At 40.1% G+C, this 144,179-nt stretch overlaps 1 protein-coding gene across 1 annotated transcript; it reads right to left on the bottom strand.

The window, feature by feature from the left end:
- Positions 1-5,032: 5,032 nt before the first annotated feature.
- CEMIP2 (cell migration inducing hyaluronidase 2) lies at positions 5,033-86,870 on the bottom strand. Its single transcript, XM_081237466.1, has 24 exons — positions 86,349-86,870; positions 70,037-70,379; positions 65,561-65,701; positions 64,395-64,956; positions 59,855-60,024; positions 55,846-56,034; positions 54,008-54,177; positions 52,727-52,936; positions 52,212-52,417; positions 52,002-52,071; positions 48,514-48,642; positions 45,997-46,085; positions 34,258-34,389; positions 32,791-32,826; positions 30,921-31,076; positions 28,452-28,629; positions 26,031-26,246; positions 22,195-22,403; positions 18,718-18,900; positions 15,521-15,740; positions 12,728-12,826; positions 9,067-9,221; positions 7,635-7,738; positions 5,033-7,279 (listed from the first exon to the last, which is right to left on the bottom strand). The coding sequence occupies exons 2-24, from the start codon at positions 70,365-70,367 to the stop codon at positions 7,083-7,085; spliced, it is 4,152 nt and encodes a 1,383-aa protein (XP_081093592.1). The 5' UTR covers positions 70,368-70,379; positions 86,349-86,870; the 3' UTR covers positions 5,033-7,082.
- Between the last annotated feature and the right edge of the window lie 57,309 nt (positions 86,871-144,179).

Below are 144,179 nucleotides of genomic sequence, written 5' to 3' on the forward strand. Positions count from 1 at the left end.
AAAACTAGGAAAACTAGGGCAGGGGCTTTCATAGGGCATTCTCAGTGGTTCCCAAATCTTGCACTATCTCTGAAGTTTGTTTAAAAGATACAGATTCCCCCCAAAAATAAAAATAAATAAATAAAATAATAATAAAAGATACAGATTCCCCACAGCAGAAACTAATACAACATTATAAATTACCTATAGGCCAATAAAAATTAATTAAAAAAATAGATTCCTTAATCCTTAGCCCTCAAAAAAAAAAAAAAGACTAAATTAGAATACATGGTATAAGCAGATAAGGTAGGGGGTCCTGGGAGAAAGAGAACCAGGCATGGCTTTCTTGACATAAGAGAAGCAATTTTGGGCCTGTCATTTTGTGATCTGAGCCTGTCCACAAAGCTTGCCCTTGAACAGGTCTCAAAAATAATGAACTTAAGGGAACAAAAGACCTAACTGTTATCAGGCAGGAGAAGTAACAACAGCAAAGATAACAAATCAGTTGTAAAAACTCCCAGATTTGTTTCAGTGGTGAAGACTAGCCTGAAGCACTTTCTTGAGTTGTTTTGCAGGAATTAAACCCCTCTCAGGCACTCAACCTAGGTCAACTGGAACCTACAGGATGATGATGTTGACCTTCTCTGACCTTTGTGACTTCAATCAATTAAAGCTGGGGACTCTGTCAGCCACCCAAGCCTCTTCATGAATATACGTGTACCCTTAGCTTAAAACTTCCCGTTTTGCTATTGGAGGAGACACTGCTTTGGGAAAGATCCCCGGTGTTCTCCTTACTTGACTCAAGTAATAAAGCTTCCTTCTCCCGATCTTTGGCTTGGTTGTGTCTTTTAGCTCAACACCCAGCAGGAAGCAAATCCAGTCTTCGGGTAACAAATTGTCTGGAAATCTGATTTTCTTTGTAAACAAAGCACCCAGGTTTGTTGGCTACTCTCATTTGATCCCTCTGTAATTTTACAAAAGTATTAGTAGTCCCATTTTATATATGAGAAAGCTGAGGATCAGGAGTAGGAAACTGCTTGAAGTAACACTGCTAGTAAATAGCCTTAGGTGGCATCAGACAAAACACCCACCATACCTTCAGCAACGAACTGCATTAGACACTTCACTCTGTCTGGAATCTACTAACTACTCACTGAGCCATTTTCCTTAGAAGAAGACTGTTCACATGCACATCTTTGAAGGAAGCAACAAGTTCTGGCATGGTCTTTCCCTTGTGAGAACTCCCTCCTCCTCCCACCCATATTGGAGCTAATGATGTTCCTTTCCTCCTGAGTTTGTAGAGCCGACATTCCCCCACATCAGAAACCTATCTGGAAAAAAAAAAAAGAAAGAAAAAGAAAGAAAAGAAACCTATCTGACCAAAGCCTTCTTCCCTCAGGAACTAGGTGTTCTGATCAGTGTAAGCTGGCGGGAGAAAGTGGAAAAAGATAAACCTCCCATGCCCTCCCAGAGTGTACCACCCTCTTTCCTGGCAAGGACCAATTTCATTATCCCCCTAAAATCCACCCAACCCCCTCCCACCCCCTCCAAGAAGCTCATGTATTAAAAAGCTTTTGTGTACAAAGCAAACTGCTTACATAAAATAATTCATTCTACCTTAAAAAAAATAGACCTGCAATTGCCAATCAGTACTTCGATAAATGTGAAATAACTAGGGTGAATGCAGTTCCATCCAAAAGCAAAGAAACTTATGTTGTTAGTCTGTGCAGCCTGATTGTGGCTTATTGTACATTTTCCTTTAAATTCCTTAAAATAATAAAAAGAACTCACAAGGATGGATGGGATTTCATTGTAGGAATAATTGTAGCCAAAGGAATAATTCAAACAGTGAGAATTTCAGACAGTGGAGAGACTTTATCACAGGCTCCAAACTTTTGCCCCAGAAACAGCCAGGTACTGTGTTGCACACCAGATCCACCCTGCATTAGTGACCAAAAGTTGTGGGGAAGACAGTGTAGATGGAGCTGTTCGGGTTAAAAAAAATAATATTCACATTTGTTCAGATGTATTCTCTGTTAAGGAGGGAGAGAGATAACAGGGGCTTACTATGTGCTATGGGGTTCTCAAATGTTACTGCTCATAAGAAACACCTGGGGAGCTTGTTATACAATTATATTCCCAGCTGCAATTCCCAGAGATGCCAATTCTCTGGTCTGAGTTGGGGCTTGGGATTCTGCATCAAGTACCTCAGGTGATTCTGATGGAGGTTTTTCCCTTAATTTTTTATTTTAAAAATTCTCAAGCCTTAGGAAGGTTCCAAGAACAGTACAATGAACACCAGTATACCCTTCACCAAGATCAAGGGTCAGCAAAGTCTTTCAGTAAAGGAACACTGTTCAGGCATACATCAGAGATATTTCAGGTCTGGTTCCAGACTACTGTCATAAAGCAAATATCACAATGAAGCAAGTCACACAGATTTTTGGTTTCCCAGTACGTGTTATGTTTACACTATACTGTAATCTATTAAGTGTGGAATAGCATTGTCTAAAAAAACAATGTACATTCCTTAATTCAAAAGCTTTATTACTAAAAAATGCTAATCAACATCTGAGCCTTCGGTGAGTAATCCTTTTGCAGTGGTAACATCAAAGATCATTGATCACAGATCATGATAACAAATATAATAAAAAAGTTAGAAATATTGCAAGAATTACCAAATTGTGAGACACAAAGTGAGTAAATGCTATTAGAAAAATGGCACCAATAGATATGCTCCATGCAGCACTGCCCCAAACCTTCTTTTTGTAAAAAAAACACCGTATCTGGGAAATGCAATAAAGTGAAGCACAATAAAATAAGATACACCTGTAAATATTTTCAGCTTTGTAGGCCATATAGTCTCTGTGGCAACTACTTAAACCTGCCATTGCCATATGCAAGCCATAGTCAGTATGTAAGCAAATGAGCATGACTGTCCTCCAACAAGACTTTATTAATGGACACTGAAATTTAAATTTTGCATAATTTTCTCATAACATATTACTCTTCTTTTGACTTTTTCCAATGTTTTGCATTTGAAGATGTGAAACCACTCTTAGCTCAAAATTAGTACAAAACCAGTCTGGGGGACAGGTTTGTCCTACAGGTCAGTTTGCCAATTCCTGACTTATCAATTTTGATTATAAAGTCTAAGCTTTTCTGAGGATGAATTTTAAATCTGTTATTGCTTTTCATATCCAGACTAATCACAATGTCCATCTTAGAAAAATTTTTTAAATGTATCTGTGAAGTTGCCTTCTGACCCACTATTGGATTTTCAGACATAACATTTTCACATCTTGCTATGGCTGATATTTTTGAATGCCCTGTGGGGCACAGCTCCTCATTTAGAAATCATCATAGTTCAATCAGTCATTCTCTCATTTTATCACATAAAGTGGTGTGTGCCCTTCCCTACAACACCAGTGCCTAATTAGCATCCTTTTTTCAGCTTCTCTCTCATACTGAAGATAAATATGAGTAAAAGACCCTCTATCTTCCAAATGATGCCAAGAGTCCAGCAAGATGTGAACAGCATTTTGCTATTTGTGAACAAGGGACTGGAGATGCCTTTTCTTGATTTTTTTTCCTCCCTGAATTTTTGTTGAAAATGAGCTCCAATCCAGAGTGTGTGTTCATATTTCTAAAAGACTGGGTTATTACCAAGTTAAGACTAACTACAGTGATACAATCTGTTACCCAATTACTCCAATTCATGGTCTTTACTTCTAGGGGAATTTCTCAAGTTATTAAACATGATTTCATAAGTATCTGAAAGCCAAACAAGAATTCTGGAGGGTAAACTCCAACTCTGCATCATGAAATCAACAAACATTGTCACAATGGAATCTAAGTACTTACCTATTAGGGCCAAATGAAAAAAACAAACACAAATCAAGCACATTCCTGCTTATTGAAATGCCTTTCAACTGGACTTATCCAAACATTACTTCATCCCTTAAGGAATGAAAAGTTACCTGAAGCATTCAAGACTCTATCCATCACTTCATTGCCCACCCCTCCTCCCAAACCAAATACTCCATTTAATAGCATGAGGATATGTTCTCTTCTGATGGAGCCAGAGAACAAAGAAGTCATAAATACCTCCTCCCCACACCCAGGTCTAAACATCAGTTTAGCGGCTGCTTTGGAGTCATATTCTACAAGACCATGAGCCTGCCTTTCATCTTCTCACAAGCACTCTCTTCCAGCCTCTGAAGATAATATACGGCACACTGATTCAGGTGGAGAGGCAGAAATCTCACAGGAAAGACTTAAAACCCAGGTCTGTCGACATATGAGAAGGCCCTGCGTTTCTCATCAGCTGGCTGATTTGTGCACGGCCACATTTCTGGAGCTCAACCAATTGCCTCCCCTGATGGAAAATGCTTACGAACTTATAAATCATCTTTGAACACATTTTCTCAGTAGAAATAAAACAGACTGCTAGCTCCCAACTTCTGAAATGTGGCTATCAGCTTCGATAACCAATTTAACAATTTGAGACAATTAAGGACTAAAAACTGTATTTGAAAGTTCGATTAAAAGGAGACCATAGCGAAATGCTTTGTTTAGGGCGGGGAATTCTGTAAGTAATATAGGAACCGCAAATAAAAAGAATAGATAATCTTAATTTTGTTTTCCTCACAAAAAAATTATAGACTGAAGTTAAACAGTGGGCCTATTATATGAATGCAGTGGTTCTTAAACCTGGCTACATGTTATTAGCATCACCCAGAGAGCTTTAAAAAAAATTCCAATGCCCAGGCTGCACCCCACACCAATTAAATATGAATGTAGGAGCTGGGGGGTGGGGCCCAGGACTTCACAGTTTTTAAAGCTCCCCAGGTGACTTCAATGTGCAGCCAACATTGAGAACCTCTCCATTGGCCTTATGAAGATTAGTTTTACAAAATCTACTTAGTGGAGGACAATTTCCCTTCCTTATGTCTGCCCATAGGTTCTTTACAGCTGGGACAGGGAATAAAAAATGACAGATTGACTGATTGCTGGCTAGATAAATAGAGTCACACACACATATAAAAAAATATACATGCACACATATTTTTATTTATTTAACTTAGGTCCTGATCATTAGCATATAAATCAGAAAAACTGAGTGCCTTAGAACATACATATCCTCTCCAAATCTTTAAAGAGCCAAACTCTAAAAATCACATGTAAAAGATATTGGTCATAAAGCACACACACACACACACACAAACAAACTTTAATCACCTTGAGGAATGATGATTCAATAATATATTTAATAGGTAAGATTTCATTCATCGATATACAAAAAAAAAAAAACACCCCAAAACCTAAACTTTAAGACATGTGCCCTTAGCAAGAGCACTTACAGTTAGAAAGGTTTATCGGTAGCACTTTGAGGTAGCATATTTTATAAAGTAATAGAAGTCACAGAGCTGCTCTGCAGTTTCTCTTGGACATAAAAGGACAGGCCATCAGCTGTTGCTCTTGGTAGAGAAAAGTGAATTTGTCTGTACTCACTGCCAAAGTCAACCTGAACATACTCCCTCCCGTCTTGCCATGGCCATCCCTTCACTACACTTCATGCATTGTGGGTTTAGGAAAAGGTAAAGGCATTACAATGCTTCTTTCCTCTTGGTGTGGTGACATCCCAGGCTGTGGTGCCAATCTTTTGCCATATGCAGTGCTCACTGGCAGGAGATGCATGCACCTAGGGGGAAGAAAAATATGGCAACACAGTGTCTTTTTTTAATTGGCTCTAACAGTTTAGTTAAGAGTAATGGATTCCTCTAAGGCTAAAAAAAGGTTTCTGAATATTCCCTCCATGATTCTGGCCCTTAAAAGGCTCTCCCTTTTTTCTCCCCCTGAGTACAATATTTTGGGGGTATCATTAAGCTTTCTGCAATTGTCCTGCCAGGTTGGTGAGCAGTAAAGCTTAAAAAAAAAAAAACCCACACACAAAAATAACAATAACAAAAAACTGGGTGCAGGAGAAACTCCAAGAACAGACTTCCTTTGTGCAAGTTGAAACGACCCAAGTTTATTTTTGTTTTTTTTTCGGTACGCGGGCTTCTCACTGTTGTGGCCTCTCCCGTTGCGGAGCACAGGCTCCGGACGCGCAGGCTCAGCGGCCATGGCTCACGGGCCCAGCTGCTCCGCGGCATGTGGGATCCTCCCGGACCGGGGCACGAACCTGTGTCCCCTGCATCGGCAGGCGGACTCTCAACCACTGCGCCACCAGGGAAGCCCAACCCAAGTTTATAGTTCAGGAAAATGGCCTGCTTCTTTTTTTAAAAAATGTAAATATTTAGCTCAGCTCTGCATTTTAAATACAAATATACAGTCAAAACAGGCTAAAGATTAAAGCTGCAAAAATGGTCCCACCAACATCAGACCATGGTGCAGGTCAAATTTTTGCCCAATGGTCACAGATTAAAGGGATGTCTAACTCCTAAAAGCCCTTTGTCCCAATATATTCCATACTTCTTGTTTGAAAGTTGAACCCTTAGAAGGAATCAATATACAAATGAATAAAAATAGCACATGTCCGGGCAAAAAAGGGCATGAGCTGGGCCTGAGTTGCCACTTAAAACTCTACCAGTCAGTATCATACCAAATCCTCAAAGGCTGCCTGGAACCAGGGCCCAAGGCATTCCTGAACATGCCAGCCACGCAGGTCAACTGCTGACCCAAAGTCAAAAACACAACTGAGCATTAGACTTCAAGTATCCAAGGTGCTACAAGAGCTGGTCCTCTCAAGGACTCAGGCTGACTCTCAGAAGCCCCCTCCCTACCCCAAGACATCCCATTGTACAAAAGGTGAAGCACTGCTTATGGTCACTACAAAACACAGGAGTGGGAGGTGAGGAATAAGAGAACTGATCTCTGAAACATACCAGCCTAACAAATACAAATAAATTCTTTAACATTTTGTACAACTAGAAGGTGCGTGAGCCCATATTCAAGCAATCACTTTAAATTCTTTCTTTTCTCCCCTTTCTGTATCAAACAGGAAAATAGTTCTGTTGGGTTAACAGTGTCATTTTAAAATGCCATAAATTAAATAAGTTAGTTCACATTTTTTCCCCCAGCTAAGTTACAGTTAGTCTCTAATGTGCTTTTGAAGTTTGCTTCAACAGCTCCAAGTCTCTTCGGCGGACCGTGCCAGCTCTGGGACAACCATATCCATCCAGCTGCAAAGGTACGAATTGTTCAAGCAGCCCAAGGCCCTCTTTAGCAGGACTAGTAAACAGCTTAGTCCATGATGGTTTAAAGTTTCCACTGAATCCCAAAAATATGGTACTCCCTTAAAAAAAAAAGACAAAGAAAAAGTTCAATTTGTACCTCTACTAGTTCCATGCAAGATAATGTGGGAGGTGAAGCAGAGGTGCGCAAAACAAAGATGGCTATGAAACAAAAACAAAAAGAACTGTACTTCCTTACGTCAGAGAATGAACTCTTACCACCCACCTCTTGCCCCAAATAACAAGCCACGTCCCAACACACTTCCTCTAACACTGTCTCCTGATTTAGAAATTATCTTCATGATACCCACCCCAGCCAAACAAGCTCATGAAAACAGTCTGGTAGCTATACTCCACTGTAAAAATGCATATGTTGCTGGCCTCCTAAGAACTCCACAGAAGAATACAAATACAAACCTTTGTTATAAAGATTGGCTGGTTTGGCTAATCCCAGAAATACTAATGAATCTGAAATATTCAACTGCTTTATCTCTCCTCTTGTGCTCAACAGGACAATTGACCTGTAAAAGTTAGAAAATCAGAGCAAATTTCAGTAATTCAGCATGTATTTATTGAGTACTGTTCTGAACTAAATACAGTATAGAAATACTAGATAAAGGCAGAACTCAAAAAACAAACAAAAAAACACCCCACATGCCTTTTCATCCTTGCTATTACAAGTGTCCCCTTCAATGTCCCACCTAGAACTTATGTTGCTATTACAAGGGGTCTATAAATGTAGGGAAAGCAAAAGTCATTTAGGTCAGTTGACCTAGTGGATGGCTTGGGACACAGCTCTGTCATGGAACAAACTATTTTAACAGAGGTTAGTTTTGTTAGTTTCAGAATCTCTATATATCTACTTATGTTCTATTATCTATTTACTAAGTAAATGGATAAATGCCAATTCTAAAAAAAAATGAAATAAAATCTGTTCTCCATGGTTTGGTTTAAATTGCTACTTTTATTGTGAGTATATCAACACACACATTCAGATCTTTCTGTGGATTCTCTCTTCTGATCTCTCTATCCTCTGCCACTACTACACCAGCTTAATTACTATGGCTTTACGGCTTATTTTAATATCTTTTGTGTCTGCCCAACACAAAAAAAGAAAGATTTCTCTCCTGTGTACCTTTGTTCAGAGACTAACAAAGAAAAATGAATCAGACTAGGGCTCTTAAAAGAGAGACCACACACTCATTCACTTAAAAATCAATTTACTCCTGGGGAATTCCCTGGCGGTCCAGTGGTTGGGACTCCACGCTTTCACTGCTAAAGGCGAGGGTTCGATCCCTGGTCAGGGAAATAAGATTCCGCAAGCCATGTGGGGCAGCCAAATTAAAAAAAAAAAAAAAAAAAAAATCAATTTACTCCTTTCCAGTCACTTCCAAGTGACCCAGGTGACAACTTCCTATACCACAGTCATAGCACAATGCTGTCTGAGGGTTCATCAGTGGGACAGATGGCTGCAAAGGTAAAATTGTCTATAAAATTATCTATAAAATTGTTTTAAAATGATAATGAGCCTTCTGAGTGCGTTGGGTACCATGTAGACTAATTTAATACTAAAAAGTGGGATAGGAATGATCCAAAATTTGGAGCCTTTCTCCTTCCAAGAGCCTTCCCATCATTTGCAAACTCTTCTAACATCCAAGTCCTCACTTACCAATGACAAGCAACTTGGATCACACAGGCATCAACCTGAGACTAGGAAGGAATGACTATCTTTCAAGAATCCTAAATACCCTAAAAGGGTAAAAGGGCAGGTAGACAAACCAAAGCTCAAAGTTAACGGGATGTCATCTTTAAGGTACCTTATCCCTCACACAGAGCAAGCTTCACCTACCTTGGAGGGATGCTTGTTTTTAAATACTCTTCCATGAGACTGACATCAGCAAAAGAGAAAACCTTTTTTTCCGTCAACCGGAAGGGAACACTGCAGGCATCCACAATCAGGAGGAGGACGCCCTCACTTCGGAAGGTAAAGTCAGTGCCGTTGATCTGAGAAAACAAAAACATCTGCGGTCATCACCATTTCAGCATTTCCAGGATGACTTGTCTTTCCAGCCCCTTTCCCTCTGTCTTCTAAGCCCATGAATCAAATAATAATTCCCAAACTCAAACTGCATATTCCATTACTCTTCCTCTGCCAACATTTGAAATTGACCCTGTGTTCTCATAGATTTTTGCCTTGACTGGTCTTTTCTGACTGGCTAAGTTGCTACAAGCAAGGCATGGCAGCCCACACTCAGCTGAGCAGCGTGACTCTCTCTCTGCAGGCTCAGGGCCTTCATTCTTACACACGTAGTCTCTCATTGGGGTCAGAGCTTTCCAACTCAGTGATTGGTGGCAGCCTCTATACTGCAGCTCAGATACTGTCACATTGGTTCAGGAAAAATACATGTATCTATATGAAATAGATATCTAGTCAGATAGATAGATAAATAGATAGCATGCTTTAACCCACATAACCCCCCCATTATAGTTTAGATTTAGAACATCAGAGGAGCCAGATTGCTTCATCTCCTTTGTTCCATATATAGCTCTCCTTTAAAATCAAAATGGAAAAATGGTAATTTTACCAGGATTTAAGCCACAGGGTATTACTATATCTTGTTCACCATTACTGTGAACTGAAATTTCCAGTTGTCCTCTTTAAATTAATGGTTTGAGACCTTTTCAAGAAAATGGAATTCCAGATACATCCAAATCTCATTAATTCCTCAACCAAAAAGGAAGGAAAAAAACTTATTAGACTGAAAAATTATTTAACACTAATTTAAGCCATAGGCACTGTTTCTCTTTAAAATGTGTGAAATTATAAACTATGTTAAAAGCTAACAAAGGAGAGATGCTCTCTTCATTACACCTGTCCTTGCTTGGAGAAGTTATACTTAAATTTTATTTCTAATCACTAATGATCTCATAGGAATCCAAAATGGCTTTCTGCCTGTATTTAAATAGCCCTAGTCTAGAGAATGATTCTAGAAGTGCTTGACATAAAGTGCCATTTTATATTTAGAAAGACTGAAAGTGACTCAGTTATTTTTAAAAATCTGAATACTTAGAACTGAGACACATTTGATAAAAAATATACATAATGATCCTCAATGCACCCAAACTGTCCCCTTGAAAAGTACCCCCCCAAAACCTGTTACTTAAAGGAAACACAAAATTTTCCGTAAAAACTAAAGCAAGGCCATGTCCAGCAAAGACTCTTCAGGTAATGCATGTGAAAAGTATTGGAGCTAAGTGTGACAAAACACAGTCCTCTGTGATCTCTTTTAGGGTCCCAGGCACCCAGTGTGCAGCAATGGAATCAAACAATGTCTACAGACGCAGAGGAATACCCTACCTGAGATTGTGTGGGCAAAACAATATCTTCTTTAATTATCTAGTGAGCTAGTAGAGCAGAGAGACTCAGCACCAACTTGCTTCCCTTTGCAACTAACACCCACCAGATTCCATGCAAGTAGGCTGGGATGGGTTCTTCATGCAGCTGACTGCATTGAGATGTTGAGCTAACAAACTTCATACCAATAAAATTACATCATGAACATACTACAAAATGAAGAAATGCTAATGTAGGGCAATAGGTATATCTACTTGAGAAATCTTTGAGTTACATAGGGATCTTTCACTCTTTCTCTCTTTCTAATTGTGGTACGAACACTAACATGAGATCCATCGTCAAACTTTTTTTTTTTTTTTTTTTAATTGTGGTACGCGGGCCTCTCACTGTTGTGGCCTCTCCCGTTGCGGAGCACAGGCTCCGGACGCGCAGGCTCAGCAGCCATGGCTCACGGGCCCAGCCACTCCACGGCATGTGGGATCTTCCCGGACCGGGGCACGAACCTGTGTCCCCTACATCGGCAGGTGGACTCTCAACCACTGCGCCACCAGGGAAGCCCCAACGTCAAACATTTTAAGTGAACAATATATTATTACTGACTACAGGGACAATGTTGTACAGCAGATTTTGAGAGTTGATGCATTTTACTCAACTGAAACTTTATGACTTTTGATGAATAACTCCCCATTTCACGCCCCCCCTTAGGTAGCAGTATTTTTAATTCAGGGTTGTTAAAAAGTTCTTAATTCAGAGTTAAGTTCTAGAGATGGATGGATAATGGTGATGGTTGCACAACAATATGAATGTATTTCACACCACTGAACTATATACTTAAAAATGGTTAGGATGGTGAATTTTATGTTATGTGTATTTTAACACAATAAAAGAGACTGGGAAAGAAAAAAAAGAGTAAGATTTAATTTTGCTCACATATATGTGGATTTGTGAATGTGCTGTCCACCACTTAAAAAAAAACCGAGCTCCTAAGGAAACCACATGAGACTGAGCCCAGACCCTAGCTGGGTATCAGCTGGACGGCTAGATACCTCCTACCCAAAGAGCTCTTTTTTTTTTTTTTTTTTTTTTTTTGTGGTACGCGGGCCTCTCACTGTTGTGGCCTCTCCCGTTGCAGAGCACAGGCTCTGGACGCGCAGGCTCAGCAGTCATGGCTCACGGGCCCAGCCGCTCCGCGGCATGTGGGATCTTCCCAGACCGGGACACAAACCCGTGTCCCCTGCATCAGCAGGCGGACTCTCAACCACTGCGCCACCAGGGAATCCCAAAGAGCTCTTTATATAGATGCACTCAGGTCAACTTGATTTTGGACAGGCCACATGCCTAGAGCTGGTTACCTTGTGGGCTAGCTTGGCTCTTAGCCCAAATTCCAGTATTGATATGAGGCTAAGGCTTTTAACTCCCATTAACCTACTTAAAAAAGACAACTAACACTTTGCATCTTCACTTTCTTCACCTGGAAAAAATGGGAACCAGGCAACTTCAAAGTAAAATGCCGAGGAAATTTTAAAACCTTCACTTCCCATATTTTAAACAAATAACTGGGGAACTTCTTTTAAGCTTCAAAATCCAAGGTTAAAATTTCTGCATATTGATTATCTATGACAATTTTTTTTTTTTTTTTTTTTTTTTTTGCGGTACGCGGGCCTCTCACTGTTGTGGCCTCTCCCGTTGTGGAGCACAGGCTCCAGACTCGCAGGCCCAGCGGCCATGGCTCACGGGCCCAGCCGCTCCATAGCATGCGGGACCCTCCCGGACCAGGACACGAACCCGCGTTCCCTGAATCGGCAGGCGGACTCTCAACCACTGCGCCACCAGGGAAACCCCATGACAATTTTTTTAAACCAAAAACGCCTTGTCTCCTACAGAAAAGAAATCTGAATAATTACCTGAGTAATTTTAACATTCGCCTAAAAGTAATCAATAAACATAATTGACTGAGAAACAAATTTTAATAAATTTATTTTATTTATTTAAAACGCAAATGTTTAGGAGGTATTTATACCTCTACTGTATTGCTCACCACTAATAATCAAAATGTGATTATAAACAAGTGAATGTTGCCAGAGATAATTCATGTTACCAGGATAAAATGTAAAACTAAGAAGCGGAGGCAATGTACACACCAGATGGTACTCACAGAAATAACAGACAGGTCTCCACGCTGAGTCTCTGCTTGACTGGGTGACTGGAATTGCACAGGGAGGTAGCTTTTATGAGGATCACTTGTAAACACCACCTAGACAGGGAAGAAGTTCCATATCTATGTCAACTGCGTCTTCCTCCAAAAAGATCCTTCAAAATAAACTCAACTATACCAAAGCCAGTGAGTGGGTCTTTGTTTTTATTTCTGTTTTCTCTAAACTTTCTGTACATATTTCATGACCTGGAATTCTATCTTTTGATACAGGCTTTATACGAGAAGGGTATGTTCCTAACTTTCTGGAGCAATCTCAGTTTCAAATCATTGTAATCTTGTTAATAAAATCAGTTCTACAAAGGACTACATAAATATGTTTTATATCTAAATCTTTGTAAACATTTCATGCAAAAACAGTCACAAATCTTTTCAAAGGTCCTTTTCAGACCAGTTATTCTGAACTGGGACTCAGTCACTCCAGGACTGAGGAAAGAAGTGTAGATGACAAGGACTACCCTGTTTAAAAACGTTCAGGGGCTTGTACATCACCAGGTCTAAATTCCTCCACCAGACCTGCAAAATGTTCCACAAATAGAGCCACGTCTTATACACACAGGACCCTATTTCCCACCATTCTATCACATTCAACATGCAGGGCAGTTCCCTCACTTTCCCACAAGCGCTTTACCTCCTCTTCTGCTACCCTGCCTTTTCAGATGCTGTTCCCTTCCCAAGAACACCCTTCCCTTTTTCTTTCTACTCCAAATCACTGACAGTCTCCAAATCCCACCACCCACCTCCTCCCTAAAGGCTGTCTTTTCATTCAAAAGCACTCTTAACTCTTCACACAATTTAGCACTTAAAAGCATATGCCCTGGGGAATTCCCTGGTGGTCCAGTGGTTAGGTCCAGCGTTTTCACTACCATGGCCCAGGTTCAATCCCTGGTCAGGGAACTAAGATCCCGCAGGTCATGCAGCGTGGCCAAAAAAAAAAAAAAAGTGTATGTCCTTATAAATCGATGCCAACAAGAGCAAATAATCATGGCAAGAGCAGATAATCATGATATTAAGCATTCAGAAGCTGGACATTGCTTTGAAGTCTCAGGTCTGAAGTCAAAAAATTCATGTGAATTTTCCTACTTGTTTTTAATACACATGTGTTTTTGACATTCAAAACAAAAATTCCCCTCAAATTTCCAAGTAAAAGTGATGTCCCCAGATGCTTCAAATACTTCTCAACTGCCAAGTCACTAGTCGATACAGTTTTAAGAAATGAATTCTGATCAATGTTTTAAGCCCAAAGAATAAAGAATGCTAAACGTCAATGCATGGAACCATTTAACAAGATAGGCCCAGAATAGTTCTGAAGATGATTAAATTATTTTATAAATTGTAGTATTTCTTATAATAATTATAAATTATTTGAAGTCTTTTCAGTAATGAAGGACTTTCTTAACAAATTCAACTTAAGAATTAGGCTGGAAAACTTACTTCCCCACAAAGACTATCTGAAAATTTCACTTTAACAGTCAAAACATTACATAGGACAGGCAAGGATTCATATAAACATCTTCATGTACCTGGTTTATTTTTTGGTCTGTTTGTTGGTTGGTTGGTTTAGTTGAATTGGAGAATAGAGGTGGCTCAAGGGTATGAGCAACCAAGACTATGACAGTGAGTTGTCATCAGAAAAATACTTATCATATATCACGATAGGAAGCATAAATCCCCCTTCCTTTCCCTGTTCTTACTGCCTCCAATGGACAGAAACAAGAAAAATTAGAAATAAAGAACCTGTGCAATGGAAGAATTTTTGTTTTCTCAAATCACTTATAATGATAAGAAATAAAAATAAGGATTTAGAGGTTTTCTCCATATTAATAGCAAGCATTTCTGTGGCAATAAGGACTTTTTAAAAATTCCTCTAGGCCAGTGAAACTAAAATGTGAACATGTATCAGAATCACCTCCAGGGCTTGCTAAAGCACAGACTGCTAAGCCCCACCCCTGAAGTTTCTGATATAGTAGAACTGGGTGGGACCTAAGATTTAGAATTTTTCATAAGTTCCCAGGTGATGCTGATGCTGCTGGCCTGGGGACAAGTTGAGAACCATTCTTCTTGACCCATGTTTGTTTATATAAAGGTTAAAGATCAATTAGGGCAATATTAATTCTGTATTTCTTTTTCACCTGGAATTAGTCTGACTTCCTTCGGAAACCCCATGCCTGATTTTAGCTCATACTTTGGATTTACTTTCATTGCCATGTTTTCTCAAGATCTAGAAGGAGACCATCTCATTAAGAATATGTCACAAGAAGCATTTCACTTCTAGCCAAAGTCAGTTTGTACTTTTAATTACAGGTAAACATAATAGCACATGCTTCAAATTAATGGCTTTTCATCCTGAAGGAAACAATTTTCATACGAGTGCCTTTCCTGAAGATAAATTTCACACTTCCAAGAAAACAAATTATTTTTTGATATCACTGACATGCAAACGTAATAGCGATACTGTAATGGAATCACATCTGAGAAAGAAACGATGACAACCAATAAATCCACAATCATCCAGGGCAAACTGATATATCACAGGGGGAAGGTAGTTTTATTATAAATTTGGACTGGTTTGCTTCTTATGAGCATCACATTCTAGAATGGGCCAAAATTCAGGAGAAACCATGCAATATTTATAAACTGGCAGCACAGATGTTTCCAAAAAAAGAAATGTGCTGATTGCACACAACCTTTTGACTTTTTCTCCTGGACCAGAGACCACTTTTATTCCCTGTTTACCTGATGGGTTCCGCAGCCTTGACAGAGTCCCTTGAGCATGGATGGCATTGGCTTGAGTGCTGATGGCTTTCTGTAATACTGGGGATATGCTTTGGCCATGCAGTTACTGATGTCTTTGGAGTCTGTTGCTGCCTGGATCTTGACTCTTTCGCATCCCTGAGATGAACAGTAACTGTGACCATCCCTGTGGCTTTTGGCTTTTAGATACAAAAACAGCAACCTGCACAAAACAGAAACCAGTCCAACGAATGTTAGATTAACTTTCAAAAACCTACAAAAATTCCTCAAATAAACTAATGGCCAGAAGGGATATTCCTCCAATAAATTAAAATTTTTTTAAAGAAAAATAAACTACAAAACCAATAAAGTTGTTTCCCTTTCCTTTCTACCCTCCTAGGGTTCTAAGTCAAATGCAATACCACTTTAGAAAATATTTTGATAACCTGATTCAGTCGTTATGGGCAGTATCAAAGTCGATTTCTGGTTTGAATTAGTTCAATTAGTAATTTAGGAGGATGGAATTTGGCTTGGCTCAAAAATTCCTTGGAAAACTTTACACTTGAGTTTAGGATTTGGTAAACTAGTGTGGTTTATTCTATTTTTTTTTCTTTTGGTTTACAAATTGTTTTGGTTTAAGGCACAAAACTGGAATAATTAAAACAGCAACTGTGAGACTTGTTTGGTTAAGGCCAAGATATGGTCTCAAATCAATTCCTGTGATGTTTACTAAAAGCAGATGGGCCTGGGGTCCTTCTGTCTGTACTTTGGCCAAAATCAAGCGAAATGAACAGTCCTACCCATTCCGAATTCTCCTCCTACTGCCAAGATGAATGGAAAAGCAACTTCCAGGCAGTAGTCCAATGTCTGTCAGCAAACCTAGGCCTTCTAAACCAAAGGAAGTCAAGATTCTAAAAAGGACTTGATCAAATGCGATTGATTATTGGAGTTCAAGAGTTCACATTTATTTATTTGTTTGTTTGTTTATTACAGTAAACATTTATTGAGGACCTTCAACATCCCAGGCCCTATGCTGAATGATTTGCATGAACTGTGTGCTCTTCAACCTCACAACAACCGTATAATATAGCATTTTTATTATTCCCAAATAACAGATCAGGAAACTGGGGCACAGAAATATTCACTAAATTGCCCAAGATCACACAATTAAGTAAGGCAGAATATTATATAAAGTCAGGCAATCAACTGCAATTCTCCAATTGCAGTCATGAAGAACCTTCTATTTATAGACTCAGCTCTGCTTGGCAAAGTAAGAGCCAACAAAATAGAAGATCACCCTGGATCAGTAGAATTTCCTGGTAATACTTGCTTTCCCAGAGGGGGACCCACACTAGCTCAACTTTCAGAATTGAGGAAGGCAATGCAACATCTAAAGTGCCTGGTTTACTGAACCCTTACATGACAGCCCATAGCAGTCCTTTCTTTGGAGACGTCACTCTTCTTAAAGAGTTCACATTTTAATATGAGGTCAATGAACAACACAAAGTTGTGATGAGGTGAAAATCAGCCACTGTTCCAACATCCAGTAATTTTAACATATATATAAGGAATGACAGGGACTTGATTAGGCATGGGACTTTTGATATATAATTTAAATCATCAAAATGAATAGAATTAAAAAAGAATTTGGGGCTTCCCTGGTGGCGCAGTGGTTGAGAGTCCGCCTGCCGATGCAGGGGAAACGGGTTCGTGCCCCGGTCTGGGAAGTTCCCACATGCCGCGGAGCGGCTGGGCCCGTGAGCCATGGCCGCTGAGTCTGCGCGTCTGGAGCCTGTGCTCCGCAACGGGAGAGGCCACAACAGTGAGAGGCCCACATACCGCAAAAAAAAAAAAAAAAAAAAAGAATTTGAACCTCAAAGGCTGAAGGACTCTAGAAATATCCAGATGAAGAAATACTTCCCATCTTTTTACATATCAATCATTAATTCGTGATCACCAGACTGTCCTTACAAATTTGGGCGTTCCATTTATTTTTGTGGAAAATCAACTGAGAATGTGGCAGTTCTATTGTCTATAGAATAAAAGCCCAACTAGGTTGCTGAAGTTGAAATCAGAGATAATGATGATAAAAAAAAGACTTAAGCTTAACACTGGCTGCTGCACCAGCCCTGAAGGGCAAATGAGTTGCATCTTATTCAAAGGTTAACAAGACACTTGACTGAACCCTAACCTCATTCCCCCACAGTCAGTCTTGCCACCCTTCTTTCCAGTAGGAAATTTTGTCTTTCCCCAAACATGCCGTGCCATGTTCTTCATGCCTCCATGCATTTATCCACACTGTCCTTGGAACACCTTCCTTGTCTCCTCCTAGTCACTCCTCAAGAGTCAGCCCCAGTGTTATCTTCTTGGGTTGTCACTGGCCACCCAAGGCTGAACCTCTGGGTTACCTCAAAAGGCACACTATAGGACTTGCAGCATTTAAACCTTTTGCCCTCTGATTACTTGCTTTACATGCCCACATCCTTCAATGGACAGTGAATTTGCAGAAGAAATGTGCCTTATTTACATTAGTATCTTTATAGTACCTAGACAATGACATAGAGTAGAAATGCCAGCTTAAGCGATGGATATTGAAGGAGCATGCTACTTTCTGGAAGAGTACAGGAGAGAGCCTACCATAACCCAAAGGCTGAGAGACTGTAACTGGATAAAAGCAGACAAAGCCAACAGGACCCCAGGTGAACAGGATTAGAACTAAAAAGTGGAAAGATGCAGGCTAGAGAAAGTTGAAAGCAAATATGCCATGGTTACACAGTGATTTTTTTAAAACTCAAGGTCAACTTGAGAGATAGTCTTAAAGGAAGAGAAAAATGAGCTTTCACTAAAATATGAACTATATCATATGGAAATAATCATCTTTAGAGTCGTTATGGAAAACATTATCTTAATTTTCAATTGGGCCTACTGGTTCTTTATTGACAAGGATAATTTCTCTTTCTAAATCGCCTTAATAGGTAAACAGCAAACATCTCACTCGATTGCTACTGACAACTGTAATTATGAGTCATTCTAGTTCTCTTCTAAACCTCTAATGGTGATGAGCAGAGAATTACCCACATCAGCTGCTTTTCTAAGCAGCCGTCACATCACAATCTATTCTTAGTTACACTGAAGAACTAGTAATTTCACCACTAAAGAAAAACAGCAATAATTCTCATTCACTGGTTGCCCCGAATTACCCCGTGCTGGAGTCAAAATAGAATTTCCTCTCAGACTGTTTCCTCTGCAATTCCTCCAGCGAATGCAAGGGCTCATACTCTTCCATTTTGGATAATGAGCCATTATGCCGCTGTAGAAAGCCAAAGGTAACCTGAAAACTTGTGTTTGACGGATAGCAGAGCCCAACTCGAATCCAGTCATTCCTATTTGAGACAATAAAAACATGAATTCACATATGAGCCAGTACATTTTGAGTATTACAGCATATGTAAATTTTAGCCATGGTCTTCTCCTCCCTAAATTTCTGCTGTGTATGGAGCCACTAACAATGAAAGCCCTGAATCCTAACACACTAATGAATCATCGACTTTTACATGTTACCCAAATTTCTCTCCTCAATATAGGTACAACAATGATATGGCTTATAAAAAATTCTTGGTTTCAACAGGACTTCAGGGAATGTGAATAGAAGCTGGATAAAATGTACTTAGATACTGCAAGCAGATAATAAAATTGAGACAGTTGGGTATAGGTATACTAAACTGGAAGAAACACTAAGAGCCTGATAGTGGAAGTGTACACTGGTAAAACCTTCCCAAAGAATCTTTTTATTCATAAATATATTTTTATCTTTTATAATTACATTAGGATAAATTGTTAGTGGTAAATTTGCTAGAGATAAAGGTGTATGCATTTTTAAAGTCTTTGATGAATATTACCAAATTGCCATAGTGTTGTTTCTTACCTAATGTTCTAAGATATAAAATTAATACTTCTTGAAAACCATTAAGAATATTTTCCCCTTTTTTATCATTTCTTTTTTTGGCATTCTTTAAGTTGTGGCAAAATATACATGTGGTAACATAAAATTTACCATTTTAGACCTTTTTTCACTTTACAGTTTAGTGACATTAAGTACATTCACAAGGTTGTACAACCATCACCACTATCCATTTCCAGAACTTTTTAATCATTCAAAACAATTTTAAAACAACATGTAACAATGCCTTAAAATTGTTCACACAGATTTCATCCAGTAATCCCACTAATAAATTAGAAATACAGGCCAAAAATGTATAAGAAAAGATGTTCTATCCAGTATCATTTGTAATACCAAAGGGGGGAAAGGGTCAGGAGAAAAACAATCTAAATGTTCATAGGGGAATGGAGTAGTTAAATAAATTTTGGCATATTTATATGCTCAGAGAACACTTGAGGGTGGAAAGACATGAGAACCCTATAAATATTTATAATGCCTCAATTTGATTAGAAGAATTATAGGTTATTGTAATTTTTTAAATGTTTTTCTGTATTTCCTTATTTTGTTTAATGAATAAGTACAGCTTTTATAACTTTTAAACTGTTATTTTCAAAAGTGCCACTATGACAAAATCCATGACCTCTCTATAATTATATTAAATTTGGAAAAAAAATTATCCATCTCCTCCTCTTGCCTCTGCCCATGATGTAACTTTTACAAACTTTTAGATAATTAAACAAGGAAAGCTGGACTGAATTTCAAGCCCATATAGAGTTTTGAAACTTCTGGGCTCATCCTTTTTTTCACTTTAAAATCTTTTTACTTTCTTAGTATTTATTCAAAAGTTGTGCCTTGTATGTGCAGAACCCTGCATACCATTTGATTATAATACCTCACCTCAGATTCATAACCTGTCAGATATAACTTTTTGGATTGTGGATCACTATTTCACATATCTCCTCCACCCTCTCTGACAATCATTTGTTCCTTCATTGACTTCTAGGCAGCTCACTGATGGGGGTGACAATATCAGATTGGCTTTTAGAACCCGCACCCTGGACACAATGTGGACCAAGGAGTGAAGGTGGAGGGAGGTGGGGAGACCGAGTAGGAGGCTGCTGCAGGGATCCAGGCAAGACAGGATAATGACCTAAACTCAGTCACAAGCAGTGACGGTGGAAAGAAGTGGAGAGATTTGAAAACATTAAGCAGATAGGATCAACAGGGCTTGGCCACTGATAGGATGGAGAAATGAGAGAAAAGAAAGAGGAAAGGATGAGTCCTGAGATTTTTTTGGCTTGGTTGACTCAGTAAGTGAAGGTGCAATTGTCCAGCAAAGGCATAGAGAAGGAGCAGCCAGTGTTACAGGAAAATAGTAATGGTTCAGTTTAGAGCATGTGCCAGAGGCCTATCATCTCAGAATAAGAGCATCTACCATGATGTTCAGCTATCCTTAGAGGGGAATTCCTACATGTTCCATGTCCATCTCTGTTCATTCCATTTGGGTATTTTAAGAGAGTTCTGACGAGTCAACCTTTATGACCAGTCAGGTGAACAAACCAATGTTTCAGGTACATATCTGAGCAGTTTCATGGAGTCCCATGGGTTAACCATCACATGTCTAGACAGTCCCAGCTCTTATTTCTAGTCTCATCTTCTGTCACTTCCCCGACTACGCTCCCATCACACTCAATCCATCAGTCCTTGAGCAGAACTAGCCCTTTCCCAACTCTGCTGCTTTTGTAACAAAACTGATCACTTGCTATCACTTCTCAGTGCAGCCTGGCCCAACTCCCTTAGGCAGAATAGTTGCTCTTATCTTTTGTCCTTTAAAAAATAGTACTGGTGGGCTTCCCTGGTGGCGCAGTGGTTGAGAGTCCGCCTGCCGATGCAGGGGACACGGGTTCGTGCCCCGGTCCAGGAAGATCCCACATGCCGCGGAGCGGCTGGGCCCGTGAGCCATGGCGGCTGAGCCTGCGCGTCCGGAGCCTGTGCTCCGCAACGGGAGAGGCCACAACAGTGAGAGGCCCGCGTACCGCAAAAAAAAAAAAAAAAAAAAAAAGTACTGGTTTATTTACTTAAATTTTGTTCCACCTGTATACTGTGAGCTCCTGAAGGGCAAGTACTCCTCTCAGTCATCTTTATATCAACTGGCACACAGTAAACACTTAAATAATTTAATGTAAAAATAGAGCCCTTGATTGAAAGTAATATTATTAGAGCAGACAACTGAAAAATCAAGAAGGGATAGAAAGATGCTTTCACATTCTGGCAGGGATGGCAAATACCTGACATTATCCATGCCACAGTTCTTCCACTTCTTGCCCATTGCTGACATGAATAATCAGTCATACTACTCTCTTCTGTCAAGTCTAAACTTGGCCTCAAAAATGTTTTTACTTTCTAGGTAGTGCTCAGTTGGAACACCAGATAAAATTTATTCCCATCCCAGCTACAGAGAATAAAGTATTCAGCAGACAGTATTAAAACCTACCGTTAAATGGCTTTCTGCCCACAATTCCTTGACCATGGAGAAAAAGACATGCTTTTAATAGGACAGAATTCAATTTATGCAATCTCTTAATTCCATCAATATAACATATATAGCCTCCCCACAGGAGGAACAAAGTACATAAAGTTGGAGTTCTTTACTTGCTACAAAGGAGATAGGTTATTGTTTTTCTCCACTAAATTATTACTCGCCCAACTATTTGAAGTAACAGTAATAGAAGCATACTTGTTGAAGTTTATGAGGTATAGAAAAGCAGTCTTCGGTGCTGGCCCATTCCAATGGATGGTGTAGCCCTTCTCCAGCATGATCACAGGCTGGTACTGTGGAAAGGTGGCCTTCTGGTTAATTCCCCGGAGCACCATAGGGTAGGCTGGATACTCATCTCGTGTGATGGTCATAGTCAGATTCTGAGTGCTCCATGTCTGCACATAGACCTTCAAAAAATAATTAAGGATTAAAGGGAAGAGAATGAAAATTTAAATAGCTAAAGAAAACACATCTAGCACAAAGTCAAATGTCTCTACTTTCAAGAGAGAGATTCTATGATCCGTGCCAGACTGACTGAGTAGTAGCCAACTTCATCCTAAGCTCCACTTACAATGAAGCCTGCTTGAACTGAAATAGTAAAAACAGACCATGTGTTCTGGTAGCCAGGATCTTCATCATCTCTTCCACAACAGGCCAGCTTATTCGTTAGAATATAAAACTTTGTGGTTTACATAGCCTGTCAAAGAAATCCCTCAATCTGAAGTACACACATACAAAAAATTAGTAAATTAATGTGAAAACTGATACCCTCTAGTCAAATCTGACTTTCCTCTGAAATAAGAGATGGAAATTTAAAATATCTCAGAGCTTTGGCTTTCAATTTTCCATGACCTACATCAGCCCAAGAAGTCATTTTCCACCCATTAAAAAAAAAAAGTTAGAAAGTGTTCTGCAAAAACTGGAAAAACATATTAAACTGAGGCAAATTTGAAAGCCCTGAATTTATTCCAGTGGCATTTGAGTTCCATACTGTGCCAAAACAAAATCTTCCCCAAATGTATCCTCCAAAGAACAAACCTCAGAACAATTTCCTAAAACAAATCAGTATCCTGTAACAGAATTCCCCAGAAGTATTAAAACATTTGCAGAATGTTGCATTTAATCCACGCTACTTCTCTGTTTTCTCTTTCTCTGATTTCTGCAGTTTTATCCATATTGATTCCTCAATTACAAATTCTTTGAGCCAGAAAGTCTTCTTAACTCTCATTCATGCTTGACTACAGTACTCTCTACTGACACCACTTAAAGATTAAAATAGAGATAGGAAATATATATTTTGAGACTACATTTAAATATATATGTTTAATATATTATATTTATTTATTCTTTATTTAAATGTTTATATTTGATCTGTATTTCATTATATAATAGGTTAAAATATAATAGAATACACCCTCCCACCCCAACACACACATATATATATCCTGCCTTCTTCCAAATCCAAGAAGGATTTGAGGTGGCACATTCTCCTTATGTTCCACCTTTCTTCCCGAGCACCTTTACCCTTGGGTCAGCAAAGAGCAGACATCCCATTAAAATATATTTACAAATAGCTAAAGAATAATTATTCTATCTTGAGATCCAGTTGCTTCTATCTTTTGTTAAAAAAATACAGTACTATACATCATCCAAGAAATAACAAATGGCTACATATCTGGGCTCCCAGCCCAAATTCCAAATTCTCAGGAGAAAATTTCTGTCCTACCATTCCCAGAGCCACCTGGGCAGTATTAGACACTTTTTTCTTTCTTCATCTTCAAATAAAAATAGAATTACTACTTTGCTTTTTAAGACAGAAGTTATCAGGTTCACATTCTCAAATACCTTAGAAAATCCAAAGACTATATAGAGACATTTATAATAAAATATAAAGTTTTCATGAGTGAGCACATACCACTTTAAGACAGACAGATAATATGTACCTTTGAATACACGTGGCTAGCAATTTAACTAAAACTGTAGCTACTAAAGAATTAAAAGCTTTTTATCTTTGTTTTAATTCTAGAATTTCTATATCTTCTTAGGCATTAATGAGTCAACTTAATTTTAGAGGGCAATTCTGGTTAAGAATAAAACGAATGGAAGAAGAAATCACATTTTCAACCACATTCTTTTCTTCTTTATTTTACTATAATTATTTCTCCATCCTTTCCTTGTCCTTCCCAGAACTTAGGCAAGTATGACTCCTCTCGTTCCCATGGGGATGAGAAATCCCACAACAAAGAAGCTAATACTCTATTAAAATAAACCAGAAAAAGCTCTCTAATCTTTACCCCTCTTAAGCCCTTTGACTTGTCTATAAATGAGAATCTTTTTAAAGTTTTTTTTTAATTTAAGAATCATAGCATTCTTTAACAGTCATGATTCAAAGTCTGAAGAGTAATAAAGAATTCTGCTCCAAGAAACTCCCACTATAGAAAGCTTAGATGGTAGAAACCACATACAACTCAGGGGGCTCAATAAGTTGAAAAGCAGGAGCCACAAACACACCCTTCATGGCCAAAGTAGCCAGAGCTCAGTGAAGGGGCTCCGTCACAGAACTGGTCCTTCCCCAGGAAGAACCCACCCTGCAAATAAGAGCACTCAGCAGCACGTTAACAAGGGAGGCTTCTTTCCTGCCTTTCAGGCTCTCAGAGAGTCCAGTCTGCCTTGGAAGATACTTTGCTCTTCCTCTAATTCTCCTCTCCATGCTCCAATTATCCTTTTCCTCTATTCTTTTTTTTTTTTTTTTTTTTTTTTTGCGGTACGTGGGCCTCTCACTGTTGTGGTCTCTTCCGTTGCGGAGCACAAGCTCCAGACGCGCAGGCTCAGCAGCCATGGCTCACGGGCCCAGCCGCTCCGCGGCATGTGGGATCCTCCCGGACCAGGGCACGAACCCGCATCCCCTGCATCGGCAGGCGGACTCTCAACCACTGCCCCACCAGGGAAGTCCCCCGTCTATTCTTTTATCTCTCTTAACATCTATTATTAAATATGACCATGTAATTGGCTAAAATATGGAAATAAAATTCTGCTCTCTTCAAAATTCTGGGCAACTGGTACCTCCATTCTACAATCTTTCATCCATCAAATACCACTATTAAAATCATCTTTGCAACTTAGAGCCCTGCTCTTCAAATAATACTAATTACAGCAAGCACTTCACTATGTGCTAGGCCACGGGTGAAATGCTTTACCAATACTCGTGCATTCTATCCTCACAACAGCCATGTATGAGAGGATCTAATATTATCCTCATTGAGCAGAGGCACAGAGCAATTAATTAACTTACCCACCTCATATTTAAGGAAATAACAAAGCCAGAATTCAAACCCATGCAATCTGGTTCCAGCATCTGTGCTCTTAACATACTACCTCCCTAATTATTCCATCCTCTTATACCAGGCATCCAGTTAATAAATGCACACTAGCTTAATGTTTTCAAAGAAGTGTTTCCCAATCTATATCGTCCCCTTCATATTTTCATAGACATTATATCATAATATAATTTGCAGAATTTCCTTGGATTCCTTCCTTGTCCACTCATTCCAATTCCTAGCTCTGTTTCTGAGAACATCTCACTTTCCATGTGATCTACTGATATTCTGCCTCACAAGTCAGAGTCCCTAATTTAGAGATAAAATAGAGATAATAACCCTGAAAGCAAAGAGTGAAACACCCTCTCAGGGGACACATCTGTAGCACAGCAAAAAAACCTGGCCTAGGAACTCAGGAAATATGGGTTCTCACCCCAACTACATCCCAACCATATTTAACCAAGAGCAAGTTATCTTACTTCTCTTGGGCTCACTTTTTCACTTTTAAATTGGTTTGGAGTGGGGGAACTTTAAATAAAATTCTGTGAGTCTATGATTCCTAAAGAATTTTTTCCTTTTTTTTCCCTAAAAAAAACCCCAAAAAACCCATGCTTTGGAAAGTATCAATCATCCCGAAGAGCTGAAGAGCACTCCTCACAGAAGCAGTGCTGTCGGGAGCTGGTAAGGAATCAGGCATCACAATGTGTTCTGGCCTACCTGGGCATAGTTCCCACTGCACACCACTGCATTCCACTTGGTAACATTTACACAGCTTGGATGGCGGATCAGGTAGTTGTCAATTCTTCCCACGTAAGCATCCTTGTATCCTGTCACAGAGCCATCAATGTCATGGAATATGGAGTTCTTATCACCATCTAGCTCACAATCTTCAAACCAGGGACCAGGCTTTCCAAAGAAGACATTGAGAGACACCTGAAAGCAATGAAAAACAAGGACATCATAAAATGAGGGCTCCTGCCATGTTAGCCAGCATTCCCTGCAAGGACCCAACTTCATATCCATTACAATTACTTTAAGGTTAAAGCAGTTCTGAGTCACAGCATAACTGTCAACCAACATTTTTGATTAATTATGACATGCATGGGGAAAAAAATTTCCCAAAGCCTTGTAGAGTTCAAGCAGCAAGCGTTCAACTTCATCTTTGGTATTTTCCCTTTTTTTAACTTAAAAATTATTACCTGTTCCCCAGATAAAACTAATCCATGGTAAGAGAAACTAGAATAGTTGTGGGAAGGGGAACTATGCAGTCATATGTATTTGTTAAAACTTATAAACTTTATACTTAAGATCTCTGCGTTTCCCTGTATGCAAACCACACCTCAATTAAATAAAAATCTATTATAAGTTCTATCTCCTGAGCTAATCATTTTATTTCACTCCAAATGCTTTAGTTAACTTGTTAATGACTCCTCCCACCAAAAAGTAAGTACAGTTCCAAACTAAAACACAATCTAAGTGTTGCCTTGGTATGGTTGCATGACCACTGGACTCACTACAACTTGTTGGAAAGTGTCTGTTATCTTCTCTCTCCTCAACATAGACCAAGTCCAGCTCAGTAATTTTCATGTCGGGTAATGTTAATTCAATGCCCTTATCGAACACATAGTACACAGCTACAAAGCAGGCTGCAGGTTACATGCTTTATAATCTTTAGCTGCTTCTTATTAGTGGTAAGTTACTAATGTTATTCAAGCCATGCAGATACACCTCTACAATGCTTTTATTGGGAAGTTTTAAAATCAGCTGAACATCTAAATGATAAGCAGCTCAATGGAAAATCAGTGATGTGTGGGACAAGTGGCTCTAAATTCTTAGTTCTAGGCTCTTTTCTCTTTTTCCTTATACCTCCTATGGTTAAATCTAAAAGAAGTCTAGGGCATATTGTCCCCCTTTTTAGGAATAACAAATATGACAGAGCATTCCCTTTATGAATGGTTTCAGAGCATTGCCACCTTAGAGAATTCCAGGCTGATGAAACACTAAACCTAAACAGCATGGATTCTCTTAGGCTGTTAGAACTCTAGAACTCTGCAACAAACGAAGCATCTAAAAACTGTTTTTTCAGTATGACCATGTCAGTGATCACCAAATTCTGTGCATGGGGTGAGCCATGTGGGCAGTAAGCGAACATCTAACCTCTACACTGGAGAGGTAATCCAAGAACCACCTTATTTATTTACGTGGGACCCTATCCACAGTGTAGCTCTTCTTCTTCCCCTGGAGTTATGTGGCCTAGAAGAGAACCAGTCAACCAAGCTGACAACCCAGTCTGCACGTGTGCCTCTGTTCCATGCCTCAGCTATTCACGAAAACCAGATATAGACTTTGGTAAACTATCTTAAGTTCTCTTTAAACTGGGCAACCACTGAGTTTGCCTGTGGATGTGAATGAGAGAACTATGAGCCACTTTCCAATTGTGGCTGCCTGTGGCAGCAGAAAGCAATACGGTCTGAGACTCAATCTCTACACCACTGTCATCTTAGAAGTGGAAAGATGGGGAGAGGCTGGGAGTATATAATCAGATTGTCCTGTGTATTAATGGTAAAGAGGGTACTGACAAAACTACTAAGAAAACTATTTCTGTGGCCTACGGCATTGTAAACAATTATTTCTAAGTCTTCTTTGCAATCTTCATAAAAACCTTCCAATAGTTCATATAAGAAATAACCTAATTTGTTTCATATCACACCACTATTCCTCTTCTTTCCCAATCTTTTATCCTCTAGTTCCCCAGAAGAATAGACCCCAGAAAAGTAAAATACCAGGTAAAACCCAAATCTCTTCATGGATTATTATACTGAATTTCACCAAATTATATGTCCTCTTGTTCCTATGAAATTCTACAATTCCCATCCCCGTGTCATCACTTTAAGTCATTTTCCCTTTGAAGATATCACCAGAATATCAGAAATACCCCAGGTCACATGGGACTTCTGTTCTCACCTTGAACTCAGCAGGACAGAGTACATGGAATTAGGAGTTGCTCTTGCATAGATTTCTCCTCCCAATCATAAAAACTCAGTACGAACCCTTCGTTTGTGTTTTCATCTTTGGAAATGTGCCATCCCTCCTCTTCCCACCATACTCACTGTGTAGGAACCATGAGAACATACTTACATGTGGACCAAACTTCACAAGGGAGATGTTATTCCTGGGGGTTATCTGCCAAGAATTCTTCATGAGGAAGCCAATAGCACTGGTATGCCTATCTGGAGTTGGCACATATTGTTTGAAAGTGCACCTGGTGACATGAATGGGCCCATCATAGATCTGAAAGCCTCTAATTGGGAATGTCCTGTTGAAATACAAGATTTTGTTTAATGCATACGGGCCCGTCCCTTTAACAGCACTTCACTTGCGTACTTGTTTTATAAATACTGTTGAATATCCCATATACACTAAGCACAATTCTAGGATACCGTGGTAACCAAGCAAGATCTCCAATCAAATGAAACCTACACTGTAGTGAGAAAGGCAAACAGAAAAACAATGGACAATTTCAGATAATAAGTGCTTGAAGAAAGTAAAGACATAGTAATACAATAGACTGGGTAGAAGAGAGATGCTGTTTTGGATAGAATGGAGGCTTGTCTGAAAAGGTGACTTGGCTTCCTTGAATCAACTCAGTTGAGATCTTTTCTTTGATAACGCATATACTTTAGCTTTAGTTCCCAAATCTCTAGCATAAGAACAAAAGACAAATCTGTGCTTAAACAGAGAGAACCTCCTTTCAAGCCACTAAATGACAGTAGTAAGGAGAAATGATATACTTAAAAGTACAAAAGTGTAAGTCTGCAAGGCTTACTATGTCAAAGGGGATGGCTAGATTGAGAAATTCGTTTTATTCATTTTACTCCTTTCTGTTCCAACACAAACTCCTTAACCTACTAATCATATATTATTAACCAAAATTAATGTACAAAACCCATAATATTCTGGATCCCTTAGGTTTTTCCCCTATTACGTTCTTAATGGCATTGCAGAGGACCTCTATAGCAACAAATTAGTTTACAACTTGGTGGTGTTTTACAATAAAAACATAGATGCTAGCAAGCAAATCAAATAGCCTACTTAAAAATCTATGCCTCTTGATGTTTTTCCAAGGATACATCACAAAACAGCCCTCTGCCATAGAAAAGGTTGTAAACATACAGTAAAATAAAAACTGGATCCATTGAGCAACTAGGAATCTTCATTTCGAAAACTCCTCCTTGGCAAAGAAGCAATAGCATTTCGAAATAAAACTAAAGGCCAGTGTAAAATAAAAATAATGGAATTGAATTGGCCACCATTTTTACTGCAGCCCATACCCAACTAAAACAGCCTTTTTTCTTAATTTACATATTAGAAGAGGCAGCTTTAGCCTAATTGTAAAGAGCAGAGCACTGAAGCCAAAGTAACAGGGTTCGAGTCCCATCTTAGCTATTTTTACTAAGTTACTCACTTAAAAAGCAGGATGATGACAGCACCTACCTCACTGGGCTTTGCAAGGATTAACTGAATAATAAAGTACTTTAGAACAGGGCCTGATACATCATAAGCATTTAATAAATGTTTGCCATTAAAAATCCATGAAGTTCCTTTCCTAGTGGCTTCCACGGTCTAACAGGAGTTCTACACATAGCGTAGCATATAGTAAAGATGTTCAATATTTCCCCAAAACAAACACAGGCGAGAGGAGCCAAGCATAGGCTGCCCTTTGCCAGAAGCTAGTTAAGCCCTTCAGCCAACACTCATTACTTGTCCCCCAAAGCCAACTATCTGTTTGCCCCATCCCCCTGACCTGTCCTAGCCCAATATCCAGACACAGGGTATAGCTTTAAGGGAATTGATGTTTGATAAATTCTGACATTAGCTCCAATGTAAGGCCTTTAGAACACTAGTTTTTCTCTACCTGGTTTTCTTAGGAGTAAAATGACAACTCCAAACTGTGTCTCAGAACTGAGGTACAGATTAATTAGGTAATAGTTCCCTAAAAGTCCTGAAGAATCTTTCTAGTAGTAAGTACTATTTTAATGACTGTGATTATTTTGGCCGAAAACATGCCAAAAGTCTACCCCCATACCCTTTCAACATCTGAAACATTGTTAATTATACAGCTGTGGTTAGGTTTTGAGTCAGCTTTGGCATCTATCACCTCATTTTCTAGGACTCTTTTCAATAGGTAATTTCCTTTTTCCAGTGGCTATTTCTGAAAACTAACATCACATATTGAGGGAAAACTGACTCAATGTCCATAGTTTATGGTTTGGCAATTTTCTCAAGAAAGAAAAAAAAAAAGATTACCAGCTTATATAAGGCCTTATACAGGAAGGATAAACAAGATAGGTTCCTTCATTATAAAATTGATAATGAAATCTATAAAGTGTTTAATAGTTAATGCTCCAGAATTCCAGAGCATACTACACACAATAGTAATAGCAATAATAACAACAAGAATAATAGTTTTAATAATGATAAGATAAGATGGGAAAAGTGTCACAGTGGGAACCAATCGATACAGGATTATTACAGAAACTTTTTTAAGGGGGTTAGGTTTTCATTTATTGTTTAAATTTAACACTCCTCTGATAAAGCAATGCTTACCTGTTCCTGGGTAACGTCCGAGGCTTCTGGTCTATTCCTCCAGTGCCTACATACTTGTTCTGACCACCCTGAAATCCGTAATTCCTGCTCTCCCCAATAAAGAGAGATTCAGATACCTCTTGGCTGGAACCTTCATCACTTGGGAAGCTTCCGTCACTGTTAAAATGAGAATAATCATTAACCACACATCTCTAGGAAATTTAAATTGAGCCTCAAATGAAGGCAACCTATAACTTTAAAAACCTAAAAATTTTCAAAGTAGCCAGTAGCTTTTTCTGATACATATTAGTGAGTTATTAAAAGGTGCCTCAAAATTGAACATACCTCTTATAAATTAATATGTGCTTGGCAAATTAGATTTAAACAAATGAGATTTAATTTACAGTAACAACTAATTATTTCAGTCCCAAGCAACAATACTGCAAATGAGGAGAATAAACTTGCCTTGGACAATAATTAGAGGACAAGCATGTTTAAGACAGCAATGAGAATAACTGCTATTTGGAGAAAAATATATAACATAAAAAGTTTAGTTCTAAAAGACCACTGTGAAATTAGACCAACTTCTAAGAAAGAAAATATTTAATCTGCTCCCAACTTTTACTCCCTTCCTCTTTTTTTATCTTTATTTTTTTTTTTTGCTTTATAACAAATTTAATCAGTTATACATATACATATGTTCCCATAGCCCCTCCCTTTTGCATCTCCCTCCCACCCTCCCTATCCCACCCCTCCAGGCGGTCACAAAGCATCGAGCTGATCTCCCTGTGCTATGCGGCTGCTTCCCACTAGCTATCTACCTTATGTTTGGTAGTGTATATATGTCCATGCCGCTCTTTCACTTTGTCACAGCTTACCCTTCCCCCTCCCCATATCCTCAAGTCCATTCTCTAGTAGGTCTGTGTCTTTATTCCTGTCTTACCCCTATGTTCTTCATGACATTTTTTTTTCTTAAATTCCATATATATGTGTCAGCATACAGTATTTGTCTTTCTCTTTCTGACTTACTTCACTCTGTATGACAGGCTCTAGGTCCATCCACCTCATTACAAATAGCTCAATTTCGTTTCTTTTTATGGCTGAGTAATATTCCATTGTATATATGTGCCACATCTTCTTTACCCATTCATCCGATGATGGACACTTAGGTTGTTTCCATTTCCGGGCTATTGTAAATAGGGCTGCTATGAACATTTTGGTACATGTCTCTTTTTGAATTATGGTTTTCTCAGGGTATATGCCCAGTAGTGGAATTGCTGGGTCATATGGTAGTTCTATTTGTAGTTTTTTTTGTTTGTTTGTTTTTTTTTGCGGTAGGCGGGCCTCTCACTGTTGTGGCCTCTCCCCCTGCGGAGCACAGGCTCCGGACGCACAGGCTCAGCGGCCATGGCTCACGGGCCCAGCCGCTCCGCGGCATGTGGGATCCTCCCAGACCGGGGCACGAACCCGTGTCCCCCGCATCGGCAGGCGGACTCCCAACCACTGCGCCACCAGGGAAGCCCTATTTGTAGTTTTTTAAGGAACCTCCATACCGTTCTCCATAGTGGCTGTACCAATTCCCTTCCTCTTTATTCCCCTACTTTTTAAGATCTTTAATCTAAAGCTCAAGTGTTTTCTTTTAAGCAAAAAATATGGTGGGCCTACCCTTCTGTGTAATTCCAGCTAGATTCATCTCCTACTTTGGTATAAATTCAATTAATCAATAAAAATGTATTTTTGGCCCTCAAGTGGCATCAGGAAGTGAGTGCTAATTTTTTTAATGTTAATAAATGATATAACATTCCTGTGTTATCAAAAAATATATATCAAGGTTATTTTACCTTACAGCTTTAAAATAATCAGATAAGTATTTTTAAAAGTAATTACAAACCTGGCAAAGGTCAGTCCTATTCCATTATCTGAAAATCTATAAGAAAAAAGAGAATGAGGGAACATTTTAATTTATCACATCATATAAGAAGAGGTAATTCTCTCAAAATATTTAATTGTCATAAAATCCAGGAAGTTCCAGTAATGTTTACTGTCCAAGACTACACAAAAATTTCACTTTCCAATAATGAAAAGCATAGCCTCTACAGTGAAGGCAACTGGTTCCAATCTCAGCTTTGCCAATTACTAGCTGTGTGACCTTGGACAAGTTATTCAACCTGTTTGCCCCTCAGTTTTCTCACCTAAAGGTTCCTCATAGGATACTTGAAAGCATTAAAATGCTAATTAGGGTCAACTATTTAGAACAGTGTCTGGCACAGAGTAAGCAGCAGGTATTAGCTATAATTATAATTTTTATCATTATACTTGGTCCCCATATCTGTGGGTTCTGCACCCACAGATTCAACCAACTGTGGATCAGAAATATTTTTTAAAAAATTCTGGAAAATTCCAAAAAGCAAAACTTACATTTGTCCAGTGCTGGCAACTATTTACATAGCGTTTACATTGCATTTACAACTATTTAGATAGCATTTACATTGTCTTGGATATAATAGGTTATAGAGATGATCTAAAGTATACAGGAGGATGTGTGTAGGTTATACGCAAATACTATGCCGTTTTACATAAGGAAGTTGAGCATCAGGATTTTGGTACCCATGGGGAGTCCTGGAACCAATCCCCCACGGATACCAAGGAATGACTAATTTTTAACAATTAGATCATGGTATTCTCTTCAAAACTTTTCAACATTAATACCCAAGCTATTTCTACAGATTGTATACAATATCCTTTTTTTTTGCATGATAAAAGTCAGAGATGATGGTAAAATGCCAAGCAGCTAATGTCAGTACCAGCCAGAAAAAAACATGTTTCTAGACTCCTGAACACCAAATCTTACCTCAACATACATCAGACTTCTCCTAAAATTATACAAATGGAAAAGAAGTGAGATGCTTACTGCTTCAAGTCATGTTAAGACATAAGTCAACAGACTTATTAAGGGAGAATTCAAAACTTTTGTTTTGAATGGCAGTGGAAGAGCATCAGGAAACTGAGTTTCCAAAAGGAAGGAAAAAAATGCAGGTAGTTTCAAAATCTTTATTTAGCTCTCTGACATAGACCATGTTTGTTACATAAAGTTAAAGTCCCAGTTTCTGTTTAATCTCATCAAAAATATCTCATGTCACCAGACAAGTTCAGTTCCAATAAAAGCAGCAGAATGAGACGATTCCAAACATTTGCAGTCAGTTAATGCTGGCATATTTCCTCAGAGCCTGTTCTATTAGTAATGATACTATGATTCCAGAAACCACCACTGTACTTTCAGTCTACTGGGTTTTTAAAAAACCCTTAAAAAATAAATACATCAGTGTCATCAGATAATAATTTCACAGAGAATACCCACGCTGAATTCTGAACGACAATGTCTCCCCCTCTGACCCAAGCTCCGTTATCATTATTTTTAAAAGCAATGAGCCTGTCAATTAAAGCAGCAACACGTGGCTTTTCAGGGTCTGCATCCTGATGAGGCCGAAACCTTGGGGTTAGGAGGAAAAAAAAAAAAAAAAAAGGACTTTTAAAAAGAGTAATGAAAAGGCAATGTAAATAAGCTCTTTACGATTATAAGCTTAAGTGTCAAAAAGCAGTATTTAACTTTGAACAAAACAAAACTAAAAAAAACCTCCTTAAGATACAACTTAATTATTTGCATTTCAAATATTGAAAAAAAATACAAATTTGCAGAGAACTACTTTCATATTTCATAGTTTATTTTTAATCAATTTATATTATAAAAGGGACATTACAGAACACTTTAGCACTGAAACCATTTCAGAAATAAACAGAAAAACCTCAGACCAGGAAATATAGTATGTTTCCACAAATTCGCAAGCTACATGATATTAATATAAACTTACTGAGTAAATTAATCATATATTTCAACATACATATATGTGAACCAGAGTATTATTTGAGTTGTGTGCTGGTGAAATGCTTTAGATAGAGAGAAAACTGGATTCAATATCTTTAAAAAGCCTAAATTTAAAATAGATTATATTTACGGAATATTACTCAGTCATAAAAGGAATGTAATTCTGCCATTTGCAACATGGATGGCCCTAAAGGGTATTCTACTTAGTGAAATAAGTCAGAGAAAGACAAATATTCTATATTATCACTTACAAGTGTAACCTAAAAAATAAAACAAACAAATGAATATAACAAAACAGAAACAGACTCACAGACACAGAGAACAAACTAGTAGTTACCAGTGAGGAGAGAGTAGATGGGGGAGCAACATAAGGGTATGGGATTAAGACATACAAACTACTATGTATGAAATAAATAAGCAACAAGGATATATTATACAGCACAGGGAAATCTAGCTATTCTTTTATAATAATTTTAAAAGGAGTATAATCTATAAAAATATTGAATCACTATGTTGTACATCTGAAACTAATATTGTAAATCTACTACAATAAAAAATATAAAGAAAAAAAGTATCAGCACTTAAAAAAAGATTGTATCTCATTGACTTATTAATCATAAAGACTGAATGTTACTTTTGCTTTCTTGTCCCTGTAAAACATTTAGAAGGACCTTAATGAAAAGGCCAAAAAATATCGGTATCAAAAACTGTTAACCAGGGGCTTCCCTGGTGGCGCAGTGGTTGGAGTCCGCCTGACGATGCAGGGGACACGGGTTCGTGGCCCTGTCTGGGAAGATCCCACGTGCCGCGGAGCAGCTCAGCCCATGAGCCATGGCTGCTGAGCCTGCGCGTCCGGAGACTGTGCTCCGCAACGGGAGAGGCCACAACAGTGAGAGGCCCGCGTACAGCAAAACAAAAAACAAAAAACAAAAAACTATTAACCAGGAAGAATGGTTCAAGATGGCGGAAGAGAAGGATGTGCGCTCACTCCCTCCTGTGAGAGCAACGGAATCACAACTAACTGCTGAACAATCAATGACAGAAAGACAATGGAACTCACCAAAAAAGATACACCACGTCCAAAGACCAACGAGAGGCCACAATGAGACAGCAGGAGGGGCTCAATCACAAGAAAATCAAATCCTATAACTGCTGGGTGGTTGACTCAAAAACTGGAGTACACTTATACCACAGAAGTCCACCCACTGGAGTGAAGGTTCTGAGTCCCACGTCATGCTTCCCAAGCTGGGCGTCTGGCAACGGGAGGAGGAATTCCTAGAGAATCAGACTTTGAGGTCTAGCGAGATTTGACTACAGAACTTTGACAGGACTGGGAGAAACAGAGACTCCACTCGTGGCGGGCACACACAAAGTAGTGTGCACATCGGGACCCAGGAGAAGGAGCAGTGACCCCATAGGAGACTGAACCAGACCTACCTGCTAGGGTTGGAGGGTCTCCTGCAGAGGCAGGGGGTGGCTGTGGCTTACCGTGGGGACAAGGACACTGGCAGCAGAAGTTCTGGGAGGTACTCTTTGGCGTGAGCCCTCCCAGAGTCTGCCATTAGCCCCAGTAAAGTCCGGGTAGGGTTCAGTGTTGGGTCACCTCAGGCCAAACAATGAACAGGGAGGGAACCCAGCTCCACCCATCAGCAGACAAGCAGATTAAAGTTTTACTGAGCTCTGCCCACCAGAGCAACACCCAGCTCTACCCACCACCAGTCCCTCACATCAGGAAACTTGCACAAGCCTCTTAGATAGCCTCATCCACCAGAGGGCAGATAGCAGAAGCAAGAAGAGCTATAATTCTGCAGCCTGTGGAAGGAAAACCACATTAACAGAAACAGGGACGAAATGAAAAGGCAGAGGACTGTGTATCAGATGAAGGAACAAGATAAAACCCCAGAAAACAACTAAATGAAGTGGAGATAGGCAACCTTCCAGAAAAAGAATTCAGGGCTTCCCTGGTGGTGCAGTGGTTGAGAGTCCACCTGCCGATGCAGGGGACATGGGTTCGTGCCCCGGTCCAGGAAGATCCCACATGCCGCAGAGTGGCTGGGCCTGGGAGCCATGGCCGCTGAGCCTGCACATCCGGAGCCTGTGCTCCGCAACGGGAGAGGTCACAACAGTGAGAGGCCCGTGTACTGGAAAAAAAAAAAAAAAAGGCAAAATAAAAAGAATTCAGAATAATGATAGTGAAGATGATCCAGGACCTTGGAAAAAGAATGGAGGTAAAGATAGAGAAGATGCAACAAATGTTTAACAAAGACCTAGAAGAATTAAAGAACAAACAACTAGAAGAATTAAAGAACAAACAAACAGAGATGAACAATACAATAACTGAAATGAAAAATACACTAGAAGGAATCAATAGCAGAATAACTGAGGCAGAAGAACGCATAAGTGACCTGGAAGACAGAATGGTGGAATTCACTGCCACGGAACAGAATAAACAAAAAAGAATGAAAAGAAATGAAGACAGCCTAAGAGACCTCTGGGACAACATTAAACGCAACAACATTCACATAATACGGGTCCCAAAAGGGCAAGACAGAGAGAAAGGACGTGAGAAAATATTTGAAGAGATTATAGTTGAAAACTTCCCTAACATGGGAAATCAAATAGCCACCCAAGTCCAGGAAACGCAGAGAACCCCACGCAGGATAAACCCAAGGAGAAACACATTGAGACACATAGTAATCAAATTCACAAAAATTAAATACAAAGAAAACTAATTGAAAGCAACAAGGGAGAAACAACAAATAACATACAAGGGAACTCCCATAAGGTTAACAGCTCATTTCTCAGCAGAAACTCTACAAGTCAGAAGGGAGTGGCATGATACATTTAAAGTGATGAAAGGGAAGAAACTACAACCAAGATTACTCTACCCGGAGAGGATCTCATTCAGATTCGACAGAGAAATCAAAAGCTTTACAGACAAGCAAAAGCTAAGAGAATTCAGCAATACCAAACCAGCTCTACAACAAATGCTAAAGGAACTTCTCTAAGTGGGAAACACAAGAGAAGAAAAGGACCTACAAAAACAAACCCAAAACAATTAGGAAAATGCTAATAGGAACATACATATCGATAATTACCTTAAACGTGACTGGATTAAATGTTCCAACCAAAAGACATAGGCTCGCTGAATGGATACAAAAACAAGACCCATATATATGCTGTCTACAAGAGACCCACTTCAGACCTAGGGTCACATACAGACTGAAAGTGAGGGGATGGAGGAAGATATTCCATGCAAATGGAAATCAAAAGAAAGCTGGAGTAGCAATACTCATATCAGATAAAATAGATTTTAAAATAAAGAATGTTGGGGCCTCCCTGGTGGCGCAGTGGTTGAGAGTCCGCCTGCCGATGCAGGGGATACGGGTTCGTGCCCCGATCCGGGAGGATCCCATATGCCACGGAGCAGCTGGGCCTGTGAGCCATGGCCGCTGAGCCTGGGCATCCGGAGCCTGTGCTCCGCAACGGGAGAGGCCACAACAGTGAGAGGCCTGCGTACCACAAAAAAAATAAATACATAAAATAAAATAAAATAAAGAATGTTACAAGAGACAAGGAAGGACACTACATAATGATCAAGGGATCAATCCAAGAAGAAGATATAACAATTATAAATATATATGCACCCAACATAGGAGCACTTCAATACATAAGGCAACTGCTAACAGCTATAAAAGAGGAAATCGACAGTAACACAATAATAGTGGGGGACATTAACACCTCACTTACACCAATGGATGGATCATCCAAACAGAAAATTAATAAGGAGACAGAAGCTTTAAATGACACAATAGACCAGATAGATTTAATTGATATTTATAGGACATTCCATCCAAAAACAACAGATCACACTTTCTTCTCAAGTGCACACGGAATATTCTCCAGGATAGATCACACCTTGGGTCACAAATCAAGCCTCAGTAAATTTAAGAAAACTGAAATCATATCAAGCACCTTTTCTGACCACAACACTATGAGATTAGAAATCAATTACAGGGAAAAAAATGTAAAAAACACAAACACATGGAGGCTAAACAATACGTTACTAAATAACCAAGAGATCACTGAAGAAATCAAAGAGGAAATTAAAAAATGCCTATAGGGGCTTCCCTGGTGGTGCAGTGGTTGAAAGTCCGCCTGCCGATGCAGGGGACGCCGGTTCGTGCCCCGGTTCGGGATGATCCCATGTGCCGCGGAGCGGCTGGGCCCGTGAGCCATGGCTGCTGAGCCTGCGCGTCCGGAGCCTGTGCTCCACAACGGGAGAGGCCACAACAGTGAGAGGCCTGCGTACCGCAAAAAAAAAAAAAAAAAAAAAAAAAAAAAGCCTATAGACAATCTACAATGAAAACACGATGATCCAAAACTTATGGGATGCAGCAAAAGCAGTTCTAAGAGCGAAGTTTATAGCAATACAAGCCTACCTCAAGAAACAAGAAAAATCTCAAACAATCTAACCTTACACCTAAAGGAACTAGAGAGAGAAGAACAAACAAAACCCAAAGTTTGTGGAAGGAAAGAAATCATAAAGATCAGAGCAGAAATAAATGAAATAGAAAAAAAGAAAACAATAGCAAGGATCAATAAAACTAGAATGTGGTTCTTTGAGAAGATAAACAAAATTGATAAACCATTAGCCAGACTCATCAAGAAAAAGAGGGAGAGGGCTCAAGTTAAAAAGTTTAGAAATGAAAAAGGAGAAGTTACAACAGACATCACAGAAATACAAAGCATCCTAAGAGACTACTACAAGCAACTCTATGCCAATAAAATGGATAACCTGGAAGAAATGGACAAATTCTTAGAAAAGTATAACCTTCCAAGAATGAACCAGGAAGAAATAGAAAATATGAACAGACCAATCACAAGTAATGAAATTGAAACTGTGATTAAAAATCTTCCAAAAAAAAAAAATCTTCCAACAAACAAAAGTCCAGGACCAGATGGCTTCACAGGTGAATTCTATCAAACATTTAGAGAAGACATAACACCCATTCTTCTCAAACTCTTTCAAGAAATTGCAGAGGAAGGAACACTCCCAAACTCATTCTATGAGGCCACCATCACCCTGATACCAAAACCAGACAAAGATACTACAAGAAAAGAAAATGACAGACCAATATCACTGATGAATATAGATGCAAAAATCATCAACAAAATACTAGCAAAGAGAATCCAATAACACATTAAAAGGATCATGCACCATGATCAACTGGGGTTTATCCCAGGGATGCGAGGATTCTTCAATATACGCAAATCAATCAATGTGATATACCATATTAACAAATTGAAGAATAAAAACCATATGATCATCTCAATAGATACAGAAAAAGCTTTTGACAAAATTCAGCACCCATTTATGATAAAAATTCTCCAGAAAGCGGGCATAGAGGGAACCTACCTCAACTAATAAAGGCCATATACGACAAACCCACGGCAAACATCATTCTCAATGGTGAAAAACTGAAAGCATCTCCTCTAAGTTCAGGAACAAGACAAGGATGTCCACTCTCACCACTATTATTCAAAATAGCATGGTAATCAGAGAAGAAAAAGAAATAAAAGGAATATAATATGGAAAAGAAGAAGTAAAACTGTCACTGTTTGCAGATGACATGATACTATACATAGAGAATCCTAAAGATGCTAGCAGAAAACTACTAGAGCTAATCAATGAATTTGGTAAAGTAGCAGGATACAAAATTAATGCAGAAATCTCTTGCCTTCCTATACACTAATGATGAAAAATCTGAAAGAGAAATTAAGGAAACACTCCCATTTACCATTGCAACAAAAAGAATAAAATACTGAGGAATAAACCTACCTAGGGAGACAAAAGACCTGTATGCAGAAAACTATAAGTCACTGATGAAAAAAATTAAAGACTATACAAACAAATGAAGAGATATACCATGTTCTTGGATTGGAAGAATCAATATTGTGAAAATGACTATACTACTCAAAGCAATCTACAGATTCAATGCAATCCCTATCAAATTATCAATGGCATTTTTTTTTTTTTGCGGTACGCGGGCCTCTCACTGTTGTGGCCTCTCCCGTTGCGGAGCACAGGCTCCAGACGCACAGACTCAGCAGCCATCATGGGCCCAGCTGCTCCGCGGCATGTGGGATCTTCCCGGACCGGGGCACGAACCCGCGTCCTCTGCATCGGCAGGCAGACTCTCAACCACTGCACCACCAGGGAAGCCCATCAATGGCATTTTTTTTTACAGAGCTAGAACAAAAAATCTTAAAATTTGTATGGAGACACAAAAGACCCCGAACAGCCATAGCAGTTTTGAGGGGAAAAAATGGAGCTGGAGGAATCAGACTCTCTGATTTCAGACTATACTACAAAGCTACAGTAATCAAGACAATATGGTACTGGCACAAAAACAGAAATACAGATCAATGGAACAGGATAGAAAGCCCAAAGATAAACCCACACACCTATGGTCAACTAATCTATGACAAAGGAGTCAAGGATATACAATGGAGAAAAGACAGTCTCTTTTCTGGGAAAATTGGACAGCTACATGTAAAAGAATGAAATTAGAATACTCCCTAACACCATACACAAAAATAAACTCAAAATGGATTAGAGACCTAAATGTAAGACTAGACACTATAAAACTCTTATTAGAGAAAAACATAGGAAGAACACTCTGACGTAAATCACAGCAATATCTTTTTTGATCCACCTCCTAGAGTAATGGCAATAAAAACAAAAATAAACAAATGGGACCTAATGAAACTTAAAAGCTTTTGCAAAGCAAAGGAAACTACAAACAAGACGAAAAGACAACCTTCAGAATGGGAGAAAATATTTGCAAATGAATCTCCAAAGGATTAATCTCCAAAATATATAAACAGCTCATACAGCTCAATATTAAAAAAACAAACAACCCAAGCAAGAAATGGGCAGAAGACGTAAATAGACATTTCTCCAAAGAAGACATACAGATGGCCAAGAAGCACATGAAAGACTGCTCAACATCACTATTAGAGAAATGCAAATGAAAACTACAATGAGGTATCACCTCACACCAGTTAGAATGGGCATCATCAGAAAATCTACAAACAACAAATGCTGGAGACGGTGTGGAGAAAAGGGAACCCTCTTGCACTGTTGGTGGGAATGGAAATTGATACAGACACTATGGAGAACAGTATGGAGATTCCTTAAAAAACTAAAAATAGAATTACCATATGGCCCAGCAATCCCGCTACTGGACATACACCCAGAGAAAACCATAATTCAAAAAGACACATGCACCCCAATGTTCATCACAGCACTATTTACAATAGCCAGGTCATGGAAGCAACCTAAAAGCCCATCGACAGACGAATGGATAAAGAAGATGTGGTACATGTATACAATGGAATATTACTCAGCCACAAAAAGGAGTGAAATTGGGTCATTTGTAGAGAGGTGGATGCATCTAGAGACTGTCATACAGAGTGAAGTGAGTCAGAAAGAGAAAAACAAATATTGTATATTAACGCATACATGTGGAACCTAGAAAAATGGTACAGGTGAACCGGTTTGCAGGGTAGAAACTGAGACACAGATGTAGAGAACAAACGTATGGACACCAAGGGGGAAAAGCAGTGGTGGGGGGTGGTGTGATGAATTGGGAGATTGGAATTGACATGTATACACTGATGTGCATAAAATGGATAACTAATAAGAACCTGCTGTATAAAAAAATAAAATAAAATTCAAATTTTCAAAAAAAATTTTTTTCTTAAAAAAAGAACAACAAAAACCCTGTTTACCGGAATTCCCTGGCGGTTCAGTGGTTAGCACTCCGCACTTCCACTGCAGGGGGCACAGGTTCGATCCCTGGTCGGGGAAGTAAGGTCCCACATGCTATGCAGCATGGTCCCCCAACCAAAAAAAAATTAAAAAAACCTCTGTCAACTGTAACAACTCAAATAATTCCATAAGGCCACCTAATTTTAAAAAAGATCATTTCCATCATAATCTTACAAAGCTGGGCAGGTGGGGAGAGAAAAACTACACAGCTTTACAAAAACCAATTCAGCAGGTTGAGATTTTCAATCATACGTTAAAGAAACATCATTTGTACAAATGTCACTATGAAAGTTGCTGGCACATGGTAGGTGCACATCAAATATGTATGATTTGAGAAGCAGCTATGCCCAGAAAACAGCAAGTGCAAAGGCCCTTAGGCATGAGTGAGCTTGGCATATTCAAGGACCAATAAGCAGACTGGCTGGTAAGTAAGAACCAAGAGGGAGAGGATAGACAGGAAGGCATGTGCCAGGCAAGGGTGTGGTTCTTTATTCTAAATGCAAAGGTAAAAGTAGAATGGTGGTTGCCAGGGGCTGGAGGGAGGAGGAAATGGGGAAGTGACAGTCAAAGGGCACAAAAGCTTTAGTTATGTAAGATAAATAAATTCTAGAGATCTACTCTACAGCATAGTGCCTATAGCTAAAAATACTGTATTGTATATTTAAAATTTGCTAAGAGAGTAGATCTTCAGGTAAGTGATCTTTCCACAAAAAATTTAATTTTTTTTAATTAAAAAAATAATGACCATAAAGGAGGTAGAAGGAAACTTTGGCAGGTGATAGATAAGTCTATGCCCTTGATAGTTCATGGGTGTGTACTTATCTCCAAACTTACCGAGTTCTATACATTATACATGCACGACTTTTTACATGTCAATCATACCTCAATAAAGCAGGTGGATAAATAAATAAGTGTGATGGAAAGTCATCAGAAACATGGAGTCAGGGCAGTGATATAACCGGATTTCACTTTTCAACTGGTCACTAGCTGCTACTTGGTGAAAGGATAATGGAGAACGGATGGTAAGGAGACCAATCTAGAAAGCGCTACATCCACCCTTAGATTGTGTACATAAGCCCTTACACTAAATGGCTCTGACCTAAGGGGTAAAAAAGTCTGACTCTGAGCCATCACCCACTCTTCTGGCATTGTAGTTGCTGCCAAACAGCTTTGCAGTCATCACATAATATCAAGCAGATGGAAGAGTTCTGGTAAGGAAACTACACAGTGTTCTAAAAGAAAGCCAAAAAGAAAAAAAAAATACAGTAAAGCAACATCTGATTTTCTGCTGTAGCTGTCTCATTTTTTCTGAAATTTCTATCCATATAAATCACTGACCACTTGCTCAGATAACCTATATTTTTCATCCTCTTTCCCACTTGGTATGTAGAAAATGCAGTTAATTTTCTATCACCTTCATGTATAAGCCTTCAGCACACTTCCCAACTCTCCCTTAACTGTCCTCTGCTTTAAATGCACTAGTTGGTTCTCATGCTCTTTTACCCTTTTAGATGAAATTTCCCAATCTTAAACTGGGAGCTTTCTGGATTTAAAATATCCCATCTCTGGATTCCTGTAATCTCATATCTTGAAGACACAAGGAAAGGCTCATCTGATTAACTATTAGGTCAACTTCCCCTTTGATGAACAGACTAAATATCTTCTGGATCCCATGAGTCTGATGTTTAATTCATGGGCTGGCTTATTACTCATTTGTGTTTGAGTTTTATCATTTTTACTCATGTCTGAACTGCATGAATGCATGAGGGCATATCTTATACATTAGTTTATGCAAAATTAAATGTATATACTAGCTCCCAAATGTCTTGTTACTCCTCTCCTATAATCAGTTCTTTTCAATAACAACTTCCAAATGGAGTCTAATTCCTTACCAATATGTATGTACTTATAAACTAGTAATAAAAGTAATAGAGAGCAAAGGAAAGAATACCATTATCATAATCTCACACACGGTAAAGAACTTCTTAGGCCACTACGAACAAGTTGTTTTATTGTCAAGTATAATTAAAATATCAATAGATTCTGAAATATATTTTCTCATCCATCCATTTATACACACACATGTAATTTTTTAAGGCAGATAAGAGAGTCAATTGTGCTGTGTATAAAGATTTTTCTGTTAACACTAACTTAGCAAAGTACACATTATTAGTTCTACCAGTAATAACAAACTCTTTTAAAAAAGCAGAAGCAATCTTCTAGCAAAGATTTCTTTGTTTTGTCAGTTAATATTCTCTTTTTGGTTCATAATTTGTTGTCATCTGTATGCTCCTTTTTCATCTCAAGTTTATCTCCTCTTTTTCCATGTCATATCTTGCTCAGCTATTAGGTGTCCAGTACCTTCCTTGTGTTTTATTTAAACAATGCCCACAATTTCTCCACTTCTCAAATGTTTTCTGATCATTGCTTTAATATATTTCAGGCTCAACTTGACCTTTAACAATGATTAATTTTACCAACTTATTTGCCCAGTTTTCTCCTGACCTTTATTACTGTGTCACAAGGATTCTGCTTTACCAACCTCCAGTGTGACTCCTACTTTATTCCCTTGTGAACAATAGTGCCTGTCATCCTTTTCTTAAATAACTGTCAACAGAGCCTATTAAATCTAGCACCCTTTCAGATCCTTTAGTTGATCAATCAACTCGAAGTATAGAAAAATAACATGTACACAGCTTCTACTGAATATGACCTTAAGTTGCCATTTTTTCCAGAAAATTTTGTTTCCATTGGAGACATTTTATTTATTTTGGCTCATATACAGCATGTAAAAAAAAAACTTTGTTGAAATGCTGATCCATATCCTAACCACATTTTGTGGTTGTAAAAGAGAGTAACACATAGCCCAGCTATGATATGAATCTGAGACTACGAACAACTGAACCAGAACTAGCTTAATCATCAAGTTTGAGACTTTTCCCTTTGAAATAGATTTAACGCAACATTCCACTTTGACCACTAACAATAAATTATATATGCCTTGGTTTTCAGGGATTATATTAAAACATCTTAGCTTAACTTGTTCTTCAATGAATCATATTCTACTTTTGGCCAATTTTTGAACCCTTTTTCAACATATCTCTCTTCTTTTTCTTTCTCTTTCTGCAACTCTCTCTAACATCAATTTACAACTGTCAAAAAGAGAAAAAGCATCAATTTCTTTGGCATCTCAATAAGATGAAAAGCCCAGCCACAGGACCTAGAACAGCAAAATAAATGTTTTTCCAAAACCCTCCTACAAACCCTGAAAACTTCAGTTTAAATATGTTACTGGAGAAAGAGCACAACAGCTTAACTCAGAAAGTTTTACTTTGGCAAGATATGGCTTGAGTGTGATTTAAAAGGACCAGTTCTACCTTGCACTGTTATCCAAACAGAGGTACTCCCTTGGGTCAGCAGCACTAGCATTGGTTGTTTTGACACCTTTGTCAATAAATAAGCCAGCCTGGAAAATATAATAATGGACTGAAATGAATATGAATCCCAAGTTATAACTATATATATAACGATTCATGAAATAAGTTTTAGCTTATCACATCTACCAAAAAAGGAGGGAGAAGGGAATAAACAGCAAAGCAAAGGTATTACAAAAAGAGTTACTTTACTGTATTTTTTTAATACTTTTACTCATTTGGTCATTCAGCAAACATTTATTTAGTGCCCACCTTAGGGTAGGCACCAAGCATTATACGTCAACCAGAAAACTATGGTCTTTGCTGTTACTGACACATAAACTAGCAGGAAGACATGCAATTAAATAAACAATTACCATCCAATATGATAAGCATATAACAAAGGAAGTAGATGACGCTCTGGCAGCACATAAGAAAAGCACCAAGGGCTTCCCTGGTGGCGCAGTGGTTGAGAGTCCGCCTGCCGATGCAGCGGACACGGGTTCATGCCCGGGTCTGGGGAGATCCCACATGCCGTGGAGCAGCTAGGCCAGTGAGCCATGGCTGCTGAGCCTGCGCTCCCCAACGGGAGAGACCACAATAGCGAGAGGCCCGCATACCGCAAAAAAAAAAAAAAAAAGAAAAGCACCAAGATAAGACCTTTTGTGAAGGTAAGAGAGAGAGAATTCAGGGAATGTCTCCAAAAAGAAGTGACATCCTAAAGCTGAAACTTGAAGGAACTAACCACACAGAACAGGTCAGGGATGAAGGGCAGGGAGTGGGTGGGAAACAGCTGAAGAACCCAGAGGAAAGTACTCAAGGGAATCATTTGTACAAAATGTCTGGGGATGAGAGAAAGCATGGCACATCTGAGGGAAAAATATCTTAGCTGGACTAACAGGAAATGTATGGAGGGAGGAAAGGTAAGGAAGAAGACTAAAGAGAAGCAAATGCCAGATGGTGCAGAGTTGATACACTAAAGAATCAAGACAGTGGGACGTTTAATAAAGGCAATGCAATCAAGTGCATTTTAAGAAAGAATACTGTGGCTACAAGATGGATAATGAATTAGAAAGGGGCAAAAAGAGAGATAAGAGAAAAAATAGGAGCTGACTACAGTAATCCAGAAGAGAAATAAAGGCGATCTAGACTTGTGACAGTAGTAACAGGTAAAATAGAGTGAGAATTCTTTACTAGGTAGAAGTGATACCGTTTAGTAATTAATAAAATGTCTAAGGATAAGGGAAAGGAAACAAACAATAAAGGTTCATATATCTCTAGTCTGGGCAATTAAGTGGCTAATGGTTTCATTCACTGAAACAGATACAGAAATGGGTCTGGGGACAAAAATAAGGATTTTCCTATTGAACACATTTTATTTATGTGTCCCTGAGACATCCAGGCAGGCTGGATGTCTGATATCACTCTGGATAGTCAGTCCCAAATTTAACAAGTTAGAACCTAATAATCCATTCATTATTTAGATCTAATACTTTTTATTTTAAATTGATACAGTAGATTACTACATGTCCTCATGGTATATGATATTTAAAAAATTAATTAGAATAAGGTGTTTTTTGTAATACCACTTATAATTAGAAAATTTTCAGGATTTCTGCTTTGAAGTGCTGCTTTCAACAATTACTAGTCTTAATCAACTATTCAGTTCATAAAAACCACAATTCTTTCTAAGCTTTTTCCTCTCTCAAGTCTTCGTCAAGTGATTCTAAGCTCTTCAAATTATATCACACTTAGGTTTTTAAAGGATCCTCTGCGTATCATAAATGGAAAGTATTAATTCAACTTTGATGGGCACATGAGAGTAAAGAATCTGGGCATTGTATCACATGATGAAAATATCAAGATGCCTTGCGAGCATAAAATGAACCAGATGCATTTATCACCAGGGAGGTGGGGACAAGGGCCAAATATCATGAAAGTTAGAATACTTGAATGGCCTTTCGTCTCCTTGACGAAATCATTCGAAATCAATCATATATATCAATTTAAATTAGGTCAAATATTCTTAAACAATATTTCACTATTTACATAACTAGTATTAAATGTCCAATAGGACACCCTATTAGCACTGAGAGAAGAGAGAAAATACGCTTTTTAAGCTCCAGAAGCAGATAATACACTAATGTGTACATCCTTAGAAACATGTAATGATATTAAAGATTGGAAAGAAGGCAAGGGGAGGGAAGGAAGAGGATGAGGATTCATAGGTCAAGTCCATTATTATAATTATTCAGATTGCAGGTACATGTGTGCTGTAGCATATATTCCTATGTGTGTATAAACAGAAAACTGTCTATACATCCTGAATGTGGCAAGGTTAGGAGTCTGCTTATTTAATCACAAATTACTTTCTCTGATGACAAGTTCTACCTAATATTAACATTTCTCAGTTGTAATCACAGTAGTCCATCCTTTACCCTGCAAATCGTATGTACTGATTGTTAAAATTTAGGAACCTACCTTAAAACTTGAATGGACCCTGTTGTTATAAAATATTCCCAATGGAGTGAGTTCTGGTTTTGCTAAGAGCTGCAATCCACTGGATTCTCCCGTAGGCTCCTTGTGGAATAAATACCATATTCCAGCATCCTATAATTAAAAGGGCAAGATTATTAAAAAGCCTCCTTTTATAAAGCCACTCTATGAAATGCTCTCACATAACCTAAGCACTTCACAAACAAGTTTCATCTTTTTAACACTAATTATTCATTGGTTCAGGTTCAGAATTGACTCTAAAGAGTTGTGCACTCATCTAGCACCCTCAAAGCAGTATATCAGGCTTTAAGAAAAAAGCATATTTAATTTTGCTTGTAAGATGGGACGAAAGATAGAATTGGTTGATACCAAAATTTATTTTCGAAGTAACTTTCCCATCATTATCTACTTTAAAAACTCATGCAGCCAGGACATGGAAGCAACCTAAATGTCCATCAACAGAGGAATGAATAAAGATGTGGTATGTGTGTGTATGTGTGTGTGTGTGTATACACACACACACACACACACACATATACACATACACACAATGGAATATTACTCAGCAATGAAAAAGAACAAAATAATGCCATTTGTAGCAAGATGGCTGGACCTAGAGTTTGTTATACTGAGTGAAGTAAGTCAGACACAGAAAGACAAATATCATATGATATCACTTATATGTGGAACCTAAAAAAAAGGGTACAAATGAAGTTATTTACAAAACTGAAGTAGAGTCACGGATGTATTTGGTTGGCCAAAAAGTTCATTTGGCCAATCCAACAGAAAAGAAACTTTTGGTTACCAGGGGATAGTGGGGGGTGGAGTGGGAGGGAGGGATAAACTGGGAGATTGGGACTGATACATACACACTACTATATGTAAAATAGATAACAAATAAGAACCTGCTGTATATCACAGGGAACTCTACTCAGTTCTCTGTAATGGCCTATATGGGAAAAGAATCTAAAAAAAAAAGAGTGGTTATATGTACATGTATAACTGATTCACCTGAAATTAACAAAACATTGTAAATCAACTATACTCCAATAAAAAATTTTTCAAATCAAAGTATTAAATAACAGCTGGGGGAAAAAAAAAAAGAGTCATACAGAACTAGAACCAAACAATCCTCCCTTCCCTTCCATGTGACCAGGACAGCACAGCCTTTTAGCAACATGGGTTTTTTTCTGTTTACCTCCAAACCTGATCAATAGATGAGTCATGCCTATTAAACAACTATCCACCAACATGCAGAGATCACTGACTTCTTTCAAACAACTCCAGTGCCCTTCTTGTCCCAAGGCAAATCTTTGCCAAACAGAAAAAACCACCACACACATGAATCAGGATGCTGTCTCAGGCTGGGTCCTGCCTGTTCAACTTCAGTGTTACTTACCATAACCAAAGCAGAACAGTGTGAAAATTTCTGACACTCAAAATGAGATATAAAAATCAAAATGAAATGTTCTTAATCTCTGTGATCATTTTTTATTTTACAATTTAATTAAAAATCAGCCCAATGTGAAGGACAACTTCACATTAAGGAACTTTGATTAAACAGATTGTTAAAACTCAAATATATAGTCCAAAAGTATGGTATCAATTCAAATTTAGCAAATATTTATTTAGTGCCAGGTCTCAAAGAATTCATACTTTAATGGGAAATACAGAGAGAACTAAAATATAATATATGTAATAAGTACTATATTATTTGTAACGAAGTCCTTTAGGAGCATAGAGAGATGAATTGTGGAAAACATATCACCAAAACGAATGCAATATGTGGCATTTTTCCATGATAAAACTTTACAGATGGGTCTTAGTAAAACAAACTACTCTGAAAAATGTGTTTGCCACCTCTATTCTTTTGGGCACAAAACACACTTGGAGGGCTGTGAAGAAGGCTCCATACCATAGCCCTATAAACTGAGGGCAGAGTAAACCCTCCCAGGATGCAATGGAGTTTCAGGTTGGGGGATAGAAAAAGGGGGAAAAGGAGGTAGCAGCTGTTTCCTGTTAAAACTCTGTGGTGTCAAAACAGGTAAAGGGAGCTTTGTAAAAGGCAGTGGAAAGGTACCAAGAAGAAAGGTTTTGATTTACTTTGGGAAGAAAACCCTTGCCAAAACATGAGCTTTACCGGAACAATTTTTCTAGAGAGAAAAAAAGAACTCACAGAATGAAAAGGACGAAGAACATACGGGAGATGGAAAAGATAGAGACCTGCTTTCTTCTCTTCTCACATGAGGCCTAGTAAGGATGTCTGGCAACCTCACCTTACATTTTTCATGGACTTTTTGCAATTTACTTTGATCTTCAACCCATGACTTCTGAAAACAGCTGAAAGGAAGCTCTGCTCTGACTGTTGATTTGTAATGTAACAGATCAGAAGATGATCCTGGGGTAAGACTGCACATCAAACCCTTGGTCACCTTTACCCAAAATCTCATCTTCCAGTCAGAAACTCTCAACACAAATCCCATATGGGCTCAACAAATATTTGATGAAAAATGAATGAATAGAAGCCTGAAATGATTGAATGTCCAGGTCTCTGCTCTGTCAAATAAGAATTTTATGTTTTATGTTTTTAAGAAAAATCAGAGATGTGAGTTCCACCATCACCCAGTGATACCTGTTTTCTGGTTATCTTGAAGAAATACTCCCTTCAACTAATTTTTTATTTCATCCTGGAAAACAATGCTAGGTATTTCTTTCCTTTTTAAAATGTTAATAGCCATGATGTATATATATGAATATTCAGGTTTTGCTGCAAAGCTCGTATTTCTGTGCTATAGTTTTCAGCACAGATATACTCATAATAGTATCATGTCTTAAAGATTCATTTTTATGTTATAAATTAGCAGCTCTAAAAACACACAATTACAAATGTAAATTTCTCCAAGCTTATCCAGGAGACATTTCTGTCATCCAAAAACAATTCATTTATTCTCTTAAGTTATCCCTGTGTATGTGTATGTGAAACAATTTAAGGCACACAATTGAGTCCTTGCTTTACCAAGCAGATGAAATCCCTAAGTGTATACAATCCCTGTATTTAACCAAAGGATGTGCCCCTGTGACCAGAATGACCATTGTCATAATAGGCTACAGAATAATCCACTCTCATAAGGCTTTCTTTGCTCATTAACATATGACTGAAATAGGGAAGCCAGAAAGACCGTACATGATACACTAAAAATACACTCTGGAGATGGCATGATACCCCTAGATATGAGTCCACCTCTTTTCTGGCATTTAGTGACTGTCTTACTACACTCATAAACACTAACTGGCACAAATGATTTAGAAGAAATAGAAGAACCGGCTCAACTATAGCCTGCTCTCAGTGAAATAAGCTGTACCAGAAAGCAAGGTGCTTGAGTTAGATTACCACAAACTACACTGCATATATATAAACCAGAATACTTACAAACTTAAATACAAAAAAACTGAAGCACTTTAATATTATTTACCTGTGAGCCTGCAGCTGCATTATTAATCAGATTATTGTTGGGATGAGCAATCCAGAAAGTTGAAACAGCCCTGAAAGGCATTGTTTAAGGTGATTTAAACATTCATCAGGAAAAATTCCACCTATTAAAAACCTCCCCCAAAACATCTTCCCCAAAAGCCAACAGCCCTTGACCATCACAAGTGAGTTTTTCACTCTGCCAATTACTCACATACAGTCAGTGGCAGGCACGGGGATGTAATTTCCAAACACTTTTTCCCGCATGGTGGTACACATGGAGTTATTCCTATCGGTGGGAAGTAGGGTGCCTGGTTTGGTGAGGAGTCCCAGATTGTGGAACAAAGTGTTTCTCTGTTCAATACCATCTTCCAAAAAGAAACAATGACCTAGTGTGTCAAATCCGATGGTGTCTTTTATCTGCAGAAATACAAGTGTATGATATCATTGGTAGCAAGATTGACTGCGGTTTAAGCGACAAGTGCTATTCATGAGGCATGCTCAGTACAAAAGCAAAAAGAAGTTTTCATCTTAGCTGATGGGGCAAAGTCAAATGTCAGGGTTCACTGATCTCTTAAAAGAACAGAGAAAAACAGCAAAACTCTCAGTAAAGCAGGATAGAGTAAGACGTGGTATAACAGCTTACTTATATAAAATTGAGAAGTCATGAGAATGAAGGAGAGTTAACTGTTTCCATAATATGCATCAACATAATGTGAGGCTACTTACCAGCAAGCCATTTGTCCCATGCACAGTGATGCACCTTGAGAAGCTGTGATGAATAGATAGGCCGTCCACAAATGTTGCATGTCTGTACCCTCCTTTATAATCCACGTCTCCACACAGGTGAAAATGAACAGGATACCGCCCCACGTGCTGCTGACCCATGTGCTTCAATTCCACATGAGAAAGATGGACTGAAGTAAAATTTTTCTTTATCTGTAAGACAAGATAACCAAAATCAAACTAATACGTAAGCAAAGTACCTTCAGCAAAGTAGCTCAGAATAGCAAAGTAGCAAAAAATATTGTTTTAATAGAAAATATCTGAAGCAGACTAGACTAGACTTTTTCTGGATCATAATTTAGCAAATGCTTCTTTACATAAGTGAATGCTTTAAAGAGCAATAAAAATAGCCTCTCATTAGGAATAAAGGAAATGTAACAAGGAAAATTACAGAAATGGTTTCTGTATATATGTTTGGGTTTGTTCAAATATTTTGGCCATTTCCAGTCTTATCTTCTTCTTTCATTTCTATAATCTCCACCAGAGTTTGATAAATAATTATTTCTAAATCCTCCCTCAACGTTTTAGTTAGCACATACTGTTGTTTACTTGAGTCCTTTTTAAAAACACCTCTGTTGATCCACCACTTGAGTGACCTCAATATTCACAAACACTGGATTTTTTATCACACTACTAAAAACAAAGAAATGACACCAACCAACATTTTAGAAATCAGTGCAATAGAAACGTAGCCAACAATAATAGCCTACTCAATGCACAAAAACTGATTTTAAGACACATGTAGCCAAAATGCAGCCCAGAAGTCCAATACATTAGTACATAGAGCAATGCTTAGCACACAGTAAGTGTTCAGTACTTTTACAGAATAAAAATCTACATACAAAAAATATCTTTACAGAAATATATTTTGAATGTGTACTGCTTACCGTTTCATAATATGTTTTTTTAAAAAAACAACTGATTCTTTCAGAGATTGCATGCATGATACTGAGATTGTTTCTTTGTCTGTATAATTGGTACTTCCCAATGTAAATTGATTTAATCCTTCATAGGACAATTCTTAAATGGTTTAACTATAGGTCCAGATCAACTAAATAAAGATATAACCTTATCTTTTAATCATCTAAAATCTCATTGTTATTGGATAAAGAAATAAAATATGATTTCAATAGCCATAAAGATCTCATTCCGAAACTTGAAAGTTTTTTCAATATGCACTTAGCAGCCAGGGTTTCAAAGAGTTCATTAAATCCTTTTGCCTACCATGACATGTCCCCCAAAGGTATCATAATCAAAGAATTGGCACTGGTTTTCAGCGTAGCATGAGTCTTCCATTTCTCCTCGGATTACAATATTCTGGGTAAGAATTCCAACCTCAGCTCTCATGTCTACACCATCTATAATCTCACCCATGTGCAGGAACTGAGGCGTTTCTGGTTGATGAGAGCAAAGCAAAAATAACATTAGAGCAATGAAAACATAAAACTTATGTCAAAAAGATAGTCCTCTTTATTCTGTAACTCCAAGACATTATTAAAATTTATTGTTTTCTTCCATTCTTCAATACCTCAGAACCACAGAATCCCAGGAAGTAAAGATTTTAAGGATTATCTAGTCTAATCCCCCACTCAACGCCTTAACCCTCACTACCAACTATCAAACCCACACACAGAGAGTTTACTCCTCCCTGAATAATTCAGTCCTCTCTTGAACAGCAATAATAATCCAGAATCTAACTAAGAATCCATACTGTCTCTCTCTCTCTCTCTGCTTCCTGTCCATGTGCTCTTGTTCTACTCCCTTGAGGACACATGAAGACCCAGATGCATGTTGGATCTAGGAAAACGAATGGTTTTGTACATGTTGATAACAGAGTGTCAAGTTGTTTTTGCTTCTACTTCAAAGCTAAAGTAATCTGCACTTGGACATTAACAGTACAGAAATAACCATCTTTCCTTTCCCACTTCTTAATGTAATATTATTATGCACTTTTAAATTCCCACCTTTATTGGAAGCTTAGAAACACTTTTTATAATGAGCTTTTATCTGATCTTTACTATATAAACTCAGGAAGGAAAAATACAAATAAATCAAGGAGTTGAGATTATGGAGACTCATTATCATGTAGACTTGTTAACAAGAGTGGGAATTTCCAAATGAAATTAATGCCAGATCGTATCATGGTTTTTTAGCTTTTTGTTTTCTGCTTATGCCCTGTATTGTCAAGAAAAGTACAACACTGAATGAAACAAGAAAAAACTGCTAAGTGGGCCAGTTCCATTTTTTTCTAAAGCAAAAAATTTTCCTTTGACCTTCAAAGCTCTAAATTACCCATTGAGTACTTATTAAATAGTTACTATAAATTATTTTGTTTTGTTTTTATTTTGTTTTGTGTCATAAATGTATAATTTTTATTACAGAAGCAAGGAAATATAATGAGTGAAATGCACAATGAATCCCATAATTGAGGCAATGAAGGAAGAAGCTTTGCCTATTACCAGGCTCAAAATAAGTACCTGGTAAATGTCAGTCATCCTTTATAAACACAGATTACAGTAAGAATCTTATTGTACATTGCTCCTTCTCAAAAAAAATATTATTCAAGATTATGATAGGAAATGTAGTTTTATGAAAACACCTTTTTGGTTCCATTTTAAACATATTAGTGAGATCTACTTTTTGCCAAGAAAGTAGACACTCAAAAACCATGAGTTTCATTTTTTTAATTAAAAAAATTAATTATCTATTAAAAAATGAATCTGGTTTACTATTATTTAATAGTGGAAAATTAATAAGAAAGAAGTTGGAAAGGATCTTGAAAAAAAATCAATCCATCTAGTCTGCATTTTTTTTTTTAACATAGAAACTGGCACAAAAACACCGATTTGCCTATAACACATCATTAACAGCAACATTATTGCTCAATGACTACTTTTATCTAACATCCTCTGGGACTCTAGTGTTCAAAGCACCCCACTACTAAGAACTTCAATATTGATGAAGATGATGATGATGATGACGACTGAAAGGAAAACAAAGAATTCCAGGAGTCATATCTCAAAAAGAGTGCTTCCCAAGAAGCCTTCTGAGCAGTCTGATACCTTTGACTTTGACCTGGAAGCGGTTGCACTTGGGACAGGGGAGAAGAGTGAACTCCTCTGCTTGGTACATGGAATAGTCCGTGCTTGCGACCACAATCTGATCTCCAGGTTTCCAGCTACTAACGTCATCCAGCAGATGAAGTTTCACTCCATCCACAACCTCTACCCGGAAACCTGAAAGAGAAACACCTAAACCAAAAAGCAAGAAAGAAAGTGATTTTTTTTTTCTAAAATCAACCCCCTCACTGATTCACAAATCAAAAGTTAAAATAAACACAAGCCAGCAATGCTTCAATTTGATCCGTGCACAGGATGAAACAGGACATTAGCACACACATAATCTTAATATTAAGAATAAAAGCTTGCCTTAGGCAATCTCTCATTTCTGTGCCTTTGCTCATCCTTTAGTCTTTATCTACAGTGTCCTTCCACTCTTAATTCATCAACCAAGATACTATTCATCTGATAAAGTTCAGGTGAACCTTTAAGTACTTCCCAAACATCCTTGCTGGAAGTAACCTTTATCTCCAGTATTCTCATTCTGATATTCTCTCTGGTATGATTCATATCATTCCAATGGGAAGACAGCTCACCTCCTTGGAAGCTACATCAGTAAAGGCAGAAAAGTACATGCATCTGTGTATTCACTGCTCTGTCTCATAGTGCAGACTCATAAATGTCTACTGAAGGGATGAGTATTCCCTATATCATCTGCAATGTGACCTGAAGGCCACATGATAGTGCCCCAGTCCAACTCAGCTCCTTCCCTGGGATAATGTCAGGCTTGCAATCCAGGGACTACTAATTACTGATCTCTCCTAATACCTCCTTTTGAAATTCAGAGTTGGTTCCCAACTAGGCAGATGAAAACTGAAAAGTTGATCCAGCATCTCCATTAACTTATACTCTTTAACATGGAACCAAGTGTAGAAGTGTTTCCTGCTTCTAAACTGTCCATGATATAATCTGTCATGGTTTAAAAACTGATTTAATGCAAATGAATATGGAATAAATGGAAGCTATGAAAAATATGGAAATGTGGGAATACACCACATTTCAAAGATATCTGTTTACTAACTGTACTTCACTATCATCCTTCTAATTAACTGGCAAACTACTCTGGGGCTACTTTAAGACACTGACTCTAAAAGTCGATGATAGGAGTAAAAAAAAGTCATTTACTCAAGTTAGGGAAATAAAAAAGAGGGAAATTTAGGCAAGACACAAAGAGTAACACAAATATCCTTACAGTCTTGAGGATATCCTGATAAACCCTAACCTGAGCAAGTCTTGAATTCTGCTCCTTTAGACTCTGATCCACCATGTTTTCCTGTTTCTACAAAGCACCAAAAAAAAAAGAAAAAAAGAAAAAAAAAAGAACCTAATAAATGTAAAGTGTTTTCTTTTTTTATATGTTTCTTGCATATAAATACTAAAGCCTATAATGGAATTTTGTCTAAATAATAATAATAACTCTAACAATAACGATAGCTAACAGTTGTGGGATTTCACATACATAATAACTTTTCATCAAAACAACTTTGAGATATAGGAACTATTATATGCATTAAAAATAAAGAAAGCAAAGGTCAAGGAATCTGACTGACAGCTGAAAAATGATAGAGCCCACAAATGAATGCTAATTTAATTCCAGAGTCCAATTTCCTAAAGTCTATATCATTCTGCCTTCCCAAGAATCAAAACAGGCAAGTTAAAAGCAAAGGTAAACAAAAACCTCATGGTAGCAATGACAATCACTACCCAAAATTTCATATTTTACCAAAAAGAATTATCTAAAAAAAGAGTAACTAAGAAACATTAATTTTTTCATATAAAATTTCAATAATGCTTTTACAAAAAGATATCTAGGGCTTCCCTGGTGGCACAGTGGTTGAGAGTCCGCCTGCCGATGCAGGGGACACGGGTTCGTGCCCCGGTCCAGGAAGATCCCACATGCCGCGGAGCGGCTAGGCCCGTGAGCCATGGCCGCTGAGCCTGCGCGTCCGGAGCCTGTGCTCCTCAACGGGAGAGGCCACAACAGTGAGAGGCCCGCGTACCGCAAAAAAAAAAAAAAAAAAAAAAAAAAAGATAAATAAATTTTGGCTTAAAAGACCATCAGAATTTGTTTCTGTTTAAAAAAAAAAAAAAAAAACTAGGTTACATGGAAAAAATCTGTATTGTTCGATTATTCCTCACTTTTTTCTGGCTGTAGAAGAAAATCCTACCTGAGATATCTCCTATTAGCACTACTGAATTGGAAGTATGAAAGGATGTAAGTTTTATCCTCCTTGCTTCCTGGAGAGAATTTCTACCTCTTCCAGAAAATAGGAGCCACTGAGAACATAGAACACAAACAATATCCTACAGTAGATAGCTAGAATGTACCCTCTTCCAGAAGAGAGGAGTCATTGGCAATGTGGAAATGAAAGCAAAATTTCCCACAAAGGAAATGTTGACTCAAGGTTTGTCAGTGTTATCCCCTGCCTGGAGTCTTCCTGGAAGCAGTTCCACTAAACTCTTCATGCAGGTCCAAATTCCTGCTTAGAAATACTCCTCACCTACCTATGCTTTTTGCCAGAGGCAACCATGACGTGGTCAAAAGAGCAGTAGTCTTGGAGGCAGAAAGCTGAGGCTTGATTCCAGCTTCCTTATCCGTAATAGAAACCATCTGCTCACCTCAGACTCAGAAGGCTGCTTAGATGGAACATGTGAAAGTCCCTGTTACATACCAGGAACTCTGTTTTAAAGCAAAAGACTTTCTCTCTTTAATTACAAGGACACAAAATACACCCAGGTCATGTTTGCATTATTGTTAAAATAGCTAACCTTTATTTAGTGCTTACTATATACACTGTGCTAAAAAACTTCATATTCTTCACATTTGATACTCACAGCAGCTCTATGTGGTAGTTTCCATTATTATCCCCATTTTTCAGATGAGGAAACTGAGGGTTAGGAAGTTAAAGTCACATGCCCATCATCATATAGTAAGTAAAAGAGCTGGGATATGAACCCAGGCATTCTGTCTCCAGAAATCCATTTCAGTAAATACTTTGCTACAATGCTGCTCAAAACAGAGTTATAAGGTCAGTCTAAACTAAACCTTTCTGGCTAATTACAGATGTAAGAAAGCAATTTTAAATGACTCATTTCACATTAATTTTGGTATAATATTGGGTTGGAAAAGAAAGCTGGTGGGTAAGCACAGACAGAAGGCTGCCTATCTACCTGGAGCCAAAAAAATCGAGCAGCAAAGTCGGTAAGTACAGAAATTCTGCAGTGAACATCCTTAAGAGAAAAAATCAGAGCATCAGTGCTAGACATGATAGTTCTTCTGAAAGATGGATTATAATTTTAAAATATGCTGAAGAAAAAGTAAAGACCTAAGGTAACTTTACAATACATTATTTAAGGAGAGGAAAGCAGGTTAAAATAAAATGAACACTAGGGGAGGCAACATAGATTGAAGAGTGCTAATTAACTCTGAATGATAGGGTTAAACATTAATTTTAACTGTACTTTTCTGTGTTTTCCAATTTGTCCATAAGATAAATGTAGTAGCTGGTTTATCAAGGAAAAATTGCTAAGAAAATGAGTAATTTGTTTATACAGCATGTGTTCAAAGGCAATATTTGCCGACACGTCTATATAACGAGAAAATCTAAAGTACAAGATCATTTCACTGTCACAGAGCATAACCAAAGACAGCTCACCTGATCACCTCCAGATTTGTTCAATTGGTACCAAATCCAGGAAGCACATCCATTAACTACACCATATGACTCAAGAATGAAGAACAAAAGTCCAATTGGGGGGTGCCTAAACTAGATCATTTTCTAGTCCAGAAAAAACTCTTGAGTCTAAAAGATTATGTACAGTAGGGAAACTACAGGTTTCATCTTTAACCAGCTGAGAAATCTAAACAGACTGTCATTTGAATACACTTAAAAAAAAAATCTGTCACAATACTTACCAATGTCTTACAAGAATATAAACTGCACTCGCCTACCTTCAATCCATTCACTATAAGCTGTCACAGAGAACTTCTGACCATCCACAGTATAAAATTCTCTTTGGGCAAGAGCCTTTCCTCCACTACTATGATTCTCATAGTTTCTCACAGATTCATTGCAAGAAGTACTTCCACCATCAATGACACCAACCAAAGCCCAAGCTTGCCTAGAAGGAAAATAAACAGGTGCATTTGATTACTTGTCATGGTACTGACCCAAAGCCCCGACACAGATGTTATGACAGGTGCTGTTAATTCATTTTTTCACTTTTGTCAACCCCTCCACCTCTTTTTCCATATGTGGTTGCAAGTCCAAACTTGACTGAAATAACTGACATCACAGAAGAAAATGCACCTGAATTTTAAATCCTTGTTTGTCCAGCTCTGTAACAGGTGAAACACTGATGACTATGACTTCAATTAATCACTCACTTCCTTCCTCAATGCATACCCACTTCATTCCTATATCTTTCTGGGCACAAACCCATTTCTTTTTAAATGATTATTACCTGCACTCTTTTCCGCTCTCCTCTCTGCTATGTTCTGAAATCTAGCTGCATAATAGAATCACATGGAGCTTTAGGAATATATCCATGCTTAGACCCAGCCCACACTGATCCAAACAACATCTCTACAGGTGGGGCCTGGCATTAGTCTGTTTTTAAAGTTCCCCAGATGCCACGATTATGCAGCCACACTGGAGAACCACTGAGTTAGAGCAGTGGTTCTCAAACTTTGTAGGCATCAGAATCATCTGGAGGGCTTGTTAAATCAGATTGCTGGGCCCCACCTTCTGACTGTTTGAGGTGGGGGCCATAGAATTTGCATTTATGACAAGTTCCCAAGTGATGCTGATGCTTCTGGTCTGGGAACCACACTGAGAACCTCTGAGCCACAGGTCAGAGGTTAGAGCCGTAGGTATCAACCTTAACTGCACAAATTGCAGGGGGGCGTGTCCTAGCCTTCAGAGATCCTGAGGTAAATCATGTAGGGTGGGCCCTGGGCGTGGGATTTTTTTAAGATCTCATGTATGCAAACAAGGCTGAGCACCACTGTATTATTGGTTTCTTAATATTCTTAAATTAAAACTGTAGAATCACTATCCAATAGATTTAAAATTTTAGATGCTTTATATCTATCTGTTGAAAGCAGTATGTTTGAAAAACACCATTTTGGGCTTCCCTGGTGGCACAGTGGTTGAGAATCTGCCTGCTAATGCAGGGGACACGGGTTCGAGCCCTGGTTCAGGAAGATCCCACTGCCGCGGAGCAACTAGGCCCGTGAGCCATGGCAGCTGAGCCTGCGCGTCTGGAGCCTGTGCTCCGCAACAAGAGAGGCCACGATAGTGAGAGGCCCGCGCACCGCGATGAACAGTGACCCCCGCTTGCCACAACTAGAGAAAGCCCTTGCACAGAAACATAGAACCAACACAGCCCTAAATAAATAAATAAATAAATAAATAAATAAATAAAAATTTTTTTAAAAAGAAAAACACCATTTTATTTCTGTGATACTGTGATAAACATCCCAGGGACTTTGTTCAAGCTTGTGGCAAAATCAATCAAAAAAAAAAAGAAAGAACAAAGATAAAAAGTCAGAAAATTTGCCTTAAGACTCCTGGTTTAAAACATGAAAAGAAAAATGTCAACTTCCTACTGTAGAAAAAAAAAATGCCAAATGTAATCTATGCTAGACAGATGGCTGGATATTCACAGATGAAAGTTAATCAAAGCATGCCTACAACCTTACAAATTCTACACCCACCCCTGCGTGGATTAGCTACTCTTTGGTTGACTGTGCTTTATAGCTCTATTTATATTCCTTGATACAGCAGAAAGAATCAAATGAAGAATGTCTCAATTTATTATCTCCTGTGTGAGAGGGAAGAGGAAGAATATCAGAGGCTTCCTTTATTTACCAGAACTGCCTCAGCAACTATAAAACAATGTTCTATTCTATTGATATTATCTCCAAAACACTCCTACTTCCCTCCTCCACTTGAGGAAAATTTCAGCGTGCCAGAACATTATCTTCAAAGGGGCATGTTTATGTACCCTGGAGATAATGTCAATGCAATGGAATGTTGGCAAAGGATCACAACTCTAATTCCTCCATCAAATCAGCAGCAATATTTCTAAATTCTAAAGGGAATTTAGAAACAGTAGGGAGAGGAACCCAAAAATAGTCAAACAAAATATTCATAGCTAATGAACACACAAAACCTAGAACAATAATGACAAAAAGAAACAAAAGTTGTAATCTCCGGTATTACTGGATAGTGAAACAAAGTAGGTGTCTGACTTTGAACAGACCACACTTCCATTCATAGGTCTATAAATTATAGAAAATGTGCACATGAGCATGAAGAAATGGATAAAAGAACACTCAGAGAAACACATTTTATGAGAGGTCTGAACTGGACAACCACCCAGATGTCCAGCAGTAAATACACTGTGCTATAGTCATACAATAGAAAATAAACAACGATGAAAATAAGCCACCCTGCATGCACCAACATAAACGACACAATAACGAGGTTGAGCAAAGAAGCCAGACACAAAATATAACATATTGTCTGCTTCCATTTATATGAAGTTCAAAGACAGCCAAAACTGGGGCTTCCCTGGTGGCACAGTGGTTGAGAGTCCGCCTGCCAATGCTAGGGGACACAGGTTCGTGCCCCGGTCCAGGAAGATCCCACATGCCGCGGAGTGGCTGGTCCCGTGAGCCATGGCCGCTGAGCCTGTGCATCCGGAGCCTGTGCTCCGCAACGGGAGAGGCCCCAGCAGTGAGAGGCCCGTGTACCGCAAAAAAAAAAAAAAAAAGACAGGCAAACCTGAACTTTAGTGTTCTCCACAAATCCAGGGGAGTGGTTTACCTTTGGTGAACAGAGGGAGTGGTCAGTGAACAGGATGGGATAGGATGGGGGTTTCCAGGACACTGGCAACGTTCTCTTTCGTGATCTGGGTGGTCGCTACCCCAATATCACATGGTGATAAGTCATTAAACTCTATATTATTGTTTTTAGCACTTTTCTGTATATGTATAATATTTAATTAAACAAACCACCACCACCACCACCCCAAAAAATAAACCACCTCTAAGCCCTCCTTCTCTACAGCCTACACAGTATACTCCTAAACTTCCCTTGGGCTTCTCACCTTTGGGAAGCCTCTACTGATTCCCCAAGGCTCCTTCTATTTGCACTCCCATCATACCCTGTAGCTGCACTAAGTGTCTCATTGTATGATCCCCTTCTACTTAGGTCTCTGTTTATGCACCAGATTAAAAGAGGACTCTGAGACAGTGTCCTTTCATCTAAGCATCTATGGGTACCCAGCGCTTAGAATCCCCTAAATATTCCCTGGGTGAGTAAAAAGCATTTTAGGAACATTACAGATGCTTTTTCTTCACTAATTTTTGTCTTCTTAACTTTCTCTACAATTCCTATAGCTAATATTCCATTCCAACACTGACCAAAGAAAAAATAATAACTAGATCATTTCAACATGGGAGTTTTGAAGTCCTCTTACGTTTTTTTTGTTTTGTTTTTTTTTGCTGTAGGCGGGCCTCTCACTGTTGTGGCCTCTCCCGTTGCAGAGCACAGGCTCCGGACGCACAGGTCCAGCGGCCATGGCTCACGGGTCCAGCCGCTCCGCAGCATGTGGGATCCTCCTGAACCGGGTCATGAACCTGCATCCCCTGCATTGGCAGGCAGACTCTCAACCACTGCGCCACCAGGGAAGCCTGTCCTCTTACTTTTCACTGCAGATATTCCCTGACTTTATTGTGAACAGTAAGCAGAATTAAAACTTATTTTTCTTTTTTTTTTTTAATTAAATGTTGAGCCAGCTGCTTCCCCAGAACCCAGAACTGCATTAGGAAATCATGATTAACTAGACTATGGCACAAAAACACAAGAATAAATTGTAGGAATGAATCCTACTATCTGGATGAACCTCGTAGCCCTCCAACTTGTGCTTCCTCACATGTGCCAGGGCCCCACAGGCCTGTGCCAATCAAACAAGCAGATTCAAATTAAAGGATTCAAAAAAAAAAAAAAAAGAAAGAAAGAAAGAAAAAGAAAAAGAAAATTGTGCATGTTCCACCCCTCCTCAATCTTTTCAGACAACTTTTATACCTTAGCACGGAATTGGGCCCTAACCTTTCAACTCATAAGGCACCTCAATTAGCCTGAGTTTCATATGATCTTCAGAAGATAATAAAAGAAGGAAGTCAATCTCCTTAAACTGCCTGATTGCTTTCAGTACGTTTCTGTTCTTAATTTTTCACAAGCCCAATGCTAAGGTTCACAAAGTGCTTCCTAAACCAAAGCCAAGAAAAGAACTTTGTAAACAGTCTTCTGTCCTCCAGTTCAAAGCAAGAGGCAACGAGACTTCCGAATGGTAGTGGCCATTCTGGCCCCTGAAGTCAGACTGTGAAGTGTTTTGTTTCTTTCTCCATCCCGCTCTCCTCTCACACAGACACAGACGCTAATACATAGCAGGAAGGAAAGTAAAGAGATATGTATGCCCACCTGTAGCCCAGTCCTTGGATCAGCTTACTTCCCAGCCGGTCCTGGATCATTTGTATGGTTCCTTGTAAGAGGCTTTTGACTGCTGAATCTCCAACAGCTATGGCAACAATCCGTCCTGGATCCTGGTCTCTCAGGAATTTCTGAAGTCGCCTACTTTCATTGTGGTATTCGTGGGTATCAAACCTCTCAATTTCCAAAATTTTGGCTGTGTCTTGGTCAATGACCCTCACATTGAGGCCCCTGGAAAAGTCCTTTTCAAAGGCATGGGAGCCAAAGGTCAAGCCTGAGGAATTCAGAGTTCTCACCAACAGCGTCCACGATGCCTTCTGTGCCCCATGTAATTCCAGTGTCCCGCCGGCTTCCACACCAATAAATTTTTTGCCAAATGTTGGCATACTTTCACCTTCATCCGACTTGCCATACAAGGCAATTGTCGCTTTGGATTTATAGCGGCAATTTTCTGCTCCAATATGAAGCGCCCCACCATCCTTGATCAGGATATAACGAGTCCTCAAAGTAATATTTCTGGATCCATCTTTATCGTCCCCAAATACAAGCAGTCCTGCAGGGAATAACACTAAGTAAGCCAACTTCTGAAACATCTTTCTGAGGTACAGAGAAATAAATTTCATCTTAAGAGGGGGAAAAAAAGCACTTCCGCAGTTAAGTTGGGAAAAAGAATTTACTAGAAGTCTGCTTAGAAAATTGAACCTGTTTTCAAAACATATTAAAGGAAGAAATGGAGAGTTCATATCTCAACACCCTAAAGATGCCCATGTGTATGAATTTCAATCCATTCACTTTAAAGATACATCATTTCTAGAAAAATATCTAAGACTCTACAAATCTGAATCTCATTTTCACATATGTTAACCCATATTAACTCTCGCATCACTGTCCATAGTTGTAACAAAGATTTAGCTATGAGAGATGACCTTCTGGAACTATTTCCTTTTCTATAAATCAAGGGTCTTGACTTGAGTGATTTCTAAGGCCCTTCCAGCTCTTGAATTCTACTGTTCTACCTTAGGAACTTTTCCTGTCTCCATGGTTAGAGTGACACCACATCCTAAAAGCTAAGAATAGTTTTCTACTAAAGAACATCAAACGTTGCCCTGTAGTAAAGAGCAACCTTGCTGTTCCCATAGACAGGGACCACTACTTACCTCCATCCTTAATGATTATAGAGTTCACCGTGGCATCTGAGGTCAGGCGTAACATATCGCCCTCCTTGATAACAACTTGTTTTGCAGAATCTTGTCCTGGATCCCAGTTCCTGAGACGGGGGTTTTGATCTGGGCAATTCTCTATAAAACAATACGTCGATATCCCATTAATCAACAATATGCAGAAATACCTTTAGCCAAATCCAAGTACTACCATCATTTATTGCAACCTGCAAGTAATGGGCTGACATATTTTAATTTCCTTCCATAAGGATGGAAGTCCCATCCATCCCACCAAGCAGAGATGTGTCAAATCCTTTACTTCCTCAACGCATAAAAAAGGTTTCACCACAAAACCAAGTCGCTATCCTCTCGTTTGGGTCAGAGTCCACAAGGTGAAAACAGAGTTCGCCTGAACTATCTACTCTGGAAATAAATCAACAGTAAGAGGCAAAACTCTGAATTGTTCTTGGACCCACTCTAGAAAGCCGTTATAGAAAAGAAACTATGTTCACAACATACTGATAAATAAAAAATAGAAATTGCTAACCAATATGTATATTAGGTCTTCCCAGGTTCCTTCCTATGCACAGTGAATCATAAAGTAGGTGATAATAGCACTTCTTTCATTCCAAAGGCAGCCGCTGATAAACATCACTATCTTCGGACATGTACACTTTCCCAACAAAGCTGTAAGAGGCAAATGGCCAAAGACATGACTTCTCATTTTCAGAGACGAGGAAACGGCAGATTAGAGAAGCCAAACCCTAGATTACTCAGCAAGTTGAGTGATATGGAAGTTCCCCTTTAAGAAATGAGGTTTACTTTCCTTGTAGCGTTTCTTTACTAGAATTAGAATTTTCCTCTTGAGGGACTTCCCTGGTGGTATAGTGGGTAACACTTCGTGCTCCCAATGCAGGGGGACCGGGTTCGATCCCTGGTAGGGAAACTAGATCCCACACGCGTGCCGCAACTTAAGAAGTCCGCATGCAACTAAGACCTGGCGCAGCCGAAATAAATAAATAAATAAATATTTTTTAAAAAAAGATGTGTATAGTGTACATAATATGTTAGTAACGTGTAAGATATGTTAAAAAAAAAAAAAAAGGACTTCCCTGGTGGCGCAGTGGTTAAGAATCCACCTGCCAATGTAGGGGACACGGGTTTGAGCCCTGGTCCAGGAAGATCCCACATGCCACGGAGCAACTAAGCCCGTGTGCCACAACTACTGAGCCTGCGCTCTAGAGCCTGTGAGCCACAACTACTGAGCCCATGCACCACAACTACTGAAGCTCGTGTGCTGCAACTACTGAAGCCCGCACGCCTAGAGACCGTGCTCCACAACAAAAGAAGCCACCGCAACGAGAAGCCTGCGCACCCCAACAAAGAGTGGCCCCGACTCGCCACAGCTAGAGAAAGCCCACATGCAGCAACAAAGACCCAACGCAGCCAAAAATAAATTAATGAATTAATTTTTAAAAATAAAATAAAGAATAAATGGAGTGTTTAAAAAAAAAGAATTTGCCTCTTGAATAGATGATGATGAAAACATAAAAGTATTTTGCATTGCCACAGCTATTTAATGCATGAGACATTTAGTTTCTGCTATAATTTGGAAGAAAAGAGAGGGAAAAAATCACACCAATTTTGACCAACTAATGACCAGGTAGTTACTGAGGATCAATTTGTCCACTCTGGACTAGAAAGTGTAAGATTTATAAAGTATATAATTTATAAAATTTAGAATGAGCTCACAGCCCTCAGAGCATATAACCTAGCTTGGGAGAAAAAGCCACCATGTATGAAATAATACTGAAAAATGTGGTAGTTACTTTAGATGCAAAAGAGCTCAGAGAAAGGAGGGGTGGGGCTAGAGTAACTGAGGCAGCTTCAATGGAGCAGATGACACTAGACATAGATCCCCAAAGGGTGGATAGTATTTAAATAAGAGGAGCATGAAGGGGAGATAAGAATACTAGTGATGCAAATATCCCTTACTATCCAAGTCCATTTGGTTGCTCATTTAGAATAGCAAGATACAGCCTACATTTAAACTAAGCAAAGATAAGAATGGACAGGATATGCTTGCAAATCATACGAAGGTGGAAGGTATATGTTGGGGGATAATATGAGAAAAAGTAGAGACACTGGGTACATCACAAAGATATAATTTTTTATAGGAAGAAAATTGTGATTCCTCATTTTGAACTTGCACACCACTAATGCAAGCATCTATTTCTAAGCATTCATGTTGGCTCACGCTTTCTCTTTGAGGTGATAATAACCACTACAGTTAAAATTAGTCCCACTAGTTAAGACCCTGGCAATTATTTCATGGAATTAGTTTTTCTCCTAGCAGTTTCATAATCATTGATATTTAATTCTGATAAATCAATGATCATCACTATTATACTAAGAATAAACCTTAAACTTTTATTCCCATCGAAGAAACAAAAAACGTCTTGAATTCATTCTGACTTAATACTGAGGATTTCTTGAGCTTTTCTTCTACCTCCCTCTCTACCCATAAAACATTTAGCTGGAATGCTCCATGATATCATAATCAAATGTAGGCCCCAGGTAACAAGCGCTGTACCCAGGTACAGAAGGAAATCCAGAAGGAATCTAAGTCTCAAAAGATCTAGAGCCTACTATAATAGTTACATAATTCCTCTTAATTGTTTATAATTATTCCCCAGGAAAGCAAGCTTCATTAGAAATTTTTTATCACCAAAAATTCCAGTCTGTTTTTTCCAGTAAAGTACACTTAATGAGAAAATATATAGTCTGCAGAAAGCATCAAAAAAATAGCTTAGCTAGCCCCACCTTCTCAGCTACCCATTTGTTGAGCAGTGGATGCATTATCAAAGTTACGTAACAGGGGCTTCCCTGGTGGCGCAGTGGTTGAGAGTCTGCCTGCCGATGCAGGGGACACGGGTTCGTGCCCTGGTCCGGGAAGATCCCACATGCCGCGGAGCGGCTGGGCCCGTGAGCCATGGCCGCTGAGCCTGCACGTCCGGAGCCTGTGCTCCGCAACAGGAGAGGCCACAGCGGTGAGAGGCCCGCATACCAAAAAAAAAAAAAAAAAAAAGTTACGTAACAGCAATAACCACAGTGAGGCTGATCCTGAAATATTTCAGCATACCAGATCTTTCCACTGATATTCTGCCCTTATACTGCCAAAATGTGAAACTAAATGATGTTGATTCAAGGAACCACATCAGCAATTCAATGTCTTAGCTGGAATATGAAAACATCAATTAAAGCCACAGATTTCAGCTCTGATTTTCCATAATCTAGCAACCCTTTACTGCAGATTACTTGGAAAGAATGAATCAACAGCAGTGAATTTGGTTATTCATCTGGAGAAAAGGGGAAAGAAAGTCAATGCTATGTGCAATGGAAAGCAATGCTGCAAGTTCTTTACGTGCTCTACTGGCTTGGCCAACAAAGATGTTGAATGAACATCTCTCTTACTTTAGGTCTATTTTCTTAGAAGTACTGACATTACCTCCTCCCAAAACCTTAAAGTCTATAAGATCCCTAAATCACCCATTAAAACTAAATAAACTAATATTTCTAAGTCTTATAACTGGTAAAATGCTTCTCAGACATTATACCCATTTAAGGAGGCACTAATTCAACAAAAATCTGTTGCAGACTATAAAAAAAAAATGCAGACCAGTATGGTACCAATCCATTGGCCTGGTCTGCTTTTTCCACAGTGCTGAACCCTTTGATTTTCAGAGAGACGGATAGGTATTATGAGGCCATTCTTCACTGGTATTATATTGAGGCTGACTGACAATAAACTTTTCAAAATCATTCAAAGTACTGCTATATTACCAACTTGAAAAGCAAAGGTCATTTAAGAAATTAAAATCTCCCTAAATGATGTTTAACTATGAAGACAAGTGTATCAGAACTTATACCTACTAATGGATGTTTTTCTTTAAGGATATGCCTTGTTCCTCAAAAATATTGGAAGCTTCTCTTTTGGAACTGTCTCCCCAACTGGTTTCAAATGGCAGAACACAAATCTTATCACTTTCACTTTTTTTTTCAATTAAATATACTTTATCACTGCATTTAGTAATTTTTATTACTAAAAACTTGTGTCGGTCTGAAAATCATACCTATCACAAAAGATGAAATTGCACTACCACAGGATTTCAAAAAAGACTCTTAAAATTACTATTTTGAAAAGAAATGCTCCAAGAAAGTCTTGAGCCCTGGGACAAAGTGGGAAAATGGAAAGGAAGAGCAATCCTTTAATTTTATCATTTCCAGTGGATTCCTTTAACAATTGCTCTCATTCATAAGAAGATACACCTCATATTATCTAATTATATATTAGTAAGCTAGAGCCAAGTTAAAATAACAAAAGATTTTTCAGAATTTATTCTACTATTTCCTTCCCTTCTTTCTTCTCCTAGAATGGGTTCTGTATGCACACATGCACACATACGCACTTACCATCTGGAGCATATTTTGAGGATATTCCTAAAATGACTGCAAGTGCAACAAAAAATGAAAAACTAGTAATAGCAAAGCAAATGAAAGTATTTTTGTGCCTCTTCTGCTTTCGGCTTTCTCTCTGGGCTTGTTGTTCCTCAGATGAGAAAGCAAAGGTGGCCCGGGCTTCCGGTCTGGTAGAGGTAAATTTGGCTGAAGCTTGGCTCTTTGGAGGAGGAGGGGGACGCAGTGGGACAACCTTCCCTGGAACATAGCCAGATGAGCGATGGCTGTTTCCATTCTGAGGTTGCAGGAAAGCAGGGGAGTGGCCCCTGGAATTAGTGGCATGCATGATATACTGTCACTGTGGAAAGAAAAGAAAATTAAGGCTCAGAAATGTGAGAATTGTAATGGCTTTTTTTTAGTATTGTGGTAAAATATACATAACATGAAGCTTACCATTTTAACCATTTTTAAACGTAAAATCAGTGGCATTAAGCACATTCACAATGTTGTACAACCATTACAACCATCCATTTCCACAACATTTGCATCATCACAAACAGAAACTCTATAGCCATTAAGCAATAACATTCTCCCCTTCGCCCCAGTCCCTAGTAACCACTGTAATGACTTTTTGAAAATATCAAGTCAGCTTACATCCTGGTATAATAAACTATGTCAACAATCACCTTCACTAATCGTCTTCTAATGCCATGGCTCTTAAACCCTGCACATTATAATCACCCACTAACGTTGATGCCCAGTGCCACACTCTCAAAATTAAGTCAGGAGCCAAGCATCTGTATCTTTTAAATGCCCCCCAAGTGACACTAATGAGCATCTAGTTTGAGAGCCACTGTTCTGTGGCAACTGTTCTCAATTGTGCATAAGAATCACCAGGGAATCTTGTTAAAAATGTAGATTCCCAGGCTTTCCACCCCAGTGATTCTGGCTCAGTTGGTGGGAAGAGTGCCCTGGAGTTCACATTTTTAAAATGTACCTTGGTGACACTGAAGCAGGTGGTCACACCTTGAGTATCATTACTGTAAATCACTTCAAATTGAAGTTAGAGTCCATGTGTCATATGAGGACCATAAGGTGGCCCTAACAAGTTCCAGTAGGCAAGCATACATGTTTAGGTGTCTAATTTTTCCACAAAATTTATCTCCTTGTAAAGCAACTGAACTATTTTTAACCATGTTATCACTTAACAGACTGTGAATTCATTTAATGAGAAAGTCTATATTATTTCTTTAAATCCTCAAATTTTGTTTAAAAAATAGTAGCATTCAAAGGTTATGGTTAAGATGATTTTTAAAAATAGCTAACATTCATAGAGCACTTACTGCCAGGCCCTGTTCTAAACACCTTACGTGTGTTAACTCATCTAATACATTTAATTTGTCATATTCATCTAACACGACAAATCTATGAGTAGGTGCCATTATCCCCATTTTACATATGAGAAAACTGAGGACTAGAAAAGTTGATTCGCTAGTTTACAGAGAACCAGGACTTCAACCAAAGAATTTTGAATCTAGAGTTCAGGCTCTTAACAGTTACACTCATATGTCTTCCAAAACAATTGAGAGACAATAATTTCAAAGAATCAATTCTGCAAAGGTATAACTAGAACTGTGTTGAGTCTGAAAGGGCACCTTAATATTCTCAGAACTTCTTCATGCAGAAGTTTACTAGACTCTACATGATTCTTTCTTATCTAAGAGAAGCTGACATACACACAAAACGGCAGTCCTTTTTACTTTCTATATTCTTTATAGTAAGCATTTACCAGTTTTCGAATAAAAGAATAAGTTTTGAATGAAACCTTACTCTGTAACTTTGCCAAATTAAAGAAAGAGAGGGAGGCTAGGAGGTAGGGAGGGAGAAAAAGAGGAAGAATGGAAGGAGGGAAGGAAGGAAGGAAGGAAGGAAGGAAGGAAGGAAGGAAGGAAGGAAGGGAGGGAGGGAGGGAAGGAGGGAGAGAGGGAGGGAGGGAAAGAAGAGCTGTCATTTAATATTCTTATTGCAGCAACTGTGGATAAATAAGAAACATGATGTTCATTACTTCCCTTCCTTAACTGCAGCATCTCAGAGTCACCTGACTTCATTCAATACTCTTATAATTAATCCCCCTCACCTTCTGCCAAAACAACAAAAAAGGGTACTTCCAAACTACTCTAAATTACAGCAAATCCATTAAGCACAAAATGTGGCCATTAAAGAAGCCACAAATAAGTGTTCCCAGGACCCAAACGACCTGGAAATTAATGGGGACAGAAAGGGAATCTCATCAGGAATTGATGCTGATTTTACATGGGGCAAAGAACATTCTCAGAGTGTGTCTGTCAAAAACACTTGCTTTGTGGGGTTTGATTTCTGAACAAAAGCAATTATTTAGATGAAGCTTAAGCTCTATGACAAAGGGAGAACAACATGATCGAAGGTGCTGTTGAAGAAACTGCTGTATGTGTCAAGCAGCCAACCAAAATAATAGATACATCCTGCTGGAACAAATGAGAGAGTATGACAAAGACCCCTTTATGATCATCTATTAAGGAAGAAAGGACTAAACTAGATACTCTTGAGTGCCAGGCTCACCAGGGTGAGAGGGGAATCAGAATATAATCTCCTCTGAAAGGGAGTGGAAATCTTTTGTTTGAAGCTGAAATCACTTGATACTTCATTGTTTCAGGGTGAGAAAGGTTGTTATTGCTTAACAGCCTGGAGGCCCCTTTTGTGGGAGATAATGTCTCCAGATGTACCCAAAACAACAGAAAAGGCAGTGAGAGCCTAAATGAAGTCACCAGCCCACTGGAAAAAATATTTGTCTTCACATTCACAAAATGGTATCCTAACATGAAAATTCAGATGGTGTCTGCCACAAACTAACATGATCAATAAATCAAAAATAATCATGGTATGTTTTCCCCAGGACCCTTCTGCAAAACTGTATATATATTTTTTTATATATTATGAGTCCATTAGCTCTATTTTACTGGAAAACATGTAAATACATAAGCAACAAACACAATCATTATTTTCCTAAGTAACACATTATTGAAACTATGTTAGAATAAATTTACAAGAAAATAATAATATGCACATTTTCCTCGCAATTTATTACAATTTTTTATAAGACACAAATACATTGCTTTAGGATTTCACTTTACATTTAAGAGCTTGCTTTAGTAGTATTATAAATCAATTACTTTAAAATATATTGATTGCTAGCTAGATTTCAATTATTCATGGGGAAAAACTGTCATTTCACTCATTCAATAAGCAATTGCGAGCTCTTACTGTCATTAGAGAATTGTGGTAGGGACTATGGGGGATAAAGATAAAAGATATACAGCATCCCCAAGAAATGCAATTCCTAAATTCAATTTTATTATTTATTTATTTTTAATTATTCCAAGTATTTATTTAACAGTATTTGTGTCAATGAAATAGTATAAAAAGTTAAACAATACTGTACATAGAGTCCTAAATTCAATTTTAAATCACTTGCTTGAAGGAAAAGTGAAATTGACCAAGGAAGTATCATGAAATACTGTGATAGGTTCCCAAGCTGTTCAGTCCATAAGGTTGTTATTACTGGTAGCATTAGTTTGAACATTAGTTTATGTTCCCAAGAACAACAGAGAAACCTAATAGAGGAAAGAGGATGAAGAGTTTCCCCTGGCTTTCAAGCTTTATTCAAGGCTAGCATTAGGTGTCATTTTAAAATTTTTACTACAGATGGAAGTTTTTACTTAATATACTGTTAATTTGTTTATATCACCTGTCATTTTTAAAAGGGCTGTACTTCTAGTGGAAAGCACATAGTATATAGAAGGAACACACCAGTATTTTAAGATATATTTTAAGAGTTATTTTAGCCTGTGCTAAACCCCTAAACACAGACAAACAATCCAAAATGAGGAATAACCCAAGTCATTCATATCAAATTTGGAAATACATTCTACAAAGCTTTTGGAGCATAATTTTTGGTATTTAGATGTTCCTTAGAAGAATTATCTTGTGAGTATTTATTTTCCGGATGATTAAAAACCTAGTAGCCCAAAAGGCTTGGTAATAATTAATTTGAAAATAAAATCACACAATTAAAAATTTGCACCAGGAATTTAGGCAAAATTTAAAGTAGATAATGAAAGAAATAACTAAAAGTACGAAAAAATCATAACAACTTAAAGATATGCAAATACCGAAAAAAGGGGTAGCATTCAAAACCTAGTACTTTTGTCAAATTCTCAGTTGCCCTCACAAAAAAAAAAAACCTTAAAAATTTGCGGTTATTTTAAATAAAATTCTTCTCTTGGATAAAAAGAGTGTATAAACTCAAACAGTAACTGTGGGAGAGGCTTACAGTTGGTAAGAGTATTCAACTAATTAATTTGATTATAAATTACAATAATCACAGAAAGTAATTTATTTTGATATTTCAACAACATTAAAGGAGATCATAGTTGGGGTTTTTTGACCTATTAAAAAGGGGCATGATTTTAAGAAAATTGAGATAGTCTCCTATAAAGTTTTCAAATACTGTGCTATTTTATCCATGAAGGCTTCTCAGGATTCCACAATAAGTTCCCTGCCTGTTCTTCCCTGTACTCTGTTTAAAACTCTTATTGAATCACCTTGCTCTCTGCCTTATGTTTCAGTTAATGTAAGTACGTGTCCATCTCCTGCAGTTGACCAAAAGCCTCTTGAGAGCAGGGACAACACCTTACTCTTCTTGGTATTCTCACAGGAACTTACACCCAGTAGGAATTCAGTAAGTGCTTACTGAACTTAGAACATACTGTTTTCCCCTCTCTCTCTCTCTCTCTCTCTCTCTCTCTCTCTCTGTGTCACACACACACACACACACACACACAGATTGGAATTTCCCATTTACTCCTTTTTCAACATCCTTGAGGCTCTGGGAAATTTGTCTAATTTCTATATTAGCTACCCTAATTTGGGAAAAATTGAGAACATTTACTACTTCAAGCAAAAAAGTCAACGCATTAATTTTTACAAAATGCTAATATGCAATCTAGTGGGTGACTAAAAGGTATTAACAACTACAAAAAGAAATTCTAAAGATAAAGAACAGCAAACCATCTAGACAAGCTCAACTTCTCACAATATTTGTAAGTTTTAACCACACACCATGAAATGCAGTACGTACTTAGGAAAAAGGAGATGTTCCATTCCACTTTATATTGTTATGCTGACAGCAAATAAATGCTATGATCAAAGGAAAAGTCTTCTCAATACAGAGATAGCGGCAAATTAATTCAAAACTCCTAAGAACCCTTTAAAAGGGTTGAGTTTTCATTTTCTTTCTACTGCTGAGCTACTAATACAGAAGGCCAATTGCCTACCACAAGTGTTTATCACTTACACAGTGGTTGAGGACACTTGCCCTATAGTGCAAAATCATCCAGCCCCTCCAACCCAACGTAGGGGTGTCCCACAGCCCATTGCTATGCCATGCATATTGGCCCCATTATACTGACCACCTAATGAAAATGCAATACTTTTGACTCATTTAAGCTCTCTTAAATCCTGCCTACATGGTTTAAAAACTTATTTTTGAATGGAAAATTCAGGCTTGTAGGAACAGTCAAGAAACTGGCATGATCTCCTCAAGTTTATCTTTCTTTGATCAAGGACATAATTCTTGAAACAGTATCCAACCTAAAGGTCAGTTCTATAAATTAGTCTACTTTCTGAGAGTTTCAGTACAACTGGCCAAAACCTGACTAAGGAAACTTTTCCTTTTATTAAGATCTTAGTAGTTTTTTGTAACACACGGACTGGTATGCTCAGTCACAGCAAAAATAAAAGTAAATTATGCCAGGAAAGAGAGGTGTTCGCAAATTATCATGAAAACAAATGATAATTTTGTTTATAATTACTAGTAATCATGACCTAACAAAATTCTTAACTAGCTCCTAATGGCCTTGAACTTTCAATTAATGGTTCTAACTTCCAATCTCCTATTTTTAAGAGAAGGACAAGAGAGAATAACAACAAGGTGATTTTCAGGTTTGGGTATTTTTTGTTGGGGCGGGGGAGTAGGAGGTAGGATGTTTCATCTAGTTTTGTTTTAGATTCAGATTATGTCTGTAGTTGATAAACAATGAGCTCAACAACTCAATCATACAAAACTATTCAGTAAAAAACAAACTTAGCAAAGTTGACTTTTAGGATCTTCAATTTCACAAACTGTCAAATATTTAAGTGCCATCAATATTCTCATATAAAGATTTTCAAATGCAAAGGATAAAACAAAGAGAGTTTCAGAGAGGGGGAATTGTCTTATACATAGTTTAGCAGAATATACTTTATTACATATTCTATTCCCAGACCAAACAAGATAAAACACATTTTTCTACAACAATGACTGCAAAGGAATTCAGCATAAATGCTAGATCTATTCCTATAGCTATTTGAGAGAAAATAGACAGATGGTGGGGAAAAAAATAAGTTCACTTTCATTCAGAGATCTGCTTGGTTTTGTTTAAGCAGACTCCCAAAGAAATGAATACCCTGAGACTTCTAAACAGGACACTGCCTTCACACTGTCACATTCACACATTCTCCATTATTACCCAGCACTTGTCATAGCCTTTCTGTCTTTGTCCTTCAACTCTCCAAATCGGGATGAGTCACTAGCACCTGCAATTGTCTGGCACATTCCCAAGAAATAAGACACTTTGCATAGTTAGTTTACCTGCATTGATTCCTGCTCATTTCACTAAGCTGATCACACCGAGGCCCATGTTCAGAAATAGAAGGGGAATGCACCAACCTTGAACCATAAACAGTTCCCTATGAAGTGAAAGGATAAGGTACTGAGACACTTTAATTCTAATCTTCTACCTTCTTTTCTCCACTTGGTCAATTTAGACACATATGATGAATGATATACTCAAAAGTTAACCTACTATTATATATAAATGCCAATATGCACCTGACTTCCAGTTTGGTACCATATATTGTTCACATTATCTCCCCCCTCAAAAGGAAATAATTCTCTCAATACACACTAACTCTAATTCAACCACAATACCAAGAAATCACAAGGAATATTTCAAACATATAGTCCTAAAAAGACTAAATTTACTAGAAAGAAATTTTTTCCCACTAAGCATTTGACTTGGAATAATTATTATTTAAAGTTAGAAGACATTTTTTTCCCTTAGAAATTCACTTTTCATTTAATCTATACTCTCTTTGCTAGAAAACTATAGTCAGGAAACAGTAAATCCCTGGAAAACAAAAATTAACTACAAATACCAAGAGTTTGCTTTCGTGGAAAACAACGAAACAATATATGCTCATGGGTCTGTATTTAAGGATTTCAGATTAGCAAATTAGCTACAATTTCACTAAAGTGTATATATCCTTGGCAACTTCTACTGGAATCTCCTGTTAAAATATAGTCCCTCAAAACAGAGTCTTTATCTATAATATCTAATGCCCAAAGTAAACCCAGTGAACACTTTCCCACTTTAAAGTTAAGTAAGTGACCTTTAAGAAATAGTTTAATTCATTATTTTACTCCCCTCACTTAGGAGGCAGATGTCTGATTTTTCTGCCACCAAATATACATCCTGTCTTTTTTCAGATCCATCCGTGAAAAGCAATGCTTGACCCTAAAGCCAAGATGGCTGATAGAGCGAAAAGGCTGGAGAACATTATCCCGGGAAACAAAAGAGAAACAAAAGGGGCAAAAATACAGATCTACAGACCAAGGCGGGTAGAAAGGGTGACAACTGAACAATATCTCACATTCCTCGTCCAATCAAAAATAAAATTTTTTAAAAAGAGCAAAGTACGTAGGCCTCTGGGTAGAAGTAAAGAACTAAAGGATAAGCAAAACTAGAGCATGATTGTTCTTCAACTTGGAAAACTGGAGAGAGAAGGAGAGGGTCATTTTACCTACCAGTTCTCTGCTCTTCGCTTCTGTTTCCTTTCTTCCGACTATTATTCCTCAGATTCCTTTTTCTCCTTAATTCTTTCTACTGAAAGCTGTTCTTTTTTCTCCCCTCCCTCTCAAGGGTCTTTAGACCATCCCCCCTCGCCCTTTTTCCCCACTGGCTGGGAGGACACAGCAGAGAGACTCCCAACCTGCTGACAGTGATGGATGGCTGTGCAGAGGCACACAATGGCAGACGCAGGCATGTCATCAGCCTTGCAGCTGGCCTTCGAAAGAAAGAACCAAAGCCTAAGTCTGACCTGAGGAAGGCTGATTTAATTAAGGTCATAGCAAAGGGCAGAGCTGCCTGTGGGCTGCATTCTCTGCCGAGTGCCAGGGACAAAGCTTTAAGATGCTTCTCCAGAAGAAAAATTCAAGAAAGTCATGTTGGTAGAATGTTGAAAGGTGGGGAAAAAAGAAAAGACAACAGAGATGTGTTTGATAAATAAGTACAGGTGTACCAAAAGTTTATGATCCAGTGATATACAGACATCAAAATGCAATGACAGTAGGAAACATATACCAAGTATGTTTTGACATGCCTTTCAAACTAAGAAATATTCCAGATGAATAATGAGATGCCCAGACTGAAGTGATCCAGGCTACTCAATCCAACATCAAAGCAAAGTTTCTATTAATGGCAGGTGCAGGATCAGAATCCAAATGTATATATATTTTTTAACCTACAACACATAGCTTATTTTTCATACAGTATATTTAAGAGACAAGCCTTACCAAACAGGGAATGCGTTCAGGTTTGGGGATTGCTTATGAGACAGGATTTTGCTAGATGATTGGGACCCAGTGGTGCAAAAAATATACATGATCTCTACCTTCAAGAAGCGCATAGCCTAGCGTTTGCGGGGGGTGGGTGTCAGACGATGACACAGGTAAACAAGTAATTACAATATATGTTGAGGCAAAGACACTAGGCTGGTGTGTCTAAAGGGGTGATAGCCTGATTTTATTAAATCCCAAACTTACTTACCCAAATGTATACCATCAGACTACTACTAATACCTTCCTTTGCATGTGTGAACTAAAATCTACCACTGAACTCTGCCACTAAAATGACAACACACTGGGCTTCCCTGGTGGCACAGTGGTTGAGAGTCCGCCTGCCGATGCAGGGGACGCGGGTTCGTGCCCCAGTCCGGGAAGATCCCACATGCCGTGGAGCGGCTGGGCCCGTGAGCCATGGCCGCTGAGCCTGCACGTCCGGAGCCTGTGCTCCGCAACAGGAGAGGCCACAACAGTAAGAGGCCCGCGTACCGCAAAAAAAAAAAAAAAAATGACAACACACTGTCCAACAATAAGCAATATAGGGAGAAAACAACAAACTCATGATGTCTTTCGTGTGCTCCAGAAGGCTGCCTGGCAGGTGTCACCTGCAGATGAGTTCCTGAGTTCCTGGCCAAAATACAAAAAAATCACAGTCCCTGTCCTCCTAAGGCTTGTGAAACCTAGGCCTACCATAGGGACCATATTACACCCCTTCCACAGTCTCCTTGACATTTGTCAAATTCAGGAGTACCAGACAGTCAAAAGGCAGGACCCCCAGTGAACGAGCAATTACTCAGCACCAGAGCAGAGGCTGGACTTTGCATGGCTGAACAGGGATAGAATACTGCCAGCAGTAGCAGGACAGGTAAACAGGGGCTGAGTAATGAGCTCAAGTGATGAGGACAAGCACAAACAGGGAGCAAGAAGAAATACTTTAAGGCTAAAGCCAAGTTCAGACAACATGGTAACCAGGCAGCTGGGGAAGGTTATCCATGAACTGACCATATTGTGAAGGGGGGCCATATGGTAAGGACAGGCACTTGGGCAAGCAGCAACTAATATCCATCAAAAGATGTCATTAATCATGCGGATAAGACGATTTATCTCTCATTTGGCCTTTTCACCTATACCTTCATACGCAGCCCACTTGCTACCAAACTGCTAGCTTCTCAACATTACCAGCACTTCATTCTCTCTGAGTATATGGCATTGGATGGTTGGGGAATGGCTATCACCAAGCATCTATTGAACAATTAAAGCCATATCTTTTGCATTAATGAAGTATAATATTTTTTAAATCCTCATACAACGTTGACTTTATAGTGGTGGCACTGGTGGTATTAAAAACAATGAATGGGGGCTTCCCTGGTGGCGCAGTGGTTGAGAGTCTGCCTGCCGATGCAGGGGACATGGGTTCGTGCCCCGGTCTGGGAGGATCCCACATGCCGCGGAGCGGCTGGGCCCGTGAGCCATGGCCGCTGAGACTGCGCGTCCGGAGCCTGTGCTCCGCAACGGGAGAGGCCACGACAGTGAGAGGCCTGCGTACCACAAAAAAAAAATAAAAATAAAAAATAAAAAAAATAAAAACAATGAATGGTATGTGTGAGGGGTTTTTTTGAGCCACAATTTTAAAAAAATGACTCATTTTTCTCATTTCTTCTGTAACCGGAATCAGGCATTTGTCCTTGTGCTAAACTTAATCTTTCCAATCTCTTAAATGTTAATAATGAATTTTCCAACCTCATTGTGTTAAAAAACAAAAAAACAAACAAAAAACCTCACTCATTCTTCAGGGAAGTGAGTTACCATTAGCAGAGACCATTATGATAAGAGAAGGCTTGCAGTCTCCAAGCACAAACCAGTAATTAGGCAAGAGCCCCCAAATCAATAATAATTTCACTCTTCGGAGAGACTTAGAAATCAGGCATGACATCTAGTTTGTGGTGAATATGCATATGTTTTAAGATACTAACATCAAACTCAGAGTCCATGGACAATTCTTTTCTCAGTTGCTCAATATGGATTGTCTTAAGCTGCAACCTTTTCAGGCAAAAACAATGTTCCAGTCACACTTCTATGCAATGTTAAAGTCATTTTTAAAATACATTAAAGCTAAGACCGCCACAAGCTCTCCTAGGCAAACTTTTCATAATATAAAATCTCATCAAACGCTGCCAAAGTTTTACTTATTGTCCAAACTAAGATGAAGCCCTGATAAAGTAAATAAAGTGAAAGGTTTATCACTTGTCACCATGTAATGAAAATAAATATCTTGTTACAAGTCTGGTTAGTCTAATAATAACAATTTCAGAGCAGATTTGCCTACTAGATCAAAGGACTGATTTGCTGGGAGATAGCAATTCTGAGTTTTAAATCATACACAGCTTTGAGTCTGTTTCACTTTTTGCAAAGAGACATTTTAATAAAGACCCTATGCCTCACACATCTTTGTATCATTCACAGCAACTTGCACAGTGCCTTGCACATCTTGGGAATGTAACAAAATATTTGCTGGGCATAGTTTCTAACAACCAGCATTAAAGGCTTCCCAAAGCAAGTACAGGAAAAACAAAAGAACATGCAAACCTATTTCTAGTATGCTTTTATCATATGTTTCACAACACAAATCTGAGTAATGTTTCTTAGAAGAAGAACTTGCTTCTTTTAAAAAATGTGCACTTTGACAATATTTTAAATTAGTAGACTATTTATAGAAAATGCAAGTAAAGTTAACGTTACTTTTACACTTAGTTCCTTATCTGACAAATTTATTACAAGTAGCTTCACCCCATTCTGTGCACCATATCATATCTAGCTTCTCCCAAACAAAACAGAAGGTATAGTGTCTGCCTTAAACTTGGGCACAGTAGATTTCTAAGCCAGAATGCAAATTATTTCACTATTAAAACATTAAAATAACTAAATTGCTAACAAAACCAAAGAGTAACAAATTAGAGTATATTGTAGAAAAAAATATGCTGGCTGGAAATAGGGACAAAGGGGTTCTTGTCCCTGCTCAGCCATTAATTTACTACATGACCTTACCTAATTAGTTAGCCTCTCTGGGTCTCAACTTCCTCATTTTAATATTATTTTTGAGGCCCATTCAAACTGCATGCTAAGATTCAGCATGTGTAACTGTCCTGCGAACTGATTTATAGTCATACCACCCTTCCCCCAAAAAGTCACATTTAACATGGCAGTTTTAAATATCTGAGTATGGATTTCTATCAAAGGCAATTTATTAAAATGTCAGATGAGCTTAAGTCCATTTCAAGCGGAGAGTTAAGGCAAGTATATTAAAGCAAGTACTGCTTACAGATTCAAGTTTCACCTAGACAGCAGCTGTTGCTATTGAGAGCACAGCCTTTCTTTAATAGTGTAGTTGAAAATTACACCTCTATACAAATGGAGAAAACTACTAAGGGTGATTTTCATGGTCTCAAAAATGTAGATGTATAGTTTTTCTTGTCCTTTCTTTTTCCTTTTCTATATTCATTTTGTTAGGATCAAGACAAACAGAAGGACTAGCCTAACTTGGGAGGGAGGGAGAAGAGTACGGAAGTTACAGTACAGACCCAGACAAGCCCCTCTCAATTGATGTACTGTACTAGACAGCCCATCCTTCTAATTAGTGTTCACAATCCAAACGCAATGAAAAGATTTCCTATGGCTGAGATGAAGATGCCTGAACAAGTGAGACTCACCATATGACAACAGCTGAAGACTTGCACTCAGGATGGGATTCAGCACACTCAGGCAAGGGCCAATAAAATAGAAATCTGTGACTGAGACCAATTAGACTAAGTTATAAACTGTATCTATTTACAGCTTTTAAAAAGAACATATTTTGAAAGTACCAAACAGCATTAGCTTGTATGGTACTTTATCATATACACAGCAAATTAAATCAAAGTTAATCCTCAAAGAATTCCATAAAGTTATTCTACAGATGAAGAAACAATATGTGAAGAATTTGGGGATCTGCCCAATAAGTAAATGGTTAACAATTGTCAGAGCTTTGTTTTAAACTCAATTCTGACTTCAAGTCCTCCAATCTTTACATTTCAAAATGGTACCTCTAACACCAGTTTTCAGCCCCTACTATTAGGTCTGATTTAGTAAATTTTATTTTTCACTAAATTGCTTCCCCCTCCCATTCCCAATCTGATTCTCCTCTGGGTTCTTAAAGCATTCTATGCATAATTCTCCAAACACTTATTGGGCTTTCTAATTGTTCATTTCCTTTTGTACCTGATAGACTCATTTCTTCAACAGCAAAGATTGTTTTATCTTTCTTTATAGATGGAAGCCACCAGGTTATCTTTGCTCCTTGTTTTTTGTGGGGTTTTTGTTTTTGGCCTCGAGGCATGTGGGACCTTAGTTCCCCGACCAGGGACTGAACTGGCGCCCCCAGCACCGGCAGCGAGGAGTCTTAACCACTGGACACCCAGGGAAGTCCCTATCTTTGCTCCTTGTGACCTCTCGAATTTCAACCAATTCATCCAACTCCCTCTCCCTACCAAAAAGAACACTCCACAAAGAGAGTGGGCAATCAGACTGCTTCCAGAAAGCCTAACACACAATAGGTGATTAATAATTGTCAGCTGAAGGGATGGTGGGTGGGTGGACGATGCAATACTCATAAATGTTTTACAGCAGTTTACAAGGTACACATTTACATACAGCATCTCATGTGAGTCTAAAACTGTTAATTGACAATGATAATTTAAATTTTCTCTTTCTGACATGTGGTTCATCATTCTCAATTTCAGAAACTTGCCCAGAGGCACATAGCTAGTAAGTAGTAACTTTTCAAATTCAGAAATGGCCCACAAGACTACCTTACTCTCTGCTTTGTTTCCTCTTCATTTCCAAGATAGCTGTTTGAGAACAGGCTTGATTATGTCTATTAGAACATGAATGAGGTGTTGCCCCATTCTGGTTTCCTGTTGTGAAAGTTTCCTGACTTTTGAAAATTTGAGGGATTATAGGCCAAATCAAGAAAAGAGACTTTATGGGACTTCCCTGGTGATGCAGTGGTTAAGAATCTGCCTACCAATGCAGGGGACACGGGTTCGAGCCCTGGTCCAGGAAGATCCCACATGCCGCAGAGCAACTAAGCCCGTGCGCCACAACTACTGAGCCTGTGCTCTAGAGCAACTAAGCCCGTGCGCCACAACTACTGAGCCTGCGCTCTAGAGCCCACAAGCCACAACTACTGAGCTTGTGTTCTGTAACTACTGAAGCCTGAGCACCTAGAGCCCATGCTCCACAGCAAGAGAAGCCACCACAATGAGAAGCCCATGCACCATAACGAAGAATAGCCCCCACTCACCTAGACCCCACTCGCCGCAACTAGAGAAAGCCCGCGTGCAGCAACCAAGACCCAATGCAGCCAAAATAAATAAATAAATAAACCAAAAAACCCCAATAATCCTTAAAAAAAAAGAGAGGGACTTTTACTCAATTAGCTGTGACACTGGAAATCTAAACAAGTACCATGTAAGAATTCACTGATTCAATTTTCCTGTCCACACACACACACACAGTGCCCAGTCCTCACCTTGCTTGCTCATTCAGACTGTTAAAGGGAAACAGGTGATGACTCAGAATTCACTTCTAACCTACTTTTCTGGGCCTGTAAACACATTCAGATAAGACAGCATCAGATGGAATGAACTGAAAACCACAAGACTTCCAGTTACACACACACACACACACACACAGATCCTGTAGTGCAGGTACACAGAAAATTGAGAGGAGTGGTTTTAATGTAAAGGATAAAGCACCAAAAGGTGCTACCCAATGTTTACTAAGCAGAGGAAGTGAACTATCTTCTGCTTTGCCCAGAAATGCAAACTCAAAAGAACGCTTTGCATAGCTAATCGAAGACACAACCAAAGTATGATGCCCAGACCAATTGTGAAAATAGCAAGTTTCCTTCAAGGGTCAAACAAACATTAACAGCTCCTTTCTAGACAACCAAAGAACCATAAGGCTAAATATTTTAAATGTATTTGTTTTTATTTTATTTTTTAACATCTTTATTGGAGTATAATTGCTTTACAATGCTGTGTTAGTTTCTACTGTATAACAAAGTGAATCAGCTATATGTATACATATATCCCCATATCCCCTCCCTCTTGCGTCTCCCTCCCAACCTCCCTATCCCACCCTTCTAGGTGGTCACAAAGCACCGAGCTGATCTCCCAGTGCGAGGCAACGGCTTCCCACTAGCTATCTATTTTACATTTGGTAGCGTATATATGTCAATTCTACTCTCTCACTTCGTCCCAGCTTACCCTTCCCCCTCCCGGTGTCCTCAAGTGCATTCTCTACGTCTGCGTCTTTATTCCTGTCCTGCCCATAGGTTCATCAGAACCTAAATGTATTTGCTTTTAAAACAGAGACATTTCCAACAGGTAAGCCTGGCTTCTTTGAGGACTCAGTCCTCACTCAGCTCAGGTGAAACCTCCCTCCATCCCCCTTGCTCTAAATTCTTCTCACTTTGTACTGGGAAGAGCTCACGAAGATAGTATCTGCACACCCTCAACACGCGCAATTATGGAACATCGCATCACAGTCACACTGAAACAAGGGGAGTGAACACAAGCCAGTGAGTGGCTCCTGTGCGGAATGAAAGTTCTTAAAATTATTAAGCACTCTATCTTTAACCCTTACTGCTGATGAAAGGAGACATATATCAAAGTCTGTTTTCCTAACTTAATGCGGAGAATTTAAGTGAGCGGCTTCCGCTCCACGGGGAATCTGGGGACACAAATCAACCCTCAGCAGACAGCATCCAGGGACGTCAGAACCTTGGTTTTATTACAAGGGGTGTAGCAACCAGCATTAACCGCAGCACTTAGGGGTCCTCACAGAGCCGGACGCCCTTCCTTTGCCAAGACCTCCCAACTTTGCAGAGGAAAGCTGGAAGTGGGGGCCAGTGCTAAGCCTTTCCCCAGCTTTAAAGAAAGCTGCAGGAGATCTTAAAGAGTCGCCTTACCTTAACTAAAAGAAACTGGGGTAGGAGACGTGGGGGGGGGGCACCAACCCAAGGTAATAAAGAGACAAAGATTACCACAAACGCGTACGCGCGCGCTCACTGAAGCCGAAACTCTGCAATGCACATTCCACCAACCTTTCACTGTAGTCGGCTTCCTGTGGGGTTTATTCCCCCAAGCCAGCCCTCTCCAGAAAGTTTAAGACTGTTCACACCGACTTTCAAAGGTCCATTGTTTGCTTCCCCGTAAAAGCAATGAAAAGAGCGAGGGAGAGAAAGAAATCAAGATGTGGTTCCCAAAGACCCTTTCTATGGACAGGACTTACTCGGGGGAGTCTTGTTACTCCTAATCCAAAGAGGAGAAAGGCGGCGCGCGGGGGGAGGGCGGGAGGGTGCTGTGGGAGGCGGGAGGATTTTGCCGTTTCAATAGAAATGCCCCAATGCCTGACTGCCGGGAGCCGGGAAGGAGCGGAGGACCATGGTCCGCGTCCTGGCAGTGGCCCCCAGCGGGCAGCAAGGGAGGCAGGGCGGAGGGGGGGGCTGGTGACCCCGTTGCTTCTTACCTTCCCCTCCCCCGCTTAGCGTCGGCTAATTCAGGTGCCTACACAGCAGTCCAAAGAGACAGAGCCGAGCTCCTGGCGTCCCAGGGTCTGGATCTTCCCTCCATTGCCAGGGAGCCCCTCCAGCCCCGGTCCGCCGCCGCTGCCGCTTTTACGCAACTGGCAGCCGCAGCCTCTGCCAGGAGGTGAAACACTCTCCTCTCGGGAATGACGCGCACTTCCCTCCGCCTCCGCCTCCTTCTCCTCCAGTCCCGAGCCTCAGGGGCAAGGGCCTCGGCTTGCTCTCTCCGGAGCAGCTACTCCGCCGTCTCCGTTCCTTCCCCTCCGGGAGGAAGAGGAGGAGAATCGTGGCCCGGGCGGCTCGGGCCGAAGCGTCCGCGCGACAATGAAGCGGGGGCGGCCGCGCTGAGCAAAGCGGGGTTCCGGGAGTCCCGCCTGTCCCTGGTCGGCGGGCGCCGCGGCTCGCTTGGGTCGCGCTCAGCCTCCGCCGCCCAGACAAGCAACCCGGCTCTGCGGGGCCGAGGGCTGTTGATTGGGCGCTCAGGCAGGCGAGACGAAGAAGGCGGGGGGAGAGGAGGAGCCTGTGGCCGGAGGAGGCGGTGACCGCGCAGGGCTCCTCCCGCTGCCCCAGCTCAGGGCGAGCTGCGAACGCCGGCGCTCAGCGCCTCTCGCTGCGGCGCCCAGGAACAGCACCTGACCGCCCGGTTGCCGGAGCAGGCCCCCCAAGCAGCGCCCCACGCTGCGGCACCCATCAACTCCAGGTTGAGCCTAACCCAGAGCCCCCATAACCTCCCAGCTGAGCTTGACTCTGCACCTTCATCACTTCCCGGCTGAGTCTGAGACTGCGCCCCCCATCACTCCAAGGCTGACCTGGACATTATACCCTTGTCACCTCCCGGGGGAGCCTGACTTTGCGCCCCAACATCTCACGGCTGAGCTGGACATGCCCCTTCATCGCTCCTGGCTGAGCCAAACTGCGCCCCATCAACCCCGAAGGGACTTCCACAACTCCCGAAATTTTTCTGTGCGTTCGGCCACCGCACCACGGCTGCCCCCACCTGGCCAATGACAGGCGCTGGTTTCTTAGCCTTTTCGGGAGAACAGTCTGCTCTTGACTCAGGACAGCTCCTCCGGCAGCGTAGAGCTGTCCCAGCATCCCGCTCTCACGCCAGAATAAATATACCTACGTCTCCCCACGCCCCCTGCCCGCGCCACTCTGGAGTGGCTGCCACTTGCAGGAGTGGCGCTGCAGGCCACTCCCCCGCCCACCCCAACTCCGACGTACCTCTCTATGGACACCCACACTAGGGCTGGAATAGCCTGGCCGCCACCACAGCTGGAGCTGCTCTCACCGAGGGAAAGCTTGGCTCCCGCTGAGGGCGCGGCCGGGGCTTTATCACTCAGACTTACGAGGTCCCAGGCTAGTGACAGCAGCAGGACTGCCGAATCCAGGCTGTCGCCATCCGCCACTTAATCCGGAATTGAAAGTTTTTCCGCTAGGGAACTCTTTCAGGGAATACTGTACAGATAGATTGTTCAGTTTTCAGGGTTGCTCTTTTCTTTTTTCTCCACCCTTTAAAAAAAAAAAAAAAAACTCAGTCATGTAACCATGACACACCCAGCAGGTGGGAAGGGGAATTCCCTATTTCGAGGGTTTTGTTTCAGGACTTTGCTGGAATCAATGTTTCTAAATCTTGGCTGATAAAATTCCTGTGGAGCACTTTGAAAATTTTAGATTCCCAAACCTCGCATCACCTACGGAATTAGAGGTGCTGGGAATATGCAAGTTTGAGAAACAGTGCTAGAGTGCATCCCGGAATTAAATAAAACCTTGGAAAGATGCCTCTAAAATAGCAACACGGTCTAGTGCTGAGACCTTAAAGACACCACCCAACTCTGGGAGCCACTGTCCCCTCTGGGAGAGGGAGGAATGTTCTTAAAATAAGGCAGATGGTTTTGAACCACAAACTGGGGGGAACAAAGGACTATTTTAGTCATCTAAAGGTGAAGTGTCCAGGACCATGCCTTGTAAGGACAGGACAGGAACTGTGGGACCCTGTGTGGTAGGCTAAAAAATAGTCCCCCTAAGATATCAGATCTTCATCACTAGAACGTGGAAATGTCCCCTTACAGAGAAACAGGGCCTATGCAGATTAAATTAAGGATCTTGAGTTGAGGAGATTTTCCTGGGTTTTCAGGGTGGCCCTAGCTGCAATCACATGTACCCTTATAAAAGGAAGGCAGAGAGGAAAAGGCAATGTGTCCAGGAAGGCAGGGATTGGAGTGATGCAGTCAAGGAATGCCAGCAGCCACCAGAAGCTGGAAGAGGCAAGAAAAGATTCTCCCCTAGAGCCTCCAGAGGGACAGCAGCCCTGCTCACACCTTGATTTCAGACTTCTGGCCTCCAGGAGCCTCAGAGAATAAATTTCTCTTGTCTTAAGCCACCAAGTCTGTGGTAATGTGTTAGAGCAGCCACAGGAAACAAATATACCCTGTGACCTGTGCAGTGCCAACTTTATGTTAAAATGCCCATTTTCTGAAGCTTTATTTTGTGCCAGGCACTTTGCTTAGAGTTGGGACATCTCATTTAATCCTCCCAATAATTACTATTCCAATTTTAGAGATGAGGATACTGGGACTCAAAGTTTAAGGAGCCTGCCAAGTTCACACAGCAAGAGCCTATTGGAATAAAGTCAGCCAACAACTCAAACATCAAAAATAACAATGAAAAGTTCACATAAACTATTTTAATGAAAGTTTTGGTTTTAAAAACGTCTTACTTCCATAACCTATATCTATTGCCAAAACCAAAGCAAATGGATGTTGCTAGTAGGGGAGACTGTGCATGTGGGAGAAGGGCAGGGGATATAGGGGAACTCTCTGCACCTTCTGCTTTTTGTTGTGAACCTAACACAGCTCTAAATAAATTCAATTAACAACAACAACAATAACAACAAAAAAGTGGCGGAGGGAGATTGAATCTTTGGGTAAGCTACCTTTGAGAATTTTAAAACTTCTGTTCTTAGATATTTATCTGGAACATGGAAAATCAAAGGTCCTTTAAAAAAAAAAAGGCACATGGTTTTGAAACTAACAGGAAAGGAAGTTACAAAGGAGACAAAGTGAGAGGTCACAGAATGGAATTGATGTTGTCACCAATTGGGTCCCCAGGGAAGCAGGCTCTGAGACAGAGTGGTGGGATGGTCATTAAGGAATGTCAACCCATGGGGTTGACACCTGCGGAGGGAGGGACAGGAAGCAGGATGGGACAGAAGGAGAAGTGGAGCTTCAGTGTAAACCCAACAACAGGCTCAGCAGACCTCCCCTAGAGGCCCTGCAGCTAGCCTGACTCATCAGAGTTTTGGGCCTACATGGCTGGACCTTTATATCGCTTCCTGAATTAGTCATTGGATGTGGTACATCCTGGGAAGTAGTACGACCTTGGGAAGGTGACTCAGCAACTGAGGCAGTCCCTGAGAGGGCCAGCTGTCGACAGCACTCAGAGCTGAGTAGCATGTCCTCCCTTGAAGGCAGATCTGGCTGGTGAACTCCATGTCACCCACTTACACTGTAGGTGACACCCTCACCCTCACCATTGTGCCGTCTTTTCCACATGAGGAGGGAAAGCCCCAGGCTGGGTGGGATGCTCATAGGATACTTTTTGATTCCTGGTGGTGGGAGTGCTCACACTTTTGAGGCAGGATAGCACACTGACTAAGACCTGAGTCCCTTCGGTCAGATTTCCTGGGTTAGAAGCAGGGTGCATAGCTCACTTGCCATATAACTTCAAACAAGATGCCTCTAAGCCTTAGTCGTTTTATTTAAAAATGGGAATAATAATAGTACCTAGCCCACAGAGTCATTATGAGAATTAAATACGGTAATGCTGTAAGGCAGGGGTCCCCAACCCCAGGTCCACGGCCTGGTGGGAACCGGGCCGCACAGCAGGAGGTGAGTGGCAGGCTAGCGAGCGAAGCTTCACCTGCCGCTCTGCGCTGCTCCCGACCCCTCGCCTTACCGCGTGAACCATCCCCCCACACCGCCACCCCCCACTCCACTCTACCCACCTTGCCTGGAAAACTCGCCTTCCATGAAACCGGTCCCTGGTGCCGAAAACGTTGGGGACCGCTGCTCTAAGGCCTTAGCTGCACACCTCATAAGTGTTCAGCAAATTGTGTTACGGGTGCTTCAGGTCATCTCTTCTTTAGCCCTCCGTAATTCACTAAATTGGAAAATATATCAGGTTACACTCACAACCTGGGGACAGGAAACTGAATACTCTTTGGATCCAGGTTGGAGGTGAAGGCCATGAGATACATACAATGAGCATTACCTAAAGGAAACTAGAATTTTCTTTTTAATGGTGAGAAACAACAGCCAGACTCCAAACATGTCTTATTCTTGCAAACCTCTCTGGTTCTGTATGTGCTTCCCTTTCCCAATCTCTCTGAAATGCCAGTTCTCCCATTCTGTACCTTGGCTGGCCCAACACTTTACCACACTTGCCACTGCCCTTTTCGTCCCCTGAGCTATATCAAATGTCACCCTCTCTGTGAACGTTCTAGGGTCACCATTTGGGGCTTCCCCTCAGCTTCAATGGCTCTGCACACACATCTGCTACAACCATTACCACACAGCACTGTGATTATTATTATTATTTTTTTTTTTAAAGGGCTACAAATGCTTGGCTTTTTTATTTATTTATTTATTTATTTATTTATTTATGTCTGTGTTGGGTCTTAATTTCTGTGTGAGGGCTTTCTCTAGTTGTGACAAGCGGGGGCCACTCTTCATCGCGGTGCGCGGGCCTCTCACTATCGCGGCCTCTTTTGTTGCGGAGCACAGGCTCCAGACGCGCAGGCTCAGTAGTTGTGGCTCACGGGCCTAGTTGCCCTGCAGCATGTGGGATCTTCCCAGACCAGGGCTCGAACCCGTGTCCCCTGCATTAGCAGGCAGATTCTCAACCACTGCGCCACCAGGGAAGCCCAACACTGTGATTATTAAACAGGTCTTACCCCCAGCTATTCCCATCCTGCCCACTCCCTCACAGCTGATGAATTGGGGACCTGAAGATTCAGAGATTCATTCATTAAAAGTGAACTTCATTCATTTTTAAATCCTCAGGGCCTAGCACTGTTGTTGAGTGACACTGCTTACTGACTGGATGACAAAGGAGTTCACAGAGCCCTTCGAGAGAGGGCAGAGGACAAAATACCATGATTTGGAAAGAGTTTGTGCACCTCCGTGCTCAGCATTTTAGTGCCTCTGCTTGCTTTGCATTTTCCAGCTCCCCCTTTTAAGACAGAACCTTGCTTGACTATCACCCACTCTTTCCCTTCTGTTTTCCCCCAGGCTGTAGAAAGTAATTCCTACGGTATTTCATTCTATGAGGGTCTGAACAGATCATTTTTAAATCATGTTTTTCTATTCATACTTGCTCCCGGTTACATTTGGTAGAGGGTGTGGAAATGATTCTCCAGGTGATTAATGCTTCACCAGGAAGGTGTTGATATACTGTTTGCCATCCTCACATTAATTAAAAGTCTTAGAGGAACCTTCCCCCCAGTGACCCAGTGCAATAACATTACAGAATGTTAGTGTGAACTTTCTCTGCTGTGGTACAGCTGAGTGTCTACAAAACCATCTTTTCTTTCTTTATGTCCTTCCATCCAGCTAACCTCATTCTCACACTTCATCAGCTTGTTATGAGGACTGTACATATTTCCAGTTCAACTCTCTAGATACTTGCTTTAAAGTATGATGTAAGCAATTCTGATATAGCTAAAATTCTGACACAGTCATTTCAGAGAAAGGAAAAAAATATTATTTTATTTTAAGCCTCTAAATTCTGTTAATTAAGTAGGAATTCATTGTCTTTTCTTTTTCCTGTTAAATAACTTGACATTTTACTCTGAAAAAAGTGATATCCCATCCTGATTTCTACCTTCAAATTTTGTACAAAACCCTCTTAAGTTATATACCCTTAGTATTTTTCTGTTTTAAGGACCTTTACAGGCATCTTTATTTTTTTTGTGGTACGTGGGCCTCTCACTGTTGTGGCCTCTCCCGTTGCGGAGCACAGGCTCCGGACGCGCAGGCTCAGTGGCCATGGCTCACGGGCCCAGCTGCTCCGCGGCATGTGGGAGCTTCCCAGACCGGAGCACGAACCCATGACGCCTGCATCGGCAGGCGGACTCTCAACCTGCGCCACCAGGGAAGCCCGACAGGCATCTTTATATAAGTTATATTGCTTTGCTGCTGGCACCCAAACCCAAGAACTAGAAGAGACATTTCCCCAGTCGTCTTATTTCACAATTGAGGACACTGTTCCTAATGTTCCTAAGAAGAGAAATGAGTAGCCTGAGGTCACTCAGCTAGAATGAAGTTGCTACTACAAGAGTTGCTACTGTCGGTTTTGATTAAGATTTTCTTATATGATGCCTAAGATATATACAATATTGCCACCACTATCTTATATTTGCTGTATGGGGATTGCAAAATATATGTAAACTGAAAAAACACATATGAGAAATGCAGCATCTTTTAATTATATTCACACCATAGATGTGTACTGATAGATTTTAAAGAGTGAATTTGCATAAGAATTGAGAAAGCTGGTTAGGTACATAGATTTTAATTTGAAATAATGCCAGTATCCTGATATCATGCGTTATCTCCTGGGTTTTATCCCTTCTTTCCTGTTCCTTCCTTCCAGACAACCAGCAAAGAAGCATAAACCCACTCTATTTTGAAAGATTAAGAATCCTGTGAACTCTTCAAAGGAGCATAATTAGAAAGAAAAAGCAAGATCAGGAGCACCTTATCTGCATAAATTTATAGCTGCCAAATTCCCCAAAGTATATTGCATAAAAGCTCTCTGCATTTTCCATAGTTATTATTAAAGACTAAGTAAACTACAAGAAAAAAAAAATCCCTGTAGTCTCAGGGCCACCTGGATGACAAAAGACCTCTTCAGGAAACTTGAAATCACCAGTGATTTGAAAATCCACAGTTAACAACTTACCAGAAGTTACCATCAGTCCAGCTCAATTCCACAAATCCCTTTTGTAACATTTCTACATTCATCACTAAAGAAATGAATGAGACTATTTCGAAAGATAATCAAGATTACTTGAGGGCTTCCCTGGTGGCGCAGTGGTTAAGAATCTGCCTGCCAATGCTGGGGACACGGGTTTGAGCCCTGGTCTGGGAAGATCCCACATGCTGAGGAGCAACTAAGCCCGTGCGCCACCACTACTGAGCCTGCGCTCTAGAGCCCACAAGCCACAACTACTGAGCCCACGTGTCACAACTACTGAAGCCCGCGCGCCTAGAGCCCATGCTCCACAACAAGAGAAGCCACCGCAATGAGAAGCCCACGCACCGCAATGAAGAGGGGTCCCCGCTTGATGCAACTAAAGTAAAGCCCACGTGCAGAAACAAAGACCTAACGCAGCCAAAAATTAATTAATTTTAAAAGATTACTTGAAATAGTATAAAGTAACAAAAGTCATCAAATATACGCCAAGTTTCTAAGAATACAATGGAAAAATGATGAAAATGACAGAAGTAGAAAAATCTGATTTTATGTTCCATTCAGATGTAAGAATTTACCACACTTAAAGGTGTGTCAGTTTAAAGACTGAGGCATTGTCTTCAGAAAACCACTGTTAAAATGTACAAGGTGCTTAAAAATGGAGGAAGGAATTTCAACCCACTCCCTGGTCACATCACCACAGGGTCTTTTGTAAAATGAGCTAAACATAGCTTAGAAAACTCAGAGCTCAGTTATTTATTCAACAAATACCTATTATTGGCCTGTGTGCCAAACACTGACAGATTCTGGAAGTGAACAAGGTATCAGACACCAATGCAATTCAGTACATATTCCTCTCACTAATAGAAGGAAACAGACAAGTAAATCAATAAGCAAATGATAATATAGGTTATGATAAACTCTCTAAAGGAGATAAACAAAATTATGAATAATGAGTGGTATAGAAGTTACATTGAAAGTCCTCAATGAACCACACCTCCCAGTATTCATGTCCTTGGAGGTCCCCTCGCATGATGACTCTGAACTTGGCCATGTGACTTGCTTTGGCCAACACAACAATGGAAAAGTGATGTCAGAAGGGGCTTCAAAAGTGCTTCACAAGTTGTTGGAGGTGGGGTAGGGGAGGAGGTATTTAAGATAAATACGGTCACAGAATACAGTGAACCTTGGAACGACACAGGTTTAAACTGCGTGGATCCAGTTATAGGTGGATTTTTTTTCAATAAATACATACTGCAGTACTACATGATCCAAGATTGGCTGAATCTACAGATGTGGAACCTTGGCATACTGAGGGTCAACTGCAAAGTTATACCAGAATTTTCAACTGTATGTAGGGTGAGCACCCCTAACCTCCAAATTGTTCAAGGGTCAACTGAACACAGGAAGTGATAATTAAACTGATATCTAAAGGAAGTTAACCCTAAGAACAGAAATTTCAGAAGGAAGATGACTTATAATGGTGAAAAACGAAGGACCAGGACAGGCTTAGCCTTAAGGAGCAGGGAATCTAGGCTTGGAATATGATGGACTCAGGAGAGGCCAATGGCAAACATTTTGCATAATTTCTCCTTGGACTGGCCTTATCCAGATACGAAATAAATCAAAAGTAGTCATTAAGGGGCTTCCCTGGTGGCGCAGTGGTTGGAAGTCCGCCTGCCGATGCAGGGGACACGGGTTCATGCCCCGGTCCGGGAGGATCCCACATGCCGCGGAGTGGCTGGGCCCGTGAGCCATGGCCACTGAGCCTGCGCGTCCGGAGCCTGTGCTCTGCAACGGGAGAGGCCACAGCCGTGAGAGGCCCGCGTACCACACACACACACAAAAAGTAGTCATTAAGGTCCAAGAATTTTCTGGACAGATTCTTCACTTTATATAGAAATGCAGAAAACTGCTTAGCTGAACATAAGCAACAGTTTTAAGAAGGCCTGGCAGCTTTCACTTTTGTGTCCTTGGTATCCCTGAGCTGCCAAGTAAAAATCTGTCTACCCTGCTGGAGAAACCACATAGAGAGTGTTGTACCTTCACCTTCTCTTTATACCGAGAGACCACGTGTAGGGAAAGAGGACCAGAGATGATCTTAGAGAGAGAAGAGCCAGCCACCTCAGTATCCCAGCTGAGGTCAGCCCCACCTGCCACACCAAATACATGCAGCCATATGAGCGACCACTGGCAAGAACAGCAGAGGAACTGCCCAGCTGAGCGCAATCCAGATCTCAGAATCATGAGCAAATCAAATAGTTGTTGTTTTAAGCCATTAAGTTTGTTGTTATGCAGTAATAAGAAAACCCTCAACCAGTGGTTCTTGACTAAGGGGAATTTTGTCCCCCATAGATATTTGGCAAAGTCTGGAAGCAATTTTGGTTGCCACACTGGAGGGAGAAGTACTACAGGCATCCCGTGGGTAGAGGCCAGGCCTGCTGCTAAACATCCTGCAATGCACAGAGTAAGAATTATCTGGCCCAACATGTCAATAATGCCCAAGTTGAGAAACTGTGACCTAAACAAGGGTACATGCACTTATGATTTTGATAGGTAATTGTCAAACAGTATTTCATAGAAGCTATGCCAAGAGCAATGTATGAGAATACCTATTTTCCTATGACCCCACCAGCAATATATATTACCAGATATATGTAGATATAAATATAGACATAGACAGAAATATGTACCCATCTTTACCACAGGAAAAATGTCATAACTTTAACATATATTTACCTAATAATAACCAAGGATTAGTACACACATACAAGAGCCATTTGTAGTTCCTTTTCTGCAACTTCTCTGTTCATATCCTTTGCTCATTTTTCTCCTGGGCTGTTTTCCTTATTCTCATTAATTTGTAAAAGCTCTATAAGTATTAAGGAAATTATCCTTTTGTTTGTTATTTTTAGTTGAAACTATGGTTTCCCAGTTTAGCAGACTGATTTAGAAATGGTATATAGCTAAAAACCAAGCTATACCAAAAAAACACACTTAAGTGAAAAAGTACATTTGTAAGTTTCAATTTGAACCAGTGCAAGAAACTAACAAATGATGTGTTGAGGAAAGAAAAGTACCATTTGCTGCCAAGAACCACACAATGGGGTACAGAGGGAACCAGCACACGTGAGTAGGAGGCTGAATGGATGGATTGCTGCAATCAGGGAAGAAGGGAGCCTCCTTTGAGGCTAGACTGTGAACCCGAGGGACTGAATTTCAAACTGTAGGCAATTATTTAAAATACTAGATGATACCACAGGTCAAAAATCAGGCTCCAAGTTCAGTCTCAGCTCCACTTCACCTTCTGGACCATTCGACTCTTGTCCCTCTCTCAGTCCCTCCTGATATAAAAATGGCTACCAACCAGGGAGCCTTAAACAAGGGTCTGGAGTCACACTGTTCCAGATCCTTAGCAATATCACTTACTTGCTGTTTGACTTTGGACAAGTTACTTAAGCTCTCTCTGCCCGTTTCCTTATCTGTAAAATAGGAATAATCTCCTACCCCCCCACCACAGAGCTGTTATGACAGTAAATGAGATAACAAATGTGAGGCATTTAGAAGAGTACCTGGTACATACAGGCATACAGTTAAAGTTATTTAATGCTATTAATACGCACTAATACACACACATACTTACTCTATTTCAATAAGTAACACAATATCTCAAAATTTCAGTCACCTGCATTTCTCCAGAGAAGACATACAGATTGACAACAAACACATGAAAGGATGCTCAACATCACCAATCATTAGAGAAATGCAAATCAAAACTACAATGAGGGGGCTTCCCTGGTGGCGCAGTGGTTGGGAGTCCACCTGCCGATGCAGGGGACACGGGTTTGTTCCCCGGTCCGGGAGGATCCCACATGCCGCGGGGCGGCTGGGCCTGTGAGCCATGGCCGCTGAGCCTGCGCGTCCAGAGCCTGTGCTCCGCAACGGGAGAGGCCACAGCAGTGGGAGGCCCGCGTACCACACACACACACAAAAAAAACTACAATGAGGTATCACCTCACACCGGTCAGAATGGCCATCATCAAAAAAACCTACAAACGGGGCTTCCATGGTGGCGCAGTGGTTGAGAGTCCGCCTGCCGATGCAGGGGACACGGGTTCGTGCCCCGGTACGGGAGGATCCCACATGCCGCGGAGCGGCTGGGCTGGTGAGCCACGGCCGCTGAGCCTGCGCGTCAGGAGCCTGTGCTCCACAACAGTGAGAGGCCCGCGTACCGCCAAAAAAAAAAAAAACAAAACCTACAAACGATAAACGCTGGAGACGGTGTGGAGAAAAGGGAACCTTCTTGCACTGTTGGTGGGAATGTAAATTGATACAGCCACTATGGAGAACAGTATGGAGGTTCCTTAAAAAACTAAATATAGAGTTACCGTATGATCCAGCAATCCCACTACTGGGCATATATCCTGAGAAAACCATAATTCAAAAAGAGTCATGTGGGCTTCTCTGGTGGCGCAGTGGTTAAGAATCTGCCTGCCAACTCAGGTGACACGGGTTCGAGCCCTGGTCCGGGAAAATCTCACATGCTGAGGCGCAACTAAGCCCGTGCGCCACAACTACTGAGCCTGAGCTCTAGAGCACGCGAGCCACAACTACTGAGCCCATGTGCCACAACTACTTAAGCCCACGCACCTAGGGCCTATGCTCTGCAACAAGAGAAGCCACCGCAATTAGAAGCCCATGCACTTCAACAAAGAGTAGCCTCCGCTCGCCACAACTAGAGAGAAAGCCCACATGCAGCAACAAAGACCCAATGCAGCCAAAAATAAAGAAATAAATAAAAATTTGAAAAAAAACCAAGAGTCATGTACCACAATGTTCATTGCAGCTCTATTCACAATACCCAGGACATGGAACAACCTAAGTGTCCATCGAAAGATGAATGGATAAAGAAGATGTGGCACATATATACAATGGATTATTACTCAGCCATAAAAAGAAACGAAATTGAGTTATTTGTAATAAGGTGGATGGACCTGGAGGCTGTCATACAGAGTGAAGTAAGTCAGAAAGAGAAAAACAAATACCATATGCCAACATATATATATGGAATCTAAAAAAAAAAAATGGTTCTGAAGAACCTAGGGGCAAGACAGGAATAAAGACGCAGATGTAGAGAATGGACTTGAGGACACGGGGAGTGGGAAGGGTAAGCTGGGATGACTTGAGAGAGTGGCATGGACACATATACACTACCAAATGTAAAATAGATAGCTAGTGGGAAGCAGCCGCATAGCACAGGGAGATCAGCTCAGTGCTTTGTGACCACCTAGAGGGCTGGGATAGGGAGGGTGGGAGGCAGGTGCAAGAGGGAGGGGATATGGGGATATATGTATATGTACAGCTGATTCACTTTGTTATAAAGCAGAAACTAACACACCATTGTAAAGCAATTATACTCCAATAAAGATGTTAAAAATAAATAAATAAATACTTTAAAAAAATTTCAGTCACCTGTTGTGGATATATCATCTTCATTTCACAAATAAGGAAACTGAGGCTAGGAGAAAGTAAATGAGACCCACTTTTTTCATCACCTTTAGGTCACCTGCCAATATTAAAGAAAGTAGTATCTTTACAAAGAAAGCTTGGAGAAAAAAATCTTAGTTACACAGGCAACTGGAAAACCATCTTCAAGTATATGAAGTATTACTGTGAGGACCAGAAATTAACTTTGTTCTGTTACTCCAGAGGGTAGAAGTGATATATCAATAGGTAGAAAGTCAAGGGATGCAGAATATGGTCCAATCTTATAAAGAAATTGCTGTTTTTACTTTCCATTGTATCCCTAGTCCCTAGCTCAGTGGTTGGCAACAGCTCTCAGCTCTCAATAAGTATTTGTTGAATAAATAAATGAATTAAATAATAAGAGTTATCCAAAATGAAACAGGCTGCCTCAGGAGCACTCCATCCTGGCCATGTGTAAGAAGAGGCTACAGCTAAGCAGCTGATGGAGAGTTAGAATAAATGCCTATTGGTACCTAATTATTCTAGCTGAGTCTTCAGGAAGAAAAATGACCCTAGTGAAAATGCAGAAAGAGAAGTTCTTCTCAGAACTACTAGGGGACTGACTTCTGACCTTAAAACTTTCTGTACTACAGGAGAAACTAACTTGAAAAGGGATTCTTGTCAAGTATTTCTCTACCTGGTGAGTCACTGTCTTTGTGAACGCAGGTGACTGGGGCAAGACTATGCTACTGATATTTTATACAGGTAAAACCTAGTAAAGAAGAATGTTGTAAGCAGCCTACCTCAGCAAGGAAAAAAAAAAGAGGGAAAGAATGGTTCAAACATATAAAGTATTAATAGAAATTAACAATAATAATCCCTATCATTTGAGAACTTACTATGTGCCAACCACTGTGAAAAACCAAACTCTCAAAGGGAAAAGGGCAGTTACCTTCCAATAATTAAACATATTGGAGCCTAAGAGGCCCAAGTTCAAATTCTGACAGGATCATTTAATCATTGTTTGACTCTGGGCAAATTTCTCAAATCCTCTGTGCTTCAGTTTTGTCACATGTAAATCAATAAAATGAGAATAAATAATACCACAGGGTAACAACACAATATATGCAAAAAATCTACCACAGGACCCAGTATATTTTTGGCACTCCCTTTCTCTTCCTCCTCCCACAATATAAGGAGCTTGTACATGATAGTTGGAATAGACCAGTGATTAAATGGCTTGCTTCATGAGCTAGGGAGTTCTCCATCCCTGGAGCTGTTTATGCAGAGGCTGGACAGGTACATGAAAATTGCGACACATATAATGCTTCCTATGAGCCAGGAACTGCTGTGTGTGTTTTATGGATATAGATAGATATAGATAGATATAGATATAGATATATAGATATAGATATAGATATAGATATAGATATAGATATAGAAATACGAAGACAGATATATAGATATAGATACATTCTGCTGATCTTCATACAAGAACCCTGGGTAAATACTATTATTATCCACACTTTATAGATGAGGGAACTAAGACAGAGCAGCTAAGTAATTTGTATGAGATTATACAACTAGTAAGTGCCAGGAGTTTGAACCCAGGGAGTCTTGCTCTTAACCACTTCACTGAGTGTACATAAGCAATAGTATGAAGGACATTTGACTATTAACTGAGTGGGTGCTGGCATCAATGACCTTGACGTTCCTTCCAGCACAGAGATCCCAAGAGCTCCTAATCTTAGTACGGTGTGAACAGCTAAAGGGATTCAACCTGGATAGACAGAAGAGACAAATTTAAAACAGGAAGCAGTATATGCCCACATGTGGTGCGACCAAAGGCAGCCTCTATCTCCCAAGCTCGGAAGAGCACTTCATTCACTCTGGCTCAAGCCTAAGAAACACTTGGCTTTACAAGGCAGGACAGTGAACCAAGGATGTTTCCTAAAGCCAGACCCTAGGTGCTACCCGTGTGACAGGATGACCAGTCATCCTTGCATCCTTTTGCACTTTCATTCACACAGGAAATAACACTGTCAGCATTGCTGTGGTTCCGGCTTGCGCTTAGGGGCGCTGACGCACGCAGGGCGGAAAGGGAGTAGGTGAGAAGGTGAGAGAGGAGGTGATTTGTGCCCACACGTTTCAGCTGGTCATGGAGCTCTGCCTGCCCCGGGCCTCGGGCCTTTCTTCCGGCCCCGGGCCTCGTCTGCTGGCTGCTTATACAAGGCTCAGGCTGTTTGGAGGGGGGCATATTTGAAACTATGGTTTGAAAAGTTATTTCCATGGACTTAGGTTTGGGGTTTGGATTCTGAAGGGAACAGGAGGATTAACTGGTCGTAACAGAACTTTTCTCCCTTTGTTCCCCTCTGCCTGTGGCAGCGTTTAGACTTATGTCTCATGCTAACTCTCAAGTTAAAAAGCCATTCTTCTGGAGAAAATGATAGTAATAATGCTGACTTACATGTGCATGCTAGTAGAAAGAATGCTTTCACAAACTCGATCTTGTTTGATCCTCATGACACACCTATGGAACAGACATGACAAGGATTATCATCCCCATTATATAGATGAGAAAAGTGAGGTTCAAGGAGTCTGTAAATACTACTCAAAACAGTATTCAGTTTGTCTCTAAGAAATAAAAACATCACCTATTTTTTTTTAATTAAATATTTCTGGGGACTTCCTGGTGGTCCAGTGGGTAAGACTCCACGCTCCCAGGGCAGGGGGCCCGGGTTTGATCCCTGGTGGGGGAACTAGGTCCCACATGCATGCAGCAACTGAGAGTCCACATGCCACAACTAAGACCCAGCGCAGCCTAAATTAATTAATTAATTAAGTAAGTAAGTATTTTTAAAAATCCAATACTTTGGTATGATTAGCCCATATTGTATACAAAGACTCAGCCTTATTCAAACTCCTTATTTAACACCCCCCCCAAAGATTATATTTGCTGGACACAAGAGGAAAAAAGTAACAACCCAGAGCAAGGAGGGAAACAGTTATAGATTAAAAGAGACTTAAAATACACAATAAGCAAGTATAATGTGTGGTCCTTGATTGGATTCTGATTTGAACGAATCAGTGAAAGACACATCTGGGAGTAAATGGGAAAATTTGAATATGGACTAGAAATTAGGTGACATTTATTGCTAATTTTCTTAGGTGTGTTAATGGTGTTGTAGTTATAAAGAACATTTTTCTTATTTTTAGAGCTTCCCACTGAAGGATCAGGCATAAAATGTCATGACATCTTTCAAAAGTTAACAAAAAATAATAATGAAGCATATGTGGCAGTATATTGACAACTGTCACTCTAGGTTATGGATTTATAGGTGTTTATCTCACTAATTCTATTTTTCTATGGACTTAAATTTTCACAGTAAGTTAAAGAAAAACTGTTGAGGAAAACAATGACTCATTCTTCCTTTTACATGTAAACATCTTTGTTTTTTAATTTTTTTTTTGTATTTTTACCTTTTCCTTGGCTCCCTTTCAGTGTATAAAAAATTTTGTGACACATAAATGGAGGAAGAGGCCTGATCTCACATTTGACTGAAATTTTACTGTCTTTGGTCACATTCCACCCTGCATCACTCCAGATTACAAATGGGAGCGCAATACATAGACTGTGAAAAAGACTTCTCAGAAAAGAAAAAAGAAAAGATGCTCTAAAGTTTTTTTTTTTTTTTTTTTGCTTTTTGCTTTTCATTTTCAAATCATTTCAAACTTACAGGAGTTGCAAGAATATTAGGAACTCCTGTGTATTCTTCACTTACGTTCATCAACTGTTAACACTTTCCCACATTTGCTCATCTCTCTATCTACACAGTTAAATGTATTTTCTCTGAATCATTTGAAAATAAAGGAGACCTTCAAGATGGTGGAAGAGTAAGAAGTGGAGATCACCTTCCTTGCCACAAATACATCAAAAATACATCTACATGTGGAACAACTCCTACAGAACACCTACTGAACGCTGGCAGAAGACCTCAGACCTCCCAAAAGGCAAGAATATCCCCACGTACCTGGGTAGGGCAAAAGAAAAAAGAAAAAACAGAGAAAAAAGAATAGGACTAGGACCTGCACCTCTGGGAGGGAGCTGTGATGGAGGAAAAGTTTCCACACACTAGGAAGCCCCTTCACTGGTGGAGACAGGGTGTGGGCCAGAGGGAAGCTTTGGAGCCATGGAGGAGAGCGCAGCAACAGGGTGCAGAGGGCAAAGCAGAGAGATTCCCGCACAGAGGATTGGTGCTGACCTGCACTCACCAGTCGGAGAGGCTTGTCTGCTCACCCGACGGGGCGGGCGGGGGCTGGGAGCTGAGGCTCGGGCTTCGGTCGGATCCCAGGGAGAGGACTGGGGTTGGCAGCGTAAACACAGCCTGAAGGGGGCTAGTGTGCCACACCTACCCGGGAGGAAGTCCGGGAAAAAGTCTGGACCTGCGTAAGAGTCAAGAGACCACTGTTTTGGGGTGCGCGAGGAGAGGGGATTCCTTTCCTGTGTGCCCACAGAAGGCAGAGCATCACCTAAGCAAGCTCCAGAGACAGGCGCAGGCCGTGCCTATCAGCTTGGACCCCAGGGACGGGCATGAAACGTTAACGCTGCTGCCGCTGCCACCAAGAATCCTGTGTGCAAGCACAGGTCACTATCCACGCACACACATACACACACACACACACACACACACACCCTCCAGGAGCCTGTGCAGCCTGTCACTGCCAGGGTCCGGAGATCCAGGGACAACTTCCCCAGGAGAACACACGGTGTGCCTCAGGCTGTTACAATGTCACATCAGCCTCTGCCATCGCAGGCTCACCCCACATTCCAATTATGACTACCGTACCCTTCCCTCTCCCCGGCCTGAATGAGCAAGAGAGCCCAAATCAGCTGCTGCTTTAACCCCTTCCTGTCTGGGCAGGGAACAGACACCTGAGGGCAACCTACACGCAGAGGTGGGGCCAAAACCAAAGCTGAACCCCAGGAGCTGTGTGAACAAAGAAGAGAAACGGAAATCTCTCCCAGCAGCCTCAGAAGCAGTGGATTAAATCTCCACAATCAACGTGATGTACCCTGCATCTGTGGAATACCTGAATAGACAATGAATGCTCCCAAAATTGAGGCAGTGGACGTTGGGAGCAACTGTACACTTGGGGTTTGCTTTCTGCATCGGATTTGTTTCTGAGTTTTATGTTTATCTTAGTTTAGTTTTTACTGTTTGTTATCATTGGTGGATTTGTTTATTGGTTTGGTTGCTCTCTTCCTTTTTATTTTATTTTTTTATTTTATTATTTATTTATTTATTTTTAATTTTTAATTTTTTTTCCTTTTTCTCTTTTTGTGAGTGTGTATGTGTATCTTTCTTTACGTGATTTTGTCTGTTTAGCTTTGCTTTTACCATTTGTCCAAGGTTTGGTTTTTTGTTTGTTTTCTTTTTATGAGTGTGTGTGTGTATGTTTCTTTGTGTGATTTTGTCTGTTTAGTTTTGCTTTTACCATTTGGTTTGGGGTTCTATCCGTTCTTTTTTTTTTTATTTTTCTTCCTTTTCTTCCGAGCCACGTGGCTGGCAGGGACTCTGTGCTCCAGCCCCAGCTGGAGGCTCAGGCCTGAGCCTCTTATGTGGGAGAACCAAGTCCATTGGTACAGCAGACAACTCCTGGCCCCACGTAATATCAATCAGCAAGAGCTCTCCCAGAGATCTCCTCCTCAACACTAAGACCCAGCTCCACCCAACGGCCAGTAAGCTCTAATGCTGGATGCCCCATGCCAAACAACTAGCAAGACAGGAACACAACCCCACCCATTAGCAGAGAGGCTGCCTAAAGTCATACTAAGTTCACAGACACCTCAAAACATACCACAGGATGCAGCCCTGCCCACCAGAAGGACAAGATCCAGCTCCACCCACCAGAACACAGGCACCAGTCCCCTCCACCAGGAAGCCTACACAAGCCACTGAACTAACCTCACCTACTGGGGGCAGACACCAAAAACAACAGGAACTATGAACCTGCAGCCTGTGAAAAGCAGACCCCAAACACAGTAAATTAAACAAAGTGAGAACACAGAGAAATATGCAGCAGATGAAGGACCAAGGTAAAAACTCACCAGACCAAACAAATGAATAGGAAATAGGGAGTCTCCCTGAAAAAGAATTCAGAGTAATGATAGTAAAGATGATCCAAAATCTTGGAAATAGAATGGAGAAAATACAAGAAACATTCAACAAGGACCTAGAAGAACTAAAGAGCAAACAAACAATGATGAGCAACACAATAAATGAAATTTAAAATTCTCTAGAAGGAATCAATAGCAGAATAACTGAGGCAGAAGAACGGATAAGTGACCTGAAAGATAAAATAGTGGAAATAATTGCGGCAGAGCAGAATAAAAAAAAAAAAAGAGTGAAAAGAATTGAGGACAGTCTCAGAGACCTCTGGGAAAACACTAAACGCACCAACATTAAAATTATAGGGGTCCCAGAAGAAGAAGAGAAAAGGAAAGGGTTTGAGAAAATATTTGAAGAGATTATAGTTGAAAACTTCCCTAACATGGGAAAGAAAATAGTCAATCAAGTCCAGGAAGCCCAGAGAGTCCCATATAGGATAAATCCAAGGAGAAACATGCCAAGACACATATTAATCAAACCATCAAAAATTAAATACAAAGAAAAAATATAAAAAGGAGCAATGGAAGAGCAACAAATAACACACACCGGAGTCCCCATAAAGTTAACAGGTAATCTTTCAGCAGAAACTCTGCAGGCCAGAAGGCAGTGGCAGGGCATATTTAAAGTGATGAAAGGGAAAAACCTACAACCAAGATTACTCTATGCAGCAAAGATTTCATTCAGATTCGATGAAGAACTTAAAAACTTTACAGACAAGCAAAAGTTAAGAAAATCCAGCACCATGAAACCAGCTTTACAACAAATGCTAAAGGAACTTTTCTAGGCAGGAAACACAAGAGAAGGAAAAGATCTACAAAAACAAACACAAAACAATTAAGAAAATGGTAATAGGAACAAACATATCGATAATTATCTTAAATGTAAACGGATTAAATGCTCCAGCCAAAAGACACAGAATGGCTGAACGGATACAAAAACAAGACCTGTATATATGCTGCCTACAAGAGACCCACGTCAGACCTAGGGACATATACAGACTGAAAGTGAGGGGATGGAAAAAGATAGTCCATGCAAATGGAAATCAAAAGAAAGCTGGAGTAGCAATATTCATATCAGACAAAAGAGACTTTAAAACAAAGACTGTTACAAGAGACAAGGACACTACATAATGATCAACGCATCAGTTCAAGAAGAAGATATAACAGGGCTTCCCTGGTGGCGCAGTGGTTAAGAATCTGCCTGCCAATGCAGGGGACACAGGTTCGAGCCCTGCTCCAGGAAGATTCCACATGCCATGGAGCAACTGGGCCCGTGCACCACAACTACTGAGCCTGTGCTCTTGAGTCCACGAGCCACAACTACTGAGCTCTTGCACTGCAACTACTGAAGCCCGTGAGCCCTACAGCCCGTGCTCTGCAACAAGAGAAGCCACTGCATGGAGAGGTCCGTGCACTGAAACAAGGAGTGGCCCCCACTCGCCTCAACTAGAGAAAGGCAATGCAGAGCAATGAAGACCCAGCGCAGCTAAAAATTAATTAATTAATTAATTAATTTTTAAAAAAAGAAGATATAATAATTGTAAATATTTATGCACCCCACATAGGAGCACCTCAATATACAAGGCAAATGCTAACAGCCATAAAAGTGGGAATTGATGGTAACACAATCATAGTACGGGACTTTAACACCCCACTTTCACCAATGGACAGGTCATCCAAAATGAAAATAAATAAGGAAACACAAGCTTTAAATGATACATTAAACAAGATGGACTTAATTGATATTTAAAGGACAGTCCATCCATAAACAACAGAATACACTTTCTTCTCAAGTGCTCATGGAACATTCTCCAGAGTAGATCATAATGTGGGTCACAAATCAAGCCTTGGTAAATTTAAGAAAACTGAAATCATATCAAGTATCTTTTCTGACCACAACACTATGAGACCAGAAATCAATTACAGGAAAAAACCTGTAAAATATACAAACACAAGGAAGCTAAACAATACGCTACTAAATAACCAAGAGATCACTGAAGAAATCAAAGAGGAAATCAAAAAATACCTAGAAACAAATGACAATGAAAACATGACAGCCCAAAACCTATGGGATGCAGCAAAAGCAGTTCTAAGATGGAAGTTTATAGCAATACAATCCTACCTCATGAAACAAGAAAAATCTCAAATAAACAACCTAACCTTTCACCTAAAGCAATTAGAGAAAGAATAACAAAAAACCCCCAAAGTTAGCAGAAGGAAAGAAATCATAAAGATCAGATCAGAAATAAGTGAAAAAGAAATGAAGCAAATGATAGCAAAGATCAATAAAACTAAAAGCTGGTTTCTGAGAAGATAAACAAAATTGATAAACCATTCGAAAGACTCATTAAAAAAAAAAACGGAGAAGACTCAAATCAACAGAATTAGAAATGAAAAAGGAAAAGTAACAACGGACACTGCAGAAATACAAAGGATCATGAGAGATTACTATAAGCAACTATATGCCAATAAGATGAATAGCCTGGAAGAAATGGACAAATTCTTAGAATGTACAACCTTCCAAGACTGAACCAGGAAGAAATAGAAAATATGAACAGACCAATCACAGGTAATGAAATTGAAACTGTGATTAAAAATCTTCCGGGCTTCCCTGGTGGCGCAGTGGTTGGGGTCCGCCTGCCGATGCGGGGGACATGGGTTCGTGCCCTAGTCCAGGAGGATCCCGCATGCCGCGGACTGGCTGGGCCCGTGAGCCATGGCCGCTGGGCCTGCACGTCCGGAGCCTGTGCTCCGCAACGGGAGAGGCCGCAGCGGTGAGAGGCCTGTGTACCTCAAAAAAATAAAAAATAAATAAAAATCTTCCAACAGACAAAAGCCCAGGATCAGATGGCTTCACAGGTGAATTCTATCAAACATTTAGAGAAGAGCTAACACCTACCCTTCTCAAACTCTTCCAAAATATAGCAGAGGGAGGAACACTCCCAAACTCATTCTATGAGGCCACCATCACCCTGATACCAAAATCAGACAAAGATGTCACAAAGAAAGAAAACTACAGGACAATATCACTGATGAACATAGATACAAAAATCCTCAACAAAATACTAGCAAACAGAATCCAACACACATTAAAAGGATCTTACACCATGATCAAGTGGGGTTTATCCCACAAATGCAAAGAATCTTCAATATACACAAATCAATCAATGTGATACACCATATTAACAAGTTGAAGGATAAAAAACCATATGATAGGGCTTCCCTGGTGGCGCAGTGGTTGAGAGTCCGTCTGCCGATGCAGGGGACACGGGTTCGTGCCCCAGTCCGGGGAAATCCCACATGCCGCGGAGCGACTGGGCCCGTGAGCCATGGCCGCTGAGCCTGCGCGTCCGGAGCCTGTGCTCTGCAACGGGAGAGGCCACAACAGTGAGAGGCCCGTGTACCGCAAAAAAAAAAAAAAAAAAAAAACCATATGATAATCTCAATAGATGCAGAAAATAGATGTTTTGACAAAATTCAACACCCATTTATGATAAAAACTCTCCAGAAAATAGGCATAGAGGGAACCTACCTCAACATAATAAAGGCCATATATGACACACCTACAGCCAACATCGTTCTCAATGGTGAAAAACTGAAAGCATTTCCTCTAAGATCAGGCACAAGACAAGGTTGCCCACTCTCACCACTATTATTCAACATAGTTTTGGAAGTTTTAGCCTCAGCAGTCAGAGAAGAAAAAGAAATAAAAGGAATCCAAATCGGAAAAGAAGAAGTAAAACTGTCACTGTTTGCAGATGACATGATACTACTGTACATAGAGAATCCTAAAGATGCTACCAGAGAGGGCTTCCCTGGTGGCGCAGTGGTTGAGAGTCTGCCTGCCGATGCAGGGGACGCGCGTTCGTGCCCCGGTCCGGGAGGATCCCACATGCCGCGGAGCGGCTGGGCCCATGAGCCATGGCTGCTGAGCCTGTGCGTCCGGAGCCTGTGCTCCACAACGGGAGAGGCCACAACAGTGAGAGGCCCGCGTACCACACAAAAAAAAAAAAAAAAAAAAAAAAGATGCTACCAGAAAACTACTAGAGCTAATCAATGAATTTGGTAAAGTCACAGGGCACAAAATTAACACACAGAAATCTCTCGCATTCCTATGCACTACTGATGAAGCATCTGAAAGAGAGATTAAGGAAACACTCCCATTCACCATTGCAACAAAAAGAATAAAATACCTAGGAATAAACCTACCTAAGGAGACAAAAGACCTGTATGCAGAAAACTATAAGACACTGATGAAAGAATTTAAAGATGATACAAACAGATGAAGAGATATACCACGTTCTTGGATTGGAAGAATCAACGTTGTGAAAATGACTCTACTACCCAAAGCAATCTACAGATTCAATGCAATCCCTATCAAACTACAAATCCCATTTTTCACAGAACTAGAACAAAAAATTTCACAATTTGTATGGAAACACAAAAGACCATGAATAGCCCAAGCAATCTTGGGAAAGAAAAACAGAGCTGGAGGAATCAGGCTCCCTGACTTCAAACTATACTACAAAGCTACAGTAATCAAGACAGTATGGTACTGGCACAAAAATAGAAATATAGATCCATGTGAACAGGATAGAAAGCCCAGAGGTAAACCCACGCACATATGGTCACCTTATCTTTGATAAAGGATGCAAGAATATATAGTGGAGAAAAGACAGCCACTTCAATAAGTGGTGCTGGGAAAACTGGACAGCTACATGTAAAAGAATGAAATTAGAACACTTCCTAACACCATACATAAAAATAAACTCAAAACGGATTAAAGACCTAAATGTAAGGCCAGACACTATAAAACTCTTAGAGGAAAACACAGGCATAACACTCCAAGACATAAATCACAGCAAGATCCTTTTTGACCCATCTCCTAGAGAAATGGAAATAAAAATAAACAAATGGGCCCTAATGAAACTTAAAAGCTTTTGCACAGCAAAGGAAACCATAAACAAGATGAAAAGACAACCCTCAGAATGGAAGAAAGTATTTGCAAATGCAGCAACTGACAAAGGATTAATCTCCAAAATTTACAAGCAGCTCAATATCAAGAAAACAAACAACCCAATCCAGAAATGGGCAGAAGACCTAAATAAACATTTCTCCAAAGAAGATATACAGATTGCCAACAAACACACGAAAGGATGCTCAACATCACTAATCATTAGAGAAATGCAAAGCAAAACCACAATGAGGTATCACCTCACACTTGTCAGAATGGCCATCATCAAAAATCTACAAACAATAAATGCTGGAGAGGGCGTGGAGAGAAGGGGACCCTCTTGCACTGTTGGTGGGAATGTAAACTGATACAGCCACTCTGGAGAACAGTATGGAAGTTCCTTAAAAAACTAAAAATAGAGCTACCATATGACCCAGCAATCCCACTCCTGGGCATATACCCTGAGAAAACCATAATTCAAAAAGAGACGTGTACCACAATTTTCATTGCAGGACTATTTACAATAGCCAGGACATGGAAGCAACCTAATTGTCCATTGACAGATGAATGGATAAAGAAGATGTGGCATGTATATACAATGGAATATTACTCAGCCATAAAAAAGGAACGAAATTGAGTTATTTGTAGTGAGGTGGAGGGACCTAGAGTCTGTCATACACAGTGAAGTATGTCAGAAAGAGAAAAACAAATACCATATGCTAACACATATATATGGAATCTAAAAAAAATGGTTCTGATGAACCTAGGGGCAGGACAGGAATAAAGACGCAGACGTAGAGAATGGACTTGAGGACACGGGGAGGGGGAAGGGTAAGCTGGGACTAAGTGAGAGAGTAGCATTGACATATGTACACTACCAAATGTAAAACAGCTAGTGGGATGCAGCTGCATAGTACAGGGAGATCAGCTCAGCACTTTGTGACCACCTAGAGGGCTGGGATAGGGAGGGTGAGAGGGAGGCGCAAGAGGGAGGGGATATGGGGATATATGTATACACATAGCTGATTCACTTTGTTATACTGCAGAAACTAATACAACATTGTAAAGCAATTATAGTCCAATAGAGATGTTTTAAAAAAAAAGAAAAGAAATGGCAGACATCATTCCCTTTTACTCCTATCTACTTCATTGTGTATTTCATGGAAACAGAGACTTTTCTTTTCATAACAACAACATAATGATCAAATTCAGAAATTTTAGCATACACAGTCTGTATTCTAACTTTGCCAGTTAGCCAAACAATGCCACGTACAGAATTTCCCCCCATCGGAATCCAGGATCCAAGCTAGGATCATCCATAGCCTTTGCTTGCCATGTTTCTTTAGTTTCTCCTATTCTGGAGCAGTCCCTTGCCTTTTTCTCTCTTTCAGGACGTGAACAATGAAGAGTATAGGCGAATTGTTTTGTATAATCTCCCTTTATTTAGGCAAAAAAAGTAATAACTCTCTTTAACTATAATAATGAGTATTTTATCAATTCAACCTCTCTCTTCCCCAAGAAAAGTTAGAATTATATTTACAGAAGAGAAAGTTTTAACTGTTAAACCTTGAAAGTATGTATAATGAGCATTATTCGCCAGGAGAAGGTTCAGAAGACTCCACTGGTGAATAAGATTAGTTAAATAAATTTACATGGCAATATCAGGTTTAAACTAGGCCAAAAGATACCTGGTGACTAACAATTCAGCACTAAAACACACTACTAAGTGAATCTCTAGTGATCTCTAAAGGTGTTTCTTTTCTTTTAATTGAATTAATTTTAATTGTTTTACTTTTAAAAATACCATAAATATTTCCTTATCTGGGATGTGTAAGAAATGTTTATAGAAAAGCAAGAAATCAAATTATAACTTAAGATAATCTTTCAGAATTTGAATTCTTAGAACCTTAGAGATCTTCAACTTCTTGTTTTACAGAAAAAGAGACCAAAACCCAAACTATATCCTACAGAAATAATCAGATAAGTGTACGTGGGTGTTTTACAAGGATGTTCACCCAGCACTGTTTTGAATAAGGAGAATGGGGAAAAGGAAATGATCTAAATGTCCATCAATAGGAGGTCATTTTTAAAAATTGTTTAGGCAATACATTAGATTCTCTGTAGCCATTAAATAATAATGGAAACATATATTTGATGAAAGATGGCCATCATATATGAAATGGAAAAGCAAACTGTAAAATAACATGTGTAGTATAATCTATTTTTGTAAAAGTAAACGTGTATATGTGTGTGTGAGAGTTGAAAAAGTCTGGAAATAAATACACCAGAATATCACTAGCAATAGCCTCTAGGCAAGACTGAAATTGATTTCAACTGACTTTTTCATACTTAGTAAAGTGTGAATTTTTGTATCAATTATTACTTCACTAAACAGGAAAAATTAAGTTATTTTCATTGCAGGAGAAAGCAGGTATGTTTTTTTGATTTTCAGTTTTACTGGTGAACATTAACCACCCCCAAAAGTGTGTTGAACAATGTTATGAAATTGTTATTGGAGGCATTATTCTTAATGTCCAAGATCAGAATTGCAGTAAAGATAGCAGGGAAGAAAGCCATACCAACAGTGTATTTGAAAATGGAATTATGTCACTAGGTTCGAATCTGAAGAGAAAACAGAATGTATTTCTCTCATTTGAGAATGACATGCTGTGGGGAATTTTTTGGAGGGATGGATAGATGGAAGGATGATGGTTGGACGGACTTCAATATGTATAAATGTGCATGACCCATCATTCCATTAAAAACTGGGGGTGGCTGGGAGGAGAGATGGACTGCTAGATTTGATCTTAGGCTTTCATCCTTTAGTATTTACAGCCAACTTTTACAGTAACTATATTTTTTGTGTGTTATTATACTCTCTTATGGAAGAAAAGGGAGAAATTCAGGCCTCTGCTACTCCTCAAGCCCCTGCCCAATCAATAGTCCTATATTGGCAACAAAGGTGGATGAAGACACAGTGAATGGTGATAACTGTCATGATTTGAGGAGTTCTTAACCTCTGTAGGAGGTGTTGGGTCTCCTTTAAAATCCAGAAAAATGCACACATAATTCTGACTCAACTTCAGGAGATTCTTGAGTCCCCAGAATCTCATCCATTAACTTCACTGAGGCTCAGCAACTCCATATTAAGAACCGCTGAACTAAGTTGTAGCAGGAGATGACTAGACCTGATGATGACAGGCAGAACTGACTGTAAAAGCTTTGGAGGTCAAGCCCATGTGTTTCTATTTGGAATCTTGGCTGCTTTAAATGTAGCCAAAGCAACTGGAACTTAAAATTAAAAAGGAAGAAAATGGAAGTTTATATATTGTTTCTAATTAATATTTTGAGTTCAAACAATGGCTTTCAGAATAAATAATTCATCATAGTCCCAAGTGGTGAATTAAGGACAAGAGTTCATGATTCCTTACAAAGAAAAAGAAAGAAAGAAAACTGAGGATGCATTCATTTATTCAACAAATCTATATTGAGTTCCCACGATATGCCAGGCCTCGTTCCAGGAGCTGGAGACATAGCAAAATAGACAAAGTGCCTGCCACGTGGACTAGCTTTCTTGTTGAGGTGGGGGAGGGAGACAATAAACAAGCAAACAAATAATTACATGCTATAATGTCATACTGTAATAAGTGCCAGAAAGAAAAATGCAGCAAAAGAAAGCAAGCAATGGGGAGGCTGTTTGGCAGAGGGCAGTGAGGGAAGGCTGAGAAAGAGACGCTTGAACAGGTGCCAGAATGGAGTGAAGGAGTGAGCCATGCAAGCATCTGGGGAGTTTTCCAGGAAAACAGAACAGGAAATGCAAAGGCCCTGAAGAAGGAATGTGCTCCATGTGTTTGAGAAACAGCTATGAGGCCACTGTAGTTGGAGGGAGGTGAAGAAGGGAGAGAGTGGTGGGAGGTTTGGGAGGCATCCTGGAGTCTGAGGCCACAGGAGGGACTCTGAGTTGTCTTCTAAGAATTGTGGGAAGCCACCAGAAGGTTTTCAGGAGGGCAGTATCATACCTGACTTATAGTTTATGATGGGTCATTCCAGCTGCTATGTGGAAAAAGACAGTAGGAGGATGAGTGTGAAAGCAGAGAAGAGGAAAGAGAATGCTTTCATTCCATTCCCACATGGTACCCAGCGTTTTTTGTTGGCCCTGGAAAGAGAACATAGATACAAAGATTATCAGTATCAAACTGCAGCCTTTATACCAGTTCATTCTACCCAGTATGTCACCAGCATCCAGTTGGTGGGTCCTGGAAATGAGACAGCAATCACCTACCTAACATAGCTGTGATATTGAGACTTATAATAAGAAATAAATATTTGGTCTTTGTCCAGTTCCTGGCATAGGATTCCTAAAAACCCTTAGAATTTCGTAAGTGATGAGAATGAGTGTCTTTTTTTATGTTAATGGCTTTGGGGTAAAAAACCTAAGGGTGGGGGCTGCTAGCCTGGAGAACCAACCATGTGATTTAGAGGATTGAAACTTTAAATCCCACCCTCCCTGACTTGGGGAAGGGAAGAGGGGCTGCAGTTTGAATCAATCATCAGTGGCCAATGCTTTAATCAACCAGGTCTATGGAATGAAGCCTCCATAAAAACAGACAGGGTTCAGAGAGCTTCCAGGTTGGTGAACATATGGAGATATGGAGAGAGTGGTGAGCTCAGGGGAGAGCATGGCAGCTCCTCACACTTTCCCCACACCTCCTCTATGCATTCCTTCCATCTGGCTGCTCCTGACATATCCTTGTTTATAATAAACTAGTAACCTAGTAAAATGTTTCTCTGAGTTCTGTGAACCCCTCTAGCAAATTAATCCAAACTAAGATGGGGTTGTGGGAACCTTCGATCTATAGCTGGCCGGTCAGAAGCCCAGGTGGCAAACTGGAGTTGCCAGCAGTTTGAAGTGGGGTGTCAGGGGCAGTCTTGTAGGACTGAGCCCGTAACCTGTGGGATATGACAGTATCTATAGGTAGATAGTGTCAGCATGAGTTGAATTGCAGGGTGCCCATGTCAGCACATCTGAAAAGTGCTTGGTGATATGTGGGAAACCACTCCCTGACACTGGTTTCCAGAATTGGTACCAGAATACTATTAGCGCTTATCTTCTTTATGCAAATAATTGCTTGTCTTTTCCTCAGTCTTCCCACTGGGAGGTAGATACGGTAGCTAAGACATAGTAGCCAAAGCCCCGGACTTGGGATCAAAAGACCTGGGTCCAACACTCCATAGGACCTGTATAGATTGGGTAAGTCACATAACCTCTCTAGCCCTCAGATTCTTCATCAGTAAGATGAGGATGATGCTAGCTTCTTCACAGAGTGGTTATGAGAAGTAAAATTCAAAAATGTTTTTGAAAGGGCTTTGTGACTCCTATGCAAATATAAGGAATTATTTTTAAAAACTTACTCCCCTCCAATTCAGTCTTAACCCAGCTCAGACCTAGCAGCCACTAAAAGAAGGAAGTGACAAAACAAAGAAATGGTTCTCCCACTACTCTCTTGGACTCATCTCTTGGAGATGGGGGATGGGGTGGGGGAGGGGGTGTTGGAGGGCAGGCTAGGATTTTGCAGAGTAAGGACAAAGAGAGGAGAAAAGAGAAGTGAATGGAAGAGAGAGGGGTTTGGAGGCAGTGCATGAAGAAAAGTGAGTCTGTGTAGCAGACAAGCACTGCCCAAATCCTCCTTCAAGTCTTGCAATCAGCAGACAGCATCCAACTATCAGTCCCTCAGGGTCTGCCTTAGCTGCAGAGAGCCACCTCATCCAAGGGGTTCCTGGGGCACCTTGCATCTGGTGACTGATAGACAAGTGTTATAAAGGCCTACCCATTTTGGCCCACTGATGGAAAAATATGACAGGCAAATTCACACCAACATTGCCAGCTGAGCTGCTGGAAACATTGTCAGGCCTACATCACAGATAAATTTCTCCCACTGCTTCTCCTTCCTTACAAAAGTGTTGACTCCAACAAATATCTTGCATCCCAAACTCTATCTCAGCATCTGCTTCTGGAGGACCTGGACTGCACCAGGACGGGTCTGAAAGAGCAGATGATAAGATTGGGTTTACAGCCAGATCACTCTGCCCAGACTGGAAATAAGGACTCCATCAGTGAAGCACAGATAATCTCTGTCATAAACTTTCACTGGTGGTGAATTGAGAAAGTGGATCTGTGAAAGGGAATGCACTAGCAGGTGTGATGAATCAGGCATTTGAGACATACGGAGGAAATAGAAGCTATAAGGAAAACAATATTAGATAGCTATTGCTAAGGACCACTGTTGTGCTACAGAAAGACAAGGAATAACTGAAGGTAAGAAACAAGGAATTGAAAGCCAGATGTGAAAGGAGGAGGGTCTTGGTCTCTTTGGTTGCAGAGAAGTTCTCATCTCCTGCAGCTGGAAAATAGAGAAAGTCAAGGTCCAAGCCTAGGTCTTAATGGAATGGCTGAACTTCAGAGACGATTAAAAGCCTAATCAAGGAAACTCTGTTATGCTAAGGTCAGAGCCCTGTTTGGGGAACTAGGGACTCAGACACATGGGCTGGGACATCTGGGCAAACACCCCCAAAGATTTTGATTCCTTAGATTTCTTTGAACTTTCTGAGGCTGCAGATGTTGTCCATATCTCCTTATTAAGAAACAAACAATATTGCATCTTAGGACCTAAAGGATTTAGGGATTGTGGTCCTTATCACATCTTCATTAATTCACTGGTCTGTCACCTGCAGAATGGATCTAGTAGGATGATTGTAGACTACTGATAGTAGTCTAATCACAGATGCCAGGCCAGATGTGATATTTTTGATAGAGGAGATTAATATGGCCTCAGGAATACAGACTGAAGAGGACCTATCAATAGATTTTGGTAGACACTTCTGTTGGACACATGTACCCAGCAACAACAGTTGTAAGCATAAATGATGATCTAGCTTGACTTCTGAGACAAGTCTTGACCTTTGAGGTCTAAACCAATAAAAACCCCACTTTGGGATAGTAACTGAACCAGCAGCTGAAGTCTCTTTCTTCCTCCAGTCTGGAAGAATATCAAAATATCTTTGCATGGATCAAGCTTGTGTGCTTGATCGTTTTTATATTACTTTCATAAATACTCCTGTCGGCATTCTACTTCACATTTGGCTGTGGTTACCAAGTATCTGTAACTCTTAAATTTCTAGACAGTATCGTACTTTCCCTAGAAAGCCATATTCCAGCAAACTTGCTATAGTGTGTACCACCTGTACCTACGTTGTATAGGCTATGTGTAAATATCCCCACAAAAACCCACTATTTTTAAGCACTTAGGAAACATTTCTATGTAAATTATTGTAAACTTTTTCAATAATTGGGACAATGGCAATTCAAAAATTGGCTTTGATTTTGCAAATATGTTCTTTTCTCTCAATCAGAAAAGATGAACCAGAAACAGTTTGAGTTCACATGTAGTAGACAAAAATATGTATTTTCAGTTTCCCCCCATGGATATCTTAATTCTCCTTCTGTCACAATATAGTCCAAAGAGATCTGGACCACCCGGACATCCCAAGAAACATCACATTGATCCATTACACTGGTAGCAATGTGTTGATTGGACTGGATGAGCAAGAAATGGCTAGCACTTCAGAGGCCTTGCTAAGATACATGTGTTCCAGGGAATGAAAGAGAAACCCTGTGAAGATTCAGGGCTTGCCATATCTATAAAATTTAAAGGAGCCCAATAGAAAGGGGTATGCTAGGATACCCCTCCAAAGTAAAAGATTAATTATTGTGGGACTTCTCTGGTGGTCCAGTGGTAAAGAATCTGCCTCCCAATGCAGGGGACGTGGGTTTGATCCCTGGTCGGGGAACTAAGATCCCACATACTGTGGGGCAACTAAGCCCACACGCCACAACTACTGAGCTCGTGCGCCTCAACTAGAGAGAGAAAACCCATACACCACAACTAGAGAGGAACATGGTGCTGCAACAAAGATCCCGCATGCCACAACTAAGACCCAACTCAGCCAAAATTAAAATTAAAATTAAAATTAAAAAAATATTAATAATTGCATATTATCTCCTACCATGAAGAAGGCAGCACAATGCCTGCTGGGCCTCTTTGGGTTCTGAAGGCAACACATTCCACACCTAGAGGTATGGCTTTGGCCCATGTATAGGGTGACCCAATAGGCTGCCAGCCCTGAGTGAGGCCCAGAGCAGGAAAAAGCTCTGCAACAAATCTGAGCGGTGGTGCTAGCAACCCTACTGCTGAGCCATGTGATTCATCAGACCCTAGGGTGTCAAAAAAACAGGGATGAGTTTAGAGCAAGTCCCAGTGAAGAATCCCAGCACAGGCTATCCTCACAGAGTACAGAGTACAGTGCTGTGAAGCTGGTTGTCAAGCTGCGCCTTCAGCAGGCTATTCCAACACTGCCTCAGCGTAGCAGCTTCTGAGTGGCATGGTATGAGATAGGACGATGGTCAGGGACCCACTCCCACATCTCCTCTGCTATAACATGAGTCCCTGGTCTGATAAAAAGTTACGTGCGATCCCATACCGGTGAGTTAAACACTTTGAAAGCTCTCAGAGAGTGGTTCTATCTGAGGCCCAGAATGCAGGAAAAGGCAAACCCATACCCAGAATATGTGTCTACTCCTGAGGATGAACTGCTGGCCCTTCCAGGATAGAAGGGGCCCAATATAGTCAATTTCTTCTTCAGTCTCTGTTGCTAGCAGGTGGACATTCAGCAGTGGCAGTCTTGGTAAATGGGAATCAACAATGCTTGTTCCCTACATGGTTTCCATCCCCACTACTACAGCCACTTGATTCATGTATCCATTATGGCAGCACTGAGGTAGCTGATGACAGGGGCTGGCTGTCAGTCAATTGGCCAGGTCATTTTGTCTATTTGGTTGTTTAGTGTCTCTTCTGTGGATTTTCTCTGGTAGATGTTAACATTTGATGCATTTCATGCCCACTCCTGTGTGTCTATCCACATGCCTCTACTCCAGACCTCCTTGTCTACAAACTTCCAATCTTATTTAACCTTCCATCCAGACCACTGGCCAACTGGCCATGCTATTTGCCACTGCCCATGAATTCATATATATTCTAAATTCAGGTTATTTCTCTTTCCATACAGAATGGATGACCAAGTGCACTACTCAACACTCTACACACTGGAGGATCTTCTGTGTCCATTGTCTTTCAAGGCCACCTCTGAGGGGACTGTAGAGAAGCCACTGTCCATTTCCAGCTTGCATTTGCATTCAGAATGGACCCATCTGCAAAGCAAACCCAGACTATTTTCTCCTCCTTCAGTTGGTCATGCACAATACCCCATACAGCTATGTGTGTGAGCTGAGGAGGGGCACTGGAGCGACAGTGGGAGGTACCATGTGTCTGGGGTACTGTTCATGCAGCTTAGTTGTGTCCTCTGGTCCTGCTTATGCTCAGTCCTGGATGTAGCACCTTTTAAAATCATGGATTGCTTATCTTATGACTTGGTTGATCGGCCGCAGCTCATGATGGGATGTTTCACTGCCTGGTCACTTGGTGACCACTGACAGGCTTTCTGTCTCTACTAGAGCCTTAAAGCATGGCAGGAGTATTTTTTCAAAGGGATGTGATTCTCTACTGCAGATAGCATGGCCTTGCTACCAATTCCCAAGGCCCTGAATTATGATTCTCACACTGGGACTTGCCACAAAAACCATACAGCATCTTTTCTCACCACTGATACCTCCAACACCATGGGGTCTGCAGGATCATATGGCCCAAGTGACAGGGTTGCTCACACCTCAGCCTGGACCTGCTGTAAAGCGCTTTCTTGCACAAGGCCCCACACACACCTGGCAGTCTTTCATGTCACTGAGCATATGAGCTGCAGCAGTAACCAAAACATACATATGGCTTCAAGCTTTTATCTATTTTTGATAAACATGAGAGTAAAGGTAGTTGAAAGCCAGGGGACCCAGCAGAAGAACTTCAATTTGCATGTAGGGACCTAGCCAGAGTAAGTAAAAACTACAGAATACAACCCCAAAGCCACCTAGGACCTTTTCTTCCTGAGGCATGCAAAAATCAAACTTTCTAGTTGATTAGCCAGGTGTGAGAGTTCTACCTTGACAAGAAAAAAGTACATCCTGTTGTCTTCACTTCTTGATCTCAAATGGGCTCTTGTCACACACTAATACATTACAATCCTTTAAACAGGGAAGTGGCTAGGACAAATTATTTTCTCAAAGGCTCAGAATGGTATAATGCTGTTCCTCCCCACTCCCCTTCCCCCAACACACAAAAGATATCTGAGAATATACCTGGTTGTTATGTGTAAGTTTTCATTGACTCAAGTCTAGTAGAAGGGCCTAAGCAGTATATAGCATTGTTCTATTATAAATAAAAGCTCAGTACTTATTTTTAATTATTTTAAGGGAATTCACTTTGAAAAGTGTTCAGAAAGTTCAAGCGTAGTTAGTGCCATTTTTCTGTCCCATGTCCTTTAGCATAAGACTCAAATCTACCAGGTTATCACAAGATAAATAATACTCCTAGCTATCATTTATTAGTATTTATTATTTATTACCATAATATTATGTTAAGTATAATTACATTTAATAATTGGAAAAATCTAGTAAAGGAGGATGTGTGAAGGGTTCACAAGGCCACTCCCAATTTCAGCAATTTGCTAGCAGGATTCACAAACTCAGCTTATAGTCATATTCATGGCTATGACTGATTATAGTAAAGAGATACAAGGAAAAATCAGCAAGGGAAAAGGTGCTTGGGGTGAAGTTTGGAGGAAACCACAAGCTTTCAAGAGTTCTCTCCTAGTAGAGTCACACAGGACTCCGGAATGAGTTGTGACAACACATGTAAGATGGTATACCAGGGCAGCTCATTAGAGACTTGGTGCCCAGAATTTTTACTGGGGCTATTCATACAGGCACTCTCTGCCCAGCATGTATTAAAATTCCAGACTCTGGAAGGAAAACAGGTGTCCAGCATAAACCATATCATTTGCACAAACAGTTAAAGCAAAGTGAGCCACTGTTGGAAAAGAATGGTGGAAGCACCCTCCCCAAATCCAATTTCCCAGGTACCAACCAAGGGCCAGCCTTGCAAGCAGGCCTTTCAAAGGATAGATTTCTTGGGACTGCTATGTCTTTCTACACTACGCCTTTTAACTCTTTTCTGTATACCGGCACTATTATCTTTTTTTTTTTTCTTTTCTTTTTTTCTTTTTGGCCACACCACACGGCACAAGGGATCTTAGTTCTGACCAGGGATTGAACCCACACCCCCTGCAGTGGAAGTGTGGAGTCTTAACCACTGGACCGCCAGGGAAGTCCCTATTATCCTTTTTAAAATATATTTTGTATTTTCAAACTTTATATTTTTATATGCTATTTTACTTATATATTTATTTAAAATATTTATATTTTATTTTATACTTATATATATTATCCATTTTTTTTTTTTTTTTTTGCGGTAGGCGGGCCTCTCACTGTTGTGGCCTCTCCCCTTGCAGAGCACAGGCTCCGGATGCGCAGGCTCAGCAGCCATGGCTCACGGGCCTAGCCGCTCTGCGGCATGTGGGATCTTCCCAGACCGGGGCACGAACCCGTGTCCCCTGCATCGGCAGGCGGACTCTCAACCACTGCGCCACCAGGGAAGCCCTATATTATCCATTTTTTAAAAGAATGCAAAACAAACTCAAATAGGTTAAATATCTTGCTCAAGACCATATAGGTCACGTATGGGAAAGCCAATATTCAAACCACAGTATGTCTGCCTCCAAAAGCCATACAATTCACTAGGTTGTAATATCTCAAATCATAGCATCCAACACGTAAACTGTGTGTCTCTTTACATAGTAAGATTAACTTACATACATACAGATTCTTCTATGAATAAATTCTTTTTTAAAATTAATTAATTTATTTATTTTTGGCTGCATTGGGTCCTCGCCGCTGCGCATGGGCCCTCTCCAGTCGCGGTGAAAAGGGGCCACCCTTCCCCGGTGGACGGGCTTCTCATTGCAGTGGCCTCTCCAGCCGTGGAGCACGGACTCTAGGCGCGCGGGCCCCAGCAGCCGTGGCTCGCGGGCTCCAGAGCTCAGGCTCAGCACCTGTGGCGCATGGGCCCAGCTGCTCCGCGGCACGCCGAATCCTCCCGGACCAGGGCTCAAAGCCACATCCCCTGCACTGGCAGGCGGACTCCCAACCACTGCGCCATCAGGGAAGCCCCTAATAAATTCTTTCACTGATAATTATGGCTGCTACAAATTTATAGGTGGAAAGAAGAAAGGAAACAGGTTTTAATATCAGTATTTCTCATTTCTAAAAGATGTATGGGGACTTCTGGTTTCAGATCCTGCACGTAAGAAGCCTGTTAGTTGCTACTCTATCTTAACAAGTAAAAAAGCTAAACAAACTGTAAATCAACAACTCTTCTCAGATTCATTAGAGAAGTGAAGCCACAGGGCAAACCACTGCCTCCCAAATTGTAGAGACCAATAGGTGGATACAAAGAATTATAACTTACCAGAGCAGAAATCTCCGTGGGAACCAGTGCCAGGGTAGGGAAACCTGAACAGTAATTGACAAATTGCTGGAAGCTCAATGTGGACAAGTCTGAGAGATAAAAACTCCAGAGAACCTAGTCATCAGGAGGACACCACACTTTTATAAGTTTTACCTACTGGAACTCTACCAGGGTCTCCACTGGCAGGGGAGGGGAAAGGAACCCATTTTGAAATATACCACATCACTGTGTTCTTCTTAACAGGTCTGCCTTCAGGAGTGACTCTTTGACCAGACCCTAATCTCCTGGGATTTTATCAGAATAGAGGGCCCAGAAATAAACCCATATTAATCTATTGGGAAGGCCAAAAAGTTCATTCATTTAGTGAATACGTTGCTCAACAAAGTTCTTCATGAAAATGAAAAATGTCTTTTATTTTTACTTAAAAATCAAACAAACTTTTTGGCCAACCCAATAGTCATGGAACTATAAGGGATTAGCAGATACAAACTACTATGTATAAAATAGATAAATAACAAGGTCCGATTGTATAGCACAGGGAACTATATTCAATATCCTGTAATAAAGCATAATGGAAAAGACTATGAAAAAGAATATATATACATATGTATAACTGAATCATTTTGCTGTACACCAGAAACTAACACAACATTGTAAATCAACTATACTTAAATTTAAAAAAAAAAAAAAAAAATATATATATACACACACATATAGCTCACAGATTTTTGACAAAGGGGCAAAAGCAGTACAATGGAGCAAAGATAGGCTTTTCAACAAATGGTGCTGAAAAAACTAGACATCCACATGCAAAAAAGTGAATCCAGATACAGACTTTATACCCATCACAAAAATAAACTCAAAATGGATCACAGACCTAAATGTAAAACACAAAACTATAAAACTCCTAGAAGATAACATAGGAGAAAACCTAGATGACCATGGATTTGGCAATGACTTTTTAATGCACATCAAAGACATGAATCATGAAAGAAATAATTGGTAAACTGGATTTCATTAAATTAAAAACTTCTGCTCTGTGAAAGATTCTATCAAGAGAATGAAGAGACAAGCCACAGACTGGGAGAAAATATTTGCAAAATATATATCTGATAAAGGACTATTATCCAAAATATACAAAGAATTCTTAAAGCTTAACAATAAATAATAAACCAATTAAAAAATGAGCCAAAGACCTTAACAGATACCTCACCAAAGAAAATATACAGATGGCAAATTAGAAAAAAAAGATCATATATCATCAGGGAAATGCAAATTAAAACAACAACAATGAGATACCACTACATACCTATTAGAATGGCCAAAATCCAGAACACTGACAACACCAAATGCTGGGAAGGGTGCAGAGCAACAGGAACTCTCATTCATTGCTGGTGGGAATGAAAAATGGTGCAGCCACTTTGGAAGACAGTTTGATGGTTTTTTACAAAACTAAACATACTCTTACTATATGGTCCAGCAATTGTGTTACTTGGTATTTACCCAAAGGAGATGAAAATTTATGTCCACACAAAACCTACACTTGAATGTTCAGAGCAGCTTTACTTAGAATTGCCAAAGCTTGGAAGCAACCAAGATATCATTCAGTAGGTGGCTGGATAATTAAAACTGGTACATCCATATAATGGAACATTATTCAGTGATAAAAAGAAATGAGCTATCAAACCATAAAAAAATGGGGAAATCTTAAATGTATATTACTAAGTGGAAGAAGCCAATCTGAAACAGCTACATAGGTATGACTCCAATTATATGACATTCTGGAAAAGGCAAAACTATGGAAATAGTAAAAAGATTAGTGGTTGCCAGAGGTTGAGGGGTAGGAAGGGACGAATAGGCAGAGCACGTAGAATTTTTATGGCAGCGAAACTAATATGTACGATAATAAAAGGTGGATGGGTGTCATTATACATTTGTCTAGACTCATAGAATGTAAAGCAACAAGAGTGAACTCTAGTGTAAACCATGGACTTTGAGTGATAATGATGTATCAGTGTAGGTTCATCAATTGTAACAAACTCTGGTTGGGGATGTTGATAATGCTGGAGGCTATGAATGTGTGGGGCAGAGGGTGTATCAGAAATCCAGGTACCTTCCACTCAATTTGGTTGTGAACCTAAAACTGCTCTAAAAAATAAGGTCTAGGGCCTCCCTGGTGGCGCAGTGGTTGAGAGTCCGCCTGCCGATGCAGGGGATGCGGGTTCGTGCCCCGGTCTGGGAGGATCCCACATGCCGCGGAGCGGCTGGGCCCGTGAGCCATGGCCGCTGGGCCTGCGCGTCCGGAGCCTGTGCTCCGCAACGGGAGAGGCCACAGCAGTGAGAGGCCCACATACCGCAAAAAGAAAAAAAAATATATATATATAAGGTCTATTATACATTCTAAAGAAAAGTCTGTGAGTGAACATATACTTAATGAATATGTTGTATCAATAAACTAATTTTAAATTTTAAAAATGATATATGGGGGCTTCCCTGGTGGCGCAGTGGTTGGGAGTCTGCCTGCCAATGCAGGGGACACGGGTTCGAGCCCTGGTCTGGGAAGATCCCACATGCCGTGGAGCGACTGGGCCCGTGGGCCACAACTGCTGAGCCTGCGCATCTGGAGCCTGTGCTCCACAGCAAGAGAGGCCGCGACAGTGAGAGGCCCGCGCACCGTGATGAAGAGTGGACCCCGCTTGCCACAACTAGAGAAAGCCCTCGCACAGAAACGAAGACCCAACACAGCCAAAAATTAAATAAATAAATAAATATTTTTAAAAAACATGATATATGAAGGAAAGGTAAGGAAATTCAGCTATGTAGTTTTGTTTATTAGTTTCTTTGTTTGATTATTTGTTTTATCTTCTATGAAAAAAAGCACCAAATAGAGGTACCCAAAAGCAAGTTCCCAGATTGGGTATCCTTTACTACTTTTCAGAAAACTGTCTTTGCTACTTTACAGCAGAGGAATAAGAGAGAGAGGTAATGCATGAAAGCTTGCGTGTGAGAGGCAACTCTTCCTTTTTCAATTTCTTCACAGGACTGGAGGATTCTCCCTCTGAGTCATAGCCCACTAAGTGTCTACAGGACCAACAGCTATTTCAACTTCAGTAGCTTCACATGGGAAAAATCCCTGACACAGCTCTCAAGTTGAAAGGAATGCAGAAATAATGTGTATTTGTGAGCCTTTTAGACACAAAAATAAGGCCACCTATGAAAACTGTTTCATGGGTATTAAAGCACAAATACAAAAGGATAAACATATTATCTAAAAAAAAAAACAACCTCAATGTACTCTTACCTGCTTTTACAGTGCAAAGAAGCTACTTTGTAGCACGGTCTAAACTGCATGTTTGTCCTGAAAGCTTCTTGCATTTGACTTGCATGGCAGATAAAGATGTTCTCATAGGGCATTATTTATATAACAGCACAACAAATATTTGATCTACCCAATCCTAATAAAATTAGGGCCCATTCATGATGCATCTCAGTCTCACTTGTTTCCCATCAAATCACAGAAGCTTTATATAAATGAAATCAGGTTTAGGTTTAAGGAAGTCAGTGGTTATTTCAACCACCCCTTGGCCCATATGTCCTTCCTTTTGTCTCCCCAAACGATGCTTTTATAACCAATATCCTGCTCTAAGTCTTGGTGAAAATTTCAGCTCCTTAATTTACAAGTGAAGTGAGTTTTGGCAAGCTACTTTAACTTTCTGGGACTTAAGTTTCTTCATCTGTAAAATGGGGATAAGAGTAATACTTATTTCATGACATGGCTCTAAGGATTAAATGATATAATACATGTTAAGCTCTTAGCACACTCCCTGGCACATAAAAAATGCTCAATAAATTTTGTTTTTCATTATTACCATAAGGGCCATTCAGTGATAAATAGCAATCCTTTCTGAGCTGTGTGTAATCTATTATGACAGAAATCTTTTCCTTTACTTTTTTTTTTTTACCAGTAGCATTTATGCAATATTAGCATCATTCTTATCTATGGGGGCTGGATATTGAGAAAGTCACGAAAAAATCCATGTGAGACCTTTGTGCCAAATGTTGGGAGTATGAGGATCCGTCTGGGACTTTTCCAGTGCTCATTGGTGAAAGCTGAATGTCACACGATGCCAGGAAGCAAAGAGATTGAGCACCAGCTGAGATCCTGGAAATAATTTTGGAACTAGGAATGGAGGTTCCATTTGCTGGCACTTTCTTGTAAGCTTTCCTGATAAACTTTTGCTTATTTGTCATGTGGGGTTTCTATGGTGATGGGATGATGGGAAGGAATTGTACAACAGATGGTCCTAATCTATTTAAACTTTACTACAGTTTACTCCTTTGAGGTAAAACTGTGACAGCACATACCTAGCTGCCAAGATTCCAGTGAGCATCATGAGTTTAGACTTGCCTCTGTCTTTCCTTCCTTTCCTTGTGACCCAGGAAGGCCACCACTCAGGCCCAGTAGTAGGGTTTGGTGAGGGGTGAAGGGTACTGGCAGCAATAAGAGTTTGCTTATGAAAGACTCTAGCTTTTTATTGTGGGGATCATTTCATAATGTATACAAATATCAAATCATTATGTTATATGACTGAAGCTAATGTATGTTAATTATACCTCAATTTAAAAAAAGGAATCTAGGGCATTCCCTGGTAGTCCAGTGGTTAGGACTCCACGATTTCACTGCTGTGGCCCAGGTTCAATCCCTGGTCTGGGAACTAAGATCCCACAGGCTGCACAGCATGGCCCCAAAAAGAAGAAAAAGAAAAAAAAAAGGAATCTAGAACGTTTTACTCTAAGGTTATAAAAAGAGCTTGAGGTTCACAAAATTAGGAGTTCAAAGTTTGCCTCTACCTCTTAATAGCTCTGTATCCTTACATATGTTAGTTTACCTCTGGAACCTTATAAAACAGGACAATTATGTCTATTTTCACTACTTTAGGGCTTTTAAGAGAATCAAATGAATTAACAAATGTGGAAACGTATTATAAACTGTCACACATTATAACAATATTACAGCACTATCTAAATGATAGCCTTGGAGTGAAGTTTCCTGCAGTCTTTTCGGAGAAAGGAGCTTCCTGCCTCCCAGAATGAGCTGAGTGAACTGAGTTAGAAGGTGACACTCCCCAACAATCCACAATTTAATGAGTACCCCAAATGAGAACTTTGGAAAAGTACTACATTCAGTATAATTTCTTTTAAACCTGTTATATACCTTCTATCAAAAGTTTCTAGTAGGAAACACTACATTCGGAATTAAAACTCTAGAAATTAAAAGTTCACCTGATGTTTAAAATTATTCACAGCGTGGTCATTTATTTATTAAAAAAAAAAAAGAGAGATGGAAATGAGTACAGGTCCCTTCATACCTTACCTAAACAGAAAGAACCAAGCTGTGAAATTTAGTGACAGTTCGAAATAGGATTCGTAGGAATAACGGTATGATATGTAAGCCACTTAGGCTTCCCTCTATGAAAGGGAAGTATGGGTAAGGTTACTAAGTATTTTTCAAGCTGAATTTTTAAAAAAGTTTGACAGGCTATGCCTCAGTTTCCTTGCAGTAGGTATTCCAACTTGTTACCAGGCAAAGCTCAAGATTTTTGTACTTGGGCTTTCAAATTTTAATAACATGCCTCCAGTTTTGAGATTTTCTTCAAATGAGGATATTAAGACAGAGAGACTTTTATTTTTATTAATATTATTAATGGTTTGTCTTTGAATATTTATTTGACCATGTGAGATATATAAATGTTGTGAGGGCTTAAATTTGCCTGAGCCCTTTAACAAGAGCAGAGCAAGCCAAATTTCAGCATATGTGATGTTTGTAGTTGCCTCAGATCATTTTTTTAAACATATGCTTCCATTTTCTATCTGTTCTATCTTTGAAGATGTCACATTCTTTGTAAAGAGCATGAATAAAATATAAAGTGTGGCATACTTCCATCATTGTAGAATATTTTTTACTTCATTGAAACCTAATACATAGACTTCTAAAATTATTAGTTTCTATATTGTTTTAATCTTTTTAAAATTGTTTTTCTCATTGAAAAGAAAACAATTTTTTTATTATATGCGGTATTTTACAAGGTTTGAAACATTTTATTTATTAAAAATGTTTTGAGGGGATCAAACCATTTTATTGAGGTGCTTTGGGGGAGGGTTGAAGGACTGGGAGAGCAATGAGATCTGAAAATGAGGACAATGAGATCCAAAAACCACAACAACATTTTTAAATGAATTTTCTTGTCAGCATGAATAGTCCTTTTTCTTCTTAACTATGCAGTACATAGAACTATGCAAAAGAAGCCATTGGTTTAAAAATACATGGCAGGGCTTCCCTTGTGGCGCAGTGGTTGGGAGTCTGCCTGCCGATGCAGGGGACACGGGTTCGTGCCCCAGTCCGGGAGGATCCCACATGCCGCAGAGCGGCTGGGCCCGTGAGCCATGGCCGCTGAGCCTGTGCGTCCGGAGCCTGTGCTCCGCAACGGGAGAGGCCACAACAGTGAGAGGCCCGCGTACCACAAAAGACAAACAAACAAACAAAAAAAAACATGGCAATATAAAAGCCTTTTGCTTTCTTTTGCTTTAAGGAAATTCAATATAGTGTTTCACCAAGGTTGGCAGGTGTGCCAACAGAGAGAAAAGGAGGTCCTCTTGCCACAGTTCCAAGTGTTTGAAACCAAACTTGCTTTCTAGGCCATCTATTATTTGTGGCAGATAGGCCCCCTTTTTTTAAAAATAAATTTATTTATTCATTTATTTCTGGCTGCATTGGGTCTTCGTTGCTGCGCGCAGGCTTTCTCTAGTTGCAGCGAGCAGAGGCTACTTTTCATTGCGGTGCGAGGGCTTCTCATTGTGGTGGCTTCTCTTGTTGCGGAGCACTGGCTCTAGGCGCGCAGGCTTCAGTAGCTGTGGTACGTGGGCTCAGTAGTTGTGGTGCACGGGCTTAGTTGCTCTGCGGCATGTGGGATCTTCCCGGTCCAGGGCTCGAACCCATGTCCCCTGCATTGGCAGGCGGATTCTTTTTTTTTTTTTTTTTTTTTTGCGGTACGCGGGCCTCTCACTGTTGTGGCCTCTCCCGTTGCGGAGCACAGGCTCCGGACGCGCAGGCTCAGCAGCCATGGCTCACGGGCCTAGCCGCTCCACGGCATATGGGATCTTCCGAGACCAGGCCACGAGCCCGTGTCCCCTGCATCAGCAGGCGGACTCTCAACCACTGCACCACCAGGGAAACCCCAGGAGGATTCTTAACCACTGAGCCACCAGGGAAGCCCAGTGGCAGGTAGGCCCTTGAATTAGAATATTTTACATAGATAAAGAGAGCCCTTTTTCAAGGAAGTGTTTCATGATATGTATGGGAAATAAAAATAAGATGGAAGCAATTTGTACCACACAGTGATGTCAGGCTGCTTGTGGCAAACTCTTCATGTCTCAGAATGCCATAGTCCTCAGAGGCAGGCTGTGGGATGATGTTAGGCTTCTACTGGCAATGACACTATGAAAGGAAAATACAAAGTGAGTATCGTTATTTTGCTGCACTCTAGTAATAAATGGCATGCAGACTGCCTCTCCAAATCTGGTTCATTGTCAAATGAGTCCTCATCTTTGGCTATTATGATAATACATGTCTATACCAGCACAAAAGAGCTAGGTACTCATGATTAAGAAGAACAGAATAATTTAATTAAAAAAAAAAGGAAAGTGGCATCTATTTCTTTGTATAGAATGGAGTTTGGGATGTTGCATCTAAATTTGTAGCATCCCTCAAGCTACTCTGTGAATAATTGCAAGTTCAGAAGCTAGTGTTGTGTATGTGGTCAACTAATAACTCAAGATAAAACAGGGGACTTTTCTCTCTGAAAGAGTTATCTGGTGTTCCTATTGCTCCAGAATCAGAAGAGTCTGTCAGTCCACTGGGTGCACTAATATATATCATCAGTATTGTTGGGGAGGAAACTTTCCTCTCCCCTTCTAGGTTCTTCTGGCTGGTTTAAGAATTAATTAAATTGACATGAGACAGATTAACAGGAGAAAATAAAATTTAGTTTTGTACATATGGGAATCCCACATACATGAGAGGGTCAGAGACCTCACATACATGAGAGGTTTCAAGACAGAAAAGTAAAATGAGGTATATATGCCATCCTGAGCTAAGGAATGGAATAGGGGTCTGGGGCTTCCAAAGACAGGAGGATCATTCACAGGATGATAAAAAGAGCAGATGTTTGGTAATTAGCTGTTGACCCTGCCATATAGATGGGGCCACTTAGATAAAATGTATCTCTGGTAATGACTCTTTTTCTGGGAAAAATCCCCAATTAAATTAATCTAGGTAGTTAAGGGAGGGGCAGTAGTTTCTCTTGAGTTCACAGAGTCTTCATTGCTTTTCACTCAAAATAATCCATATGCCAAGGTGGCACATCCTGGGGAGGCCTATTCCAAATGCCTACAAGTATCTTATAAAAAATCTAATAGAACATCACAAGAATGAAGACCTTTTTTTCAAATATGTAAAGATATCTAACATGCACGAAAGTATAGAATTTCCCAGCAATCATCCCCAAAGCTACCATTCTTTCTTTTTTTCTTTTTCTTTCTTTTTTTTTTTTTTGGCCGCATGGCATGCAGGACCTTAGGTCCCTGACCAGGGATCAAATCCAGGTCCCCTGCAGTGGAAGCATGGAGTCCGAACCACTGGAGTGCCAGGGAATTCCCCTGAAAGCTACCATTCTTACATGTGGAGTAACTTTTTTAAACACATTGACATAGATCTTAAGAATACTCATATCTTTGATGGGAATGCTGCAGATTTACAAACAGAATGTGATGCATTTGAAAAGAAAATATAAATAAGCTGGAGGAATAGATCTATATTTTGGAGGTAATGATCCTCCTAACAGACACACACGAGGCATTTGTCCTGCACAAGGCAATGGAGGAAGGAGTCTGGCACATGTGGATGGTTTCCCCTTTCCATCAGCATCCCTGAACTACTTTTGTGTATGATGAAGATGCTATTTTAGAACTAAGAATTAAAACTGTGAACTGCTTAAAGGTTTAATGTATGTACCCAATAAACTTGTGGATCCACTATACACTATGATAGAATTTGAAGTGGACTGGAGCAAAATTTTGCTTGAATAAACAGAATACTTTTTATAAGATGTAGATGAATTTCAGCTATGCAGTATGATGAAACATGGGGGATTTCTAAGATTGTCATTTTTAAAAGTCCAGTTATCTATATGTTAAGCACTCCATATTTAGAGTGTATCTATTTTACACTAGGACTTAGGAGTTAGCTTTCATGACTGATCAGCTTTTTATTATAAATAAATATCTTAATTACAAGTAAACATTAGTATACGTAGTCAGCCTATAAAACAACACAGAAGTGAAATATCTGCCAGTGTAATAAATTTTAAAAGTCACTTTAAAGGTGGAAATTCTGTACATCAAGTACTATTCAGGATGTAACTCCAGTGGCATAATATACATAGCTGTATATTTTTAAATTATACGAAGGCACTACAAGCCTTTCAGGTATCAACTATCATTGCAAACCTTAATTTTGGAATGATATTTTTATATTTCCTCTGCATTATACACAAACTTTTTTCTACATAATTGCCTTAGTCATCTGCCTACAGTGGCATCTGGACATAGAATATATTGTTGGTAAAGGAAAGCTGAAGAGAAGACAGTACCTAAAAGTACAGTTTATGTCCTTTTGAAAAGTATGTATAGTGCATATATTTGGTGCACCTTCTCCTTTAGCATCTTTTTTTTTTTTTTTTTACGGTATGCGGGCCTCACTGTTGTGGCCTCTCCCATTGCGGAGCACAGGCTCCGGACGCGCAGGCTCAGCGGCCATGGCTCACGGGCCCAGCCGCTCCGCGGCATGTGGGAACTTCCCAGACCGGGGCACGAACCCGTGTCCCCTGCATCGGCAGGCGGACTCTCAACCACTGCGCCACCAGGGAAGCCCTCTTTAGTAGCTTTTTAAGAAACATACTTTTATTTTTATTTAATGACTTGGGATCATGCCCTTAATATAAATAGCTTGGCTATTTTGAGCTCTATACTAATAGCACACTAAGGAAATTCTTTTGATGAAAAATTTCTGATTGTTGTTAAACTTCATAAATGATTAATTTTATTCCTTATATACTGAAAAATGTCTAAAAGAATAATAACATGAAGTATACATAAAAGGAATTACTGTAAACTACTTTCGACTGCCATAGCAATTTGCATTTTAAATTGCAAATATATTGTTTTGTACCTTTAACTCAAAGCTAATAATAAATAAGGAGCTAGCTGGAAGATCTTAGGGTGTGCTATAAAATGATCTAGTCCAGTACCCAAAGCCATCAGCAGTCAGATTCTCCGTCCCCTTTCTGGAAATGCTCTGCTCTGCCAGGAGAGGGCACCATTGCCTACCAGGCAAAGAGAGCCAAAGGCTTATTATTAAGTACATCTGCTTCTAGCTCTTGGTTTCTTTCTCTTTGAAGAAATAACCCAGCCAGTGTGGGTATGATTGGGGGTAGGTTGCTACAGCACTTCTGTGGAAATTCAAGCTTTTCTATAATGCCCCTGATCATTTCAATACCCAGAAGAGCCTGAGTTCAGCCTTATCCCTGCTGGGAACACAGAGTATAATTATAATTGAATGATTGTTTTTAGAGGCTGCTGGCAAAACGGACAGAGTGAGAGTTGAGGACGTGATTTTATGTTTGAGGCAGGTCATGCAACAAAAATAAGACAAGGTCTGGGGGTCAGGAGACCTGGTTCTATTTTCACCTAGACCAATTCCTGAGTAACTTCATACAAGCAAAGAGAGGGAAACAAGTTCTGTATATATTTAGAAGCTTTGCCCTGGATTTTATTATGCATGCTCAGTAAGGACTCATATTTCTTTTACTTTGCTGTCATAATAATGAAAATTTGTGTTTCTATCACTTAAGTATTAATTAAATATTTGGTATGGAAGAATACATTCATATTTTTTATGCATAGTATGTTTAAAGATTTAACTGCAGTTACCATTCACAATGCAATATTAATATAATTCAGAATTTCCTAACTAATTTTTTTTTTTTTTTTTTGCGGTATGCGGGCCTCTCACTGTTGTGGCCTCTCCCATTGCGGAGCACAGGCTCCGGACGCGCAGGCTCAGCGGCCATGGCTCACGGGCCCAGCCGCTCCACGGCATGTGGGATCTTCCCGGACAGGGGCACGAACCCGCATCCCCTGCATCGGCAGGCGGACTCTCAACCACTGCGCCACCAGGGAAGCCCCTAACTAATTTTTAATCTAGCAAAGAACAGATACCAATGGCTGAGGTTACTGAAGAAATTTGAAAACTTGTGCATATTTGATTCAATATTTCTTTGAGACTCTCCTAAAAATAGGCATGCAATGCCTCAAGATAAAAATGCCCAAGTTGGGACTTCTCCAGTTTGTCCAGTGGTAAAGAATCCACCTTCCAATGTAGGGGATATGGGTTTGATCCCTGGTCGGGGAACTAAGATCCTACATGCCAAGGGGCAACTAAGCCCACATGCCACAACTACCAAGGCCCCGCGCATCACTGAGAGACACCGGGCGCCGCAAACTACAGAGCCCACGCACTCTGGAGCCCACATGCCACAACTAGAGAGAAGCCCAAGCGCCGCGACGAAGATCCCGGGTGCTGCAACTAAGATCTGAAGCAGCCATAAATAAATAAATAACAATTAAAAAAAAAAAAGCCCAAGTTTCCAGAGGCAGAATTTTATATGGAGGGAAAACAACCCACATTGTTGAATCGTTCAAAATATCACACAAAATATATGTGAAGGGGCTGGCATGTAATAAATGGTCTGTTTTTCTGTTTATTCATAACATTTTATGAGTGATGGCTATAGCTGAAGTAGCTCTCTCTAGCTCATAAGTCTAACCTGAAAACAATAGGACTATTCTCAGGTGCAGGTTCATCACATTGTCATGTCTGAAAGAAAGACAAATCCTGCTCCGAAGAGCAATAAAGAGTTATACAGATCTTAACTCTGGGTCTCATTGCACAACACACAACAAAACTTTATAAACCTCTTCCTTAGCAAACACCCACCTTTCCTTTCCTTTTCCCCAATATCAGTTTCTCTAACTTGTTCAATCATTCTCCTTAAAACACTCACCAGGGGCTTCCCTGGTGGCGCAGTGGTTGAGAGTCTGCTTGCCGATGCAGGGGACACGGGTTCGTGCCCCGGTCTGGGAAGATCCCACATGCCGCGGAGTGTCTGGGCCCGTGAGCCATGGCCGCTGAGCCTGCGTGTCCAGAGCCTGTGCTCCGCAATGGGAGAGGCCACAACAGTGAGAGGCCCGCGTACCACAAAAAAAAAAAAAAAAAAAAAACACTCACCATTCCAGCCTTCCTTCTCAATTCTATTGCTCCCTATTTTTCTCTTTCCGTGGGTAGTTCCTTGCACTTGCTTCTGTAGTATAATTCACGTGTCTTCAGCATTGTATCTTTTCCATTTCAGCTCTCAGCAAAAGATATCCCTTGGAAAGTGAAGGAAAGGGAAAGACTGCATTTCTATCTATACAACATAAGAAGTGATGGGGGAAATTCCCTGGCGGTCCAGTGGTTAGGACTCCACGCTTCCACTGAAGGGGGCACGGGTTCAATCCCTGGTTGCAGAACTAAGACCCCATGAGCTGTATGGTGCAGCCAAAAAAAAAAGGTGATGGGAATATCATACTGCCAAAAAGAGAAGGGAAAGAACAGGAGAGAAAGAAACTACTTCTGTAAAGAGATACTTGGCAAAATGATGTTTACTTTTGTTAGATTTGACGTCAGCCAAATTTGACACTACCTGGCTAAACTACATTATCAAAATCACAAATAGAGTCAGAAACTCCTTGACCTGGAAGAGATCATTAAGTCCAAATCCAACATTTTACAGATCAGAAGCTGAGACTCAGAAGGGTATTGCATTGTCCATAATTCCCTCATTGGTCACAAAGGTAGGATCAGAATTCAGATCCATTTACCCCGACCTCCTTTGCCCATTACAGCATACTTTTTTGAGCTAAGCGTTTAGCTATAGCATTTGCATTTTAGTGAGATCTTATGTAAAAGCCAAAATTTTGGGGCTTCCCTGGTGGCGCAGTGGTTGAGAATCTGCCTGCTAATGCAGAGGACACGGGTTTGAGCCCTGGTCTGGGAAGATCCCATATGCCGCAGAGCAACTAGGCCTGTGAGCCACAACTACGGAGCCTGCGCATCTGGAGCCGGTGCTCCGCAACAAGAGAGACCGCGATAGTGAGAGGGCCGCGATACTGAGAGGCCGGCACACCGCAAGGAAGAGTGGCCTCCGCTTGCCACAACTAGAGAAAGCCCTCGCACAGAAATGAAGACCCAACAAAGCCAAATTAAATAAATAAATTAATTAATTTTTAAAAAGTATCAGGATAAACTTATTAAAAAAAAAAAAAGAAAAGCCAAAATCTTAAAACAGAAATAAAATCATCTTTCTTAGGATTTTATCCCCCTGCTGCAATTATAGAAAAACTTTTCTGCCTACACAGAGAATAAACATTCAATATATTAAAGTATTTATTAATTGCAAATATTTTTCATCCAAGTGAAACACTATAAATAATTCAGAAAAATAGTGTATATATTTTTATAAAAGGTGATTTGGCAAATATTTGGGAAACCAAAGGTAGGTAACATTACATTAGTTTACTTAAAATACAATACAACCACAGAAATTTTTTAAATTAATCATCTCCATTTCTTTGATCAGAAACATAATGAACTTTTTTTCTCCTTTACCATTGATGGTTTTGTTCTCAGATCAAGTACACACCTTCATGAGAAGCAGTAAATTCTGAGTAGAACATATTTTCCAGCACAGCTATAGGCACTAGAAATATAAAGATGAGTGTGTCATTCTCCTGAGCACAACAACCTAGCCATACTTACTCTTTTTTTTTTTTTTTTTTTTGCGGTACGCGGGCCTCTCACTGTTGTGGCCCCTCCCACTGTGGAGAACAGGCTCCGGACGCACAGGCCCAGCGGCCATGGCTCACGGGCCCAGCCGCTCCGCAGCATGTGGGATCCTCCCGGACCGGGGCACGAACCCATGTCCCCTGCATCGGCAGGCGGACTCTCAACCACTGCGCCACCAGGGAAGCCCCCATACTTACTCTTGATTATTGAAACCATCTGACCAACCAGAATGACTTGCTCCTCTCTAACAACCTGCAAATAATTCCACAAAAATGTTTCAAGTTTTTCTTCCCAGAAAGTGAAAAAAAAGTCTGCTCCAATAATACCTCTACTGTATGAAACATAAAATATGATACATTTCATTCTTATCAAAATATTGCTGCACAGAAGCATTTACCTTGACTTTCCTGGCAGCATACTTATGATACCCATGAAATAAACAGTTATTGGAAATATTCCTTATCATAACTGCAAAAAGCAGGATAACTACTTTTCTTCTCTGAAAAAAAAAAAAAAAAAAAAGATATAAAGGTTTTCTGTTCCAGGATAAGTATTATCATCTGCAAGCTGAAAAACTGAGTCTGGGATGGCATCATAGCTTTTGTGCAAGTAACAGGAAAAAAAATTATACATGCACAAATGGCTTAATTTAATCTGGGAACAAATCTGACTGTATATGAATCTTAGCAATTTTAGCTTGGTTTAAATTAAGGCAATGTGTGGTGGTCAACCGCCTGTATTTAAGTGTAAAGGTGAAATGCTAACATTTTTCACTTATCACATTGGCAAAGACTACATGCTAACTCCCCATGTTAGGTGGGACACTGAGAAACTGGCTCTCTAATACACCATTGGTGGGAATGTAAACTGGCATAACCTTGCTGGAAGGCAATTTGGCAGTAGATATCAAAGCTTTAAAACTAGGACCTAATGCTATGTTTCAACAATTGTGCTTTTAAGACTTTGCTTTTGAATACAATCACAGTTAAGCAAAAAAGAGGTTTATCACCACATTACATAAAAAAGCAAAAAGCTGAAGAGAACTTAAACATCCAGCAATAGGGTTTTAAGCATAGGATGGAATACTATGCAGCTGCTAAAAATAGTGTTAAATAAGATTTAATGGTATACAAAAATGTCTATGACGTATTTTAAGAAAAAAAATATAATACACATAAGTAGAATCCATATACATATGTTTTAAAATCTGTTAAGAATATATATAACAGGGAATTCCCTGGTGGTCCAGTGGTTAGGGCTCCACACTCTCACTGCCAAGGGCCCAATCCTTGGTCAGGGAACTAATATCCCACAAGCCACACGGGGTGGCCAAAGATAAAACAATAAATAACATCAAAAAAAAAAAAAAAAAAAAGAAAAGAGGGACTTCCCTGGTGGTCCAGTGGGTAAGACCCTGTGCTCCCAGTGCAGGGTACCTGGGTTCAATCCCTGGTCAGGGAACTAGATCCCACATGCATACTGCCACTAAGTCCACATGCTACAACTAAGAAGCCCACATGCTGCAACCAACATCCTGCATGCCGCAACTAAGACACAGGGCAGCCTAAATAAATAAATTATATATATATAAAACTTCCTGATGAGTCCCCCAAGATGGTAATCTAATAGTTGGCATTTATTTTCTTCTTTGTATTTGTCTGTACTTTCTAAATTTTCTACAATAAACATGTAGTACTTTTGCAATTAAGAAAAATATTTCTTTTCTTTAAAGCCTAGTCTTTCTCAGTTGATTGTTCCAATGTGATGACATGTATTTAGGAGAAAGTTTGCAACAGTGTGCAATTGCCTTCAGATCACACTTGCTGTTGCACATTTATGCAAGCCATTTGTCACCCTTGGCTCTGGAGCTCAGCACAGAGCTTCCTTTCCTTCAGCAACATGCAATCAATCCAAGGAGGAGTGCCTCAGTGGACTGGCCCCAAGCCATCTACCCTTCCAAAACCCTGTTAGAGGAGCAGAAAGGCCAGTTCCCCCACTAATAGGCAGATGGTGAAACATCCTCTTGGCTCTTGTAAATCCAGCCATATTGGTTCAGGCACAGCTGAAAAAAAGGCAAGCAAGTTCCCTAAGGCCAGGCAAAACTAGTCCTCTCTTAAGGGAGTGTTGTTCCATGCCAGCTGGCATTTCCTGCAATGCCCTCAGCTTTTTTCAAGGGTGAACAATGGGCAAAAAAGTAGAGGCTGTAAACTTGAGACCTGAGCATCTCAACTGGAGAGGAGATAGGCATTCAGCCCTGTGAATACACTGTCAGGAAGCAAAGGATTCCATATGACAGCAAAGTAGAAAGAGTTCTGGATTACGAATTAGGAGCCCTGGGTCCTAGTGATGTCTTCCTTACTCCCCTCTTCGAATTTCAGTTCCTTCTATAAAGTAGTGGGGTGGGAATTAGAGAGATTAAAAGAGCTATAAAGTTGCTTCTAGCCTTCAAAAGCTTTATAATGAGGGCTTCCCTGGTGGCACAGTGGTTGAGAGTCCGCCTGCCGATGCAGGGGACACAGGTTCGTGTCCCGGTCTGGGAAGATCCCACATCCCACATGCCGCGGGGCGGTTGGGCCTGTGAGCCATGGCTGCTGAGCCTGCGCTCCGCAGTGGGAGGGGCCACAACAGTGAGGGGCCCGCGTACCGCAAACAAAACAAAACAAAACCTTTATAATGATTTATAATGAGGTTATACAATATACATTTCATTCAATAAAAATTTACTCAATGCCTACTGTACCAGGCAAGCAGGAGCCAAGGTGAAAAAAACATTTTGCCTACCCTTAGGACTTACAGTCCAAAGCACTGACAAATTTCCCAGCTCGAATATGTATAATTATTCACTACACCATTTATTTAAGAAAATATTTTTCAGTAAGATTGAATTTTCTCTTTTGCTAATATAGCTTCTTATCCCATTGTCAACAAGCAATGTGTCTACTATATACTGGGAGGCAATATAGGTGTGGGTTAAAAGCATGAGATAGAATCAGAGTTCCAGTTAAATCTGAGCTTTACCTTATGCTAACTAGAGAAGCTTGGAAAAACTACTTAAATTCTCTCAGCTTCAGTTTCTTCATCAAAATAGGATTAATAATAGTACCTACTTCCTAGGGTAATTATAGAGAGAAAATGACTTGAAGCATGCCAAGTAAGTTCTCAGTAAATCATTCTTATTTGTTGTTAATATGTAAAGTATAAAAATAATTTTAGGCCATTATCAAAAAATCTACAAACAATAAATGCTGGAGAGGGTATGGAGAAAAGGGAACTCGCCTACACTGTTGGTGGGAATGTAAACTGGTACAGCCACTATAGAGAACAGTATGGAGGTTCCTTAAAAAACTAAAAATAGAGCTACCATATGATCCAGCAATCCTACTCTTGGGCATATATCTGGAGAAAACCAAAAAGATACATGTACCCCAATGTTCATTGCAGCACTATTTACAATAGCCAGGACATGGAAGCAACCTAAATGTCCATTGGTGGAGGAATGGATAAAGAGGATGTGGTACATATATACAATGGAATACTACTCAGCCATAAAAAAAACGAAATAATGCCATTTGCAGCAACATGGATGGACCTAGAGATTGTCATACTGAGTGAAGTAAGTCAGACAGAGAAAGACAAATATGATATCGCTTATATGTGGAATCTAAAAAAATGGTACAAATGGGGGACTTCCCCAGTGGCGCAGTGGTTAAGAAACCACCTGCCAATGCAGGGGACGTGGGTTTGAGCCCTGGTCTGGGAAGATCCCACATGCCGCGGAGCAACTAAGCCTGTGCGCCACAACTACTAAGCCTGCACTCTAGAGCCCGCAAGCCACAACTACTGAGCCCGTGCACCACAACTACTGAAGCCCACACGCCCTAGAGCCCACGCTCCACAACAAAAGAAGCCACCGCAATGAGAAGCCCACGCACCACAGCAAAGAGTAGCCTCCACTCGCAGCAACCAGAGAAAGCCCATGCACAGCAACGAAGACCCAACGCAGCCAAAAACAAATAAATAAATAAAAAAGATTTTTTTTTAAATGGTACAAATGAACCTATTTACAAAATAGAAATAGAGTCACAGATGTAGAAAAGAAACTTATGGTTACCAAAGGGGGAAAGCAGGGGTGGGGAGGAAGGGATAAACTGGGAGATTGGGATTGACATATACATACTACTATATATAAAATAGATAACTAATAAGAACCTACTGTATAGCACAGGGAACTCTACTCAATACTCTGTATATAGGGAATAGAATCTAAAAAATAGTGGATGTATGTATATGTATAACTGATTCACCTTTCTGAACAGCAGAAATAAACAAAACACTGTAAATCAACTATACTCCAAAAAAATTAATTAAAATTTTTTTTAATTAAAATAATTTTAATGTCAGTTTGAAGGCACAGATTTTTAGAATTTTAGATTAAAAGGGACCTTAGAAATAATCAATTTCATTTCGAGTCTCTCATTTTATAGTAATGCAGAGATGTTGAATAGAGCTCTGGGACCCCTTATTCTCTTTACACATCCCAGGAATTAATTAGGTAATGTAAAGTGCTTTTCTGAGAAAAAAAAATTTCCTAAATCATGTGGATATTATTGCTATGATTTCTATTATTTTGAATCTTCTATTTGCCATTTACTGAAATTTGACTGCTGTTTCAGAGAGTCTTTCCAAAAAGAATATGGCATTTTGGCTGAATAGCTCAACTGATCCTTGCCCCAGCTTCTCCAAGTAGACTTAGAATCTCCCTCTCTGTGTGTATATACCATGAAGCCTGTTTTCTCTGTTGGTTTTTCTAGCCATTTACAGCTAGTTAGAAAAAAATAATTTCAAGTTTAGATAAGCCAAGTTTGTTTCATTGACTCCAGTCAGACAAAAAACACCTCTGGAAATCAAGTCTCTAGATATTCAACAGTATCTGCAGGACAGTAAGATAAAAAGAAAGGGAGCTCATAGAGAATAGAGAGAAAGCAAACTAACATTTTCCATGCTTTCCCTGCAGCCAGGGATTCACTTAGTCCTCACAATGACCCTGTGAATTAGATATTACTATCCCCACTGCAGGTAAAACAGCTGAGGGCCAGAGAGCAATTTGTTTGAAGTCACCCAGACAGGAAATGATGGAGCCTGAATTTGAACCCAGGCCAGTCTGTTTCCAAACTCTTTCCAGTAAATCAGCCACATTCTCTCCCACTCATGGTCTTCACGACATTCAACCAATAAGAGTATTTCTTAGTGCAAAAAATAAAAAAATAAAAATAAAGGATTCCTACAAGATGGTGTAGTCACACTTTTGGAGAAAAGAGATCCATTATGCATTTCACTAAAAGTATGTTGAATGTCTAGAAGGCGTTACCAAGGCATTGCCCTTCCATCACTAAGAATCATCTCAAGTGATGTTTTAGTCCTTCCTAATAAGATTTTCTTGTATTATGTATTATAATTCTTGTATCATAAGAAGAGAGAGAAACTTAATGGATAAAGACATAGAAAGAATTGTATACATTTTATTTCTATAAAAATTTTTCTCTAAATCCAATCTCCTTGCAACTGATTGAGTCATTTTTCGTGGACTTTTGAGGGTAAATGTTTTCTGTTTTCCTTCACCTCCCTCTTCTGGCTTTTTTTCAAAGCATTTTTCCAGTCCACTTACAGTTCAGAACAGATGTAGATGCTGGCGTGCTCCCAGAATCTTGTTGCTATATCACGACTCCACCATTCCCCATGGACTTAGTAGTGCCAAAGTAGAAAATGACTTCAACCCACAGCAGAATCTGTGTTGCAGCCAATCCAATATCAGTCCAAAGGAATCAATCCTATTTGCAGCTTTTTATCCTTCATTTCAGTATGCTGCGAATGTGTAGTATGTTGATTTTGATGATTTATGGAGTATTCTCTCTTCCACTGTCCCAACATTGTCATTTGTCAGTTCTCCAGACTGGAAGAGCAGCAGATAAAAAGGAACTCAGGGCTTCCCTGGTGGCGCAGTGGTTGGGAGTCCGCCTGCCGATGCAGGGGACATGGGTTCGTGCCCCGGTCCAGGAAGATCCCACATGCCGCGGAGCGGCAGGGCCCATGAGCCATGGCCGTTGAGCCTGCACATCCGGAGCCTGTGCTCCGCAACGGGAGAGGCCACAGCAGTGAGAGGCCCAAGTACCACAAAAAAAAGGAACTCAACAAGAAAATAAGAAGATAACTGCAAATCATCTAAAATGTGATAAAGTTAGAGTATATGAACCGGAAGATTAATACAGCATAACTTCGGGTTACTCAACACCTACTAATGTCAGCAGTATCATTTCCCCACCACTTACAGGTACAGGAAACAGTATAATGTTGATAAAGAGCAGATGAGAAGGGAACGGCTGTCAGTAACTCAGCCTTTTATTACAACAAAGCTACTCCAGAAAACTCTGACTCAAAAAACTACAGTGTACAGCAAACAGCAGGAACACAAAGAGACAAAAAAAAAGTATTGTTACCACCTTCAATTCCAGGGAATTTGGACAATATCCAATTGAAAAGCCCTGGACTAGGTGCAGCTGATCATCTTCATTATAGATCAAGCAGAAGCATCAAGTGGTTTCCAAACGGCAGATTTTGAACCTCAAAGAACTTGTCTCTTTAGGGTTGTCTTTTTCACTTGTTTCAATATATTTAGCCTAAGTTCTGACATTCCCCCAAACGAGCTTACTGACCTCATTCATTATTCTGTCGACTAAAAAAATTATTCACAACCTAAAAGTTGAGAGTTATGTTTTATTTGACAGGAATTTTTAGTACTTCAAGCCCAGGAAGCAGCATCTCGAGTAACCCTGAGAGAACAGCTCCCAGGAGGCAATGGGGGAAGCCAGGTTATATAGAAGTTTTGTAACAAAAGGGCAGGTAGTCAGGAACATCAAAAGATTATTGTTAATTAAAGAAAACCAGATATCCCAAGTTAAGGAATTTAGCGCTTTTCTGTGTATGGGAAGATGCAAGAGTCTGGGCTCACTGAAATCATTCCTTTGATATGCACCTCAGCTGTCTTCGGGCCATTATCCCGTGTTCTCACATCCTGAGTTTCCTCAGGGCTCACCATAGGGAGTGGCTGCAGTCTGATGGCTGCTAGATAGCAGGTATTCTTTTCCTTCCTGAGTTCCTTCAGGGCTCACCAGCTCACCGTTGGCAGTGGCTGCAATCGCTGATGACTGTGACATCCTTTGTTAACTGATATGGCAGGAAATATTGCATTTCTCAGTTCATCCACCAAATATTTGTTGAGCTCCTACTAGGGTCAGACACTGTCTGAGGCACCAGAATAGAGTGCTGAATTAAAAAGACAAGGCAAGGCATTCATTCCAGAATCATACTGCTTATGTTCTCAAAAGACAAATTTTAAGCATGTGATCTATTTCATCAGTGTAGAAACTACTTAGTCCTCACAAGTGTATTTCAAAATGAATATGTTTTACTGCCAATGTCCATATTTTTCTTCTTCAAGGGATCCGTTCATTTTTTAGCCACAAAACATATTGTCTTAAATCGTAGTAAAAACAACCAATGAAAACATGGAACTTTTAGAAGAGTCATTTATTGCTATAAACTCTGCCAAGCTTGCCCTATCCTAAAATCTCCATAGAATGAAAACATAAAAATCCAAAGGGACACACATTCACCAAAGGGGCACAC

Source organism: Mesoplodon bidens (genome assembly GCF_964165515.1).
Source record: "Mesoplodon bidens genome assembly, chromosome: 6".
Classification (NCBI taxonomy): Eukaryota; Metazoa; Chordata; class Mammalia; order Artiodactyla; family Ziphiidae; genus Mesoplodon; species Mesoplodon bidens.

Bases quoted from the DNA above. Each gene is read 5' to 3' on its own strand.
- CEMIP2 (XM_081237466.1), bottom strand. From the start codon at position 70,367: ATGCATGCCACTAATTCCAGGGGCCACTCCCCTGCTTTCCTGCAACCT. The intron at 56,035-59,854 runs GTAGGCGAGTGC...TTTTTGGTTTAG, and splicing joins TTATAGTGAATGGATTGAAG to GTGTTTCTCTTTCAGGTTTC. The intron at 28,630-30,920 runs GTAAGCATTGCT...GTATTTCAACAG, and splicing joins CGGACGTTACCCAGGAACAG to GACATTCCCAATTAGAGGCT.